The sequence below is a fragment of the Schistocerca nitens genome, chromosome 11 (genome assembly GCF_023898315.1).
Source record: "Schistocerca nitens isolate TAMUIC-IGC-003100 chromosome 11, iqSchNite1.1, whole genome shotgun sequence".
Classification (NCBI taxonomy): domain Eukaryota; kingdom Metazoa; phylum Arthropoda; class Insecta; order Orthoptera; family Acrididae; genus Schistocerca; species Schistocerca nitens.
Genome location: NC_064624.1, coordinates 11,901,268 through 12,023,163, shown reverse-complemented (window position 1 = coordinate 12,023,163; position 121,896 = coordinate 11,901,268). Strand labels below are relative to the sequence as shown.

Sequence of the window (121,896 nt, the reverse complement as noted above, 5' to 3'; positions counted from 1 at the left end):
ATCGCCTTGCGTAATAGCGGGTTCTTTACTCAGACTTAAAAATCACCAGGCGGGCTTTATGAATATTTTGTGCGTTGCGCCGAGGCCCTTGAAAAGAATGCACTGTTTTCATTAAGTTTGGAAGACTGTCAACACCCTACTCGTATAAATCACGAATTATCTGTTTCACACTCCTCCATGATGACCATCTCTTCGATGGATATGAACTGGCTCTGAGCACTATGCGACTCAACTTCTGAGGTCATCAGTCGCCTAGAACTTAGAACTAATTAAACCTAACTAACCTAAGGACATCACACACATCCATGCCCGAGGCAGGATTCGAACCTGCGACCGTAGCGGTCACGCGGTTCCAGACTGAAGCGCCTTTAACCGCACGGCCACACCGGCCGGCGGATATGAACTATTTTAGGAGTACATGATTATTATTATTGTTAACTCATAGCAACACATCGGTTCTTACACAACCATTCGTTTTGAAGAAAGCATCCACTGTATTTGTTCCGGTTCCAATTTGTTGTCTTTGCAACATTTGTTTTCCCTTTCGAATCTGTTGTAAAGACAGGACAGAAACGGCTAGGGTATTAAAAAATTCTTATATTATTTGTGCAGGAATGCTTGCGCAGCCAGTTGATGCAACGCATTGGAACGACAGAACCACTGCTATTCTCCAGCAGTCCAACGCTCCAACCTATCACTGATCTGCTCGTCGACTTCCCAAGGCAAGTCCCAATTCCTCTCTTGTCAAATATCAAACATCTACGTACGTGCGCGGAAGTACTACCAGTTTCCCACCTCCCGCGTGGTGAACAACGCACTATCAACGAATGTCTAGTGAACACGTAATGTGAAAAATAAAAAGAATGACTTCCATTAATCGTTGTACTTCTTTATTAAATGTATGATATAGGGAAAGTAATTCGACAGAAGAAAATCCAAGTATATTTACGAAATTTTTCCTCATTTTTAATTTTGTATTTTACAGTAGCTGCACCAGCTACCTTCTTCTTCGTGAGTACTTTGGTCGTATTTGAGTTGGTTATGTGTGTTTGAAAAATGTCTGAAGAATTGAATGACAACGTTAAACATTATGCCAAACTGAAGGTATATTAACGACTATTTTTAAATTACGCACGAAAAATTCTGGTAGTTATGGAATGCCTGATTTGTCGACGTCTTTTTATAGTTGCTTAATTCACCACATCTCCTGTATTGTAAGGACTTCGCAGCGCATTCGGCGTCCTTAAAATAAAAATGCATTGAGTAAACCTTGGGTATTTTATTGCATAACTGTATTATTAATTGTGGACGTCCCATTCTTGTGGAAGTTTGGTGCACTTATATTCAGGGTTTAGCGCATGAATATTGCGTAGGTATGAAGTATATTTACAATCAGAAATTCGCGATACTTGCCAGTAAGTTTCGACCACTAATTTAAAACTGTATGGTGGTCATTCTTTCATGTGTCTGATTATAATGAAATCATTAGCGCAACTTTCTGGTGTGTATGTTTTAGTAGTTGCTAATGTTCGATAAGTCCGAAAGAAAGCAGTATGAGTTTCGTCGTGTTTAGAATACGAGCTGCTTTATGAGGCATGAGTGTAAGGTACGTTCAGTTTTGTATCGGTTAACAGAATGTACCTTGATTTAGTGCCAATGTCGATAAATTGATAGAACAGCTTATCTTCGACATATGTAGGCTATTCATCTAGTAATTAGAAACGTGCAGATTTTTTTTTTTTTTAGTCCTCGTAATGTTTTTTGTCAGATAACTCCATACTAATTATAAATAATAGGTCAGCTAATCATATTACAAGTAAATTTCATACTATCCAAACTGTAGAAAGACTTTTTGTTTACATTAACTATTTGAAATGAATACGAAATATCATGTGTATTTTTAGTTGTTTAGTACCAGTCTTGAAATGATTGTTAAAATTGTTACACCACTGACGGTATTCGTGAATATAAATAAAAGTGTGTAGAAAATGTAAACAAAGGTAATAATCGAATGAATTGAAAGTATCAAACACAGCACCTTTACATAGTTGTCACACGTCTTCATACTACATTCCAAACAACCTGGCTGGCCACATTTGATACACCTATACTCCGTATTTCTTTTCTGGGCCACAGGAGACTTCATGTGCGTCTTCCTCTTTTCTGTTCTATTACTTGGTATGCATTCACTTGATTCCTAAATGTCTCCGTGAATGTTTGTGGATCATTAGCTTGATGTCTGTGATAGATTTTGAATTTGCAGGTACTTCTTTAGATATGGCTCTATCAGTTCCATGGCTAGACTTTTGGTGACTTTGAAACAGGGTCATTCCATATCAACTCACCCAGTAAAAAATAAATTTTACACCCACCTCCTTAATTTTCATGAAATTTGGCTCAAATGGTTCTAATACCATCCTGACAACACCTGCAATTTTTTTTTGCTGTATCTCTTAGTTTTTTTAATAAATTTTTAAAGTTTTTATGTTTTGTGTTTTCCGAACCTTTGGAAATGGTAAACTTAATTTGTATTCAAAACTATAAAATTTCTTATCTTACAAATTCTTCTAGATAACATTATGTACAAAGATAGTGTACTACGACACTTGTGTATAACCCAACTGATTGCTTGAAACATTGAATTTTTTGAGTAATTTTGTCTTTTTAATAAACATTTATGCTGATTCAAACTGTTTTTCCACTTCATCCAAGAGCTTTCAGTTCTTTTGATACAGTCTTTTTTGAAGTAATACATTCTTCCAGTGCCGCTTGATTGAGGTGCATCTACTACACAGACTATGTGCTCCAAAGGCACTATGCAAGAATCTTCTCTTTCAGGCCAATAAAATGATGCAGCTGGTCCTGAAGGATGTAGAAATAGAATTTCTGCATCTTCTTTGTCATTGAATATTGTTTTTACCAGTCCAAAGTACCAGTTACCATCATAATTTACAGCCACATAGCTATTTATGGATGGTTCAACACGAACCCAATCAGAAGAAGAATTGAAAGAAAAGACTAAGGAGGGTTTTACACTATCTGTAGTCCTTCTAATTTCAAGGTTGTCTGTTGGAAGTGGTTTGAAGTTATGAAAACTTCTTGTTCCAGGAATGGTTCGGGTTGCTGAAAAACGTTTTTCTAGTTTTAACCGTAGCAAATCAGCTTCTTTTTTGTCAATAAAGTGAAAATGAATGTTTTGAATATTTTTTTCACAAAACTTGTACACATCGATTGATGTCATTATTTGTTCTTCGTCTGAAAGCTGTAGATTGGCTTTCCTTAAAATTCTTTTAATAGTTCCTCCTAGGCCATCACAAATTGACTTCCCATGACTTGTTGCAAAAAAAGTGTTGGGCCTTCAAATTAAAGTCTCTCAAGTGTTCAGTCAAATTTTTAAAACTGTTTCTATTTTTGTACTGCCCAGCACAACCATCTGTAAAGTAGTGAACTGAATCAATGTCAGTATGATGTAATGACAGCCACTTTGTAATTGCTTTTTGTACAAAGTTAACAAAACCAGTGTCATGTTCTTGGTCATCACTAATAAAACAGTGGTTGGAAACAAAAACATTGTTTTCCTCATTTCTTAGGAAAACTCCAACTGGGTGTAGAGTACAACCAGCTCTATTCCAGTGGTAACTTTGGATCTCATTTTGTATAACAAAGGAATAATTTTCACTGAAATCCATCACAATAATTGCCATTTTGGGTGGTGGGTCTTCTTTCAATCTTTTAAAGGCTGCTGATTGGGATTTTGTTATAAACGAGTTCGGGCTGAGCTTTTTCCAATGACCTGACCAATAAAGAAATGTAGTCTTCAACACTTATAGATGTTTGATCATTTCTGCCCTGTCTGATTACAATTTCTTCTTCTAAATCATAATCTTCACTTAGTTTTTCAGTTAAGTACTCAGTTAGTGCAGTATTTGCAGGACAGCTGTCGCAACGATGTAGCATGCAGTTTTGGTTTTCCGTGTTGCACACAAGCATCTTAATTAGGTCTTTATAAGATTCTTCAATTTTCACAGCATCCAGTAATAGTTTAACATTCTGGTGGATACTGCATACACATACAGTGTGTGTGCCTGCAGCACCAGCAAGGATACACCATTTAGGTCTCAAGAAACAAAATTTTGAAAATCCTACTTCTACCTCAGGATTCTCCCATTTGAAAGAATAATAGAGTTCTCTCAAGTTACACAAAATGAGTCTTTTTTGCATGTACACATTTTTTTGAACACTGTCTTTTGTTCCAGGTAGCACTCTGGAACTTTCATCCTTTTCATAAAAATCTGTTACAAGTCTTACTGTATTTTCAGAAAGAGTTTTACCTTTTTTTGGACCAGGAGTTTCCAAAATACCCTTTTCAGATTTTAGCTTTCTAGCTTGTTGCACCATGTACGCACTTACATTAAATTCCTTCATCACTTTATTTCGACTCCAATAATCTGGAGCCAAGGTCAGAATCTGGATTTTTCTAGACCTCCCAACAGATGAAATCTTCTCTTTCATAAGAGAAATCATTACATCAAAATCCTTTGCTTTCTCAACCACACTTGTATCTTCTTCGTCATCATCAGAACTTGGTGCATCATATTTTAATGCTTTTGAAACCGCCTTTTTTGCAGTCTTTTCAATACTGCTAACCTTCCTTTTAAAATAAGACCCTTTACTTCGTTCTGACAAGCCATGAAGCTTTCTCGGTGTTAAACCTAAATTATCAAGAGCAGTGTTTGTTTGTATGAGGGATTCATTTCTGGATTCCAATGATTCTAATTCAATCATGACTTCATCATCTGTTTCACTTTCATTGACTTCGACTCTTAATTTTTCCTCACAAAAGTTACGGCATGTTGAGCAAAGCTTTTGTCCAGGTTTTATGCTAATATTTTTTGTCAGTAATTGTTTAGAAAGATCCCAGCCAACACTTCTAAACGATTTTTTGATGGGTTTTTTGTGTTTTTTTAGTGGGTCTACACATGTTGTTTGATACTTTTCAAAAACATTTAAAAAGTAGTAGCTGTGGTGTGAACATATATTCACACAGATTAATTCCAGATCGTAAGTGGATCAAATCTTTTTCTTCCTCACTCAATTCAGATACCGGTTGTAACTTTTTTGAAGGTGTGTAGGTTGTTTGGAAACAGTCAGATTTTTTAAATAACCCTACGCTACAGGTTTGAATATCTGACATACTGATTTCACTTTTGGTCTGATTACTGTTCTGGTTACATTTAATAGGATATTGGAAAAGAATCTCTGTAAACTAAGTAACAGTACTTACTGAAAGTTCGAATAAATTTAATAAAATACTATCCAAGCACTATTTAACACTGTAATAATTTTTTACTTCAAAACACAGGAGTAACAAAACAAAATCCAAGTGTACATTGTTACTTCAAGAAGACAAAAATTTATTTTCGGTGTCTAAGTCACTTGGTACTTTTTATTTTTAAAATATAATTTATATTATTTTAAAAATTAAATAACTATTAAACAGGTTAAAAAGCCAACATAATTTTTCTTTTATCTAATAGCCTATACAATTAAGAGTATTTTAAAACAAATTTGAGCTTTCTATCAGGTCTGAGACTCTAGATATTGCAGTTTTTGTAAAACTAAACATCCGTTAGCTTAAAAAAAAGAAAAAAAGAACTTGTAAATTTTTTTTCATTTGGAAGATTTTAATATATCTTTATGGTATTTTTTTTTAACATTTAGATATAATACACAAACTTATTCCAAAATTTCATACTGATATCTTGAGTATTCTTTAATATACACATTTTTTTAGTTGTGAGGACACGTTTAAGTTACGATTTCCAACTGCTGAAACAACGCCAAATCTAAAAACTTTAAAAATTTATAAAAAAAACTATAGGAGATAGAGCAAAAAATTTTACAAGTGCTGTGAGGATGATAAAAGAAGTAATTGTACCAAGTTTCATCAAAATCTGACATGGTTGGTGTCAAGGCCTGGGTGACTTGACATGGAATGACCCAACAGTCAGCATGGGGTTTCCTCTGCACCATAAATACAGAGTAAATTTGTTGATGCAACAGATGGTTTACCAGTATATAGAAGACTACCATCAGCCAGTGTTGTATCCATCTTTTGGCGAATAATTGGAAGATTTTGTGTTGAACAAATCTGCACCAGATTTTGTTGAATTGTTCTAACATATAATTTCTGGCTTATTTTGTATGATATCATTTTCAGTTGAATGATTTATTGACAATATAAGAATTACTGTCTTATTTGTCTTAGGAGAAAATGAAACTGCTGTTGTGTTATCAGAGAGGCCCTGTACTGCTGATATAATTTTATTAGCCTAAAACGCTGGGGGAATTTCACACTTGTTCTTTCTGTTACCATATAGGTTAGTCCCCTCTTTCATAGCTTACCAATGAGTTTTCAGGCCACACGCATCACTCCCTTATATAGACATCTGAAGATGTAAGAGCTGCCAGAATTTGCTAGGCACATTATTTTTATGCCATATTTGGTCTTGCTAGGCATATAAATGCAGAAAGGAGAATTTCACCTAAATGGGACTAACATTTCATCCACTGTAACATTGGCTTTTAAACAATGTATGCACTGGGAATTGACAATGAATTTATAAAAGACGTTTTATACTGCAGCTACGTAATCCGACTCTTCTTGCCCCTCTAGTAGTCATAGCGTCAGATCTCAGGCTGCTTAGAAGTATTTCAAAGAACTTCACTGACATTGTTACCACAAATATGCAGTGACCGGTGAGGTCTTTTTCAAAATGAGATAACATACCTTCATGAAATGATGTTAATACTGATGTCGTCATTAGAAGGCCTATGAAAACTTGTCATGAAATGATTTTAATACTGATATCATCAGTAGAAGGCCTATGAAAACTTTGATTTCAGTGATGTCAGTATCTCTCTAATCGGATGGAGTAGTTGCTGCTTTCATCTGCACTAACAGGCTCACAACATCCCCACTTGAAATTATTTTTGCCATAGTAGTACTATGTTTGCTGTAAGGAATTATCTGTAGCACAGATCACACCGGGCTCTTCTCCCAATAAATCATTTTCTTCACTAGTATCACACTGTGGTATTACAGTGTGGTAATCAGCTGCCACAGGATCAGCATCAGAATAATTAAAAATATCATTGTCGTTCACATTTTCCTCTTCAGCTATATCATGTAACTACTCTTGCACACAGGCTTCAAAATTTGAAGCAGCTGCAGCTAGCTTATATCTCTTAAAAAAACACTACAAATTATAACTGAAAAATAACAAGTAATGGATATAATAAAGCTATAAAATAAGCAAATTGAACACAAAATATGTAGTAATTAAAACATACATACATAATTAAAAACATTAAATAATAATTCTATAGTTAAAAACATTAAAAACATATGGCGAATATTTTCCTAATTATTATATGTAATGTGAAACGTGCTGTATTCCAGACATCCAATTTTGTGCTCATCTCTAAACAATATGGACCTCACTTTATCGCTAGACTTTCAAAGTCAATCGATTATTGAATGTTGCTTTACATGCAACAGTTGTAAAGACAAAGATACTGAAAAAAGTGAGACCGCAGCTTTTTGCAGTGCTGCCATACTCGATGTTTAAAATGAATAATGGTTCTGAGAGATCAATATTTTGAGTTAAGGGTTATGCCAATAAGTTTGTTCCAGTGATCTGAGTTAACATTTTGCTAAAACCAACACACTAGAAACAGTTATAAACTATCGTCGTTTGAACAGTAAATATTGATTATTTGCTTTTGACCTCTTGCAAGTTTGACATGTCAGCTACAGTATTTGTGCTAAGTAAGATAGATATGCTTACCTGGTGCAATAGGCGTAAATATTAAAGATCTAGTTTGTACGGTAACTGTAGAAAGCTGTGACAATCATGGTTATGAGTGTAATACACAAATTATGAATCAGTTTTTGATGTTGGAGAAACTGTTACATCCTATAATGTTAATCAAAGATGTATTTGTAATTTAGCTGCAGGTCTTAAGTTGGGGTCGACCGAAGCGTCCGATCCCACCCGCTGTGACCCGTGACGTAAAGCTGTTGTGGTGTGTGACATCATTATGGCGCGGAGTTTGGTTTTTGAGTCTGGTGTGTTTGTAGGTGTCCTCGTGTTGCTGTTCGTGGTGCCCTCTGGTGGTGTTTTTAGGGTTTTCATGTTGTGTGGTGTATTGGGTTCAGTTGGACGTTACTGCTTGTTCTGAGTGGTTCTTGTTTTGGCTGTGTGTGGAGAGGAATTGTTTTCAGTGAGTTAATGATTTATTGTTTTTGTGTGAAAGTTATTGTAGTGCTGTTCACTGTAGGTCGTGTGTTAGAGTAAATTAATTTGTTGCTGCTCTTGTTAGGTATGGCTATGATGGATAAAATTAACAGTGTGCACTTGCATGCTGAGATGGGGGGCGAGTCCATTGGAGTTGATTAAATTTCTGCAGCTGTTTGGCTTGTTGGCAGAGGTTGTGAAGTGTGCTGTTTGTGGGCATGACATGAAATTGGCAAAAGTTTCGGCGTCTCGGACCAGGGACGGTTATGTGGCGGTGCCGTAGGGATAACCTATGGCACTCCATACATCGCGGTTCCCGGTTAGAGAAGTCTATGTTGGGCATGCACGAGATTGTGTTGTTGACATATTACTTTTGTTATAAATCATCTCTCAGTTTTTGCGCGCATGAGACTGGTGTGAATGAGAGGAGTGTGCTTCACTGGTTTTTGTTTTCTTGTGAAGTATGTTCTGAGTTTATTAAGTACAGGGGTAAGTTGGGTGGGCCTGGGGTTGTGGTGGAGATGGATGATTCACAGGTTGGGAAAAGGAAGTATGGGCGGGGTAAGTCTGTGGTTGATCTCTGGATGTGTGTGTGTGGGGGGGGGGCTGTTGTACCGCAGGGTGGGTTTTCGGAATGTGTTTTTAGGGTTGTGGAGGGGCAGTCTAAGAGGGAATTAGTGGAGTTAATTGAGGAGTTTATAGAACCGGGTTCTACTGTAGTTTATGATCCTTTTTCTTCTTATAGGGGGTCGGGTGAGAGGGGTACAATCATTTAGTAGTGACCCATAGTTAAGAATTTAAAAATTATGAGACGGGGGCTTGTACGAATACCATGGAGGGGATGTGGGGGGGCCATTAAGTCAGTTCTTGGGAGGGAGAAGAGGCGCTCTTGTAACCTTCAGTCTCATTTAGATGAATATTGTTGGCGGAATAGCGCCCCTGAGGGCTATTGTTATGTTTTCTTTTTTTTCTCTCTCTCTCTCTCTCTCTCTCTCTCTCTCTCTCTCTCTCTCTCTCTCTCTCTCTCTCTCTAAAATAAATAGGGCTATCAGTAAGATGTTCAGGCCGAAGGTGGTTAGTTAGGGTGATTTGTGTGGGTGGGTGGCTGCCACTTGGGGGGGGGGGGTGTTAGTTGTTGGTAGTGTATGTGTGGGGGGGGGGGGGTGTTGGTTTGTGATTTAGTTGTGGAGGATCAATTTTGTTGTAGTTTTTGTTGAGTTGTAGTGTGTGATTGAGACACTTTTTTTCGATTCTAATTTGTGATCGTACCTGTGGGTTTTTTGGTATTGGGAGTCATTGTTGACGTATGTGGGTGAAGGGAACTGTTAGATTCCAATGTGTGGTTGTGGCTGCGGATGTTCCGGTATCGGGAGTTGCTGTTGAGCTATGTAGGTCAAGGGAAGTGTTCGATTCCAATTTGTGGTTGTGGCTTTGGGTGTTCTGGGATCGGGAGCTGCTGTTGAGCTATATAGGTCAAGAGAAGTGTCCGATTCCAGAGGATATTGTGTTTAGTGGAATTTGGGGAGTTTTGTGTTGTCAGTTTTTTTCTTCGTTTTGTGTGGTTTGGTATGGTGGTGTGTGTCTAAATTTGTTTTTTGGATTTACTTTGTCCCCACCAAAAAACCCTCAATTTCCCACACTTGTTCCATTAGTTTGATTAGGTTTCTTGTGGAAGGTGTGTGTGTTGGTTTTTTGATGTATTTTCATGTTTATTGTCATGTTTACATAATGACGTCATAGACGCCATATTGGAGTCTTAGTGGATGGTCGTTCCCTCCATATTTGTGACGTCATGGGTCAAAGCAGACGGGTGGAATCGGACTCTTCTGTATTTCCCTTGAGGTGTTACAAAGCCACTATCCAGTAATGGAGTTGAAAAGTTTGGTTGCAGATGGACAAATGTTTGCATTGCAGGAAGATCAAGGAGAATAAAGTATTGTAAAAGGTGCATGGAGAGAATCAAACACAACTGATATTTCATTGTCAGAGGTTGTGTGCATTTCAGGCTTTTAAAGTCAGTGACTGTATAGGCAGGGACATTAAAAGGGCCTGTTGAGTTTTTGGTAATCTAAATAGGATTTTCAAAACCCAGCTTCTGATCAGCCTGAAATGGAAGTTTGCAGTACCACCAGTTTTGACACAAGGACTGAGAGACATGGATGTTAGTTAAATACATGTGAAAAAGCATTGAAAATCTTAGAGGCACTCAGTGTATAATTGAAAGATGTGTGTTGGAGAGCAACTTGTGTTAATCGGTTTGATCTAGAAAACAGTCAAACTTGCAAAACTGAGTTGTTTTTATTTAATTGATGATCAGTTTCAGGCATTGGAACCCTTTTTCAAATTGTCCTGTGAGGCGGAAAGTTAAAATTACTATTTATCCATAAACCATTATAAAAGTAAGTGCAAATAACAGGATATAGAACACATTGTACCAGGATATACGTACCTGAAAGGAGGATATAAGATGAACATCAACAAAAGCAAAACGAGGATAATGGAATGTAGTCGAATTAAGTCGGGTGATGCTGAGGGAATTAGATTATGAAATGAGACACTTAAAGTAGTAAAGGAGTTTTGCTATTTGGGGAGCAAAATAACTGATGATGGTCGAAGTAGAGAGGATATAAAATGTAGACTGGCAATGGCAAGGAAAGCGTTTCTGAAGAAGAGAAATTTGTTAACATCAAGTATAGATTTAAGTGTCAGGAAGTCATTTCTGAAAGTATTTGTATGGAGTATAGCCATGAATGGAAGTGAAACATGGACCATAAATAGTTTGGACAAGAAGAGAATAGAAGCTTTTAAAATGTGGTGCTACAGAAGAATGCTGAAGATAAGGTGGGTAGATCACATAAGTAATGAGGAGGTATTGAATTGGATTGGGGAGAAGAGAAGTTTGTGGCACAACATGACCACAAGAAGGGATCGGTTGGTAGGACATGTTCTGAGGCATCAAGGGGTCACCAATTTAGTATTGGAGGGCAGCATGGAGGGTAAAAATCGTAGAGGGAGACCAAGAGATGAATACACTAAGCAGATACAGAAGGCTGTAGGTTGCAGTAAGTACTGGGAGATGAAGAAGCTTGCACAGGACAGAGTAGCATGGAGAGCTGCATCAAACCAGTCTCAGGACTGAAGACCACAACAACAACATACGTAGCAAACAGAAAAAAATGTGTATTCCTTGATAGCATGTAATTCCTGTTAATATTGTACATGCTTGTGTCTTAAGTCGAGCTATACAGTGACTATTGCCAGGACAAACATACAGTCGACAGTCTACTACCTATGCTGCCACAAGGAAACCTCGGGTAGGGGGCACCCTATCAGGATGCAGGGAATTTCTGTATTGCAGTTTCCAAAAGAATTTTTATAGAGAAACAGTGCAAGTCAACTAACACACTTTAACATTTTACAAGATTTTTTGCGAACAACAGGACATTTTAAAACCAGCAGCTCTACATACTGTATATAGAAACAAACATCATATGCTAGGGTGACACATAACATTGTGCATTAAGAACCAAAATTGGTGTGGGACGAAATGTAGCATGATGTTGAGAAACATCATCTTTCTAATTACTTCATATTCGTAAAATAGAATACATATCACTAAATTTCTTTTTTTTACTTTTGTTTATTATTTTATTACACTTCATAGGTAAAACAAAAATTAATGTACAAGTTTATCTCTTCCACTGTACCAAAGGCTAAGGCGTGTAATGACACATGACAACATGATGTATCAATTTTTCCAACAGTACTATCGCGATGTTAGATACATAATATATATTAAAGGTTGAAGGCATGGAGCAATAGACATCCTGGGGAGAGGTGAGAGATGGAGACACTCCTGGGAAAAATAAGGAGGGTGGACTTCCTAGAGAAGGTGTTTTTTTTTTTTTGATGGGGGAGAAGGGAAAAAGTAGAATGCGGTGTAGTCTTTATTACAAGTTACAATAATCCCGTATAAAACAATTGATACAATACAGTATAAGTCAACTACTGCATGTATGCTTTTATTAATTATTATCCCGGAAACAACGGATTGTTTCAAATCACTGAATAGCCGAAAACGTTAGCACCACATATGGTGTATACAAACGAAAGCCTCACGTTTTAGTGGCACGTGCCATCAACCACTGTGGCACCATGAATACTATGGAAAAAAGCCAGCTTAGTTTGACATTGAAAATCACCACCATTTTTCAAATTGCATCCTCCCTGTAAAACACTTAATTGTTACAAACCTAAAAGATTATAAAAGTATAAAAACTTTTTCTTAAATAGAGACTTTAATGTTATGTTTTACACTGTACCAAATGCTATGGTCCATGCTGATACATGACAGCATAATCCATCTGTTAAACCGACCAGTAGGGATAATGAATACATAAAATATATTAAAAGGCAACAGCCATTCTGGATGACAAGGACTGGGACCACACCCAGAGAAAGGCTGCAGGAGAGGCGGGGGTGAGTGTGGGAAGGGGTGAAGGAAATATGGGAATGGAAAAGGCCAAAAGAGAGAATTGATAAAGGGAGGGCAACAGGAAGAAATTGCAGAATCCTTTATTGTGGTCCTTAAAGTAACGTGAAAAGGAACCAGATACTATGGCACTAAAATTGTAGACAAAAGTGCCAAAACCAAAGTTATTAGGTCACTGTTGCGAACTGCCTAAACTGTTTGGCAATAAGATACACTAAACTGAAACTTGTTAGCAAATGGAGAAAAAAATATTAGCACGATTCCGTTCGTCGTTTACAAACACTCCAGGAGCAGACTAAGAAATGTTCCGAGTATTACATAGGGTGTATCATTGACAAAGCTTATTCACGGTATTGTTACATAGCCATATGTTTATAAAATGTGCACAATAAACTCTTTCACTAAACTACACTAGATTAAAACATTTTTTTGTAACATCATAATATCCAGCGACCAGCATCTGATAGACCAGCAAACTATAGTTTGTGCTGGAATCGAACATTGTGTTAACCACTTAGTGCTTCAGCCACAAAGCATCATCTGGTGGAAAAGCTCATTATCAGCCAAAGGAGATTATACTGAACCGATTATAAAATATACAGGTTATTCACATTCCTGTTAATGGAGTGTTGGAGGGGGGCAGAGGGGAGGTGCAAAAGAAGTCAGGATTGGGGATAATTGAAACGGCTGAGATGACAAGATGTGCAAGAACCCTGCCCCCACAACTTCCACCATTTTTTTTCTGGGGATTGTTCCAGTCTTTGTCTCTCCGGAATGGTGGTTGTCTTTTTGCTTTAACACTTTTCATATATTTCATGTATCCATCATCCCTATTGTAATGTTGGGTTAAATAGATACATCATGTTTCTGTGTACTATTATGGGCCCTAGCATTTGGTGCTGTGCAAGACTTAACATTGAAGTATCTATTTAAGAAATTTTTTATACTTTCACATTCTTTTAGGTTTGGTTATGATTAAATGTTTTATGAGGAAAATGTATAGGTGGTGGTATTTTCAACACCATGCTAAGTCCATATTATTCATGGTTCATAGTGGTTGATGGTATCTATCACTAAGGCCAGTATTACACTATCAAATTTCTTTGTCAAACTTGATATGTCAAATATTTTTGTCAAAGAAGCTTGATGGTGTAATAGGGCACTTTGTCAAAACTTGTCTGAACTTGATCAAATCTAGGACCTCGCTGTAGATTTGATCATAAAAGTTGGTTGTCATCTGTTCACTGCAATGTGACATGTTACCACGTGGAGCGCTAGCATCACTGCAGCGTTCTGTCATCTGTAGTGTTTTCATAAACATAGCCGGTAAATACAATTGGTGTGTACCGACAACTGCAAAATTAATAGAGATGTATGAAGCTGATTAGGCGCTTTACAACGTGAGGCACCCTGAATACAAAAATAGATTAAGAAGGATGGATACCTAACCCAACCCAACCCTCTCCTGTAGCAAGGAATTGGAGTGTTACAGTGACCCTGTCTTCTGCAGATGTAGCAGTTCTTAAGTGAGTATTGTGCTTTGTGATATGAGGATCACTGAGCAAATACTGAAATGTATGCTCATCCATTCTTAAGTAATATATGTACGACTTTACATCCTCCACTACAAGCTCATGTTTTGTTGAATGCTTTTATCGTCTCATCGTAAAACCCACTGCTTCACCCAAGTATGTTTCCTTCCGCCTCCCCCCCGCCCCCCCCCCCCCTCGCTTCTCTTCCACATGTGCACACAGTGCACTTACGGTGCATGCAACTGCTGCCGTTAATAACAGGTTGTTGTTGTCAGCCATCGGCTTTTGTTTGCATGTGGTGCTGAGGTTTCTGACTGTTCAATTGTTTTAAAAGTCCCGTTGTTTTCAGGATGATAATTTATAAGAGTTTGCATCCGGTAATGATTTGTACTGTATTGTATCATTGTTTTTTATCCGGGCTAATTGTAAATTGTAATAAAGATATTCACAGCATTCTACATTGCTCCTCCCCAAAGAAACTCTTTCTCGCTCTCCTTCCTTAGGAGCGAGATGGTGCAGTGGTTAGTGAACTGTACTCACATTCTAGTGAACTGGACTCACATTCGGGAGGACGACAGTTCAAACACGTGTCTGGCCATCCCGATTTAGGTTGTCCGTGATTTCCCAGCCTTTAATATACAGGGTGTACGTAAAGTCCGGTAACACTTTCAGTTATTTATTGCACGAGAACCAAACACTGTACAGACATCATACATATGTCATTTTTCATGTATACTGCCCAGTGTAGTTTGGTAAATTGCCGATAGTGCTTGTAGCAAACATGGTGGGTTGAGGTGCATAGTGAGCTTTCTGTGTGTTGGAGTGCGACAAAAACCTGTCATAATGAATTTATTGTGCCAGTGGTAAATGGCCTTCCTTCTTGGTGGCTTCTTACCGTACTGGATTCTAAACATCCGTTGAACAGCTGTAGCACACTTGTTTTTGTCGAACTCCAACGGGCCTTAGCATTTGGTACAATGGAAAAGGTACTCTTGTATGTTAATTTCTGTTTATCTATGAAATGTCATTAAATAAAAAAAATAATATGAAGAAATTTATAGGTATATAGTCTGTTAATTTGCCTCTGGTTAAGTGTTTTATGAATGTGAATTAATTAAAAAAGTGATTTTTTTTTTTTCAGTGTCACGCTAAGTTTCTTTCTGCACAAATTATGGTTCGAAATGTGTGGCGTTATGTGTTGTCATAGCAGATGATGATTGTTTCTGTACACAGTATGTGACACCGCTGTTGTTTACTGCTTATTTTAAACACTAAACTTACTCTTTAAAATTTTTAAGAGTTTTAATACATCTTACTGTGCCCAAACAACCTTTTAAAATGTTGAAGTGTGGTAGTTGATTTGTACTGTTACCATATAAAATTTTTCTTAGAAATTGTAATACAGAAATTCCCTGCATCCTGATAGGACGTCCCCTACCTGAAGGTTTCCTTGTGGAGGCGTAGGAAATAGACCATTGGTTGTATGTTTATCCTGCCAGTGGTCATTGTGAAACTTGACTTAGACACAAGCATGTACAATATTAGCATGGTTTGCTTGCTATAATGAGAATATACCATTTTTTTTCTGTTTGGTACGTATATTCTTTTGCAATATGTTCTGTATCCTGTTACATACACTTACTGTTGTAGTGGTTCATTGGATAAGTAGTAATTTTTACTTTCCATGTTTCAGGGTGATTTGAGAAAGGGTTCTGATAACTAGGTCATCAGTTAAGTAAAAAGAATTGAATTTCACAGCTTTGGCCATTTTCTACATTAAATTAGAGATTTTTTGATGACAAATAAAAATGGTTTACCCAGATTCTTGCTTTCTGTACCACAAAATACTATTTGACAGATTTTATCAAGTACCCTGTTTTGTAGATCACATGTATATTTCACGTGTCATTGATCATATTTTATTGATATTATCTTTTATGTATGTACTTTAATAATATTCTTGAAATACTTTGCACATGTCATTGTAGACATCAGGTATAGCAGCTATAAAAATGTGAAACAATTACAACCATAGTTGTATCCAGTTCCTAATAACTGGAGTGTAACTGCTAGCCTTTGTTTGGGTTATGTTACTTGTCAGTAGCTCGTGTTCCGCTTTTAAATTTAAATGAATGATGTGGGGAAACAGACTGAAGTTTAAGTAGTAGTTATTTACATCCATACTCTGCACACATACACTGTTAGATTCATGGTAGAGGGTACTTCTAATTGCAGCACATTTTCAGGTTCCTCCACATTCCTATTTCTGTGGAGTGCAGGAAAACTGGCTCTTAAATGCCTCTTGTATGTGCTTTGAAAAGTCTTATCTAGCCTTCACAGTTCCTATCTTTGCGATATACAGGGGACTGTAGTATACACCTTACTTTTAATTTACATGTGGAAAAGGGCCCTATCAACCATGTGTCTGTTCCATGAGTCTCTTAACATGTCTTCCTGTTGAGTGCCCTGTTTGTCCATTTGTTGTTGATATGCATCCTAGCTGTGTGCTACCAGATGTTACCTCACAAGCTAATTCTGGGTTTTCCTTTTCCTGTTGTGCAATATATTGTTCTTCAGAATGCTATTCTAGGTAGTCTGTTCTCCATCTTTCTTGCTTTACAGTTGCCGAGTTCAACCTTCCCTTCATTATCACTTTAACAATGTTACGGTGTTTGTACATCTATCATGATTCCTCAGTTTTCCTTATCCTCCATTCTGTGTTATACTCATCACATAGAGATCCAAAAATTTCCTTTAAAATTTTTTTTCCGAAAAAGTTTCTTCTGATTTTTTCCTATGCTTCACATATGTGTAATGTCACTGGCATTTTGGTCTATTGATCAACCAGACTTTGGAGTCGGTACATTAACTGCTCTTTTCTTTAAGATTTTGCTAAAACTAAAAAGTGTTTTGTTTGCTATTACTAAACAGACATCTACACTCAAGAGGAAAAGAAACTGGTACACCTGCCTAATATAGTGTAGGGCCCCTACGAGCACGCAGAAGTGTCGTAACACGACGTGGCATGGACGTGACTAATGTCTGAAGTAGTGCTGGAGGGAATTGACACCATGAGTCCTGCAGGGCTGTCCGTAAGAGTGCGAGGGGGGGGGGGGGGGAGAATCTCTACTGGACAGCATGATGTCGCAAGGCATACCACATATGCTCACTAATGTTCACATCTGGGGAGTTTGGTGGCCTGCAGAAGTGTTTAAACTCAGAAGAGTGTTCCTGGAGCCACTCTGTAACAGTTCTGGACATGTGGGGAGATGCATTTCCCTGCTGGATTCCCCAAGTCCGTCAGAAATCATAATGAACATGAATGGATGCAGGTGACCAGACAAGATGCTTGCATACATGTCACCTGTCAGAGCCGTATCTAGACGTATCAGGGTTTCCATATCACTCCAACTGCACACACCCCTCACCATTACAGAGCCTCCACCAGCTTGAACAGTCCCCTGCTGAGATGTGGGGTCCACGAATTCATTGTGTTGTCTGCATTCCTGTGCTCATCCATCTACTCGTTACAATTTGAAACGAGACTCGTCCAATGAGGCAACATGTTTCCAGTTGTCAACAGTCCAGTGTCGGTGTTGACAGGCCCAGGTGAGGCTGGTCAGGTTCCTTTCAGAGTATGCAGATACAATAGCTCCGTATTTAGCGATTATACAGGGTGTTACAAAAAGGTACGGCCAAACTTTCAGGAAACATTCCTCACACACAAATAAAGAAAAGATGTTATGTGGACATGTGTCCGGGAATGCTTAATTTCCATTTTAGTTTCGCCAGTATGTACTGTACTTCCTCAATTCACCGCCAATTGGCGGTAAATTTCCACAGTCAACATGTTTGGGCTGACAAGAATCCGCACGCAATTGTGCAATCACGTCATTACACAGATTTTCTGTGAACGTTTTGGCAGGCATTGTTGGTGATGTCTTGATTGGGCCCTATGTTCTTCCACCTACCCTCAATGGAGCACATTATCATGATTTCATACGGGATACTCTACCTGTGCTGCTAGAACATGTGCCTTTACAAGTACGACACAACGTGTGGTTCGTGCACGATGGAGCTCCTGCACATTTCAGTCGAAGTGTTCGCACGCTTCTCAACAACAGATTCGGTGACCGACAGATTAGTAGAGGCGGACCAATTCCGTGGCCTCCACGCTCTCCTGACCTCTGCCCTCTTGACTTTCATTTATGGGGGCATTTGAAAGTTCTCGTCTACGCAACCCCGGTACCAAATGTAGAGACTCTTCGTGCTCGTATTGTGGACGGCTGTGATACAATATGCCATTCTCCAGGGCTGCATCAGCGCATCAGGGATTCCGTGCGACGGAGGGTGGATGCATGTATCCTCGCTAACGGAGGACATTTTGAACATTTCTGTAACAAAGTGTTTGAAGTCATGCTGGTACGTTCTGTTGTTGTGTGTTTCCATTCCATGATTAATGTGATTTGAAGACAAGTAATAAAATGAGCTCTAACATGGAAAGTAAGCGTTTCCGGACACATGTCCACATAACATATATTCTTTCTTTGTGTGCGAGGAATGTTTCCTGAAAGTTTGGCTGTACCTTTTTGTAACACCCTGTATACAACCGCTTGCTCACAGAAAGTTTCGCACCTAAAGACTGGAAAGTTGCTCAAGTCACACCAATACCCAAAAAGGGAAATAGGAGTAATCCGCTGAATTACAGCCTCATATCACTTATGTCGATTTGCTGTAGGGTTTTGGAACATATACTGTATTCGAACATTATGAAGTTTCTCGAAGAAAACGATTTATTGACACATAGTCAGCACAGATTCAGAAAATATCGTTCTTGCGGAACACAACTAGCTCCTTATACTCATGAAGTAATGAGTGCTATCGACAGGGGATGCCAAATTGACTCCAAATTTTTAGATTTTCAGAAGGTTTTTGACACTGTTCCTCACAAGCCTCTTCTAACTAAACTGTGTGTCTATGGAGTATCACCTCATTTTTGCAACTGCATTCGTGATTTCCTTTCACAATGGTCAGTTTCTAGTGATAGACAGAAAGTCATCAAGTAAAACAGAAGTAATATCCGGCATTCATCAAGGAAGTGTTATAGGCCCTATATTGTTCCTGATATATATTAACGACATGAGAGACAATCTGAGTAGCCCTCTTAGATTATTTGCAGATGATGCTGTCATTTACCATCTTGTAAAGTCATCAGATGACCAAAATGAATTGCAGAATGATTTAGATAATACAAACTCAGATGCGATACATGCCCAAAATTCTACATTGGACAGACAGACAGAAGTTTTGAAATTAGATACAAAGAACACATTGATGCTTGAAGACTTGGTAACTTGAACAAATCTGAATTTGCAGCCCATATTGCTGAAGAAAACCATTCAGTGGGAAACATTGAGAACAACTTAAAAATTTTACATATAGCAGAAAAAGGAGCCAATATGAATATAGTAGAAGAAATAGAAATACACACACAAAAACAGCACCCCAGACTTTATCCTTAATGAACAAATAGAGTTAGCTAACACCCCTTTCCTGAAAAATTTCCAAACATTATTTTCCAACCTTCAAAGCAAGTAATATGAGTACGCCTATCTGCAGATCAAGTAGCAAATTTATATGTTACTATAATTCTCATGATGCTATATGTAGTTAAATAATGTACTATTTTACCTATACAGTACTAAAACTTTATAATTAATGTTACAGTATCAACTCAAAAAATCAATGTCTCTGTAGTAGTGTAAAAGGCATTTCAGTTGTGTAAATAAATATAGGATTCTTTCCAAACATTGGACATCTTCAAATGTTACGATATATCATAGCATCTTTGATACTCATATGTTTGTAAGCTCTTTGTATATATCAAAACGTATGGTGCATGGTAGAAATCTTCTCAGTGACAAATCTAAAGTGTTCAGTGAGAAAAATTTAAGTTTGCAACAATAAGAATGCAGTGGGAATGTATTCACATCTGTTGGATGAATGTTATGAAAACAAACACTCCAAACCGACATTTGACGTAAGTCAAATGCAACGAAAATCGGTAATGCAACCATCTGTGTGTGGCATGCTTATAATTATGTATTATTTATATTTTAGGACAATTAATCTGTAAAAATCACACCACATGTCATAAGGAAAGTGTGTAAACCGTCTGAAGACGAATCACAACAATTCGAAATGGGTAACAGTACCCTTTGAATAATGGAACTGAAAGTAAATTTGTGGCTGGTTGCTGTCCCAACACCATCAACATTTAAATAAGATATCTGTGTGGTGCGAAAAGTGGCAATTGACCGTGAATAAAGAAAAGTGTGAAGTTATTCACATGAGTACTAAAAGAAATCCACTAAATTTCGATTACGCGATAAGTTACACAAATCTGAAGGCTGTAAATTCAACTAAATACTTACGGGCTACAATTAAAATAACCTAAGTTGGAATGATCTTATAGATAATGTTGTGGGTAGAGCAAACCAAAGACTGCTACTCATTTGCAGAACACTTAGAAGGTGCAACAGTTCTACAAAGGAGACTGCTTACACTACACTTGTCCACCCTATTCTGGAGTACTGCTGTGCGGTGTGGCATCCGTATCAGGTGGGACTGACGGATGATATTGAAGTTCAAAGAAGGGCAGCCCGTTTTGTGTTATTGGGAAATAGGGGAGATAGTGCCACAGACACGATAAGTGAATTGGAGTGGCAATCATTAAAACAAGGCATTTTTCATTGCGATGGGATCTTCTCATGAAATTTCAATCACCAGTTTTCTCCTCCGATTGTGAAAACATGCTGTTGGCACCCACCTACGTAGGGAGAAATGATCGTCATGATAAAATAAGAGAAGTCAGGGCTCACACAGAAAAAGGTAAGTGCTTGTGTTTCTCGCCCGCTGTTTGAGAGTGGAATGGTAGAGAGACAGCTTGAAAGTGGTTCATTGAACCCTCTGCCAGGCACTTAATTGTGAATAGCAGAGTAATCACATAAATTCAGATGTGAAGCTTTGTGTTGTGCAGTCATCAAGGTACACGAGTGGGCCTTGGCTCCGAAAGCCCATATCGATGATGTTTCATTGGATGGTTCGCATGCTGACACTTGTTGATGGCCCAGCATCGAAATGTGCAGCAGTTTGTGGAAGGTTTGCATTTCGGCCACATTGAACAATTCTCTTCAGTCGTCATTGGTCATGTTCTTGCAGGATCTTTTTCCGGCTGCAGCAATGTCAGAGATTTGATATGTACTGGATTCCTGATATTCACAGTACACTCGTGAAATGATCGTACGGGAAAATCCTCACTTCATTGGTACCTCAGAGCTGCAGTATCCCGCCGCTCATGCGGCGACTATAGCGACAGTTCAAACTCACTTAAATTTCGATAACCTGTTATTGTTGCAGCAGTAACCGATTTAACAACTGCTCCAGACACTTGTTGTCTTATGTAGACATTTCCGATTGCAGTGCATTATTCTTCCTGTTTACATGTTTCTGTATTTGAATACACATGCATATACCAGTTTCTTTGGTGCTTGAATAAAATGTAAATGTCTTGTGAGTAGGGCCTCCCGTCGGGTAGACCGTTTGCCGGGTGCAAGTCTTTCGATTCGGTGCCACTTCGGCGACTTGCGTGTCGATGGGGATGAAATGGTGATGATTAAGAACAACACAACACTCAGTCCCTGAGTGGAGAAAATCTCCGACCCAGCCGGGAATCGAACCCGGGCCCTTGGAATCGAACCCGGGCCGTGCTGACCACTCAGCTACCGGGGGCGGACTTTGGTGCTTCAGTGTATTTCTATAACTAAGTACTTGAAGTGGACAACTATCTTGAAAGTGAATCGATCTGCAGGCAAACGTACATCGCCCACTTATAACCAGATATTGTTTCTATTGTTCATTAACACACAGACCTGTTTTCTCATTCATTTTGTAATAATTTTCCACTATTTTGATTAATTCTGTTTTGGAACTATTTATTAATGCTACATTATTTGCATAGGCAAGTCTAGATTCCTCAGAAAATATTGGTTCTTGACACTTTCTAAGTGGGCTTTTGTGGGATAGTTGACATCTGTTAATTGAGGTTTCCAGCATCTCTAGGGTGCTCTCCCATACGTGAGACAAACCTGTGAACGTTTGTGCTTTCCTTCGCTGTATTCCTTCAGTATCCCCTGCGAGTCCTGCTTGGTGTGGGTCCCACACACATGAATAGTGTGGCTAAACTTAACTATTAGTTTGGGTCAAAGGAAATTAAGCAATGCTAAGTTGGGGCTGTAGTAGTCTCTTGTGTACAACCTAGTGTGGCAAGGGCTGATGTGTAGTGTAGCCTGAGGTCTGCGTTATGTTAGGCTGTGACACTTCACTTGTTCAGCCGTACCAATCACATTTCAGTTGACGGTTTCAGAAACTTTGTTGGGTATTTTCAGAATGTCTCGATTTACGAGATTGTGATTAGGCAGGAAATTTAAGAGTATAGCTTAAATTTTACAAAGCAGTACTTTATGTGATGGCATTTTACACAACTATGTTTCATTAAGGCTCTGCTTATTTTTGTGCACTCATCATGATGATGTTTATTGAACACTATTTTCTGAGTGGATCTGGCATCTTTTCTAATCAGTCAACTTCATATGTCACCAAGTGCTAACCCATGTTTGTTTTAAAATATAATTTTCAGTGCACTGTACACCAGCTTTTATTATTTATATTTGTACATTTACTCCTTAGCAACATTTCAATACCTTCGTATGATTCTAATATATGCCAAGCTATTTGAATTGGTTTCAGATATATTTTTAAATTTCACCAAATAGTATTGTAAGATGGCCACGTAAGTGATATGTGAGCAGCCATCTTCATAGACCAAGTGCATTTTCCCACTAGTGTTCTAATGAGTTGTAGTCAGCTATAATATGGCAGTCAAATGGATGGAAAATAAGTGGGAAGGTGTTTATTCCAAAAGTAATTGCCATAACTGTTAATATGGTTATCCCACTGTGAGACAAGACGGTCAAGGCCTTAACGGAATAATATTTCTGGTTGCCTAAGAAACCGTGACTGTATCCAGTTTTGCTCCTCTTCGTCCAAAACAGGTAGATGGCCACGAATTTCTTGTTTCAGGGCTCTGAAAATATGGAAATCACATAAGGAGCTACCTGGACTGCATGAAAGATGTGTAAGGGCTTTGCAGCGAAACTTTTGCAGCGTATTCCAAACATGTGAGCCTGCTGCAGAAGTTTCGCCTATACATCCTCCATATAGTCCTGATGTCTCCACACAGGATTTCCAAATTTTTGGAGCCCTGAAGAAAGAAATTCGTGGCTGTCAGTTTGCTTTGGGTGAAGAGGTGCACATCTGGGTACAGCCATGGTTCCATAGGCAACCACAAACGTGTTTCCGTGAAGACATTGCCTGTTTAGTCTCAAAGTGGAACAAATGTATTAACAGATATGCTGATCATGTTTGAAAAAATAAACAGTTTACTAATTTTTTCCCCATCTGCCTGATTTTCATGTGACTGCCCCCTTATGCAGCTGAGCCTGTGTGATCATTCCATTTAATATCCGTACGAATTTTGACACAGGGTTATTTGTATGAATGAACTGATGACATTTGTAATTCATTGATATTCTAGTTACAGGATATTGTATTTTAACATCTTGCAAAGCATATAATTTTACACTTATGCCAATCTTTGCATCACTTTGAAATCAATTAAGATCTGCTTCTACAAGGGGCATTCAGTAAGTAATGCAACACATCTTTTTTTCTTGCCAAATTTCAGTTGAAAAAATGCAGAATTCATTAGGGGACACTGTATAGTATTTCGGCTTCAGCCCATGTAGTTTCATGAAGTTCTGGCATACATCCCCTTCCAATAGAGATGTTTTTTAGAGACTAGATTTGTGAATCATCTGCAAAGGTCAAGTTATCAATTTTAACTGCAGGACATGAATAGTTACTTCCACATCAGTCAGTGATTGTCTGTCCGAGGTGACACGCTGTGTCCTTTCTACCAAGAAATCCTCAATCCTGTCGCAAGTGTTGTTTGAGCCCCGTAAGACTGTATTCTCATTAATAAGCACGATGAGTCCAATGCTTTCTCAAAGTCAAGAATTGCTGCATCCTTCAGATTTCTTTGTCGAGTGGCTTTCAGGGTGTATCGAGGTTCACACGATCGATGTTTTAGAATCCGTGCCGGTCGGTGTGGAGGAGGCCTTTCTGTTCGAGAGACCTCACTGTGCTCCGCAGAATATGTTCTAAGAGTGTGTAACAAATAAATGTCAAGGATGTTGGATGATAGTTTTGTGGATCACTTCTGCTACCTTTCTTGTAGATGCGTGTCACCATTGCATTCTTCCAACTACTGACTGAGGGATCTGTATTGTACTGTGGTTAAAATAACCCTTGCAGTGTACAGATCACACCATTTGTCATACTTTACGTGGGTTATCTGACCGTAGGCTTTCTCGGCATATTCCAATGATACAATCTTCTCGTGTGATCGGCTAAGTGATGGCATCATCTTCACCTGAAAATAGTGTGTATGAATCTCATTGAATAGTTACAACAAGATGGCTTCACCACTTGGCTTATCACCTGAGAAGATTTTATCTTTGCTAGGTTTGTCAGTTATTTGTCTGTGTACTGCAATGTTTGACATACTTGTCAAACGTAAAGTGTATTTGAGAGACATTTTGATCGATGGTAGATTTGACGAGGTGGCGGATGTTTGTGTTGATGATTCGCTGTGCATATTTAGTGAAAAATTACAGTTTATCTCACTGTTCCATGAGTTTCTACAGCTATGGAAACTATGATCACAGATAAAAAGAAAATACCACAGGCAGTTCCCACAATGGTAGGGATGTTGTGTCTTTCCCAGCCATATAATACACAGGAAAACCTTGAAAAAATAAATAGTTTAAGCATAACATACAAGTGAGTGTGTGTTAAAAAAATAATTAAAGAAACACACTGGTTGTTCCACAGACAATGCATTAGGTTGGTGCTTAAGTGTGTAGCGTTTGTGTTTTTCATGTTGGTATTCTGGTTGCTATGGGTTAATGTATCAATTGTCATTTTTTTATTTGTAATTTACTGTTGCTGTTTGAATTTACATATTGTCAGTTTGTCATTTGGAGATAATGAGTGAATGGAGCTGTGGACACTAGAAAATGGAGTGCCAAGTGGAAAAATTGGAACATCTCTGACATATTCTTCTGCTCGAGTTCAGTGAGGGGTGACAGCAGTGGAGGCAGCCAGAAACATTTGTGCCGTGTATGGGGATAATGCCATTGGACAGAACACAGCAAGAAAATGATTTTCTGATTTAAAGGAGGATTCTTTTGACATTAATGACTCATCACATTGTACAACTACATCTATACTGTGCAAACCACCATGAAGTGCATGGCAGAGGGCATGTCCCATTGTACTATTTTGGGTTATTTCCTGTTTCATTCATATATAGAGTGAGTAGGATTTTTTTTTGAATGCCTCTGTTTGTGCACTGCTTAGAATAATCATATCCTCACAGACCGTATGTAAGGCATACATGGGGTATTGTAGTATATTTCTAGAGTTGTCATTTAAAGCTGGTTCTTGAAGTTTTGTTACTAGATTTTCGTGGGATGCTTTACACCTATCTACAAGAGTCTTCCAGTTCACTTCCTTCAGTATTTCTGTGAAGCTCTCGCACAGATCAAACAAAATCGTGACCATTTGTACTAACCACCTCTGTGTATGTTCAGTATCCCCTGTTCGTCCTATTTGGTATGGGCCCCATACACGTGAACAGTATTCTAGGATGGGTTGCACGAGTGATTTGTAAGCAATCTCCTTTGTAGGCTGATTGCACTTCCCTCGTGTTCTACCAATAAATAATAAGTCTGCCACATTCTTTACCTATGACTGACTGAGTCTACATGATTATTCCATTTCATATCCCTACAAAGTGTTACATACAGTGTTTGTATGACTGGGCCGATTCCAGCAGTGACTCGTTAATATTATAGTCATAGGATACTACATTTTTTCATTTTGTGAATTGTGTAGTTTTATGTTTCTGAACATTTAAAGCAAGTTGCCAATCTTTACATCACTTTGAGATCAAATTAAGATCTGACTGTATATTTATGCAGCTTCTTGCAGACAGTACTTCATTGTAGATATCTGAGGTTAGTATTAATATTGTCTGCAGGGTCATCAATACACAATACGAACAGCGAGGATCCCAACACACTTCTCGATAGTACACCCAAAGTTATTTCTACATCTGACTATGGCTCTATATCTCAGATAACACGCTGTGTCCTCCCCACCAAAAAGTCCTCAATCCAGTCACATATTTCACTTGATACCCCACTACTTGACTGCCATGGTTCAAAGTTTTCAGTGGGTCGTGAGAAAAGTGCAAATCGGGTTTCACATGATTGATGTTTTCAGAATCCGTGCTGGTTGGCATTGAGGAGGTCATTCTATTCAAGATACCTTGTTATGTTTGAGCTTAGAATATGTTCCAAGATTCTACAACCAATAGATGTTAAGAATATTGGACGGTAGTTTTGTGGATCAGCCTTCCTGTAGACGGGTGTGGCCTGTGTCTTTTTCCAAGAACTGGGCACAGTTTTCTGTTTGAGAAATCTGCAATAGTTATATTTATTATTTATTTATTTATTTATTATTTTATTTATATCTAAAAACAAAGATTATGTAACTTACCAAACGAAAGCGTTGGTATGTTGATAGAGACACTAACAAACACACACACACACACACACACACACAAAATTCACGCTTTCGCAACCCACGGTTGCTTCATCAGGAAAGAGGGAAGGAAAGGGAAAGACGAAAGGATGTGGGTTTTAAGGGAGAGGGTAAGTAGTCATTCCAATCCCGGGAGTGGAAAGACTTACCTTAGGGGGGAAAAGGGACAGGTATACACTCTCTCTCTCGCGCGCGCGCGCGCGCGCACACACACACACACACACACACACACACACACACACACACACACACACACACATATATATACAGACACAAGCAGACATGTGTAAAGGCAAAGAGTTTGGGTTACAGGAGGTGTTCCATGTGGCGTCCGTTTGTGACAGTGCACTTGTCTGCCCTCTGGCATCAGGAAAGACGTACCCTGTGAAATATACCCGGTTGTTGTTGTACCTGCTGGCACCATTGAAGATGCGACACTGCAGTGTCCGCACATCATCGAATGCCGTGGCATAGACCAATTCCTTCAAATGTCCCCGTAACCAAAAGTCTAGGTGAGTGAGGTCTGGGGATCGAGCAGGCCGAGGTGTGAGGCTCCCCTGATCAATCCAGCAGTCCCAAAACGTCTGTCTCAGATGTTCGCACACATTGTGACGAAAGTGTGCTGGTGCACCATCAGGTATTAACCACATTTGTATTCGTTGCTGTGATGGCACAGCCTCCAGTAGGTGGGGGATACATTAAATAGAAAGTCTTAATAATGCACCCAAGTTAACCTTTATGGTAACACGTATGGCCCTATTAATTTATTGTCAAGTATGCCTGCCCACAGGCTGATTGAGAATCGCTGTTGATGCCCTCTTTCCTGAATTTCTTGGGGATTTACATGTCCCCATACATGCTGGTCATGGAAATTGACATCAGTATCTCTTGTGAACCCTGTGTGATCGGTAAATACAATATTGGACATGAACAATGGATCTGCATGACACTTTTGCAACAGCCATTGACAGAACCGCCATCTGCCATGGTGATCCTGAGGCCTTGGGGTGTGAATGTGCTGTAGATGGTATGGGTACAGCAATTCTTCATGAAATACCCCCCAGATAAGAGAGACAGGCATTCCTGCTGCTGCTAATCATCACACGCTGGTCCCAGGGGTTTCTTCCACTGAGTGTAGCATGCACTCTTCCATGTCAGGCTTGTGGACTGTGTGGAGCCTTCCACTGTAGGTCGTCCTAGGTGCAAGGGTACCTATGTCCCTCAGACACTGGAAAAATCTGCTGAACAGCTTATTAGAGGCCACTCTGTACTGTGGATATTTTGTAGCAAAGAGGGCACGAGCTCGCAGGCTGTGTCCATTTGCTAAACCGTAGCAGAATATCGTATCCGCCATCTCGCTTCTCGAGTAGTAGGCTGCCATTGCTAACGAGTCGTGGAAGAGAGAAAGTGTAAATGTAATACGCCATTTGCAAGTACGAACAGTACAATAACAGTAAACACGTATAAGTGAATCCGCATTTGCGAGGAGATAAAACACCGTGATATATATCCAGGGTTGACAGTATTGCACAGTAAGGACACAAACACGACGGGAAGTAACGTAGCCTACAACACGATTTGAACCGCACAACTGACTGCATATGCCCTAATGGTAGGTAGAAGAGACATCGTAATACCCTGCCGACACAGTCAGTGGAGCACCGATGCCACGACTGTTAATATCTGCAACCAAGCATCGTGCAGCCCTTCCTATAAACACATGTTTATCTCAGAAAGTGTGGCTTTCCTGACCCGTGTTTATTATACTTATTTTTATTGTTTCGAGAAGTACTACCAAGTCTGAAAGTGTTAGACACTTTTTTTGAGCACCTTGTATATAGGTTTCATACTGAAATTAAAAAATTGTTGCCAGTCACATACGTGATTCACTTGTCAGTATAAAGATGTGCATTAAGTATGTAACAAATATTGCCGTGTTAAAAAAAAAATTACAGATTAGTCTGTAACAACTACTGTTTTGTATCCACATTCCTGTTTCCAATTTCTGACCAAGTTTACTTCCCAAGAGTGAAACGTGCCACGGTTTCAGCGATATTGTGGTATTCCGTGGGCATTGCTCCTATGGATTATGTGATCGTTTGTCAGGCAAGGTTGCATTGCTCCTATGGATTATGTGACAGTTTGTCAAAGATGAGGTCCATACCACGGTACAGTGTTTGTTCCACAACGGTGATGCCGTGTTCCGAGATAACGTGACCTCGTTCACGCCTGACATTGTCCGGGACCGATTTTGTGAGCACGGTGAGGAATTGATTCGTCTCCCCTGTAAATTTTTCACAAACGCGACTTGTAACAAACCCTCTTGTCTTTGTGTGTAGGTGGCAGAACTGAAGAAGGAGCTAAAGGCACGGGGGCTGAACACGACGGGCAACAAGAATGAGCTGGTGGAGCGGCTCATCACAGCCACTGGTGGGGTGCCCGGCCCAGCCATCTCTGGTGAGTGTCTCTCTCTCTCTCTCTCTCTCTCTCTCTCTCTCTCTCTCTATTCAAAGTATTTAAGACAAGCGAGGTTGACACTGGGTCATTAAAGTATTTCGTGACCAGATATTGTCCCAGTGGTTATAGTTTATGATGTCCCAAAAACATAAAATTGTATTTGAAAGAGACATCATCTGATATTTTGGCCATGTATATTCCAGCCATCTACAGACTGACCTGACTGAAACTGCAGTATGCTACAGCACTTGTTGACTAATTGTAAACCACGGGGAACTCGAGTGCCAGAGATGTTGATTGGCAGCGAAGAATATGCATAAATTGAATCTGTGGCTGTGCGCAAATCTGTGCTATCAGTGTGTCATTATTAGCTGCACTGTAGTGACATCTTTGCGAGTATGTATATTGGCACCAACAAAATATTTCCACATTCACCGGAGAAACCTGGTGATCAACATTTCGTGAGAAGACCCTGCCTTAACTAGAAATGCCTTTGTTTTAATTGTGTCCGCCCCAAATCTTGTATCGTGTCAGTCACACGGTCTCCCCTATTTCTCAACAACACAAAATGTGCTGCTCTTCTTTGAACTTTCTTGATGTACTCCATTAATTTTATCTGGTAAGGATCCTACACCGCGCAGCAGTACTCCAAAACAGGACGGACAAGTGTAGTGCAGGCAGTCTGTAGTAGATACATTGCATCTTCTAATTGTTCTGCCAATAAAACACAGTCTCTGGTTTGCATTCCTCACAACATTCACTAAGAGTTCTTTCCAATTTAAGTTGTTTGTAATTGTAATTCCTGGGATTTTAATTGAATTTACAGCCTTTAGATTTGACTGATTTATTGTGCAACTGAAGTTTAACGGATTTAACTCTTGTGTGGATGACCTCACACGTTTCATTATTTAGTGTCAATTGCCAATTTTCGCACCATGAAGATGATCTTTTCTAAATCGTTTTGCAGTTGGTTTTTATCTTCTGATGACTTTATTAATCGATGAACGACAGCGTCATCTGCAAACGACCGAAGATGGCTGCTCAGATTGTCTCCCAAATTGTTTATATAGATAAGGAACAGCAAAGGGCCTATAGCAGTACCTTGGGGAACGCCAGAAATCACTTCTGTTTTATGTGATGTCTTTGTGTCAGTTGCTATGAACTGTGACCTCTCTGTCAGGAAATCACGAATCCAGTCTCATAACTGAGACGATTTTCCATAAGCACGCAATTTCACAAGCGACTTGTAAGGTACAATCTCAAAAGTCTTCCAGAAATCTAGAAATACATAATCAATCTGAAATCCCTTGTCAGTAGCACTTAACACATCATGCGAGTAAAGAGCTAGTTGTGTTTTGCAAGAATGATGTTTTCTAAATCCATGTCGACTGTGTGTCAATAGACCGTTCTCTTCGAGGTAATGCATTATGTTCGAACTCAATATATGTACCAGAATCCTGCTGCATATCTATGTTAATGATTTGGGCCTGTAATTTAGTGGATTACTCCTATCATCTTTCTTGAATATTGGTGTGACCTCTGCGACTTTCCAGTCTTTGGGTAGGAGTATTTCTTCGAGCGAGTGGTTGTATGTGATTGTTAAGTATGGAGCTGTAGCATCAGCATACTCTGAAAGGAACATAATTGCTATATAGTCTGGACCAGAAGACTTGCTTATATTAAGTGATTTAAGTTGCTTCATTACCCTGAGGATATCTGCTTCTAAGTTGACTCATAGCAGCAGTTCTTGATTCGAATTCAGTAATATTTACTTTGTCTTGTGTGGTGAAGGAATTTCAGAAGGCTGTGTGTAGTAACCATGATTTAACAGAACTGTTGTTGATAGAATTTCCATTGCTGTCATGCAGAGAAGGCATTGATTGTGTTTGCCTCTAGCATACTTTACTTACGACCAGATTTCTTTGGATTTTATGCCAGGTGTCGAGACAGAGTTTCGTTGTTGCAATGCGGGTTACGCACTTTTGCCGTCGACCCACAGTACACCCAGATCCAGAACTTTATTTAGGCAATCAGTGCCTACTTGCATGCAAAAGCTTAATGTTCTCCACCTCCTGGCCCACACATCTTGGGGTGCAGACTGTGCTGCTCTTCTCTATCTTTACTGCGCTCTGGTTTCGTTCAGACTAAATTATGCTAGCCAGGCTTAGGTTTGGCACGTCCTTACACTCTGAAACTACTTCCCTGTTCATCATTACGGGGTGCATCTGGCTGTTGGTGATTTCGCACTAGTCCCGTCGACAGTCTCCTCTCAGAAGTGGGGATTCCCCCTCTGCAAACACTACAGAGCCAACTCTTGCTTTCTTTTGCAATCACCATTTGACAATTCCCTGAGCAACCCGTGTAGCCACCTTCTTTGCAACCAATGGATGTTTCCTTGCCGATAGACACCCTGGGTTGGGATTGCCGGTTGGAATGCATCTCACTTCTCTCTGTCGGGATCTCCATCTCCCCCCACTGGAAAGTGTCCCGTGTATTTTCGCCTGCACCCCCCCCCCCCCCTCCCCCTCTTGGGTGTTGACTGGACCACGAATTAGGATCGACCTATTAAAGGGTCCTAAGGTCTCGGTCACCTCTATTCTATGGTAGTCAGTGTCTTGTATGTTCCATCCTCGGAGAGTTCCAGGGTGCTACCATCTTCTACACTGATGATTCTAAAATGGTAGATAAGGCGGGATGAGCTTTTGTCTCCTACTGGCATGGAACACCATTTACTGCTTGGATCATGTTGTAAGTTTACAACAGAGCTGCTATACATTAAAAGCCCTCCCCTCCGCCCATTTTATTACTCAGACCGCCGTCCACATTGTTTTGATATGTACCAGGGTGTATACGACCCAGGACAACCGGGAGACCTGAGAAAAACCCGGGAATTTTTTCATCCGGGAGAAAATCGGGAGAAACCCGGTAATTTTTTAGAATTCTGGGAATTTTCCATTGTTTTTGTTATAAGTTAAATTTTTGTAATTTTGACTGGTAGGAATTGATACTCAACAAAGGATATTACAAATCATTTTTTTCATTTTGTGGTGCAGTTCTTGTTGTCTCCGTGCTTGCTAAGATATTACTGTATCCCGTGCGAGAATGTACGATGAATTTCTTAAATGACAGAGCATTTGACTCTAATTTAAAAATCGTAGTAATAGACGGCAAATCCTCGAGTAAAACTGAAGTGATGTCAGGTGTTCCCCAGGGAAGCGTCCTGGGACCTCTGCTGTTCCTGATCTATATAAATGACCTGGGTGACAATCTGAGCAGTTCTCTTAGGCTGTTTGCAGACGATGCTGTAATTTACCGTCTAGTAAGGTCATCCGAGGACCAGTATCAGTTGCAAGGCTTTGCTTTACTCCTGAAACAGAGACACGGTGATTGTGGTTGGGGCCTCTCTTTGTGTTTTCTGGGCCTAGGACCCGCGGCCCCTGCCCCGTGCAATGACTGTTCTTTTATCCCTCTGTTTTACAGTTTTTAGATTTTGCCTACCCTTTTTGTGTGTGCTTTTAGCTTCCTCACTTTGTAGTTTGACCCCTCTGACTGGATCCATCCACTTTTAGCACAGGCCTCTATCTTACGTGTGTAACTTTGGAATCACAAGACTGAAGACCTCACAGTCTAGTCCTATAATCACCTTCAATCAGTCAATCAAAGTTCCGTCGTGGACACCACTATAAGCATCTCGCAACGGAGTCTGCGCTAGAAGATTGCCAGTCTTGGGGATTTTGCATTTGTTTGAATTTGTCGTGCTTTTTCATTGTTTCTGCAACAGTGTTCTGACCTGTTTTGTGTACCGAGGGGGATCAGCTCCATCGTTTCTTTATTTATTAGGTACAAATCTCTCAATTTCTGCCACTAATATTTCTTTGAAGTCGAGCCACATCTGGACACTACTTATATTATTAACTTGGGAGGAGTGGAGATTGTCTCTCGGGAAGGCGTCAAATGAAATTTTATCTGATTTTTTGAATAGGTATATTTTTCATTTATTTTTGGAGCATTTGGGAGTTACGATCTTCAGTCTAGCTACGACCACTCTGTGTTCACTAACCCCTGTATCCAGTTTGATGCTTATTATTATCTCGGGATTATTCGTTGCTGAGAGGTCAAATGTGTTTTCACAACTGTTTACTATTCGAGTGGGCTCAGGAACTAACTGCTCGAAAGAATTTTCAGAGAATGCATTTAACACAATTTCTGACAATGTTTTATGCGTACCTCCAAATTTAAACATATTTTCGACAGTAAATTGATATCACCACCAATTATAATTATATGAGTCGAGTACGTGTTTGGAATTAGACTCAAATTCTCTTTGAATCTTTCAGCAGTCGTATCATCAGAGTTGGGTCAGTCAAACGATCCAATTATTATTTTATTCTGACAGCCAAGAATGACCTCTACCAACACTAAGTCACACAAACTATATACTTCAATTTCACTACAAGGTAAACTACTTCTGAGAGCAACAAACACGCCACTGCCCTCCGTGTTCTGCGACCGTGTGGGCTGCAGATTCCTTGACTTGCACCGTAAGGTGGTTAGGTTGCAGGATCTGCTAAATATTTCAGGAGTATACTACGTGCAGCAGGTGGTACACAGGTAGCAGGGGCCGTGTTTCTTACGTTAAGAGGGTCTCGGGGAGACATAAAAAGGGATTCGATCTCAAACTGTGCAGGTCAAACACAGGAAGAACACAGATCCAGGAACCGTCAGTATAACAGTTGTAAACTATACCAGAGGTCCGCTGTTGGTCCTGCTGTGCTGCAGATGGTGAGCTCTGCCTTCATCTTACCAGCAAGTCTGGCAGCCTTTACGACTTCTGACACCCGCTCGAAACTAGAGAGTATCTCTTCAGGTTTAAAGCGACACACGTCACTGTTGCCGACGTGAACCACCACCTGCAGTTGGCTGCACCCTGTGCTCTTCACGGCATCCGGAAGGACCCTTTCCACATCTGGAATGACTCCACCTGGTATGCACACAGAGTACACATTGGCTTTCTCCCCCTGAAACTAACTTTGAGGAAACTGAACAAACTGCTCAAGATAACTCAGAAGAAATGAAGGAAGCAAAACCTCTGCAGAAATGCAGTAGAATAACAAGAAGCCTAGGTACTCGGACGACTGTGCGGCGTTGGCGTCGGATGCAGAAGTATCCATACAAAAGTCACCTCAGAATTCTGAAGATGTGAGGGATCAGGATGATGAGGAAGAATTGACAATAGCAATAAAGGAGCAATAGGACACGCTGTCGTCCGATGGAACGTGGACTTTTTTGGAATTCCAGCAAATAAGAGATCTGTTGACAATGAGTGAGTGTTCAGAGTAAAAAGATATGCACCTGGAAATACTGAAAGGTGTAAGATGCATTTACTTGTTAAAGGTTGTGTACAGGTAAAAAGATATGACTACGAGGATATCTATGCTCCAGTTGCTACACTCACTACATTCAGAATTTTTGTTTGAGTGTTGAGTCAACAAGATCTTTTTATGGAACAAATGGATGTACAAAATGCATTTCAACATGGGGAAGTAATTGGACCTAAAATTTTGCTCACGATTCTTCTCTCCAATGTTTCCAGTTTCTTGTCAGAATCAAACAGCAGAAAGCCCAGGATGGAATAATATGAATATGAGGATTGGGGCATCAGATGACAGTGGCTCTGTGTGTGTGTGTGTGTGTGTGTGTGTGTGTGTGTGTGTGTGTGTGTGTGTGTGTCTGATGAAGTACATTGTCCAGTAGTTAATATCCAGTAATAATTGTGCCTGTCTGCTGTTCATGTGATAAGTTGCAGTCTGTCCCGTATTCACATAGTTATTTGTAGTTTTTACAATTCTTAACTCAGTGCGAGACATTTACTTACATAGGGGCATTCTAGTTTCACTACCATGTTGTTATACAATAATTTGGCATTTCTTGATTTGATTCGTTCAGGGATACAACACAACAGTTGTCTCTCCCTGTCATTTTAGTAAAGCCAGCTAATCACCTAAAGAAGAGTAGGAGAAGCTTTACTAGTTTCTGGATTTCCAGCATGCTGATTTTATAACAGGACAGCAACTTGTGTTAACCAATCTTGATGTAGAAAACAGTCAAAGTTGCAAGATTCAGTTCTTTTTATTTCCTCGGTGGCCAATTCTGGATATCAGAAGGCTTTCTCAACTCACCCAAACAGAAAAAAATGATGTGTTTTGTTATAGCACTCAGACCTTATTAATATTGTGCATACTTATAGCTGTAAGACGTCCAGCATTGCAGAACTTCTCTCAAAACACGGCCTCTGCATCATTAGCTATACCATATTTTTGTTTTCCAGTTCAACAAATGGAGTTGTCACTCCTGTCCTGGCCAGTCTATTAGCTTCTCCCTTATCACTAATTCCTTAGTGATCAGTCTCTCACAGCAGATCTACCATGTTGCTTTCCCTTAACCTCATAAGGTCCTCATGTCGTTCTGCAATGATCTTTGCTATAGCAAATATATCCACCTGAAACACTGTGGCCAGCTTTCCTAGAGACATTGCTCCCTCTCCCCCTCCCTCTCCCCCTCCCTCTCCCCCTCCCTCTCTCCCTTTCCTTTTTGCAAAATTACCTGCTTCCTTTCCAATTCCATATTATTGTTCCCCCGAGGTACATTCTCGTGTGTGCACTTCCCCGTGATAGGACAGTTTTCTAAGTGTGCAGTAATAATAGCTTGTATTATGTCATTTGCCATTTGCTCAAGACCTACTGGATTACTTATCAAAGTTCTGACTTCAGATAAGTGTGAGTTTAGGTCTTTCCTATCTGAGTCGAAGTTTGTTTTCGTAGGATTCTTAATAGGCCGTGTCAGTTTAACTCCCATTTCAACCTCAAACTTGATATACGTATAGCCAAATAAGGACAGCTCTAATGCCACATGCCATTATTTGTCGTAAATATACGTTAAGGGATAACACCACTGTAACGGCCTAAAAAAAATGTTTTCTTGACAGTTGTTTTGGGTGGTACTAAAGATGATAGAGAAATATTATTTTGATTAGTTATTGAGCATATGTTAAAGTATATTATCAAAAAATTGTAGGGAATTATTTCAAAATGGTAACACTGCAGCATGTGTCGTGAGAGGTGTCCTGTGGCACGCACAATAAATGGTGTCAATTTGAATGTGTGTAATCTGCTTGAGTGTAGCTGGTAAACCACATAGGGGATTATAGAAATATTGATTTTTCTGTAATTGGTGAGTGTTTGAATAAAGTCGGTAAATTTTCATAAAAAGAAAAGGATAGTTAATAAATATTCTTCAAGTTAACTAATCGAAAATCCTCTACATGATTTACTTTGAAACGTTACTTCAAGTTGTGGTTAAATTTTCAAACAAAAAGATTGAAAATTGTTGGAGTTATGCTACATGCTATTGTGAAAATTCATATTACAAGAAAATTGCATTTCAAGTTTTGAAATGTGTTACAGGCATGGAAAAAATGAAAAAAATTCTACTTCTACAAGAGTTTTACCACTAATCTGCTATCCCAGGACTAGCCAGTTGTACTGTAGCAATTGCGATTGAATTCGTATCCACTAGTTTATCATAGAATGACTGAAATATTGGTCAATACCGTGAACACACAAGACTTTAGAGTTCCTTTTAGCCCTACTCCAAGCTGACACGTACGTTACTGGGACGATTCAACAGTTGATTTCGTATGTGTTCCATATGAACTTACTACTTGGCATAATAACTTTTGGTCAGTTTGGGCAAGCAATAATTATTGTGAAGCCTCAGCCTAAAGAACTTCGTTCTTGCAATGTGATGTCTGCATTGCACGTTTTACATTTCACTTGTTGAGAAATAACAGAGAAAACGCTAACGAAATTTATACTACTAATGCTTAATCTATAATTCACGTCAAATTCCTTTTCACCGTCTTTCAGTTTTTTAGCAGAGGCACTGACTCCTGAACTGCTCTCAGCCTCATACCTATTCTTTGGATGCTTTGATGACGTACTGCTTCGACACCACGTCAGATATGATGTTTTTGTATCTTTTGTGCATGAGTACATTTTCTTACCACCCATTCTTTGTTGAAAGACAAAACTGTATCCTATAAGATCACAAATAAACTATCAAAAGTCAATACTGGACACAAAAATCAAGATTCGAAGCAAAAGAATTGTCTTTTTTTGTACATGTAGTGACAATTTCTGATGCCAAGCTAACGTATTGTTCTTTTTGAATTGCTTCTAACTATACCCAGACACTACATGGGGTATAGAGTTTGTGCCGGTAGGCCGTTTTGAGTCACCTGAGGTGCTATACGAGGTTGTTGGAATTCCATAGGACAATCCCCCGCCCGCCCAGGGATTAGACTATTTGCCTCATATTTTCGAAGGTTCAGAGAATCTTTTAAGCCAATAAAGAACGGTTTCTTTTTAAATTCTACAGTGGTATTACCCCTTAAGATGGATGCAGTAGTTAAGTCAATTACTTCTGCTGTTCCTGACGGTAGATTCTGTAATCGTGTTCAAGATCTCTAAATTGCTCTCGAGTAGATATTCGAGTAGGTATTGACCTCTGCCGGTGGCATCACTGCTTCCACACACCAGGTTGTGGGCTAAGGTGTAACATATCACATTGAGTAAAGTAATGTGTTGCTCTCATGTCTTTCTACCTGATAATCGTGTCCTTTGCAATTGTGGTTTCGTGTGTGTTAAGTATTACGTTCCGAATAGCATACTGTAGGAAAGATACTGTGTTCGTTATGTGCATGTTCACGAATTGAAATGGATGCAGCATATTTGCAGATTGGGGTACCGAGGGCATTCTTTTCGCGTGTTGGCAGCCCTGCCTGTTTGACTGATCACTCCGTGGCATCACCGTCCTGCCGAGTAGGTGCACTGCGGACTGCTGAAGAGTAGATCGTGATGTCAGCACTGTTGTCATGGGAACAAAAGTTGGAGCTATTATACCATTCAGTGAGAAATGATTTCTTGGGTAAAGAACCGTCAGATGAGTGGTAATAGCTGTTTGACTTGTGAGCATGTTTTGTGTATGCGAAGGTGAATTAGGTGTGATGAATTGTAACTGATGGTACACTATATATACATACATGAAGTAGTGTTGTTGTAATTCGTTATGGTTGAAGAAATAGATGAGCACACATTTCCATCTCAAACTGCAAAGGAGTAGTAGTCCACCATCAGAAGAATGTACGGTTTAATGGAAAAAGAAAATCGAAAGATACTAATTCATCATTTTAAAGGTATTTTAACTACGAATTTGACAGCATTACCAGTTCACACCAAATGGCAATCAGCTGTCTACGAGTCTCTTCACTCCCTGTGCAGGAGGAGCACTTTCCTCGGAAGGAAGGTAAGCTGAGGCAAATGCAGATTCCCTCATGTTTCCTTCCTTGTGCTGTTTCATCCCAATGGTCACTAATTCCCTGGAACAAAAGTCTGCCATCGACACGAGTGAAATACCATTCTTGACATGAATGCTTGTTATGGGCTTTTTTAGATTTCTAGAATAAATCAAGTTCCCTCCAGTTGCTCCAAAGTTAGGCTCCCGGATCAGGACCACGTCCACCTCCTATCTTCCCAGAAAACTACTACTTACCGTAAAAATGACCCCTTGGGTTGCAGATAGGCACAGTGAAGAGAAACAGTTACACATGTAACTGTTGGCCAAAGCCTTCCTCAGCGAAGTAAACATTCACACAGGCAAGCACACCTCACACACTCACGGCCGCCACCAGCGGCAGCTCCGACCGGAATACGATTGTGACACGAATAGCAATCTGAAGTGGGGTGGGGGTGAGAGAAGTGAGCAGTCTGGGAGACATGCGGGGACTAGTCAGGTGTAGGTTGTGGGGTAGTTTACCATAGGTTGAGTTCAGCATAATTTCTGGACCAGATAATTTGTTGTAAGCATAACTCTCATCTGTGCAGTTCAGAAAAGCTGGTGGTGGAGGGGAGGATCCCATTGGCCCGGGTTTGAAGGAGCTATTGAAATCGAGCATGTTACGCTCAGCAGCATGTTGTGCCATAGGGTGGTCTACTTTGCTTTTGGCCTCGGTTTGCAGTGGCCACTAATTCTGCTAGACAGCTGGTCGGTAGTCACCAATATAAAAAGCTGCGCATTGGTTGCAGCAGAGCTGGTGTACGACATGGCTGCTTTCACAGGTGGCCCGGCCTCTAATGTGGTAAGATAAGCCTGTAACAAAACTGGAATTGGAAGTACTGGGTAGGTGGATTGGGATGGTCTTCCACCTGGGTCTGGGATATAATCCCTGTGGCAAGAGGTTGGGATTGGAAGTGACATAGGACTGGACTGGGATGTTGTGGAGGTTGGATAGGTTGTGGAACACCACTTTAGGAGGGGTGGGAAGGATCTCGAGTAGGATGTCCCTCATTACAAAGCTAGATGATAGATAATCAAAGCCCTGACGATGTGGGGTTTACTTGTTCCAGTCCAGAGTGGTATTGGATGACAAAGGGAGCACTCCTTTGTGGCTGGTGCCTGTGGGTGGAGAGGATTGGGGGTGCGATGGGAAATGGCACGGGAAATCTGTGGACTAGATATGACGGATAGTGCGTCTGTGAAGGTGTTGGCGAGACCCTCGGCATACTGGGGAAGGGAGTTCTTGTCACTGCAGATATGCCATCCCCAGCTGACAATGGTATATGGGATGGATTGTTTGGTGTGGAAGGGATTGCAGATGACAAAATTCAGGATGGTTTGTGGGTTTAACGTAGACAGAGGTGGTCGCTGCTCCACCCCCACCCCACCGTATCCCACCTCGTGACACTTGCTTGGCAGTCTCCTAATCCCTGCACACCTTCTCCCCCCCCCCCCCCCCTCCAATCTATTGCTACCCCTTCCCCTTCGCTGCCCTACTCCAGATTGCTATTCACGTGACAGTTGCATTCTGGTCGGAGCTGTCAAGTGGTGGCAACCGAGTGTGCGTGAGGTGTGCTTGCTTGTGTGAATGTGTGTATGTGTTCTTTGCTGAGCAAGACTTTGGCTGATAGCTACACGTGTAACAGTCTTTTCGTTGTGCCTGTCTGCAACTGAACAGGTCATCTTTCCAGTGAGTAGTAATCAATCCTATTCCTAACATTGTTGTTATTCCAACCTAGAGTTTCCATTTTTCGGAGGTCTTTGGTTTGAAATGTTTTAACTTGCTATGTTTATGTTAAGAAAGCAATTCTTTGCCTTCCATTTCCTTTTGTTCTCTGAGAAGTTTCCTCATCTGAACACCAGACCAGGTCAACCTACCCAGTTGTTGAAACAATTTCTGTCTTTTCTAACGCCAGTGCTCGGGCGTTTGAGGCCTCATCGAGTATCCTAGTTTTTGTGTCGTCTCGTGTGTCCTCCGTTTTGTTCCCAGGAGAACTGGGGATATATCAGGTCGACACCGACGGAACCCCACACGCTGGAGCTCTCTGTTCGTGATACGTCTTCCCGTGTGCCACTCCCCCTCAGCACAGCTCGCATCAGACCTCGGGTTAGATCCTAGGGAAGCAGTGAGGTCTGTCCGGCACGGGAGAAACTGCCAGTAGTTGTGCTACAGCCAGCATAACCCTCAGCTTCACGCGAAGACGAGAGCCTCTCCAATCGCACTGTCGGTGCTACAGCGAGGCGGTGTCCTCTGGCGAGGTCATTTCTCGGTGTGATCTTTTTACCAGAACAAAAAATGCTCCTATTGTAGCGCAACAAAAGCAACTGTGTCCTGGTCAGAGTTAGGGATGCAGAAGAAAGGAACTAGTTATTCGACTAATGGCAGCTTCAAAGACATTTAAATCAAAACATCATTTTTACTTGCGCATTATAATTATCCGGGCTGTTATGCTGTGGTCGGTTGATGAATTTTGTCTCAATTCCCGACCTTTCCTCTCCGACTGCGGGAGACATCTTCGAGGGGGTCCGTAGGTCGATGGAAGGTCCGACACGCCCACTGGCTCGCTGCTGGCAGTGCTGCCAACACGCGAAAAGGCTGCCCTCGGTACCCCAATCTGCAAATATGCTGCATCCATTTCAATTCGTGAACATGCACATAACGAACACAGTATCTTTCCTACAGTATGCTATTCGGAACGTAATACTTAACACACACGAAACCACAATTGCAAAGGACACGATTATCAGGTAGAAAGACATGAGAGCAACACATTACTTTACTCAATGTGATATGTTACACCTTAGCCCACAACCTGGTGTGTGGAAGCAGTGACGCCACCGGCAGAGGTCAATACCTACTCGAATATCTACTCGAGAGCAATTTAGAGATCTTGAACACGATTACAGAATCTACCGTCAGGAACAGCAGAAGTAATTGACTTAACTACTGCATCCATCTTGAGGGGTAATACCACTGTAGAACTTAAAAAGAAACCTTTTTTTATCGGCTTAAAAGATTCTCTGAACCTTTGACAATATGAGGCAAATAGTCTAATGCTGGGGCGGGCGGGGGTTTGTGTTATGGTATTCCAGCCTCCTCGTCTAGTGCCTCAGGTGACTCAAAACGGCTTACCTGTACCAACTTGATACCCCATGTAGTGTCTGGGTATAATTAGAAGCATTTCAAAAAGAACAATATGTTAGTTTGGCATCAGAAAATGTCATTACGTGTACCAAAGAATAGATATGAGGCTGACACCAGTTCAGGAGTCAGTGCCTCGCTGCTGCGAGCCAGTGGGTGTGTCGGACCTTCCGTCGACCTGCGGACCCCCTGGAAGATGTCTCCCGCAGTCGGAGACAAAAGGTTGGGAATTGAGGCAAAATTCATCAACCGACCACGGCATAACAGCCCGGATAATTATAATGGACGTGATATTTCCGGCCGTGAAAGTCTACATTTTAGTATCATTTTTACTTGTTAGTATTAATACCCGTGTCATTCAATATAATGAATTGTGTCAAGTAAAGTGACAAAATACGTGATGTCTTGTTGTATAATGTGTTGTGTCGTATAGTGTGACATACGCAGTCATGTAGTGCAACAAAGCATTTGTCATTGTGTCTCTAATGTCTAAGATGCGTGCATCCCCACTTTGGGATTCTTGCTGTGATAGATGCACTACCCACTCTCAGATCGTTACTGTTGTAGATGCATCCCACTCTAGAGGCACATAAAGTGTGTCTTTTTGTTCTTGCACACCTCACAATACATGTAATGGGGAGTGTTTCTCGGAGAGCTTACTGCACTGGGGTAGTAGGGTAAACTTGTAAAAAAGTGCGAATATGTGAGATATTTTGATGTAAATGTCTTTGAAGCTGCCAAATAAGTCAAAAGTCAGGATATATTTGCCTTATTTTGTGCTTCGATCTGAACACGTTTTCATTCTGGTTCCCGACTTTTACTCTACCGTAAATTTGACATTAGACTGCCATAACGTGGCAACCAGTGTAGATTTTTGTTGACTCGGGCCACGAGATCTGGTTTAGGTTTTTTTATAGACTTTTTAACCACGTTGCTTATATTTTCACAAATCAACAGTGTAGTGTTACCTTTTTATTATTTTATCTTCTCCTCATTATCTATTGAAACAACATCGCATTGTAATGTAATTTTAATTTTCACCAAAAGCACATTCAACACAGCGGGAAAAATACACGTCTTTCGTAACAAGACAAAGAGAGAGAGACATCCATTAGCTCTTAAAAACAAAAAAAGTACGCAAAAGTAAAAAAAAGAACAAAATTATTTATAAAATCGGTCGCTGGCGCAGCGCTCTTCTGCGTGCGCGATCGTAAATTATAACTTTGCGGAAGTCAAAGTACCATTACAATGCCTCCTCTACTGACACGCTCCGCAAGCGAGCGTGGCAGTATAGAAAATTTACATAGATACATATATATATATATATATATATGAGAAAATAAGAAATTTACATATTACAAAAAATATTTCTGTGCACAATGCTCTTTGCATATCAGTCTTTGTATACAGTCTTTTTGGTGTGTATCTTCTTTAGGAGTCGTAACATTAATGTCTTTGAATTGCAGCGTATTATCGTTGCTTAGCACAGCGTTTGAATTCAGTTCACATGATTCGTGTTTACAATGGAATTAATTCGAACAATAAATGTTTCTATTATATTGCTCCAATGTCTGTAAACGTAGTATCGGATTCTGAGTGTGTGTATACTGCCTGGATCTCTTGCGTGTGACTTGAAGAAAATCCAAAGTTTGTTCAATGTGTCAACACGAAATTGTGATCTCCAGCAGTCGAATTTTGGTGGCGTCTACCGGGGTATAAATGGTCAATGAGGGCACAGGAAACACCTCACTGCCTAAGACAGGTGATGAGCTTGTCTTTTACACCAACCTGAAGACCTGCCGGCTTCCACAACACCATACACTTCAAAGCATATTGACACTACGTACATATTGCTTGACCAGTGTTCCATCACGTTGGTTTCTTCTTTGCATTTTCAGTTGCATTTATATGAATCATGTGCTACATTCACAAGTCCTTTGCAGCTCATTAACATCTGCTTAAAATACATTTCTTACGTAAAGTACATAAATATACAAATATTTACAATTAATCATTACACGAGATACATTGTTGTCATATAGTACATATACAGAATTAAATGAAAAAATATAGTCAATTTTTTTTTTTTTTTTTTTTTTTTTTTTTTTTTTTTTTTTTACGTTACATTCAATATCATTGTGCTGACATGTGAATTACATTGTATTCAGATTGAAATATACATTCTATTTGTTAGCTCCTTTTTTTTTTTTTTTTTTTTTTTTTTTTTCGTTACACTTGCAACATTTGAAGATAATTGTGGCAACTCGCTAGAATATTCAACTTAAAATTCATCTTGCTCCTGGAATAAAATTTACACATATTTCAAGCTTCAAGACAGCCCTCTGTAGGAGGATAGGTTCATGGGATGGTTGCTGACTACTTCATAAATACTAGTAAAGTCATCCCCTACAGTGGACTACACAAAATAAAATATGATAAATAAAATACATGTTAACTTAATATAATGTAAAAGTTCCTATACCTAATACCGTTTCTAAGTGTGGTGTCCCCACTATTGCTGTTTCTAAGAATGGTACCCCTCTATCATCATTTCTAAGAGTGGTGCCCCTCTAAATATCTTAGGATCCTACAAGTATGTACATCAGTGTGGTAAGTATATATATAGTTCAAGTCAATCATGTTCCTATAAAGTTTGTGTAGTTCATCTCCTTCATTTCATGAGTATCAAGTAATATAAATAAATGTTTTACTTAATAGATAAATAAATCTTCTTAGATAATTGCTGCTGCGTTCCATGCTGTATATCCATTCTGTATTTACCTTGTGGTACCTGTAAAATTCTATTCATAAATAAATATGTGTGTATATCTCTCCATACTGTCAGATAATCACGAATTATATAATGTCAAATATTTTATCAACATGTATAAATTTTTCTAAGGGAGGGATGAAAGTATGAGCCGCAACAGAGGACTGACGTTTTGTTTTCTCCTTATTCTCCTTTCTATTTAATGGTGCATTAGTTCAGTTCAGTAGACGAGCTTTAATTATGTCATTAGATGACTGCTAAATATGTTCTCTTAAATAATTCTTCCAATCTGAAGTGTCAAGCCTACATAACTCCAAAAATTTCATTACAAGTTCCCATTAGATTGGTGTTAAAGTGTTATAGATTTAAATCTTCTGGTATATTTCCAACAGTGGCTGCTGTAAATAATTCTTTCCACATAAATCTATACTTTCACCTTTAGTTATAAGAATATATAAGACACCACATAAGTTATTATCTCAGGCATACCAATCTTTCAATAAATAATTTTCTTTCCACTACTTTCATTATGTATTCCAAGAGTACATGTGATATAGCGTTCAAATCTAGTTTCTCTCCTCTCAACATATTCTCAATTACTCATAACATTCTCACCTATCCATTATTAATTCTTCACAAAATAACATACTTATTCCTCAGCATTATATATATATATATATTTTCCTCTTATTCATCACCACTTTACCTCTCTCCATATTACTATTTATCCTCTTATTAAACTAAAATTTCATTCACTCATCTCATTCAGTCACTCACATCACTCATATCAACATTACTATTATCACATGCCTCCTAAAGAAAATAATTCTGTTCATTTCTCTGCCTCCTCTAATGTGTATATGCCTCCTCTAATGTGTATATGCCTCAATAGCAACTCCTCTTATAACCAAATATCTTATTAGCTATTGGATGGTTCACATTGCTTTCTACACTTACCTGCATTCATTAGATTGTAAGTATCTGTATAACTTAAATGTAGGCTCATCATAATTGTATATCATATTAATTATCTTCTTCTCATTGGCTAACATTTTACTGTATGTATTTTTTCAAATGTCTGTGTGGATGTAGACCTCTGGGTTTATGTGTTAATGGATATTCTAATGAATAACAGCCAGGGTGTGGAATATTTGCAATTCGGTATGGTCCAGAGTATAAGATCTGCCATTTCCTGTTTAAATGTTTCAGTTTTGTGGGTTTAGGATGTGTTCTTAGTAAAACTAACTCATCAACTTGAAATGTTTGTGCTTTCCTGACACCTCTGTCATATTTCTGCTTTCTTTCCTTAGCTTTGTCACATAATGTTGTGTAAGCTTGTCTTACCTTTTCTTCTAAACTAACATGATTTGTTGTTGCTGTAAGTTTAGGTAGAGGGTCTGTCCATTCATTTCTTTCTGTTTTATCCATAATTAATTCAGTTGGTGTGTATCCAGTAGAAATGTGAGTTAAATTGTTCACTATTTGTTCAAATGGTGCTAGGTATTCTACCCATTTTGTGTGCTTCTCTGGTGTGTGTGTTCTCATAAACTGTCCAAATTCTCGAAATGTTCTTTCTACTGGGTTTCCTGCTGCGTGAAATCTTGAAATTAAAATATGTTTAACATTCTGTTCTTCAATAAATGTCTTCCATTTTAAACTGGTAAAATATGCTGCATTATCCGTGATCATAACTTCAGGTTTTCCTATTCTTACAAAATAATCTGTTAATAGACGTCTGGTAATAGCAGTGGTAGAAACTGAACGTAAAGCATATAATTTTAAATACTTTGTGAAAACATCTAACACAGCAAGGATGTATTTCATTCCTCCACGTGCTTGTGGATAGGGTCCTGCAATATCTAAAGAAATTAGCTGTAATGGCCTCTTAGGTATGATTGGGTGCAATTCATTCATGCTTGTGCGATTAGAATATTTGGCTTTCTGACATATGATGCATTTCCTAATATTACTCAATACTCTTCGCCTTAAATTTGGAAAATAGCAATATTGTATAATCTTATCTGTACATTTGGTTACACCATAGTGTCCCCAAGTTCTGTGTGTAAATAAAATAAAATCATCAACATGAGCTTCAGGTAAGCAAACACACCAATGCTGTGATTCAGGGTTTCGTCGGTGGAATAATACTTCTTTGTGTAACGTGTAATATTTTTCAAGATGTGGGTCTGTTCCTGCACGTAATTTATTCTTTATCTGAATCCACCTGGGATCATTGTCCTGCAATATGGCTAACTTCCTGCACATGTTTTTGTAGTAAGGTGCAAATGTACCGTCATACATGAGTAAAATTTTAAAATCTGATGTTGGTTCTGCCACATCTGAAAATTCTTGTAGGCCTTGTGGCAAACGAGATAGAGCATCGGCTATAATGTTGGATTCTCCTTTTATATATATAATATCAAAATCATATTCTTGTAGTGATGCACACCAGCGTGTAAGACGTGGATGTAATAACTTGCATGATAGCAGGAAAGAAAGAGCTTGATGATCAGTATAAAGCTTAGTACGTTTTCCCCATAGAAAGTAGCGAAACTTGCGAAACGCCCATACTATGGCAAGTGTTTCGCGCTCGGTCACTGAATATGACTTTTCGCATTCAGTGAGCGTGCGGCTAGCAAAACTTATAGGTTTGATGACTGTTTGTTCATCTTCTACATGAATTTGGAATAAAAATGCTCCGAGCCCATAGGAACTTGCATCTGTTACTAGGCAAAAGTCTGACGTCATGTCAGGATGACATAACAACGGTGCATTAACTAAAGCATTCTTAATCGCTTCAAAATCTGTCTGACAGAACTCTGTCCATTTCCAAATATTATTTCTTTTGAGTAAAGATAGAAGATGTGGACTGTTAAGAAGGTGGTAGGGTACAAATTTCCTGAAGAATGAAGATAGACCAAGAAAGGCTTTGAGTTGTTTACGATTCTGTGGGGATGGAAAATTCTTTATTGCATCAATTTTTCTTGAGTCTGGATAAATGCCTTCAGTTGATATGATGTGACCAAGGAATTTGATTTCTCTCCTCCCTAATTTCGTCTTTGATAAATTGATAGTGACACCTGCGTCAGAAAATTTAGTCAGAAGTTGCTTCAAAATATTTACATGTTCTTCCCAAGTAGTGGTGGCAATGACAATGTCGTCAACATAAACTGTGATTTGCGATAACAATTGTGGTCCAAGAACAGCATCTAAGGCTTCAATAAATACTCCAGCACTCACTCGTAGACCAAAGGGTAGAACACAAAATTGATAACTACGCCCCTCACATAGAAATGCAGTGTATTTACGACTGTTTTTATGGAGGTTCACCTGCCAAAATGATGAGCGGAGGTCGATATTGGTTAAATACTGTACATTATGAAATTTTAAAAGTTGTTCTTCCAAATTAATAGGTCGTGTGTTGATTGGGATTATAACTTTGTTAATTTCTCGTGCATCCAGCACTAACCTTACACTACCATCCTCTTTATTAACTGTTAGGATCGGACTGCAATATGGTGAATGTGACCTTTCAATGATACCCCAAGCTTGCATTTTTTCAATCTCTTTCAAAACTGCGGGTTTCTTTGACCAAGGAATATTATAATATGTTCTACAGTATGTTTTGTGTGGTTTAACATCCATCTCATAAGTATAGCCTCTAATAATTCCAGGTTTCTCCACAAATACCTCAGCAAATTGCTGCAAAACTTCAAGTAATTCAAGTTGTTGTTCCTTCGTCAGATATTCAGATTCTGTGCATTTCTCATATAAATTATTAGGTTTAATTCCCTGAGATACAGCTTCATTAAAAGTTAAATCACATATGTTTATTGCTGGTGGATACAGAAAATGTAACTGTTCAAATTTACCTTGTTTACTGTTTAAGTTTTTACCCTGTGTTAACTCTATTGTCAGTTGTTGTTGGTTTACTGTTAAATGACATTTCCCTTTCCCTAAATCTATGATTGCTTGATATTCATTCAAAAAGTCAATTCCTAATATGCAATGCATAACTAATTTGTCTACTACCAGAAAACTGTAATTGAGTGGTATATTTGAAAATGTGAAGTTAATTAGCACTTGAAATTTCACATTCTTTGATTTGTTACCGATGGCACTTATAATGTGACAATTCTGTACTGGCAATGTTTGTATGTTCATTATTTGTTTGAGTTCATTATATAAGGACATTGAAATGACACTTGCTGCTGCTCCTGTATCTAACATTACTTCCACTTCATAACTACCAATCATAACTCGTGTTATAGCCTGAATAATCTTCATTGTTTTACTGTTACTTTTAAAATCTACATCCTGATATAATTCTTTTTCTATTTTCTTACTGTCATCATATCGGAGAAAACAAATCGTCGGTTCCGTTGCGCTCTGCTCCCTATTGACCGTAACTCGAGCGCTTAGCTCGGTCGTCGTTCGTTTTCCGGCAAATTCGGTTGTTGCTGCGGGTTGGGTTCATTGCCCAACTCAATAATATTTACATTTCTGTCGCGCGTCACCCAAGTATCAGCTGTTTGGTTGTTGACATTACCCCGCGCCGCATTGGGAGTTCCGTTAGGTACAAATTGAGGGTTGCTGTATTGCCTGTGTTGTGGCGGTTGTCCATTGTGATTTCCCCATACATTATTTCGCCCATGACTGTAACTGGTATTGTCATTACTGTTATTCCTGCAATACATGTTTGGGTGTTGTTGGATGTTGTTTCTCTGAAAATATCCTGGATGGTACCTGTTATCGTCTCTTCTTTGATCTCTATAATTTCGGTTCGTTCTTCTGTTGTTATTTTGAATATAACTGTTATTGTTCTGATTGTAATTACTGTTCGGATAACCATTATAGTAATAATTACTGTTTCCTTGCCAATGCTGCGAGTTGTTTCTCCTAATATTGAATGGATTTGCCCCAGTGTAGTGCGAATTGTTTCTTTGAGTGTTTTGTTGTGGTGTCGGAGGCGGATTCCAATAGCCTCTGTCATTTCTGTTGTGCGTACGCGAATTGCTTGGATGGATCGGATACAATTGATTGAAATTCCTGATCTCATCTCTGTAAACAACATCTATCTCATCAACATAACTGAAAAAATTCTTTATGTTGTCCTCGGACACTCCTATTAATTTATCACGGTAAGGAAATGGTAAGTGGCTTTTAAGTGTTCTAATTACGTCTGGTAAATCTGCTGGTTTTGTCCAATATAATGTTTTGTCTAGGTAGCGTTCAAAGTATTGTCGTAAAGTCTCTTTCTTTGGGTTGTAAATTTCTGGATTGTATACTTCCCGTTTTAAACTTTGCTGTTCTGTGATCGACCAGAATTCCTCAAGAAATGCTTGTTCAAACTGTTCAAATGTTAAACATCGTCTTTTAATTGTTGCTCCCCACTTAGCTGCTCTTCCACGTAACAAATTTGTAACATATCGAATTTTGTCGGCCTCCAACCAATGTCTCGGGAAAATACCATCAAAAGAGCGGATGAAAACAATCGGATGCACTTTGTCTTTCTCATCACATGAAAATGTCTGAAAGTATCCATGTCGTACTAATGTTTCATCAACTACTCCCGATGGTATTATGGGTCCTGTATTTTGTGTCAAACTGTGCATAGTATGTGGTGATGTCTGATAGTAATTTTGATCTTGTGGTAGCATTGAAAATGGTTCATTGGGATTTGTGTCACTCATTGGTAATTCTATTTTCGGCTGTGTGCTGGGTCTAGCATTATTATGATTCTCATTTATTTTTTGGTTGTCTGTTATGGGTTTTGGTATCACTGACGAACTTGGTATTACATTCTCTTTAAGTTTACGTACCTCTTTCTGAATATTATCTGTTTCTCCCTTTACTTGTTCCTTTGTCTTATCTAAAATGATCTGTGTCATTGTCTCAAACTTCTCATCTAAATAATCATCACATAATTTGCATTCATGTACAAGTTTTTCTGCTAGAGTTGTGTCATTCTTTAAAGATGCTACATCTGCTCTGTCTTCAAGCTTTTCTAACTTTTCCTGTAAGGATTTCTGCTCCAATGTTACATCATTTAATCTGTCTGAAAGGTCTGTAATCGTCAGGTCTAAGTGTTCTTGGTTTGTTTTTACGGAATTGTGTGACTGTCGTAATTCGTCAACTTGGGTACTGGTTTCCTGTTGTTCAAAAACTACTGTTAACAATTTCTCATTACATCGTTGTAAGTCAGTTTTTGTCTCGTCACTGAATTCCACAAATACCTTTTCTTGTCTCGTAACCTTGTCTGATAAGTCAAGTCGGCAATTTGTCTCGACTGTTTTTCAAAATTTTGTTTTATGTCCCGTGTCAGTTCATCGAATTTAGTGTCAAATTTCCCAATGTCACGTTTTAAATTGTCGTCTAAAGCGTCAAATCTTTTGTCTAAAGTGTCAAATTTTCTGTTTTGGTCACCAAGTAACTTCAGAATCTGGTTGAGCATGTCAGAGTCCTGTGTCTTAGTTTCGTCATTTTTTCGTGTCTGATTGATGTCTGGTTCTGAAGTTGACGTTGTCAATGTCACGTTTTGTCGCGTAGTACTCACTCTCCATTCGCCTGTATATCTGTTTAAATATAGGGGTTGTTGTCTTAATCGATCCGGTAAAATTATGTCTTGAACATCCTCCCTATTAAGTTCAATATTCATTTGACTGTCGGACATGTTTTGCAATGTGTCACTTTCACTAAGCTCGTCCGCGGAAACAATTTCTACGCGTCTAGCGTCCATCTTGCGGTTTTCACAATTAATTGTAAATAAAATTTTCCAATGGTAAAAAAAAAATTTTTAAATATGATATGTTGAAATTGAAATTTCTCTTATGGAAATGGATATTTCTATATGATTTCTAATTAGAAATTGAATTATTAAACTGGTACTGAAATTTCCCTCTCACAAATAAATGACTGTGAATATGCTCTTCACTTATCATTTGCAATAATAGTAGTAAATCAATTTTAACTACAATTTGAAAAATAATTTCGAAATAAATGGATCGGAATAAAGGAAGTACAGATGGCTGCTTGAAACTGGAAAAATGTAAATTTCTGTACTCACCAATTTTTTTCAGTCTTATGTTGCAAATGTAGCGTCAAATATAGTTTTCAATCCAAAATTTTTCTTTCGCGTCCGTGCAAATTATTTTATGGAACGTTATCCTTTCCCCATTTTTTTTTTACCAAATTAATTTCCTCAGCATGAAAATAAAAATTATCACAAATTAATAACAGGGAAAACAAAATTGTCGTAAATTTCATGCACGTAACATTACAATTGAAATGAATGAGACTTAGTCCAAATTCATTTTCTGATGCTATTAAGTGGTTAAAATTAGATAAAATGTCCAAAATTTATAATAATTGCACTTGTATCAAATCCAAACTGCACTTGTATCAAATCCAAACTGCACTTGTATCAAATCCGAAGATTGCAAGTCCTGTCACCAGGACGCCAATTGTGGTGTTACCTTTTTATTATTTTATCTTCTCCTCATTATCTATTGAAACAACATCGCATTGTAATGTAATTTTAATTTTCACCAAAAGCACATTCAACACAGCGGGAAAAATACACGTCTTTCGTAACAAGACAAAGAGAGAGAGACATCCATTAGCTCTTAAAAACAAAAAAAGTACGCAAAAGTAAAAAAAAAGAACAAAATTATTTATAAAATCGGTCGCTGGCGCAGCGCTCTTCTGCGTGCGCGATCGTAAATTATAACTTTGCGGAAGTCAAAGTACCATTACAACAGGATAACCATTAATTACCCATATTTGTCTACCTTCTTATAAAATTTGAACCACTCCGCACACATTTAAAAGGTGGAAATGGTGCATGTCTACCTTCTTATAAAATTTGAACCACTCCGCACACATTTAAAAGGTGGAAATGGTGCAATTAAAAAAATCCGCAAAAAATGTGTTCTTTGCACATAAAATCCAAATGAAGCTAAATTTTTGAAAGTGAATTTTAAATTTTATTGTAAGGATGCAATTTTATTTATTTAATTCCCTTTAATCCTTTTCAACGCATTCATTTCACATAACAGCGAGTTTTAAGTGTTACATTTAGCTCAACTTTAAATCATTGTATCTCAACAAGAGATAGAGACTATCACATTAAAAAAATTCGTTTTGGCTTTATCCCGTTATTTACCTTTGTGCAAAGTTTGTACTGAATCGTGCAAGGTCAAAGCAGAGAAGTGGTGCACTTCAGAAACTTACCAGAAAAATGTATTTTTTTGCATGTAAAATCCAAACAAAGAAACTTTTTAAAACAGTTAAAACTTTTCTTAGTCCAAATTTGAAGCATCTGCCTCTCTCCAGCCTGGAGTTATTTAAGGATGACTGTTTTTGCTTATAAAATCTGAATGAGGGTGACTGTTTTTGTACATGAAATCTGGACAGTGCACATCCAAATAGTGCCTGTAACTGAGCATTAATGTCAGCCTAATTAAAATCTTTTGTGAAAGGAATCAATCGATTTGCACAATTTGCATGGGCACCAGCTCTGGTCCGTCATTCAAAACTTGCTTAATATACTGTAAAAACAAAGATGATGCGACCCACCAAATGAAAGCGCTGGCAGGTCGACAGACACACAAACAAACACAAACATACACACAAAATTCAAGCTTTCGCAACAAACTGTTGGTTCATCAGGAAAGAGGGAATGAGAGGGAAAGACGAAAGGATGTGGGTTTTAAGGAGTCATTCCAATCCCGGGAGCGGAAAGACTTACCTTAGGGAGAAACAAGGACGGGTATACACTCGCACACACACATATCCATCCACACATATACAGACACAAGCAGACATATTTAAAGACATATTTGGTCTTTAAATATGTCTGCTTGTGTCTGGATATGTGTGGATGGATGTGTGTGTGTGTGTGTGTGTGTGTGTGTGTGTGTGTGTGTGTGTGTGTGTGTGTGTGCGCGAGTGTATACCCGTCCTTTTTTCCCCCTAAGGTAAGTCTTTCCGCTCCCGGGATTGGAATGACTCCTTACCCTCTCCCTTAAAACCCACATCCTTTCGTCTTTCCCTCTCCTTCCCTCTTTCCTGATGAGCCAACAGTTTGTTGCGAAAGCTTGAATTTTGTGTGTATATTTGTGTTTGTTTGTGTGTCTGTCGACGTGCCAGCGCTTTCGTTTGGTGGGTCGCATCATCTTTGTTTTTAGATATATTTTTCCTACGTGAAAGTTTCCCTCTATTATAATTAATATACTGTAACATAGCTACGGTAAAATAGATGTTCGACTGGCTATACAGATGGCCTCTGGTCCAGCCTAAACAGAACCCCACATTCCTAGCTCAAATAGGAACCGAGCACGAGACCCCTCTCCAAACCGCGATTCTGTGCGTGGGCCTTTCAGACATATTTGTTACAGCGTTTCTGTGCCATAATGACTGTAAATATGTATTTGTTACTCTGTGTGCTCTTTGAGGGGCTCTTGTCAGGGCTATTACAAATGATTGAAGCGATTTCATAATTCACTGTAGCTCCATTCATTGACATATGGTCACGACACACTACAGATACGTAGAAGAGCGCTTGAGAGCGCAGTGAGACAAAATGGCGACAGGAGCCGAGAAAGCATATGTCGTGCTCGAAATGCACTTACATCAGTCAGTCATAACAGTGCAACGACACTTCAGGACGAAGTTCAACAAAGATCCACCAACTGCTAACTCCATTCGGCGACGGTATGCGCAGTTTAAAGCTTCTGGATGCCTCTGTAAGGGGAAATCAACGGGTCGGCCTGCAGTGAGCGAAGAAACTGTTGAACGTGTGCGGGCAAGTTTCACGCGTAGTCCGCGGAAGTCGACGAATAAAGCAAGCAGGGAGCTAAACGTACCACAGCCGACGGTTTGGAAAATCTTACGGAAAAGGCTAAAGCAGAAGCCTTACCGTTTACAGCTACAAGCCCTGACACCCGATGACAAAGTCAAACGCTTCGAATTTTCGGTGCGGTTGCAACAGCTCGTGGAAGAGGATGCGTTCAGTGCGAAACTTGTTTTCAGTGACGAAGCAACATTTTTTCTTAATGGTGAAGTGAACAGACACAATGTGCGAATCTGGCCGGTAGAGAATCCTCACGCATTTGTGCAGCAAATTCGCAATTCACCAAAAGTTAACGTGTTTTGTGAAATCTCACGGTTTAAAGTTTACGGCCCCTTTTTCTTCTGCGAAAAAAACGTTACAGGACACGTGTATCTGGACATGCTGGAAAATTGGCTCATGCCACAACTGGAGACCGACAGCGCCGACCTCATCTTTCAACAGGATGGTGCTCCACCGCACTTCCATCGTGATGTTCGGCATTTCTTAAACAGGAGATTGGAAAACCGATGGATCGGTCGTGGTGGAGATCGTGATCAGCAATTCGTGTCATGGCCTCCACGCTCTCCCGACTTAACCCCATGCGATTTTTTTCTGTGGGGTTGTGTGAAAGATTCAGTGTTTAAACCTCCTCTACCAAGAAACGTGCCAGAACTGCGAGCTCGCATCAACGATGCTTTCGAACTCGTTAATGGGGACATGCTGCGCCGAGTGTGGGAGGAACTTGATTATCGGCTTGATGTCTGCCGAATCACTAAAGGGGCACATATCGAACATTTGTGAATGCCTAAAAAAACTTTTTGAGTTTTTGTATGTGTGTGCAAAGCACTGTGAAAATATCTCAAATAATAAAGTTATTGTAGAGCTGTGAAATCGCTTCAATCATTTGTAATAACCCTGTATTTCCGCACCAATAATGTTTTGAGATAGTACCGCCAAATTGTCTTCAAATCCGAGGCAGTTTACTGAAAAGGGCCTGTTTGCTCCAATTATTACAATATTTCATTTATTAACTGACAAAGGTTATTTTTCCCGACACACCTTATAATGCAGTAGACAGTCGATCTGCTTGCTGCAGTTTCCAGTCTTGTCGAAATACTGTTATCGCTATTCTCGATTGTTGCAGGAATTGATGCGGATGTCGATGCAGAGGACATCTTGGGCCACGACGATGAAGACGATGATGTAGATTCAGGTGTAAGTGCTTCTATCTGTACCAGTATTTATGTTAATTGGGCAGGACATCAGGTTCTTGCATCATAGAGGAATTCGTGAGGGCTGTCAATGGAACTGGAGGTCAGTATTAATATCCCGTGATTATCACTTTCAATAGATTAGTGACCATCATAGTTTTGTGTCTATGATGGTTTCTGCAGTGTGTGACTGCAGTAAAATCTTTACGGGTTTCCTACCGCATAAGATCTCGGTGCGAACACAACATATCGGCTATTCGCTTTCCGTCTTCCAGCAAAGTACTGGTGAGTCACGTCCCATCTCCTTATGTACGGTAGTTATCGGCAACAGGGGTTTAAATCTCACAGTGAATGCTCCGAAGCAGTTTAACAGGTGTCTGAGGTCACTGAGGTAGCTGCAACTCACGCACGCCGGCCACCGCTGCAGAATGACTCCTCTCTTGCCTTATTGCTTCAGAGGCTGCCTACCGAGCTCCACTGACGGCAAAACTCTTATCTCATTGACATTCTTTTTCAGAAATATTTTTGATGTTTTGGAGCGAGTCTGTGTTTTGAATAGCCATCTTAGTTATTTTGCTGCCCAAGTAGTAAAACGTACCTATTACTTTTAGTATCCTATTTCCTAATCTGATTCCCTAGGGATCACCTGATTTAATTCTACTACTTCATGTTTGTTTTACTTTAGGTGTTGTTGATTTTATAACCTCTTTTGAAGGCACTATCCATTCTGTTCAACTACTCCTCCGTGTACTTTGCTGTCTCCGTACGAATTAAAATGTTGTGGGCAAACCTCGATACAGCTTTTATTCCTCCCTGAACATTAATTCTCTTTCAAAAATTTCTCCTTGCTTTCATTACTACCTTTTCAGTAAACAGTGTTATTAAAATTGTGGATAGGCTACATACCCGTCTTACATCCCAACTACTGTCTCCCCTTTTCATGTCCTTCAACTCTTTATAACTGCTGTCTGTTTTCTGTGCAAGTTGTAAATAATCTTTCACTCCCTGTATTTTATCCCTATTACCTTCAGAATTACAAACAGTGTATTGCCATCAGCACTGTCCAAAGGTCTCCAAATTACAAATGCTTTAAACAGGTTAGCCTTTCTCGACTCCACCTTCTAAGGTAAGTCGGTCAGTATGGCCTCACATGTTCGTACATTTTTCTGGAATTCAAACGGATTTTTGAAAAGATCATCTTATACCAGTTTTTCCATTTTTCTGAAAATAATTTGTGTCAATGTTTTGTAACCATTAATTATTAAAGTGATAATTCAGTGGCATCCACTTCTGTCAGCACCTTCCTTCCTGGGAATTAGAATTATTACATTCTTGTTGAAGTCTGAGGGTATTTCCGCTGTCGCACATGTCTTCCAGATGGAATACTTTTATCATGTCTGGCTCTCTCAAGGCTATGAATAACTCTGAGTGAATGTCATTGACTTGAGAGGCTTTTTTTTTTTCTCCGACTTAGCACTTTCTGTCTCGGTCAAATTCTTCTTTGAGTGTTGTATGTCATTTCATATCGTTGTCGGCTTCCTCTTATTTCTTTATAATATTGTTTTCAAGTTTATATTCATTGACAAAAAAAAATTAAAACGTCTAGAAAGCTTCTGTACTTTGAACTCTTTGTCAGCAGAACTTCAAACTTCCTCTCTTACAAGTAGTACTGGCCATCCATTCTTCCTTTCCGTTCTTCTTCAGCTTCTAAATATACAGTCTGGGACATAGGCCTCTTCTGAAGAGTTCCGTGTCAAGCTTTGCTGTTGCGGTGTAGATCTAGTTTTCCATTTTTTTCCCAGTCGTCGTCGGATTTCATCTCCCCATCTCATCACAGGGCACCTTATTTCTGGCCACGTGTTCTGTCCAACTAGTCTCACTATCCACTCGACATTGTGATAGATCCCCATTCTTATATCTATGTATTTGACCCCACTCCAGGCATTACTCTCTGTTGCCCTTTGACAGACTCATAGCCAATTTGTGCTGCTTGTACATCTACATCTACACTCTACAAACCACTTTGAGGTGCGTGACAGAGGTTACGCCACATTGCACCACTTATTAGGATTTCTTCCTGTTCCATTCACGTATGGAACGTGGAAAGAATGACTGTTTGAATGCATCTGTGCATGCAGTAATTATTCTAATCCTATCTTCACGATCCCTGTGTGAGCGATACATAGGGGGTTGTGGTATATCCCTAGAGTAATCATTTCGAGCTGTTTCTTGAAGCTTTGTTAGTAGACTTTTTTGGAACAGTTTACGTCTGTCTTCAGGAGTCTGCCATTTCTGTTCCGTCAGTCCTTCTGTGACACTCTCCAGTGATTTAAACGAACATTCGTGCTGCTCTTTTCTGTATACATTCAGTGTCCCCTGTTAGTTCTGTGTGGTACGGGTCCCACACACTTGAGCAATATTGTACGAATTTCGCACAAGTGATTTGTAAGCAATCTCTTTAGTAGACTGATTGCACTTCCCCCTTACTCTACTAATAAACTGAAGTCTACCAACTGCTTTACCCATGACTGAACATATGTGATCATTAAATTTCATATCCCTACAAAGTGTTACACCCAGGTGTTTGTATGAGTAGGCCAAGTCCAACAGTGACTCATTGAAATTATGGTCATAGCATTCTACATTTTTTCGTTTTGTGAAGTGCAAAATTTCACTTTTCTGTACATTTAGCACAAATTGCCAGTCTCTGCACTATGCTGAAATCGCATAAACATCTGACTGAATATTTATGCAGCATCTTGCAGACAGTATTTCATTGTAGATAACTGCATTGTCTGCAAAAAACCTGATTTTACTATTAATATTGTCTGCAACGTCATTAATATAAAACATGAACAGTAAGGGCCACAACACACTTCTCTGGGGCACACCCGAAGTTCCTTCTACACCTGACATGTCTCCATCAGAGACAACAGGCTGTGCCCTCCCTACTAAAAAGTCCTCAGTCCAGTCACAAATTTCACTTGGTGCCCCACTTTTGGAAATAAGCATTGGTGCGGTACTGAATCAAATGTTTTTTCGGAAATCGAGAAACCTGGTTGCCTTGATCCAAAGCTTTCTGTATGTCACGAGAGAAAAGTGCGAGTCAGGTTTCACACGGTCGATGTTTTCGAAATCTGTACTGATCGGTCTTGAGGAGGTCATTCTGTTCGAGATACCTCATTATGTTTGAGCTCAGAATATGTTCTAAGACAACAAATTGATGTCAAGTTTATTGGACGGTACTTTTGTAGATCACATTCTTATAGACAGGTGTGACCTGTGCCTTTGTCCGAGCACAGGGCACAGTTTCTTGTTCGAGTGGTCTACGATGGATTACAGTCAGAAAATGGGCTAACTCAGCCGCAAATTCAATATAGAATCTGAATGGATTCTATTGGGGCCTGGAGTTTTGTTCAATTTTAATGATTTCAGCTGTGTCTCAAGACCACTGACGCTTCATTCATCTTTTCAGTAGTACGAGTATTACATTCGGGCAGGTCTCCTGGGTTTTCCTTTGTAAAGAAACATTTGAAAACGGCGTTAAGCATTTCAGCTTTTGCTTTGCTACCCTCAATTTCAGTTCCCGTCTCATTCACTGGGGAATGGACACTAACTTTGGTGCCACCATCACCACGGAATTTCTTTAGATTTTGTGACATATCATTTGACAATATTCTGCTATGGTAGTCATTGAAGGTATCACACATTGCTCTCTTGACAGCCAAACGTGTTTCATTCAGTGTCTCTCTATTTGTAGCCCTATGCTTGTTTTACACCTGTTATGCAGTACTTTCTGTTTCTTTAGAAGTTTCTTTACATTGACTGTATACCATGGAGATTCCCTTCCATTATGAATATCTATCCAGTGCTTGGTGAACTATTCTTTAAACTTGAGCCAGAGTTCCTCTGCATGCTCCTGCCCTGTGCTGAAAGCTTCAAGTTCCTCACTGAGAATAGATACTACTGATTTTTTATCTAGTTTACTAAACATATATATCTTTCCACTTACTTTACTTGTCCTTCGTACCTTGGTAATCATTGTTGCCACATACGAGTTTCGATGTGGACATCCTCAAAGAGGTCAGGTCCGTTTGTTGCCATTAGATCCAATACATTTCCATCATGAGTGGGGTTCCAAACTATCTGTTAGTTTTCAGAGTAAAGCATTTAGTAAAGTTCCACAAGATGTCTTATCATGCCCACCACTAACAAAATTGTAATTTCCCCAGTTAATTGTTGGACGATTAAAGTCTCCACCGATGGTTACAGTATGATTGGGGAACTTATGTACAAGTGAACTGAGATTTTCTCTGAAGTTTTCAGTTACATCAGGAGATGATTCTGTTGGGTGATAGAAGGATCCAATTATCGTTTTATGCCCATCTCTGATATTGAGTCTTTATTTCCACATGCAGGTTGGCATTCTTGTAAATGTAGGAGACTAAGTTGGTATATTTGTTGTCAATACTGGCTCTGTGCATCACTCTGAATACCGCCCATGTTTTGATCGTGTCAAACACCTTCTGGTAGTCTACGAAGGCTATGTAAAATGGGACTTAATGCTCCATACAGTTTGCTATTAATGTGTGTACTGCTGGAATACAATCAGTTGTACTGAAACCTCTTCTGAATCCCGCCAGTTCGACTGTCTGGTACAAATCAAATTTCTGACTCAGGTGGATGGTAATGATTTTTGTTAGCAGCTCTGTAAAAGGTAGATAAAAGACTAACAGATCTGTAATTGATGATGATCATGTTGTCACATTTATTGAAGAGTTCTCCATGACTGGAATTTTCCCTTCATTGGGACATTTATTTAATAGATTTAAGAGTTGTTCTTCTAGTATTGCTCCTCCAATTTTAAGCATCTTGCTTGCGATCTGATCTTCTCCTAGTGCCTTATAATTCTTTAGTTGTTTCAGATGTGTTTTCATTTTATTTTTTCTCCGTTGGTTCCAGTTCTTCCAATTTCACATGTATAGCAGATCTTTGTGATTCATCATCTACGCCTTGGCTTCTCACCGATTGACTATAGAGCACCAAATGAAGGTTCCCAATAGTTTATGTGAGTGTCTTTCTTTATGTAACAACGTCTCCTCAACCATTCCTAATTTTGTGGATGATCCACTTGCCTTTTGACTAACTGAAACAAAGGACTCTTCATGTTCACATTGTTTTTGATGGTCTCTTCAATCGGTTTTCTGTTTTGCATTCTCTGATTTCTCTGATCGCTTTCTTTATGTTTTTGTGAAGGTATCTTTGTTTGAGTGAGTCGCTGTCAGTGTTTCTCTTTCTTTCTATAAGCTGTTCTGTTTTGATTCAGAATTTAGGATTTTGCAAATTTTTTTTTTATTTTTATTTTTTTTTTTATATATATATAACTGACATGTCTGAGTATATTTTCTTGTTTGATGTGAGGATGTAATCTATTTCACTCTTAATTGTGCCACCAGGGCTTCCCAGATCCACATCCTTTTCAGACTTATCTTGTAAAATACATTCATGCAGTACAATTGTTCTTTCCTTAAGAAAATTCATCATTGTTTGTCCCCTTTGGTTTCGTGTTCCCGAGTCCAAAATTTCCAATCATGGGAAGATCTGCAGACTTCACTCTTATCTTGGCAATAAAATCTTCTAGGATTAGGTAAATATGATGTTTTCTGAATACTTTGTTGTTGTCACAACTTCATACAATTGTTCTAGCTCTTCTTCGGTTGAGGTGGAAGTAGATGCGTAAAAACAAATTACTTACAGGCCAGTCTTAGCATTCAACTGAAGGACCGCGTAGATCACTGTGGCGAAGGTGGACATGGTCTAGTGATATAGTGTTTCCCCTTCTTATGGATTAGCAGAGCTACACCACCAGTATGCAAATTTGAGTCCCAAGCTATTTTTTGAGTATGTCCAAAAAGAATGACTTGATTTCCAAAGTCCATATTTATTGATAAAAACATACTACAGACATGTGATGAATTGCAAAATACTCATAGAATCAGTGTCTCAATTTTAGCTTGTTGTTGTTGTGGTCTTCAGTCCTGAGACTGGTTTGATGCAGCTCTCCATGCTACTCTATCCTGTGCAAGCTTCTTCATCTCCCAGTACATACTGCAACCTACATCCTTCTGAATCTGCTTAGTGTATTCATCTCTTGGTCTCCCTCTACAATTTTTACCATCCACACTGCCCTCCAATACTAAATTGGTGATCCCTCGATGCCTCAGAACCGATGCCTCAGAACATGTCCTACCAACCGATCCCTTCTTCTAGTCAAGTTGTGCCACAAACTCCTCTTCTCCCCAATCCTATTCAATACTTCCTCATTAGTTATGTGATCTACCCATCTAATCTTCAGCATTCTTCTGTAGCACCACATTTCGAAAGCTTCTATTCTCTTCTTGTCAAAACTATTTATCGTCCACGTTTCACTTCCATACATGGCTACACTCCATACAAATACTTTCAGAAAAACCTTCCTGACACTTAAATCTATACTCGATGTTAACAAATTTCTCTTCTTGAGAAACGCTTTCCATGCAATTGCCAGTCTACATTTTATATCCTCTGTACTTCAACCATCATCAGTTATTTTGCCCCCCAAATAGCAAAACTCCTTTACTACTTTAAGCCTCTCATTCCCTAATCTAATTCCCTCAGCATCACCCGACTTAATTTGACTACATTCCATTATCCTCATTTTGCTTACGTTGATGTTGAATTCTGACAGAATTACAATGTCATCAGCAAACCTCAAAGTTTTTATTTTTTCTCCATGGATTTTAATACCTACTCCGAATTTTTCTTTTGGTTTCCTTTACTGCTTGCTCAATATACAGATCGAATAACATTGGGGAGAGGCTACAACCCTGTCTCACTCCCTTCCCAACCACTGCTTCCCTCTGATGCCCCTCGACTTTTAGCTATGCCATTACAAATGCTGTGTGTGTCCACCAGCTGCAGCAGGAGCAACATCTAGATGATAGCTAAATTTGTCATAAACTTTACACAGCGTTTCTGCTAGAAATTATGGCAACTGTTCTTCATTTCTTCTATGTAACGAGGCAAAGGAGAGATGAACACACTTTTCTTCACGTATTCCCCACAAGAAAAAATTGCACGTCATCGTGTATTGCGATCTTGGAGACCAAGAATCCAGGTAAATGTCTCAGGGTCCCACGCATGCTATCCAGTGTTGAGGCAGAGTATCATTGAGAAACTGGCGTGTGTTGTTGTGCCTGTGTGTTGGAGCTTGTGATGTTACAAAATAAAAGTGATGTTGTTATTCAATGGAAAAGTTGGAATTTGAGTTTTCGCTTACTGTTTTATCAATCACAATTGGCATAAGAATCATGGATTGACCATTGTCATAAAATATTGCATTATGAAATGTGAATAGCCTTTACTTGCAGTTTCTCGTGGCTTGAAGCAGTCACAGCTAGCGTGCTATTGATTAAGAAATTGCGTTATCGTCTTTCTAATTACTTTATGATCGTAGGTACGATCGTACCCGGTTTTGAAGTTATTGTTATGACAAAACAATTTCCTAAGGGACCAGAAAGTTCTTGAAAGCGCAAAAACAACTATAACATCACACAAAAGGAGTATTCAGTATTAAAGCTGATGCAAGATGACGATAAAACAGTATTCTTTTTATCAATGTAACACGCCCATTGGACTGCTGGTCTTGGTGTCTGTAATCTTAGCAAAATGCATAATTAAAATGAAAATAATACTGAGGAGATGATAAGAATGAGCACTGCTAAATGATTCAGTATTCCCAGAACAAATATTTATTATAACTAAAACATATATCGTACCTTAAGCTTAGTACTACAATGAAAGTAGATTTTTATGTCCGTTTCCTGTCCGTTGAGCGCTCTTTTATATAGCCATTGTCCTCTTGAGTCGCTCGTGTGTCGTCACGATAAGTTATAACAGTTCTTCTTTTTACACTTCACTCAAACTTAAACGGAACACGTTTTTATTTATTTAGTAAAAAAAAGTTAGATCAGACCGCCACACATCTGCGTCCGTCTTACTTAAGAAAAACAGTACAGTACAAGTCTTTAGCGCTCAAGGCTTCATTTGTTCTCCAGCGAACAAAATAGTAAAGGATCACATATCTATCTGTATTTTTGTTTATGTTGCCGCCCAAAGACGACGAATTACTTTATTTAGGAAATTCTGCGGCGCTATGCGACGCCTTTTTATACATTAATCATTCTTTGTAAACAAGTATTTGCCTTGTGGCTGAAAGTATTAACTACTCGTATTTGCTGTTTTAATGAAGTCAAAAATAGCGAATATCACAAGCTCCATCCTGTTGGAAAACGATGTTTGCAAACAGCTCATTCTAGTTGCTGTTTTCTCGTCAAAAAACAAGGGCTGTACACTGTTTCACGAGAAATGGTACAAGAAACAGTCACTTTAGTTGAATCTCTTTCGTACTCATTAATGCCGTGAGGGATATGGAGTATAATGTCAATTAGCATTACCACTAACATGAAATTTTGTGGCATCATTCAAAATTAACTGGGGCAAAAATACATCATCTTCCGTGTCCTCTACCAGAGCATTGCTGAAGTCAAACCAAATGTTTCTGGGTGCAGGAGGATCAGTGCCGAAACACCAACAAAAAGCACACTGGACCTAAATCACTGACTTTGCTCTGTGCAAATGGCAGAACACAAAATGCATCTGTTGAGTGGATGTTGTCTTACTTCTGACTGACTGCAAACTGAGAAGACTCATTGACTGACATCTAACAGTGATTTTCTGAAAGTCCCATTTGAGCAACACAGATTTCGTTGTGAGCACGTCACATGTTTCACAGTTATTACTTCCAAAATTAGATTTTCTTCTTCTTCCTCCTCCTCTCTCTCTCTCTCTCTCTCTCTCTCTCTCTCTCTCTCTCTCTCTCTCTCTCTCTCTCTCTCTCCCCCCCCCCCCTTTCCCTTCCCTTCCCCTCTCGGTATTATAAGCTGCAGTATTTTGTTGAAGTTGTTTAGTTTGATTAGTTGAATTCTTGCAACACCCCCCCCCCCCCCCTTACACTCCAATTAATCCATTGGGCAAACTGACTTTTCAGCCTCCAGCTCTTCTTGCCTGGTGTATGCTTGTTTTAAAGTCTGAGATTTTCATTTAGAGAAGTTTTGGACCATATCTTCTCGTGCCGATTGGGTGGGGTCGAGAGGAAGTCGAGGGTGACGTAGGCATTAGTAGAAGTTTAGGTGGTAAGAGTTTTAGAGCACATTCAGTTGGGGATTTGATGATGAGGAATAAAAAGTTCTCGTATAGGGCAGGGTGACCACTCTCTGAAACAGTCGTTTTTCCCTCTGTGATTGTGATAGGGAACTGCCTCTTACCTCCGGGCCAGCCATTCTACCTCCTCACAATTGGGAAGTAGAGGAAAGTGGTTTAGTCTCCAGAGAAGTTTGCTAACAGTGCGGTGTTCTCCTCACAGAGATTTGCTGACAGTACGGCGTTCCCCACACAGGGCGACGAGATAGCCGGCGACGAAGAAGACGCGGTGCTCGGCCGGGAGGAGGAGGAGGAAGTCCTGAGCGGTGCCGGCGCACTGCCCGACGTGGCGGGGGCGGGGGCGGTGCCGGCGACGCCGGCCCCGGCTGCAGCCTCACCGGCAGGAGGGGAGCAGCCGCAGGCCGCGCAGAAGGTATGCCGGCTGCCGGCTGCAGTCTGGGTTAATGTGGACCCCAGGCCACACAAGTAACCAAAAGAGTATGTGTGTCCTTATTGGAAAGTGCTGTTGACTGTATCTACAACATGTGCCAGATGTCACATTTGAATGTCCTCTGCATTACTTATGCATTACACGGTAAACTGGTAATTTATTTACAAAATTACACTTAAAAGAAACTGTAAAGCTTATCTTAGTTTGAGAAAGTCATCATTGCACTTTTTTGTTTCTGTTGTGCAGTCACCTTGTTCCTGACTATAGTTAAATTTGGTCCTGCGTATTCCAGTCACAGTTGTAAGCTCCCCACCAGTTTTTGAGACACCACAGAACATTTAATTTGAAGGTAGCTGGATTTTCGAAGGGAGAAAATGTACAACCGTACCGAGAAGATAATAAAACTGTGTAGCTGGCGTCCGTGAGGTGCCGATAATTAACTGCCACTCACAATTGGCGCCGAGGATCCCCTGCAATAAAAGACTCAGTTTATTAATCTTCAGTCTATAGAGCACACACAGTTACGTCCTCCTCTTTCACACTGATGTAATTCACAGATAAAAGTCCATTTACTACAGAGAAGCTACAGTTCATTCAAGTTCGTTCCGTACAAATCTGATTATAAATACTTTAAGGTCGGTTACAAGCTATTCCCCGTGTTCGCAACCCCACTAACAGTCGGCACCGACACAAAATGCGACTGAGCGAGGTGGCGCAGTGGTCGGCACACTGGACTCTCATTCGGCAGGTCCACAGTTCAGACCTGCGTCCGGCCGTCCCGATTTAGGTTTTTCGTGATTTCCCTAAATCGCTTCAGGTGAATGCCGGGATGGTTCCTTTGAAAGGGCAGGGCTGACTTCCTTCCCCCTTTTTTGCTCCCCTCCCCCAAATCGACTAACCACCCACGAAATGCGTAAGTTGGCATTTGATCCTGTAAAGTTACTTCTGCTAAATTTAAAAGATTATCCAATTTACATCATCTAACTAATCTTTTATGTCATTTAATATACAACTCCTTAAACACTCCCCACCTTATATTTCACATGTCTGTTTCCTTCAACTCTGTGACCAGATGTCAATACAGACAACCTGAACTTCTAACTCGGTTCCACTACTTGCTCTGTACATCCGCTACTGACAGCAGTGTTATATTGACCCAGCTGCCAGAAAAGATGTGTAACAATGAAAAAACTAAGCTCACCAGCAAGTGCATGCTACATCAAAGAGCACAAGTATGAAAAGACCTATGCTTCCATAGTAATTCAGGAGTAAACGAAACCACTCACTAAATAGTAGTAGTTTTATTTCACACTTCGTAGTTTTCTTTTGTTAAAACAAAACTAGTTCCACAACAGATACAGATGGCACAATAAGCACCGAAGGCACACGTGTCGAGCAAAAATGACCGGATTCTAATTATTAGAAACAGTATTAAGACTTGAGTACACATTATGTGTTTACCATTATTGTTTAATGGAAAACATACCAAAATCATCTGATAATGCCAAACAGTGGACCTAGGGATGTGTAGAAGTGTGGAAATCTCGCATACAGGCGTATGACCCAAGTGACACCCAATCACCTGGTAGGATTACAGGGTGCAAAGGATGTGTGGCAAGGATAACTCCCACGTACGTAGTTCAGAAAAGCTGGTGCTGGAGGAAAGGATCCAAATGGTTCGGGAATTGTGAAGTAGCGGTTGCACTTGAACATATTGTTCCACTTAGTGTGGCAGTGGTCATGCATTCTGGTGGACCACAGTCAGTTGTAATGCCGGACATAAAAATCTGTGCAACGGTTGTTGCAGAGTTCGTATCTGACATAGGATGCTTTCACAGGTGGCCCAGCTTCCAACGGGTTAGGATAAGCTGGTGATGGGGGGAGTAGCAAGTGCTGTGTGGTTGAATCAGGCAGGTCTTGCACCTAGGTCTTCCATGGGAATATGAGGCAACGGGTTGGTAATGCGAGTGGCATAGGTTTGGACTGTGGGATGTTGTGTAGATTGAGTGGATGACGGAACGCCACTTTAGGAGGGGTGTGGAAGATCTCGGATAGAAGGTCCCTCATTTCTGGGCACACCAATAGGTAATCAAAGCCATGACCGAAGATATGGTTCATTTGGTGCAGTCCAGTGTGATGTAAGGGGGGGGGGGGGGGGAGTGTTCTTTTTTAGCTTATTCTTTGAGGTAGGGGATATAGTGGTTAGTGAGGATATGTCATGGAAAATCTGTCTGTGGATTAATTTCGGGGGGGGGGGGGGGGGGGGATAACTCTCTCTGGGGCAAGGCAATTCTTGGCACTGCAGATATGCTGTCCATGGGTGGTTAGGCTTTAGTAGTGTGAGGATTTTGTTCCTAAGTTCAGATCATGAAGGTATCAACAATGAAGTTGAGCCAGACATGGGGTTTGGGGTTTTAGCAGGCCATTTCATATACCAACTCTGCTGCAATAACTGCACAGCATTTTATGTCAGCACGACAGCCGACCACCTCTCTGTCAGGACGAATGGTCACCACCAAACTGTGGCCGAGAATCAGTTGATCCCCCCCTGTAGCGTGACATGCAGTAGCTGCTTATGAACCTGGTTCCTTCTTCCCTTCACCTACTGCTTTTCTGAATTATACAGATGGGAATTATGCTTGCAATACATCCTGGGCTCCCCTCCTTGTTAACTCATTGTCCCCACACCCACCATTTTTCCCTCCTCCTGTCCTGTCCCCGCGTCACCTTCACCGTGCTTCTCGCCTGACCGGCCCCCGTACCCGGGTACCTCGTGCCTAGCCTGTGGACCTGCCACCCCTCCTTCCCCTTCCTAGCCAGAGCCGTACTGCCTCCCTCTGAGCCATTAGTTACCCATCCCGAACCCATCTTCTTGCTCCCACCTCATCCTCCCTGTATCCACCTCACCAGACACAGCAGCCACCCCACCAGCATTGTGTGTGTAAGGCCAGTATTACACTATCGTATTTCTTTGTTAAAGTTGATATGTCAAATATTTATATCAAAGAAATTTGATGGTGTAACAGGAAACTTTGTCAAATCTGGCACGTTGTCAAATAAATATCGTCAAATCTAGGGCCTCACCGTAGAAATCGTAAAAGTCGCTCGTCTTCTGTTCGCTGCAGTCTTCATGTTACCACGTGGAGCGTTAGCATCAGTGCAGCTATCTGCCACCGGTAGTACGTTTGTGAAATACGTGAAGCTGACGAGGCACTGTACAACGTTTTTTGACGGACAGGTGGGATACGCTGCAGGCGACAGTTCCACAGCCACGTCTGGACACATCCAGGCAGCCTTCCAGGAAACTGGTATACAGGAGGAAGATGCCCTATAATATATATAAAATTTTCTGAGCTCTCCATTCTTCTTAATCTGTTTTTGTTATCAGAATGCCTCACATTGTAAAGCACCTAATCAGCTTCATACATTTCTATTAACTTTGTAGTTGTGGGACACAAAATGTAATTATTACTTTGTTCGACAATAAAAATAGTTCTTAATGCACGTAAAGTGTATTGAACATTTATTTACCTTCAGACATTGGTTCTTTGGTGCTTTTTAAATTGATTCACACGTTTATTTTTATTATTTTCGTTAATATGCAATGTGGTATTCGAGTGCTGTACTGTTAGCTAGAGTAACCCTGTCCTGTAGCAAGAAATTGGAGTGTTACTGTGAGCCTGCCTTCTGCAGATATAGCTGTTCTTACGTGAGTATTGTGCTTTGTGATATGACGAGACACTTTACTGAGCATATACTGAAATGTATTCTCATCCATTCTTAAATAATTTATGTACGACTTTATGTCCTCCAGTTGAAGCTCACCTAACAAATTTTTCACCTAGGTACGTTTCCTTTCTTTTCCCCGCTTCTCTTTCAAATGCGCACGAAGTGCACACAACTGCTGCGCATAAAAGGTTGTCGTCAGCTGTCGTAAACTTCGATGAAAAATATGATGACAGTGTAATACCCCGTTGTAGCTCCACATCAAAGATCTTTGTCAAAGAAATTTGACGAATATTTGATCATATCTTTGACAAAGCTTTGTGTGTGTGTGTGTGTGTGTGTGTGTGTGTGTGTGTGTGTGTGTTGATTCTTCCAAAAGTTTGCAAGTTTTCATTAATTGTGTGTACCTTGCGATGACTGAATCCTGTTCTGTCTCCTTTACTCCTAAGTTATAGACACTCAACTATTTGTTTTGTCGTATTCTGCATTTTTGTTACAATATTGATTTGTGTGTCAGATATGGTATACTACTGAATTTATATCACTGATTGAAATTTGTCTTTTTTTCTGAATTATTTATAACTGATAAGAATTTTGTCAGTTCTCAATATACAGTTTATTCCCAAGTTTTGTTTGTTTAAAACACTATTTTGATTTTTTGCTAAATGTGCGTAGATTCCTATTTCCTCTCATTTTCACGATTTGTCTCTCGGTTTCCCATTTCTGTGGCGCATCTGGCTCGCTCTTTGTACTCCTTGAGAACCTCTCTGCCGGTTCAACACAATTGAGTAGCTTGTCGAAGTACTACGGCCAGTGTCTCGCAGTTCCCTTTGTTATCCAGTGCAGTTCTCAATCCTTATTTTCCGAAAAACAGATTTTGTGTTTGATATCCTACGATTCTGGTATTAAATGTGTAGCTGAAGCCTCTCGTTTTATAGTTTCGCAAATCCACTTCTGTTTAATTGATTCGTTACTTATTTATTTTTTACTCCCTCGTGTCTTTCTCACCTCTGCGTATGTTGCCAGATTAACTTCTGTTTTTGTGCTGTACGTATTGTTGTATACCATCGTCCTTTTGCTTTATCACGTTTATTCCGAGGTGGGTGTCTCTCCTTTTTGATCGAAGAATTTTCACTTCAGGTTAAGTGATTATCTTCTCTTTGAATTGTTCCGAGGTCACGGCTGTCTCTTCCTCCCATTCCCCCTTTCGTCCTCGACAGTTTCTGTTTTGTCGCATCAAACTTTGGTGTCGCCGTGTGTAATTGCTACCCGGTCGATTTGGTATTCTCCGAGGTATCTGACTAGTGATCCCCACATCTCGGCTTTCTTGAAGTGAGTTGATATTATCCTCGTATTGTGTCGATACCAGAATTTGGCCAGTCTGTGGCCGATCTTGTTAGTGAGTCTCTGACCTGGGTATTTTCTTGTTCTTTTGAATCTCTTTCCTGTCCATAATTATGAGTTTAAATCCCCTAATTAAATTCGAACGTATCTCATAGGGATCTTTCTTACGGTTTTCTCTAGTTTCTACCGTTACTTACAGGCACCTTCTTTCTCTGTCTTGCTATCTCGGTTTACTGGTGCACATTTGTCGATTATGATGTAGGATGTGTTAGCAAATTTTAACCTTATCATAACTTTTTTGTTCATTGGTTTCAGTGGTGATTGGAGGATCCTCCTGCTGACTGCATCGGCCATTCCCAGGAATGGTGCTCCTTATCCACTTTTTCCTGTCTGTTTTGCTATCGAACAGTCTGTAGTTACCGAAGTCCGTGCAATACCTCGCAACACTGCCCGTCAGTCTTTTTCCTTTTCCACACGGCAATTGAGCGAGGGAAAAATGACTGTCTATATGTTACTGCCCGAGCTGATTTCTTTTTTCTTCTCTTTGCAGTCAGTATGTGACATGTTTATTGGTGCCAATAGAATTGTTCAGCAGTGTCCCACAAAAGTTGTTTCTCTAAACTTTCTCAATGGTGTTTTTTGAAAAAAAGTATCTTTTTCCCTCCAGGGATTCCCACGTAAGTTCACGGAGCATTTGTCTAATACTCAAATGTTGATTGAATCTACTGGTAACAACTCTAGTAGCATGCCTCTGAAATGCTTCAGTGTATTTCTTTAGTCCAATCAGGTGGTTCAGGCAAACAATACTTCGTAGTCGCTTTCACACGTGCTGTGCAGCGGTCTCCTTTCCAGATGAACTAAAATTTCCTACAATTCTCCTTTCCTACAGCCGACCTTATGTGCTTATTCCACTGTGGATTGCACGTCACAGCAACAACTTCTATCTGTCACTGGCTGTCCACTAAATGCTCTGACCAGCACGATAGCAGTCCGTTTCCGAGGAAGTATTGTAATATATTGTAGTGTTCGTGATGGATTTAAAAGTTTAGACTTGACTTACTTCAATTAATGGAGTGGATATTATTCTGTTTTCTTATTCTTCTCTTTACTGACTGTAGGATTAAGAGTTCTGATTGCACAATTTATGCTGGAAGGAAACATAATCTAATGATTTCTGTTTTTCTTCAGTAATTTTTCTGAGGAAATATATATCTTCTACTTATCAAACTTGGAAATGCTATGTACACAGATACAACATACAAATTCCGAATTCAGAATGGCAGATCAATTAATTATTCCTTTGTTATAAAGAGATTACAGCCATTGTTATGTTTTTCTGCGTGTATTCTGGGGCGACACGCTTCCCCGATGTCGGTTGGTAATTCACAGAGCTGTGTTATCGCGTCCGTGCAAGTATTTCCCCTTGTGAAGTTACTGCCAACGCTGTCCCATCTTGAAGGCATACACCTTCCCTATCCTGGTTGTCCATGTGCCCAAAAAGCAGTAAATTCACACAGTAGTTGTGCTGGCTTATATCAGTTTTTTGTTCGTCAGTATCATATGTCTGTAAGGAATACGAAAGAATATATGCCACCCTTGCAGACTGTTATGCAACACAGTGCTATGTTGCTCCAGTCCCTGCTTATTCAACATGAAACACAAACAAAATAAACATTTTGCATTTATTTCAAAAATGGACAAAAACATATTACATATGTTTTCTAAACAAATATTTACCGTACACTCCTGAGTCAGTAAAGACAACAGTATGACTGAAAATTCTATCACACCTACGGTGTGTTCTTTAGCTGCATGTCAAGTAACTTATTTTTTTATGTACTATGTGGGTTGAATAAAAAGGAATGCCTCCACCTTCGTTGATTGGGTTTGGATGGTAATATTGTAATAAATTAAACGCAGAAATAATCCTTAGTATGTGATCGTTAATTACCAATATTCACTTTTCCACATAATGACCAGCCAATTGGATACATTTCTGCCAACAATGAACAAGTTTTCTGACGCTATCACGGAAGAAGTCGACACTGTTTCTGCAACCACAGTCTCGCAGTTCTGTCAATGTCTTCGTCAGAAGCGCAATGATATCCCTGCCGATTGTCTTTCGTACGGGGAACAGATGGAAGTCAGACGGTGCTAAACCTGGACCGTATGGAGGATGCCGTGAGATTCAGTCTCTGAAGTTCTGCTGTGGTGGCACACGAAGTGTGTAGTTTGGCATTGTCATGCTGCAGGAAAACGTTTCCCTTTTCCTTTCGGACCCTTGTTAGCCGTCATTTCAGAGTTCACAGCGTTGTGATGTAACGCTCTGAATTTATTGTTGTTCCTCACTCAAGGAAATCAACAAGGATAACTCCATCTGTGTTTCAGAACACTGCGGTCATGATTTTTCCAGCTGAGGGCTGTATCTTGAATTTCTTTTTCTGGGGCACGTTTGGTGTGTGTGTGTGTGTGTGTGTGTGTGTGTGTGTGTGTGTGTGTGTGTGTGTGTGTGTGTGTCGATATTCCATAGATTGACATTTCTGGGTCATAATGGTGTACTCACGTTTAATCTCCTGTCACAATTTGACGGAGAAAGGCATCACCTTCCTTCTCGTAATGCGAGAGGAGTTCCTGGCAAATTTCAAGTCTGTGTGCTTTCATTTCAGGAGTCAGCATCTGGAGTACCCAGATCTTCCGATAGTGGAGCAAAGCAATAATGTGACCTACACAGTTTCTCTCTGACTGATACTACAATCATTCTGAATCAATTAGTCAACATTTTGCTTGTGAAACTCTGTGGTTGCTGTCACAGGACATCTGACCGTTTGTCACACAGGTCAGATGTTCCTGCCTCAACATCTTTAAGCATATCGCCCAAAGACTCACAGTACTCACGTCGACACATTCACCATAAACTGCTTTCATTCTCTGATGAATCTCCTTTGGGGTAACAACGCCTTCTGCTGCCAAGACTTCAATGACTGCACGTTGCTGAAATCACATTGACCGACCGTCTGCGCAGGTTCCATACTTTACACTGTAACGATACAACCGTTCAGTGCTGAGGCTTCCTGCCAACAACAAGCCAGTACCTGCCACGTACCAATGCTGCCAACTGTTCAAGAGTTACGAAGGTGTAGGCATTAGTTTTCAGACAACCCTCGTAGTTCGTATATGTTGTACTTTTGTGTGTCCCTGGTACGAAATAGATAAAGTCCGGGACTGTATCTGCTCTCTTACCTCTCCCAGCAGGATGCGACACCCAGCTCGGGCACCCCGCGGCGCATCGTCCTAAAGCGGCGCCCGTCCACTCCGCCCAACTCGGGCAGTGGTGCGGGGGCGGAGGCTGCCGCGGCGACGTCGTCCACCGGCGGGGGCGTCAGCACCACTACAGGGGGCGGTGGCACGGCGGGGGCGGAGGAGCGGCCCGGCAGTGCTGTGGGATCTGCGAGCAAGAGAGTCCGCATCACGGCACTCGGCCCTGCCGAGGTGAGTCGTGTGGCTGCTGGGAAAAATTATCTGATAATTAATACGAGTTGTCGAGATGGCTGACTTACAAAAACTGTTGACAGTGACCTGCGTTGTGCAACTCGGGTAATTCAGTACAGGGTGTATACGACCCGGGAAAAACCCGGGAATTTTTTCATCCGGGAGAAAACCGGGAAAAACCCGGGAATTTTTCGGAATTCCAGGAATTTTTCATTGTTTTAGCTTTCAGTCAAATTTTTGTAACTTTGATTCTCTAGCAAAGAATGTTGTTGTATCCTGCTACTGGAGAATGGTACTGCTGCAATAAAATATAAACGAGAGGGGGAAAAAACCTTTAGTGGCAAAGGAAGTGTGCAATTTACAACAACAAAAAACCGTGCACGCACAAGCCTCTGCAAATAGCAAAAATATGTCAAAGGCCGTAGGGCGCAGACCGTAATTCTTCGTAACAATAAACTTCTTGCTATGAGCATGCCATCACAACTGTTCACATTACGTTTGTTTGACCAATTGCCAGCGGTCTGTTGCGCAAGCGCATTTGACTCACGTATTAAGCTGCACCTTCTCCCGCTACATGAAGTTTGGCTGTTAGCTGTATCGGTAGTAGCAGCAAGCAGCCAGATGCAAACGAGAAACATTTTTCTCCCGCGCCGCAGCTGCCAGATTCACGCTTGCACAGAGTTGTCTTGAGTTGTCGTGGGGAGGGGTTCAGTCTCCACGTGACCCGTGTTTATGTTAAGTGATTTCGCTGCTTCTCTTCGTGTACAGCTCCCACGTCAAATGAAAACAAAACGGATTTCTGTGGCCGGGAGCTATCAAGTGAATTAAAATAGATTCACATAATTATGTGAGGGCAAAAATATATTATTAATTTCAGTTTTCTGATTTTATTTTATTTCCAAGTTAGTAGCAGTCAAGCATTAATCGCTTTGCAGAACAGTGAAGTTATTTTTGAAGTTTGTTAAAAAAAATTTGGCTTTATTAATCTTTCCGCTGAGGCAGTCATTTTATTTGAAACGAAGTGTTTCATTCTACACTATTGGCTAGTTCCAACTGTTCGCTGAATTTCAAGTGCACGTTATCATCTTCTGCCATATATGGCATTATGCCATGATAAAGAACCAAAAATGAGATCGTATAGTACTGGTACTCCAAGAAAATTTACATCCCAAAAACCACACTGAAAAGCTTAATATCAGATGAGACCTACTTCATTGTGAATCTGGAAAAAGCCAATTTGCACTGCAACCCGAATTATGCATTTTAGAATGGTTTACGAAATTCCGATGCTCTTTGGAGTATCCTCTGATGCACTGTTTCTTTTATGGTGTAATGTAAGCTCTCTCAGTGCTTTATTCACACGAACGTGCGGGCTTCCTACACCACTGCAGTTGCACACGCACAATAATGCCTGTTTTCTGGCGCTCTCTGGCAACTGGTAAATCGAACCTATTTCTAACAGTCTCCGGATAGTATTGCGAACGATAGTTAGGAAAGCGTTACTTTCAAAGTAAATTTCTTTTTACACAAGATGAATTATGTTACGTGTGAGAAAGTGGGATGGATATCTAAATCACAGAGCGTTCGAAACTGAACAGTTTGAGGACCAGCCACTTACAAGAATTTGGAGCCGAGACATTTATGTCATAATTTTAAATTTACTGGCACATTTGTGTGGTGTGCCTTGAAGTATAACACACGCAAAAAAAGATCAATATTACTTGTGAAAGCTTAGCTTCTGTTGTAGCGTGTTAATCTTAGAGACTAACATTATATGTGAAAACTTAGTTTTTCTTGTAGATATACGGTACTGTGTACATTAATGTAAACTGTTAACTTTTCCTCTTGCGTGTTCGCGCTATGTAACCAGTGATGTTGCTATTGGCTGACTATAACACGTGTCCTATGCTCTGAATAGCTGCTGTCATCGGCTGACGAGATCTCGTGGCTTGAGACATGACTCGCTTACAAAAGGACATCGCAACCTCGGTTTCAACGCTCCGCAAACTAAAATGTGCTGTGTTTTGTGCAATACGAAAATATGCAACGTATATGTTGCTGCAAATCAAAGGTCTTTCTAAAACTTCCCTCTTTTTTTTTTTTTTTTTATTAAAAGTCCCTCCAAAACTTCTTTGCCCCGTCTTTTCTTTTTTTTCCGGGAAGTTCTATGCGATTGTATAAAACGTTAACCATTCAAAGGATTGATAAGTTTTACAGTTCCGAGGGAAGATCTATGGAAAACCTACTGTCACTTAGCACAGAAAAAGTGTATTTTCGCCCGGGAAAAAGCATATTTTTTAAACGGGATATCCGGGAGAAATCCGGGAATTTTTTTTTTCCTTGTCCCCATATACACCCTGCAGTATGACAGTGTAAGTTCTTAAGGACAACGTGACAAGTCAGTACACTCATTTCTGAGTGTTACGATCCTGCGAATGAAGTATCACAATCCCAGACAGTTAATAACTTATCTTGCAATGAGACCACATGGGAATCAGGTTTTTGTAATTTTTTATGTTTGTGGTGTGTGAGATTCAGAGCCAAAATCAATCAGCCAAAGCTGTTCAAAAACTATTGAGAAAATTTAATTTGGAGGTTTCCGAGTGTATTAATTCGCTGAAGATAAGCTAATAGTTTGACGAGCTGCGTGCCTCGGTGGTAGAGTGGCTTGCCTGTCCTGTCCAGTGGGTGGCCCGGCTTCGGTTCCTGGCAAATGCTCATTTCTAAATGAAGGTGCACGTTGTATGAGTTTTTCCATGAAGCGTAAAATACGTGAAGATGAAAACTGGAATTTGGCATGTGATATGTAATTAGAAATAAGATTATGCACAATTTTCATAAAACTAATTAGATGTATGTTAATTACCATATATTTGATGAATTTTATATTGAAATTACATAGGTATTCTAATTGCATGAAAAAAAGAATAAGGTAATGACTGTAATGAGACCTGAACTAGCGATTGCCAGACTCGAATGATACCAATTTATTTATTTATTTTATTTTATTGCAGAAATGCTCCTAGATCGTGGACCTTCATTTCAAAAATTGCATTGCCCAGAAATTGAACCCTGGCTACCTGGTGGCAGGTGAGCAGTATGGCAGAGAACCGAGTGACCCATTGAAATATTGTTTTAGTTTTAGAGAATTAAAGGTACTCAGAAAACGTCAAATACATTATCTGTGAGAATTTTTTAGAGTTGCACGAACCTGATTAGGGGGATTGATATTTGAGTTGTGAAATCCGTATAGTGTAAATATAGAAAACCGCAAAAATCTAGCTGCTGTGTGGTGCCCAGCTTAGCGCCTGATGGAAAGGTGAACTGGCAGACCGACTTTATTTGATCTCTCCACGTGCTCGCTGCTCCCCATTCGGTCTCGTGCCCTCCAGTGTTCCTTTCGTGATTATTGTCTGTAGATGACCGAAGAACTAGAGAATGTTTTGGTTGTCGAGAAAAGAAAGGTGCCCGGAGATATTACGTTGATCAATAGTGGACACCCGTGTTCTTCTTTCAGTTAATTTTACGTGCAGCGTGTGCACCGACATTGAAGCTCAAATGCATCGATGTGCCGCTTGTCATCGGGACCACGTTTCGCAACTGCAAAAGAAGATGTGAAACGTGTTTCGACAAGCTGAACCTTTGTACTGTCTATTATCACTCTGTTCTTCCAGATCTGGGTGAGATACTTTGTAGCCACTCGTCATAGCGTGATACGTCGTCTTATCACATCTTCACAGCCTCCCGTGTTGACCCAAGACAGATGATAGAATGCACAACTTTCAGATCCTCTAATTGAAATGTGAGTTAGACCTGTGCTCTTTGATCTGTTATCACTAGTTTGGACTTGACGTGAATGATGTCAGATCCATATAATAGGCTAATGCCCATTACTCTTGTTACTAACTCGGCAAATTCCTCTTCGAATATGGCCGAAAGCACCGTGTCGTCGGCAAATCGGAGGTTGTTAACCCGTTCACTGCTGTGATGCGTACGCGTGTCACGGTACGCCGTTCTCCAGGTGATGTGGATGTGTGTACACCCACTGCTTCGGTTTTCTTACAGCACTTCGGATGTCTGTCTGTATCCCGAACTGCCGAGCTCACATTGGTGCAGACGAGTTACTTTTGTATCTCAGTTTTGAGTATTTCATACAACACAGGTGCTTCATAGCAAGCTATCATTTGCAAAAGAACCTAATTTCTACATCTCGAATCATTTATGAGATACGACGATTCTTACGATCGTACGAGTCGCAGTGCACGAGGATACGTCGCCTTACCACCAGGCAGTACACCGAACAGATCCTGTTCGACCGTACGGTGGCTGCTGCGTACGCCGGTGGTCCCGAATTCCTTCTCACGCACAGTAATGCCGGGGCCCATTTGGCGGGCATCGGCGGGGATCTCTTACGGTGCCCGGACATCGAAGCAGTGGAATGGTCAGTCGTGAGTCCCGACCTAAACTCTGTAGAGCGAGTGTGGGATGTGCTCGGTGAAGTGTTTGTTGTCCTGTTCTGCCACAGACCGCCATTGAAGAGTGGAGACCGGTACCACAGTGTGACCTCCATAGACTTACGTGGATTGTGCGACATACGTTTCAGGTTGTGATTGATGCTCACAAATGGTTCAAATGGCTCTGAGCACTATGGGACTTAACATCTGAGGTCATCAGTCCCCTAGACTTAGAACAACTTAAACCTAATTAACCTAAGGACATCACACACATCCGTGCCCGAGGCAGGATTCGAACCTGCGACCGTAGCAGCAGCGCGTGTCCGGACTGAAGTGCGTAGAGCCGCTCGGTCACAATGGCCGACTTAATGCTCACAGAGGGCACACATGTAACTGGAGCTTTCAAAGTCCCATGAAAAGAATCCAGGATGACAAGATAAATGACTGTTTCTACCTTGTTTTTGAAACCTGTCAGTTCTTGTTATGTAAGGGAATGAGGATGTAATGATGATTTGTTTTGTACTTGATTTGTGAAAGATAAAGATATAATATGGTAAAAATCAAACAGTGGAAAATCCAGGATGATATAATTTGATAACACATACAGACCACAATTATTGCTCAGTGGAGCATGGCAGATGCCCAACATCATGTTCCCCTAATTTTTTTAGCAGTGTATTTATCGTGTGTTACATGCTCTATTAACTTTTTGCTGCTCTTGTTCTTTAATGAGGTTTAAAAAAGTCAGTTGCCACTGGATTGGGGTTTCTAAATAGTTTATAATTATACTTAATGCACGTGAGCGTGCACAGAGTGTGTGCGCACGTGTCCAAATTACTTTTAGTGTTAAAATTTGTGCATCGTGATGTGAAAGGCCATTTAACGTGTTACTAACAGGATGTCCCTCTAGCAGTGAAGAATTAATAAAAATGTTGTCTGTAGTTGTACTACTGTTTCCCTGCACTCTATTTTGAAAGACACAGTCTGCACAAGATTGATATGAATTTAGGAGATCTTTCAAAATTCTTTTTCTTACTTTTAAAATTAATATTAAAGTCACCACAAACAACTAATTTTTGGTACTTTCTGTTGAACAAAGAATTTTCTCTAGCTTTAACAGCAATGTACTGAAATCAGAGTGAGAGGGCTTATAGGTAAGTATAATTAAAAGTATTGAAAGTATTGTTTAATGAAAATAGTATGGAAAGGATAGATTGCTACTCACCATATAGCAGAGATGTTGAGCCACAGACAAGTACACCAAGAAGTCTACTAAACACGTAAGCTTTGGCCAGAAGACCTTTTTCTGAAATTGACCCCCCCCCCCCCCCCCCCCACACACACACGTGCGAGGGCGCGCGCGTGCGCGGCCACAGTCTCTGGCTGCCGAGGCCAGATGGCCTGTGCTTAACGTTCAATAACCTGTTCAGTGTCGTGCTCTGATAGATTGAAACGGAATACCATTTTTCATGTATATGGCCATTTAGCCATTCTCCAAAGAGCTCTTTGAAAAGTAGCAAGCTGATCTCTATACCAGTGTAGAAAGCCTCTGTGAAGTGTCACATTAAGTGGTGCTGTGATATACCAATAATGTCAGTCAACATCAACGAGCAGTTCACTAACTTTATTTCTAATACCCCTTATTTCTTGACAAAATATTATAATTCCTCTGTAAGTTAGATTCGTTAACTTTTTTTTGAAGGTGGTTACTTTGTTAGGGAGACTTCCGTTACACAGGAATGCCCACTGGGTGACTTCAGTCTGGAGAAGGTGCAGCTCCAGCACCAACTACTACAGGAATTTTCCCAGGAGCGAGTCCCCCCCTGCCGCCCCCCCACTACGTTGTCACCTATAAGCTTTGCCAGCCTCGCAGCCCCACGCCCTTCCCGTACGTGCGAAGATGCAGTCCGTGCCTAGTGAATCCCATTATCAGCATACTCGGCCGGTAGCACTGCAGTGTGAGCCGTAGCCTCTGTCGTCACTGCCCTCTCGAGCCCCGTGTTAATGTGCGTAACAGTCGTTTTGAGTCTAGGCCTGTCGTGTTGCTGAAACGTCTGCGTGAGGTGCACATTTGTGCTACCAGTTTGAGTAGCCGTCTTTTCCACATCACTACCTCTGTCGTACTCCCTGCCTTTATCGAGGCACTATCCTTTACCACGCACAGTCACTACCGGGTCCACTTTTGTAAAATTCCTACACAAGTCCCCTGTGTTATCAGTCGCCTGTGGCAACCTTGCTCTGAGCTTCGCAATGCTGCTGGCCCGGTACTCACTCCCCGACACTTCCTGCAATTGCTGGCCTACAGCTGCGCCATGAGAACACCGCCATTTTCTTTCTATTTGAAATTACAGCTGACTTACGCTTCTTAACTCTTTAGGTCTGTTGCATATTCCCTACACCTTTCATCTAAACTCTGACAGTTGGTACCAAACGGAACTGTCTGAATATATCCTTCTAGCAGTCTTCTTACCAGCTGCCATTTCCCATTCCCCAGCACCCTTATCCCTCCTCATCTTCCCTAGTTCCTCCCTTGTGTTTTCTAACTGCACCTGAAGGACACAGATCTTATGCTCCTGCTCCTCTGTTGACTTATTTTTGCTACACGGCCTACAGTTCCGGGAAGGCTCTCCGTAGAATGCCCACTTGCTTTTCCACTCTGTTCCCCCATATGAAAACACTTCCCACAACTCTCACTTATTAAAGCATTTCCCACAAATCTCACACTTACACACTACCCACGAACAAATGACAACTGTAAATCTCTCTCTCTCTCTCTCTCTCTCTCTCTCTCTGTGTGTGTGTGTGTGTGTGTGTGTGTGTGTGTGTGTGTGTGTGTGTGTACTGACAAAGGCTTGGCTGAAAGCTGCATGTGAGTGTCTTCTAATCGTTCCTGTCTACAACTTGACGTGTCTTCTTTACGGTAAGTAGCAATCTGTCTTTTCCTACATTGTTGATATTCCTACGTGGAGTTTCTATTGTTTGATCTTTGTTACCTAAGTTATGCTACTACAGTAAAATGACTTTATGAACTGTATAACTACAGTGATACTATTAATGCTATTACTCCCCCACTAATATTACTACTACTTAAAACAAAAGTTTCATGTGCCTACAGGTACAATCAGCAAAAATTGAATCCTACACAGTGAGCTAAATTTCCCAAACTTTGTTCTATAATTATTTCACAAGAAAGATAGGTTGAAAACTACTAAAGTTAGTAACTCATTACAACACACAAATTTATCAGCACATAGCTTTCAGATCTGCTCCAACTGCTAATTGCTTGGCACGTTCATTAGTTAGTTAACTTCATGTCCCACAGATCATTTTACGGTAAATCGTAATAATGTGGAACAAATCATTTTACATTCAGATCATAAATTAGTTTACAAATATGGTTTTTTTATTTGATATTATTGTTACTTTTAAATATAGAGATGTAAGTTAGTAATTCCTATCCACAACATTTTACACATTACAATAACGGAAATTGTTCTATGGAAAAAAGCAGGTATTGAGGAGAAACTTTTTCAGTTTGTTTTCAAATTTTGCTTTGCTATCTGTCACACATTTTGTAACCTTAGCTATTGGACAAAGCCTTCATCTGAAAAAGAAACACATACACAGTCATTCACATAAGCAAGCACACCTCGTGCATCTCTGTCAGCTCAGACCGTCTCCAGTCCTAGCTGCTTGAGATGGTGGTCAGTTGTGTGTGTGTGTGTGTGTGTGTGTGTGTGTGTGTGTGTGTGTCCGTCCTTTGCTGAATATGCCTTTGGCTGAAAGCTAAGTGTGTGACAGTCCTTTTGTTGTGTCTGTCTGCAACTCCACATGTCATCTTTACGGTGAGTAGCAATCTATCCCTTTCCTCATATTGTTGATTTTTCAACCTGGAGTTTCCAGTCTTTGATACATTTTGTATCATTAAGCAAGTTATCAAGAATTTTAGTTGCAGCATTGTGCGACACTTTTCTTACTGAAGACAATTTGAATGTGGAGTAATGAATGTCATTTTCCTGCTGATATTAATTATGTACATCATTGTTCCATTTGAACTGCAGTGAGTTATTTACAACAAACTTTATGAGGGAATAAATATATTGTGGAGCAGTAGTCAATTGACTGCCAAACTCATTTAAAACATGTCTACAAGTTTATTGTGGGTGAGCACCATATATTATACAGCTCAGTTTTGAGCAATGAAGACTTTCTTTCTTAAATGTGAGTTACCTCAGAACATTATTCTACATGATATTACTGAATGTAAATATGTCAACTTACTGATTTGTCTTTCCCCAAGATTTGCAATGATTCTAACCACACGTGTGGCTGAACTAAGTTGTTTTTAGGTAGTAGTACCCATAGATGTCCAGAACTGAAAGTATTCTGTCTTTTTTAAAACTGAGGGTAAGACCATTCACAGGTAGCTAGTCAATGATACTTTTACGGACCTTGTTTACCGTTTCTTCTGTTGATGTATGTATGCTTCTCCCGGCGGGGTCAGGGATTTTCTCTGCCTCGTGATGACTGGGTGTTATGTGCTGTCCGTAGGTTAGTTAGGTTTAAGTAGTTCTAAGTTCTAGGGGACTGATGACCATAGAAGTTAAGTCCCATAGTGCTCAGAGCCATTTGAACCGTGTATGCTTCGATTGATTACAACAGTAGTGTCCTGTGCAGAAAGAACTAATTATACAACAAGCAGATTAGATGGAAGATTGTTTACATATATGAGGATCAATAGCAGACCTAAGATTTAACCTTGGGGGATCCTTCACGTAATTTCTCCCCAGTCAGAATAATTTCCATGGACTACATTGGTTGAATTACTAAATACATTTTTCTGTGTTCTTTTAGTTAGATATGACATTATTCATTGGTTGGTTATACCAACAGTCCTCTAACACTTCAGTTGATCTAGGGGAATATTACGATTCAAATGGCCTATTGCCTTACATAGGTGACAAAAAATACCAGCAAGCACTATTTTGGTATTTAGCACTTGTAAAATTTGGTTAGTGAATATGGTATTTTTAATAGTGCAACTCTTCTGAAAACCAAACTGTGATTTGCTGAGGATTTTATTGTTGCTCAGGTGAGATACTAGTGTAGAATAAATTACATTCTCTGGAAAATTATGTCAGTAGTGAAACAGTTTAGCAGTTATTGACATCATTAAAGAGAGTTTAAATGACAGCATATTTCAGTCTCTTTGGAAAAATGTCTCGAGTTAGTGGTGCATTATATATTTCAAATAACACAGGACTCATTATATGGGGACACATCTTAATTACTAACTCCCCATCCAAACAGGACTCAAAAGTCCCTAACGGTACCAACGGACCACTGTGTCATCCTTAGCCAGTAGGTATCACTGGATGCAGATACGGGGGTGCGTGTGGTCAGCACACTGCTCTCTGCTGTTGTAAGTTTTTGTGACCAAAGCTGGTACCTCTCAACAAGTAGCTCCTCAATTTGCCTCACAAGGGCTGAGTGCACCCCACTTGCCGGCAGCACTTGGCTGACTGGACGGTCACCCATCCGAGTGCTAGCGAAGCCCGACAGCACGTAACCGGTGTTACCACTGTGGTGCCCTGTTGGTTTTTTAGTACTCTTTTGCAAATGCAATCAAATTCAGGTGAGCTTTATTTTGGAGAGAATATATAGAGTTCTTAATTTCAGAAGGAAATGTTAGCAATACATTTGTATGACTGAATTCTGAGAGTTGCTTTTTCGACATACTTCCGTGATTTTTCTGTTGAATTGTTTGTCCCTAAACTTTCTCCTATATGTAAGAAATTACACTCCTGGAAATGGAAAAAAGAACACATTGACACCGGTGTGTCAGACCCACCATACTTGCTCCGGACACTGCGAGAGGGCTGTACAAGCAATGATCACACGCACGGCACAGCGGACACACCAGGAACCGCGGTGTTGGCCGTCGAATAGCGCTAGCTGCGCAGCATTTGTGCACCGCCGCCGTCAGTGTCAGCCAGTTTGCCGTGGCATACGGAGCTCCATCGCAGTCTTTAACACTGGTAGCATGCCGCGACAGCGTGGACGTGAACCTATGTGCAGTTGACGGACTTTGAGCGAGGGCGTATAGTGGGCATGCGGGAGGCCGGGTGGATGTACCGCCGAATTGCTCAACACGTGGGGCGTGAGGTCTCCACAGTACATCGATGTTGTCGCCAGTGGTCGGCGGAAGGTGCACGTGCCCGTCGACCTGGGACCGGACCGCAGCGACGCACGGATGCACGCCAAGACCGTAGGATCCTACGCAGTGCCGTAGGGGACCGCACCGCCACTTCCCAGCAAATTAGGGACACTGTTGCTCCTGGGGTATCGGCGAGGACCATTCGCAACCGTCTCCATGAAGCTGGGCTACGGTCCCGCACACTGTTAGGCCGTCTTCCGCTCACGCCCCAACATCGTGCAGCCCGCCTCCAGTGGTGTCGCGACAGGCGTGAATGGAGGGACGAATGGAGATGTGTCGTCTTCAGCGATGAGAGTCGCTTCTGCCTTGGTGCCAATGATGGTCGTTTGCGTGTTTGGCGCCGTGCAGGTGAGTGCCACAATCAGGACTGCATACGACCGAGGCACACAGGGCAACACCCGGCATCATGGTGTGGGGAGCGATCTCCTACACTGGCCGTACACCACTGGTGATCGTCGAGGGGACACTGAATAGTGCACGGTACATCCAAACCATCATCGAACCCATCGTTCTACCACTCCTAGACCGGCAAGGGAACTTGCTGTTCCAACAGGACAATGCACGTCCGCATGTATCCCGTGCCACCCAACGTGCTCTAGAAGGTGTAAGTCAACTACCCTGGCCAGCAAGATCTCCGGATCTGTCCCCCATTGAGCATGTTTGGGACTGGATGAAGCGTCGTCTCACGCGGTCTGCACGTCCAGCACGAACGCTGGTCCAACTGAGGCGCCAGGTGGAAATGGCATGGCAAGCCGTTCCTCAGGACTACATCCAGCATCTCTACGATCGTCTCCATGGGAGAATAGCAGCCTGCATTGCTGCGAAAGGTGGATATACACTGTACTAGTGCCGACATTGTGCATGCTCTGTTGCCTGTGTCTATGTGCCTGTGGTTCTGTCAGTGTGATGATGTGATGTATCTGACCCCAGGAATGTGTCAATAAAGTTTCCCCTCCCTAGGACAATGAATTCACGGTGTTCTTATTTCAATTTCCAGGAGTGTATTATTAATCATCACGAAATGTAAATACACCCGAGAGAATTCGCTGCATGACATACCGGTAAACATACTTGCATACAGCAGGCTGCCAAAGCAAGGTAGTCAAAGGTGAATATATATCCTCTAATAAATTAGTTTGAGCAAATATTACCACAAAAAATTAATAAGAAAGTATTTGAAAACTAAAACCATTTTAAAAACTGCAGAGCAATGTGAATAGCTGTCCTCCAACTGTGACTCACACCAAAGACTTGTTGCACCTTCCAAGTGCTGCGCCAATAAAATACTATTTTTGGCTTATCTTCCTGACAACATTTTTTTGTGATAGTTCCAGTTTAAGTTGTATGTAATCGTAATCCCTATGTAATTAGGCATATGGAGGCGCAGCGCACGGAGCTGTTATGAACGCGCGCACTGAGCGGCGCATGCGCAATGTCACCTCAGAAGGCTTTAAATAGCGGAGCTCAGCGCGTACTCGCCAGTACTACTACAGTGGCATTCACCTGAAGATGGCCAGAAGACTCTGCGCCGAAATATCGTGGCAGGAAGTTACTGATATCCGGCAGTTCTCCCGTGTTTTTATGGAACAATCAGTACGCCGGGAAAGCTTTAAACATCACATCAAGCAACTCTACGGGGAGGAAGTGATGGAATGTATTCGAAGATTCGACAAGTTACGTGAAAGAAGAGCGAGGCTGCTGAGCTCGTTGATATTCTTATTAAGTTGCAGAGACAAGGGCATTATTCCAACGTTTGCCAAAATTGTGCATTTCATAAATACCACTACTGCAAACAATATCAAACGTAAAGCAAGCATGGCTTTGGTGAGAGAAAGGATTCGTTTTACTCGGCGTGAATTGGATTCTGTGTCAAAGGACATGTTCCACATACATTTGGAATTGGCAGCAAGACTATCTTCTCTGTCGTGGGACTGGGTGGATGGTGTGACATGGGCTAAAGCAAACTGGAGCCATGATAAAGCTGTGACGAGGCAAACTGCCAAGATTGACAGACTTTCTAAATAGATGCAGCAGGAAGTTCCAACTCGACGATCTGTTATTAATTTGACAGAGAAAACTTTAGATGACGCGACTGTGTCTGTGCTAGCAAAAGGACTGAATTTTGCTCCCACACCTGTTTCACCGCCACTAGTGGATTTCATCAGTGCCATCGAAGAAGCTGTACGCCGTCTTGATACAGATGAAGCGGAGGAAGTTCGTCGAGAGTCTTGCCGTGTATTGACCAGGGGTGCACCAATGAAGAATAACATCTCGCCCAGGGAGAGGATAGCCCTCCGTAACTTACGAGCAGATGTGGATACAGTAGTCTTAAAATCTGACAAAGGAAACGCTACTGTCCTCATACCAAGGGATGACTATATTAATAAAATCAATGTTTTATTATGTGATTCAACGTATCGCAAAATCGATAAGGATCCCACGAGTCGAGTAGTGCGAAAAACAGCAGAACTTTTATCAAATAGTTCTCTACCGAAGGAGGTCATCAAGAGACTGAAACCAAACAGTTCAGTTCCACCTAGGCTATATGGACTGCCTAAGATCCACAAGGAAAATGTGCCATTACGTCCAATTGTGAGTAACATTGGAGCAGCCACCTACGACCTAGCAAAATTCTTGGCATCTTTGCTCAAACCAATGATAGGCAAGTGTGCACATCACATAAAGAATTCTGGTGATTTTATCAGTCGACTTCAGTCACTACAACTGCAAAGTAGTGATTTATTGGTCAGTTTTGATGTGGTTTCACTGTTCACAAAGGTGCCTTTGGTGGACTCACTACACCTCATTGGCAATATGTTTGGTGCAGACATTACAGCGTTGTTTGAGCACACTCTCTCCTCTACATATTTTATATTTAACAACGAATTTTACGAACAATCTGATGGTGTCGCCATGGGGAGTCCTTTGTCTCCCCTGGTAGCCAATCTTTTTATGGAGGATTTTGAGGCGAGAGCACTCGACTCTGCCACTTTTAAACCGACAGTATTTTGGCGGTACGTTGACGACACTTTTATAGTGTGGCCTCATGGTCTGGACCGTCTCCAAGAATTTTTACGTCACATGAACTCCATACATGAAAACATAAAGTTTACCATTGAGATAGAGAGAGATGGTTGTCTGCCATTTTTAGACGTCTTGGTGCGACGGAAGAGTGATGGCACACTTGGTCACTCGGTGTACAGAAAGCCCACTCATACAGACCTGTATCTACAAGCTACTAGTTGCCACCATCCAGCACAAACAATGGGCGTTCTCAAAACCTTGGTCCACCGTGCCCATACTATCTCTGACGCCGACAGTCTTCAAGCGGAACTGGAACACCTGCAAAAAGTATTTTTGAAGAATGGCTTTTCACCTAGGCAAGTGAACAGAGTGATGAAGACCTACAAACGACGGAACAAGAAAGAGGAAGAGGCCTTCAGGTCGACTGTTTATCTACCATTTATTGGGAATATTTCTTCACAGATAGGGAGAATATTGAGAAAGTATCAAGTGAGAGTCATCTTTCGCCCTCCTTCCAAAATTTCATCACTGGTGGGATCCGTTAAAGACGACCTGGGCCTGCGTAAACCAGGTGTTTACAAAATTCCGTGTGAATGCGGCAAATCATATATAGGGCAAACAACACGAACTGTGCAGGAACGCATTGTGGAACACCAACGGCATACTCGCCTTCTCCAACCCACCAAGTCCGCAATCGCCGAACATTGTATTTCCACAGACCATTCCATGAATTACAACGACACAAAAATTTTAGCCCATACATCCAACTTTTGGAGCTCGATTGTCAATGAAGCTGTGGAAATAAGATTGTCTGACAACGAGACTCTCATCAATCGAGATAGCGGTTATCAGCTGAACTCTGCTTGGAATCCTGTTATAGAGAAACTTCGTAGTCGACGTAGTTATCTGCATAAAGATGGAAATCGACCTGACACCGATATGCCAGGCTTTCACAGTGGAGGGCGCGAGGCGCAGCGCACGGAGCCGTTATGAACGCGCGCACTGAGCGGCGCATGCGCAATGTCACCTCAGAAGGCTTTAAATAGCGGAGCTCAGCGCGTACTCGCCAGTACTACTACAGTGGCATTCACCTGAAGATGGCCAGAAGACTCTGCGCCGAAATATCGTGGCAGGAAGTTACTGATATCCGGCAGTTCTCCCGTGTTTTTATGGAACAATCAGTACGCCGGGAAAGCTTTAAACATCACATCATTCATATAGATTAATAACAGCAGAGAGAACATAATGTTTCTTGCAGTATCCCAGATATCACTTCTTTTTCGCTCAGTGACCTATCGTAAATTACTACAAACTGTGATCTTAAAGACAGGAAATCACGAATGTAGTTGCACAGCTGGTTTGAGATCCTTCCACTGTCTTCAGTTCTATCTGTATGTGTGTCCTACTGTCCAAACAGAAGTTCTTCTGCAAACCGCATACACAGTTCACTGTGGAATGGAAGGTTTGTGCTAACGATGTCACCTAGGTTGTAGTGGTATGCTATATTCGCTCTGATCAGTGTCCTAATCCGGCAAGGGGTGCAGAAGAACTTCAGTGAAGTGATGTGTAGGAAATCAGGCAAACACAGTTTTTCTTCTGAAAAGCATTGACTGGGAAACACGTCAGCGTTTATGACCAAAAGTACTACGCCCCCCTCCCCTCTTGTTGAGGTCCATTAGACAGTGTCGAGTAACGTAAGGCATTTCTGGAATCCTTTATCACAGCCAGAAAATGTTCCATTCTTTCTCCGTCTTCTCTCATCCGTCCAGTTGCTATTCTGCTATTGTTAATCATTTAAGCCGTTAAAGTTGTCGGTCAGTCACTGTACATTGATCAGTTAGAAATGTCTACCTGTGTCAGTCCAACATCTCTGTTGTCCTTTCTTACTCACATGAACCATTAATCAGGTACTTTACGTTTGTTATCCAATACATTAAAAATCTGCTTCACTAGTTGGGTTGCATTCATCCTGAAGAGAGATCCCTACAGCTTTTGTTGTCATTTATTTATTGACTCCATCAGCTCTTCAGTATCCCTGTCTGTCTATTAAGGTGATACGATTGTACGGACCGTGGAACAAAATCTGTGACCAGATTGAGAATTTCTCGGTACGGAGGGCGCAGCACATTATCTCGGATGGAGCGGTACAAATTTACCTCGAATTCTGTGGAGTGTGCGGAAGCGGGGTAGGGCTGACAACTCGGCACTCTCTTGTAAGATGTAAACGGCCACATAGTTTGGTTCCTTACAGAGCTCACTGCGTGTCTCTAAATGAAGCGCCGTGTCTGTGACAAGGGCCATGTTTCACTAAAGAGAAGAGGACTAAGAGCACAATCTTTTAACAATTTCAGGAGGGAAAATTATATGTCACAGTTTGTTGGTAGAATTAGTAGATAAATTTTCGGCATTCAAGTGAATTGTGTGAATTCACACTTAAATTGAAGTGTAGTATCCATAATTAAGTGTTAGCAATTATCAAAATTTTTAATTCTTATTTAGTTTTTCATGTTTGTGTGCTTACCAGACATGCCTAACTAACAATGACACTGTGAATGTTTTCACAGCGGATGGAGATCAGGAAACAGAAATTTGGAGTTGTGTCCGACGAAGCGAAGAAGGAGATACGGGCGCTCAGGTTTGGAATTGCTCCAAAGGTAGGTCCTTTATGCTCTCTGCGAAAGCTCTTAGTTGATATAAGTTGTATAGCTCGAAAATAAATTTAATATTAAGCTACCAGTTATTTTGAAGGCTGATTTTTAGATTACTTCTTTTTTATCCATCTACTTCAGAGCCATGAGCTTTTGTGAAGATAACAAAAGGGTCTCTCCTTTTGTCAGTGTAGATTCTTGGAACTGTTCTGGCATATTTGGTGGTGTGGATCTAACTATCCGTATGGCATTTTTGCCCCTTTCTGTGAGTTTTGTAAACAATAACAGGGAATTGTACCAGTTGTCAATATATACTGTATGGCCATTGTCTAAATACAGTTACATAAGGTCCATAACAACAGCTTTACTATTGGTGAACTGGTTGCAAAAGTTGATGAGAAGATTTGAGAAAACCGCTGTTTCTTGATGATGACAGAGCAATCATTTAGTTTTCCACAGTGTTTGTTGCTTCAGATTGTTGCACAGAAGCTAGGCAAGATGAGTGCCAAAAATCTTGACAGAAAACCACAAGAAACTGTGTGTAGCTGCATCGTTGATATTTCTGGATTATTACAAAAAAGGTGACTGATTAACTGGAGATGAGACTTTGTACAAATGTACGAACTGCGAGACCAGATTGCAGTCTGCGGAGGGGAGCCACACAAATTACTCAAAAAAAATGCATGCTAACATAGTCTACGGGAAAGTTTATGGCGACTGTTTTTTGGGACCAAAAAGTTGTGCTTCTTGTCAGTTTTCTTGAGCGTGACAACAGTAAACTCAGTGATGTACTGTCAAACTTTGGAGAACTTGAGAAGAGCATTTCATAATAAGTAGAGGAAAGTTGAGCTCAAAAATTTTGTTCTCTCATGATAACGCTTGACCGTACACGGAAAATTGCACTCGAGAAGTACTTGATGCTTTCAAGTTGGAGTTGTTTTCTCACCCACGGTACAGTCCGGATCTTGCACCCGGTGACTACCATCAGTTTCCAACGATAAAGACCTGGCTCGCAGCACAGTGCTTTGATGATGATGCAGAACTGTGGAAGGGTATGACAGTGGAATTTCAAAGTTTGTTCACAACTGTGTTAAGTCCCTAATTTTTTGTGTGGAGACTATGTAGAAAAGTGGTATTAAAGTGTTGCATTGAATTGAAAAAAATAACCTTTTTTTCCCTGTGACCCCCCCCCCCCCCCCAATCCTATAATTTTTTTGACACCAAAACACAATCTACTTTCTGGATAGTCCTTGTACCTCTGGCAGCAAAAGTGTGTCATTTAAGGTGTAATTATTTTCAGAGAGGAAAAACACCAAAGGAAGATTTACAGTATTGTTGTAATATGCATTGACTTCAAACTGCATGTCAATAACAAATCTGTTCATGTCATTAATAACAGCCAATTACTATATTACCATCAAGAGTAATATAGCCCTACGAGAACACTATTTTTAACATATTTCTATGACACAAGATCAAATCATATGCTGAAATTGCAATAGGAAAATGAAACATTTGCAGCTAAAACTGAAGTGACACCATTTTAGTACTGGTAATATCAGCTTGTAAATATCTGGAAGGAATTCTTATTTGTAATGCGCAGAAAGTTCTGGTTGAGAGTTACGAAATATTTGAAATACTTAGAATAAAGGAGACCACTCACTGAAAGGCATAAGCACTGCTTCACTGATAAGTACACAAAAAAAGTATAGATTTTTCGCCCATACCAATTTGTTAATCTCAACTTCACCTTTGTGTGGCACGCTGTAAACGGTTATCATTTATACCCTGTGTATACAGTGTATCATTGTTTGTTTTTAGGAAAAATTCTGTCACTGTTTACGCACATTAGGAATCTTTTGTTTGCCATTTATTCAACTGCAATGCTCTTAATATTTTTTAAACACTGGGGATTTAGACTTTTTCAGTTAACAAATAAGAATTCTGAATTATTCGGGAATAAAGGCGATGACTCCCCAAAAGGGTGTGTGTCATCGGTAGGAACTGAAATTTGCTAGCTTTCAGAATGAAATTCCTTTTTTCAAGTTTGCATGAAGAAAACACACACACACACACACACACACTCTCTCTCTCTCTCTCTCTCTCTCTCTCTCTCTCTCTCTCTCTCGCTCTCTCTCTCAAAACCTTCTCTCCCATCCACTTCACCTGGTCCTCCATCCATCGTGCCACTTTCCCAGATGTCAATCTCTTCCTCTCAGACGGCTCCGTCCACATGTCGTTCCACACAGAACCCACCAATCACCGACAGTACCTGCACTTTGACAGCTGCCACCCCTTCCGCACCAAAAAATCCCTCCCATACAGCGGGTGGCAGATGCATCTGCAGTGACAAGAACTCACTTGCCCAGTGTGCTGAAGGCCCGGAAATGAAGGACATCCCACCCGAGTGATGTTCCACCACACACCTAACCTCCACGACATCCTAGTCCGTCCCTATGCCACTTCCACCCCCAGTACCCTCCCACGGGGATCGTACCCTTGTGGAAGACCCAGATCTGACACCTGCCCAATCCACCCACCCAGCACCACTTAATCCAATCCCATCACAGGTTTATCTTACCCCATCAGAGGCCGAGCCACATGCGAAAGCAGCCGTGTTATATACCAGCTTTGCTGCAACCACTGCACAGTGTTTACATTTGTATGACAGCTGACAACCAGAATGAATGGCCACTGCCAGACTGTTGCCAAAAACGAGATGGTCCGCTCAGTGGCACCACACACGAAATTTCAGTAGTTGCTTCAGAACCTGTGCCATCTGGATCCTCCCCACCACCACCACCACCAGTTTTTCTAAACTATGCAAATGGGAGCTATCCTTACAGCCCATCGTTTGCTCCCTGGCCTAAACCTAAGGTAACTTTCTGTCCCCTCATCCAATAGTGTGTGTGTGTACCATCCCCTGTCCCAGTACCCACACCCAATTCGTGTCAGCAACTTGTGTGCTGCCATCTCATGCCCTCGTCTGTGAAATCGCGTCCCCTGCTCTCCATCTACCTGCACCTCTAGCTAGCCCACAGACAGCTCCTCTCTCTCTCTCATGAGCCACTACACACTACCCCCAGCCCCCTCCCTTCCCTTCCTCCTGCTTCTCTCCACCTCACCCTGTACCCCACATCACCCCAGTACAAGGAAAGAGCTGACAGGTGTGTGTGTGTGTGTGTGTGTGTGTGTGTGTGTGTGTGTGTGTGTGTTTTCTTCCTGCAAACTTGAAAAAAGGAATTTCATTCTGAAAGCTAGCAAATTTCGGTTCCTACCGATGACACACACCCTTTTGGGGAGTCATCGCCTTTATTCCCGAATAATTCAGAATTCTTATTTGTTAATTGAAAAAGTCTAAATCCCCATTTTTTTAAAAATATTAACAGCATTGTAGTTGAATAAATGGCAAACAAAAGATTCTTAATGTGCGTAAACAGTGACAGAATTTTTGCTAAAAAAAAAAAAAAACAATGATACACTGTATACACAGGGTATAAATGATAACCGTTTATAGCGTGCCACAGTGACGAAGGTGAAGTTGAGATTAACAAATTGGTATGGGCACTTGAGGTCTGTGAAGCCAGGGAACAACCGCAGATTGGCCAACAAAATCCACTTGGGCTACAGTAGGCTGTAGACTTGGAATGTGCGGCATGTGTCTAAAAGAGTAAATTTTAGCAGTAAAATGAATTACTTTACCGTTATCTAAATGCGGAAGGTCAAAAATACTATTCTCGCTTTCCCCCTCCCCTACCCTTTTGGTGCTTATCATTTAACACACAAATATATTTAGATCCACTCAGTTTTGTTTTAATATTTTCCACTGTCTTTTCATTCAGTGTGAGTGTTTTTACTGTGCAGTGTAAGGTGTGCCGTTTTGAAACTTCCTCGCACATTAAAACTGCCTACCGGACTGTGACTCGAACCCGGGCAGTGCTCTCGCCCACTGAGCCGAACGGGCACGACTCGCGGCCCACAGTCGCGTGTTGATAGCTGGCCTGCAAAGGGTGAGGTTCAGGGTTTGAGCTCCACTCCAGTATGCAGAGTATTAATCTGCCGGTATGTTTCGAGTGGCCCGTACATCGAGAGTGGAGCTGAGATAGAAGAAGGGACTAAAAAAAGAGAGACAAACAGATCGGAGGTGGAGGGAGAGATTACACTGGAGTCTAGGTCTGTTACAGTGTCGGTAGTACTGAGGTTATAGCGTTTCTTCTGCTCAGCCGTCAGCCCTTCTCGAATGTATCCTGTCTCGAGGACTGACAATTAGATACAGGTAACTATCACAATATTTTGCTTTTGTTTCAGACACCGGACTCGGACGTTTTGAAGAAACGAGCAGAGCGCTTCGGTATCACTCCTGAGACGGTAGGTGAAATTGTGAGATGTTACTCTGTGAGTTGTCAGATGTAGAAACTCACTTTATAAAGTGTACCGGTAGCTGTCGGACGATCTATTTAAAAATAACAATAGGTGGACAATACCAGGAAACTACATTACAAAACAGACTTAACTGCTATACACGATCGTATGTAATCGAATACCTTACATATTGACTGCTTATCTGATGAGGCACAGAGGGGCACTTACATTGTAAATTTGTCTGTGCTCTGATTGTTGGAGCTTATTGCTAACAGTTTAGCACAAACAGTGTAAAGCTGACAAATCCCCAGTATAAGAGAAAAAGTGTTCACAACGTAAAACTGAATGTGAAAGCCTTGAGAAAGTGAAAACTAGTAAAAAAAAAAATATTAAAATTTGTCTAGATAAGATAAATGTGGGTCAGAAGCGGGGTAGTAACTGCACTGCATGTCTAATTTATGCACCCCAGTAGATAAACAGCTTCTTTACCAGTTTTCACTCTGAGATGGCTTTCACATTGTGGACATTTTCAATCTTAATTTTTTGATTTAAGATTTGCCACCTTTATATTGTTACACTGTGAACTGTAGCTGAAAGTTCTATCAATTGAAGCACAGATGTATTTGCACTGTAAGTGCTTCTCCGAGCCTCTCCAATTAACAAGTAAGTATGTAACGTATTCGTCAATATAATGAAAAGGATATTTGCTACTCACCATATAGTGGAGATGCCGAGTCGCAGAAACGCACAATAAAAAGACTGTTAGAAAATCAGCTTCCAGCCAATGAGGCCTTTGTCAAAATTAGACAACACACACACACACACACACACACACACACACACACACACACACACACACACACGACCACATTCTGTGTGTGTGTGTGTGTGTGTGTGTGTGTGTGTTGTCCAATTTTGACAAAGGCCTCATTGGCTGGAAGCTGATTTTCTAACAGTCTTTTTGTTGTGCGTTTCTGCGACTCGGCATCTCCGCTATATGTTGAGTAGCAACTATCCTGTGCATTATATTGTTACATTCCATCCTGATTTTCAATTGTCTTATGTCAAGTACATATAGTTGTTTATAGAAATTACTTTGTTTTGTAATTTAGGTTACTGACACCTTTTCTCATTATTTTTGTGCAAATCATCTGATCATGTGCCCCCCCCCCCCCCCCCCCCCCACCCCCCCTCTCAGGGGCTCGCCGCTGTTAGGTGGGTCTGTGTTCGGCTACCACGGGGCCCCAGCCTTTGCAGCATCTTTCGTCTTTCATACTGCTTGCCTATCCTGTTGCTGTTCTTTTTCCCCTCCCTTGGGAAACATGTCTGTGCTGTTTTTGGCAACATATTCTGTATTTTCGGTAGTCAATATCAGAATACTCTCCACTGTTTTCTGTTCCTTTTTTCTTTCTTCATTCACCTTCTCCTATCGTTCCTCTGCTTCGGTATTTGTGGTTCCTCTTTTTCTTCTTCCCCCTGTGTGCTCCTGAAGGCCAGCCCACGCATCTGACGCGTAACGGGTGACTGGGTAATGCGTAATTTCCAGCCCTGGGTCGACAGGTAGGGTTCACACGTACTCCCTGGTACAGGCCGGGCCCAGGAAGCTGCTGTCTTCCCAAATTGCCGATTGGTCCCTCTGTCAGGTGTTCGGGAGGTGTGAACAATCATCTGAGGCAGGTGCACCCCGAGGCAGGTGCGCCACCAGTCAGAAGGAGCGCGCCGTCGGAGACGCTGGCAATCGTGAGTTACTTTCTCGCAGTGAGTCGGTCGCCTTCACAACCGACATCTACAAAACGGAATGAGGCTAAAGATTGAAAGTGCTGCACCGTGCTTCCTCGTGGTTTTGTGTACCGAAGACAGAGTCCTTCACTACGGTAAATCCGTTTATTATTTAGAATGGTGTTGATGCAATTACTGGCCCTGTGCAATCCTGCTGTCATTTACGCAATGGCACTTTGCATTTAGGGACTCCTCCTGATTCTCAACCAGCTTCGCTCCTTCAGGGCTATCCTGTTCGTTTCGAGGCCAGGCGAACACTGGGCTGCTCGATGGCCTGACCGAGGCAGATATCCAAACGTACCTCTTTGATCAGGGTGTCATTGCAGTCCCTCGGGTGACGGAAAAGGTAGATGCCTCCTTAGCGTCCACACACACTCTCTTTCTCACTTTTGATAGAGTGGTTCTTCCGTCAAAGATTAAAGCAGGTTACAAAGTTATCATCGTCGGACCGTATTTTCCGAACCCGATGTGCTGCTACCGGTGCCATCATTACAACCACTTTCGAGTGTCCTGTCGACATCTTGCTAAATGTGTAACCTGTGGTAGGGTAGGGGTGCTCACGAGGGCGATTGTCCCCCTCCTCCTCCTCCTCCTCCTCCTCCTTGCTGCATCAACTGGAACGGTGACCACGTCGCCTCCTCCAGCGACTGTCCCGTGTCTCTCGATAAGCGTGTTGTCCGGGACATCGGGGTGAAGGAAAAAGTGCCCGACCGGTCACTCGCAAGTTGTCGGCTAGTCGGAAACCCCGCGTTCTACAGTCTGGTGCCTACACTACTGTTTTCGGTACATCTCGCTCCACGCAGAACGTGGCCACACAAACGTGCGACCTCAACTTTAGCACCACAGTTGTGAAATTGCCCAGCGTCACGGTAGCTTCTCTATTTCCTACTCCAGCTGTGCGACGAGCCACCAAACTTTCGCCACACGTGGCGAAGTCACCTGCTACGCAACTGGCATGCCTCGAAGGACAGAAGGAATGCTCTCGTGAAGACTTCCTACGTCCCTCCGGCCGACTGGCATCTGGTCTTCCTCTGCCGACCGGAAAGGCTCCGAGAAGCCAAACAGAGGCAAACGATCTTCTCCTTTGCTGACCCGAAGATCCTCTCCGACAGTGTCGCCACGTGATAGTCTCACCTGACCGACGTCCGTGCCACCGGTGTGCACCGCCAACCATTTCTCTGCACTGGACTCCACAGGACGACGGAAGGTGAATGCCGACGCTTCTGCAGACCTCGTGGACAGGATCCCGCTGCCTCTGTGCCCTTTAGCAGTGAGTCTCGGAAGGCTGGCACTCGGCAGCCGCGAGGGTGACATCCCTTCATTTTTTCCTCGTCACGACTCTCCTCCAGTGGAACGTTCGCCATCTTCGATCCGACAAAGATGATTTACAGCCGGTCTCAGAATTGCAGCGTCCACATAGCCTCTGCCTTCTGGAAACAAAATTGTGTCGTCGTGACCGCTTTGAGCTCTCGCATTTCCTCCCTGTCTGTTTAGACCTTCCCTCCCGAGGACACCATTCCGTCTCGTGGGGGTGTCGTATTGCTCGTACTGGATAATGATCGTAGTCAACCCGTCTCCCTGAGTACCTGCCTTCAGCTGTTGCAGTTTGCCTTTTCCTTTCTTATTTGAACTTTTCTCTTTGTACATTTTACATCCCTCCATCATTCGATGCCACCAGGACTGACTTCCTCCGGCTTATTGGGCACCTACCTAAGCCCTTTCTGCTGCTCGGGGACTTAAATGCGCACCATCCCCTTTGGGGTTTTTGCTGAACCTGTTCGAGAGGTGCCCTCTTGGCTGACCTTCTCAATCAGCTTCACCTCTTCTGCCTTAACACGGGAGCACCCACATTCCTTTCAGACTCCACGCACACCTGTTCCCATTTAGATCTATCCTTCTGCTCTGCCCAGCTTTCCCATCACCTCGAGTGGTCCGTTCTCTCCGACACGTACTCGAGTGACCATTTCCCGTGTGCTGACTCCTACCCCACCTACGTGCACATCCAAATGGAAGCTTACTAAGGGTTACTGGAGGCTTTACTTTCCATGGCGACCTTCGACGAACGTCATTTTCCCAGTCGTGACGATCAGGTAGAACATCTTACAGACATTATCCTTACTACCGCAGAATGTTCCATTACTCACAGTTCCTCTTTACCACCCCGTATTCCGGTCCCTCGGTGAACTGAGGCGCGATGCGACGCAATTTGCGCGTGTCAATGTGCTCTCGACATTTTTAACCGTCATCCTACGGTGGCAGACTGCATTCGTTATAAACAGTTGCGTGCAGTGTAGTCGTGTTCCTTGGGATAGCAGAAAAGCTAGCTAGATGTCATTCACTAGTTGTGTTAACAGTTCCACTCCCTCTTCCATCGTGTGGGCCGGCCTCCGACGACCCTCTCGGACCGAGAGCCATTCCCCAATTTCCGGCCTGACAGTAGCAGACAATGTCGTCGTGGACCCTGTTGCTGTCTCCGACACCTTGGGTGCCATTTTGTGGACATTTCGAGCTCCTCCCACTATCACCCTGCCTTCCTCCTTGGGAAACGAGCAGAGGAGGCTTGCACGATACCTTTCTCTTCTCAGAATCGTGAGTACTACAATGCTGCCTTTCCTATGATGGAGCTAGATTGTGCTCTCATTTCATCCCCATCTTCTGCCCCAGGGCCAGATGATATTCAAATTCAGATGTTGCAGCACCTGTCTCTTGCGGGCAAGTACATCTGGGCACGTTTCCCAGACACTGGCGTGAAGCCACGATCATACCCGTACCTAAGCCCGTTACGGACAAACACCTCCTTGTAGCTAAACCCCCCCCCCCCCCCCCAATTTCTCTCACCAGCTGTGTTTGCAAGGTGATGGAACATGTTTCCTGCCCAGCTGGTACAGTGGCTCGAGTCTCGCAATTTATTAACCACTGCACAATGTGGATTTTGAGCACATCGTTCTGCAGTTGACCATCTCGTCACTTTTTCTTGTCGTCCATCAGCAGGTGTCGTCACTTCGGCATCGCCACCAGTCCTCCCTTCACGGGAACAGCTCCGGTTATCAAGCCTCTCCCAGCGGCTCGCACGACCTCCTCTCGGCCGTCTCGCCACGAGGAGATCTGTTTCACTAGGTTACGTATTGGGCACTGTCTTTTTAACCGTCACCATTTGTTAAGTGGTGCTGCCCCACCACTTTGTGCACATTGCACTCAACTATTGACTGTCTGCCAGTTCCTGACAGAATGCCCTTTTTCAACCACTTGCGTTCTCATTTGTGTTTGCCATCTGAGTTATTGGTCATTTTAGCGAACGACACGTGGGCTATCGATCACATTTTACTTTTTATCCGCTTTAGAAATATGGTGAAAGCCATTTAATTTTTAGCTCTGGACCTCCATTGTTCTATGACATATTTTGTAGACCTTTCTCCAGGTCCCTGTTTCTAGCTGTCTTCTCTTCCGTTGATTAGGATTGACATGTAGTCGTTTTTAACTCCTCTCTTTGTCTACATGTTCTACAGTTTGGCACGGGCACATGTGACCCTAGTTGGTTTTGCACACTAAAATAAAACAACTGAAACTGAAACTGCATACATTAGCTCCGTACCACTCTTAAAGAATGTTGCAAAGAACCAATCAGTTTCTTTCGGTGAAAAGACTACCATTTTGTATATACTGCGTGTCCCGGAAGGAATAGTCATTGTTCAGGGATATGACAGGAGTGATCATTCACGTCAGAGCAGTCTTGGTAAACGTGGACTGTAAATATCTTACGAGCGATGAGCACTTTGCCATCTTTGCAAGTGTGAAACACATACTGAACAAGTGTTCATAGTTTGTAAGGTATGTATTTTGTTTACTAGACAGTTCTTCTTGTTTTGGTCCATACTATCTCATCCCAAAATATGGAAAGCAAAGAGCCTGGTGTAGAAGAGATTTGTTTCACAATATCAAAGATGAAGAAATGCTCATAGCTCTGGAGGAATGCATTCTAGAGTCCATGTTTTTTTGACTTTTTTGCTTCAGATGCCATTCCTGCCCCTGAATATTGACCATTCTTCTCGACACACACACACACACACACACACACACACACACACACTGCAACTCCTGTGTATTCTTGTCATGTGTTACTGTAACTTCTTTAATGAATTTCCTGTCTCTCCCCTTTGAAAGTGATACACCAACAATCGGTTATGTTGCAGTTTTCTTATCTTTTGTTTTTATTTTATTATTTGTTTTGACCAACTAGTTTCAAGTAACAGCTTCATTTCCTCTCTCTTCTTTGTTGTTTCCTATATTTCCAGTATTCCCTCTTCTCCCTTGTTATATCTGTTCTGTCCATGCTGTTTTTCATTTCTTATTTGTTTCTGCTACAAAAGCCTTCTAAACTCAATACATTTTTCTTAAAAAATTGCCCGCATCTTGTGGTCGTGCGGTAGCGTTCTCGCTTCCCACGCCCGGGTTACCGGGTTTGATTCCCGGCGGGGTCAGGGATTTTCTCTGCCTCGTGATGGCTGGGTGTTGTGTGATGTCCTTAGATTAGTTAGGTTTAAGTAGTTCTAAGTTCTAGGGGACTGATGACCATAGATGTTAAGTCCCATAGTGCTCAGAGCCATATGAACCATCTTAAAAAAATCTTTTGTTTATTCCTGTTTATTTCACATTATTTCTGTCTCTTCTCGTGTTTCTACAATCTCTTCTATTATTGGCACAGTTTTTCACAAACAGAGGTGTATTTGTTCATTAGACTGTCATTGTTTAGGAAGCTACGCCAAAGATTGGCCTTTTCTTTGCCATTATTTTTGATATTTCTGTATATTTTCCTAGATCTATTCATCAGTTCTCATTTTCGAACCATCAGTAGCTGTTGTTAATGCATCATTCGTGTATCCAGGCTATAGTTCATTGATGTTTCATTCTTTTACTGTTTATATCTTTGTCGTCCATGTACGTATGTAAGTAATCAATTTCTTCCCCCCTTGTTTCAGGCTCCAAGTTCTGACGTGTTGAAGAAGCGGGCCGAGCGATTCGGAACTACAGTCTCGAGTGCTCTGACAAAGGTACTGGGGTTATCAGTCATATAAAGGTTAAAATAATTTTTAGAGCAAGAATATCTTCACTTTGTTTTCCCGGTTACTAGTTTCTTTGGCTGCAGTCCACTGACACGTGGCTTCCTGCTCCACAAAGGGGAGCCACAAATGTTGGGTGTTTGTGGTGTGCAGCTTTTCTCGTGCCATATTGTAGCTGATCAAACATCGAGAATTTAGAAAGTTCAGTCCCCAGTTGCCCCTAGGATTTTCTATGTTTAATTAATTATTTCAGTTATTTCTTAATTCATTTCTGTTAATGATGTTCCAATGTGGAAAGTGTCGGCTCGCACTGCGGTTCTGTATCCCCTTCGATGCCCTCGCTGTAATAGGTGGGGTAAGTTAGTCAGAGAGCTGAGCACCTCTTGTAGGACCGTGCCCAGTAAATAAGTCTGTGTACTGTTATGATCAGGCTTCAGGTAAATGACAGCTGCAGTTACACACTACCGAGTCTGTCACCGCAGTGTCTGTATTAGGAGGGTTGTAGTTGGTAGCTTGTCACGATTATGAAACACCGTAAAACTAAAACACGTGTACACTACCTTATCAAAAGTATAAGGACACTCCTGTGTAATACGGAATTGACCACTAGATGTCACGAGAGACGGACCCCTCAGTATAGGAGGAGGCAAGGAGTGTTGTATTGTCAGTAACAGAAGAACGAATCAGTCGGGGGAGCACGGTGACTCCGAACGCGGACTAGTCGCCGGATGTTACCCGAGTAACATATTCGGCAGTGGCATTTAAACACTGCTATAGCTGCCCGAGTAGACTCTCGGTGGTGTGATTCTGAAGTGGAGGTACGAAGGAACAGTGAGCATTGTGGAGAAAGGTTGTAGAAAATCGAACAAAACCTGCAGAACAAATCTCTTGTGAGTTTCTGAGTGCTACCAGCATACCAGTTGCACAGTGACTTTGTGCAGGGAGTCAAAAAGAGTGGGGCACTGTGCGTGAGCCGCTCAGAGCCGATCGCCACTCGAGACGGTGTAAAGAGCGACGCCCTCGGACAGTGGGTGACTGGAAATGAGTGGTTTGGGGCAACGAATTGGCAGCTATAATTGCTGTCGATCATTTGTACACGTTTGTGGCAATACCGGCACCGTAACTATTTGATTAGTGCTTAAGGTTGTCAGTTTACATAACGATCTACAATTTTTCATTTTAGGCAAGGTATTTCATATTACTTGTCACATATTTTGCACGTTTTTATTGTATCACATTTCAATATGTTTTTCTCGTTATGCCTATACGAGTCTCATATTTAACTGGGGCAAGTTAGTTCAAAGAATACGAACAACATTTTAGATTGGAATGTATTGTATAAAGGAAATTCAAATATTGAGTGTATCGGTAATATTGACTTTTTATGTACAATTTTCTGTATTTTACCTCGGAAGATGGCTCTTCAGTGAGCCAAAACCGGTAACCGACAAAGAAAATTTGTGATCTTGACATGAGGAGTTTTATCTGCACGTGTTTTAAATCAAAGGATCACAAATATCTCCATTCAAAATGTCAAAGATAACATTAAGATAAAATATAGCAAATTCCAGTTGGAAAAAGACTGAGCCTATGTAACTGACAGGGTGTATACAACCTGGGACAACCGGGAGATCCAGGAAAGTCCCGGGAATTTTTTCATCCGGGAGAAAACTGGGAAAAACCCAGGTATTTTTTAGTATTCCGGGAATTTCTCATGGTTTTAGTTATCATTTAAATTTTTGTGATTTTGACTGGCAAGAAGCAATATTCTAACAAAGGATATTACTCTATCCAGCTTCTGCAGACTAATACTGCAGCAACAAAACACGAACGACAGAAAAGAAATGAAAATAAAACTTAAGTTTCGAAGGAAATGCGCCACATACAACAACAAAACACAGTGCTCATACAAGCGTCTGCCAACAGCAAAGTATGTCGGAGGCTTCAGGAAGACTGTGCAGTGCTCGATAACAACAAATCGCCTCCAGTGAGTGTGACGTGACAGCTGTTTACATTAGATTCGTTTGAGCAGTTGTGGGCGGGCTCTTGCGCATGCTTAATGAGTAGTACCTTCTCCCACTTCTGGCTACAGATATGTGGCTGGGCGCCACTATCTAGTATTGCCCCGGTTCGGAAATTTCGTAGATCCGGGGCTGATACACAGCAATCAGAGTTGTAGTGGGGAGGTGGGTAGTCTCCACGTGACCTATGTTTATGTTTAGTGATTTTGCTGTTTCCATTTATTGCTCTCAACATTAAATGAAAACAAAACAGATTTCTGTGGCCGGGAGCTACCAAGTGAATTAAAATACGTTCGCGTGGTTACAGAAGGCTAAAATATATTATTAGTTTCAGGTTTTATTTCTACCTCTCTGACAGTCAAGCATTAATCGTCTTTCAGAACAATGAAGTTATTTTTGTCGGTTTGCTAAAGAGATTTGGCTTTTGTTAATCTTTTGCGCTGAGCCAGTCAATTTATTTGAAATTAGGTGTTTAATTTCACACTGTTGGCTAGTTTCAACTGTTCACTGCATTTCAAGTGTACGTTTTCCATCTTCTAGCTCGTATGGCGTTATACCGTAATAAAGGACCAAACATGAGATAATACTGTACTGGTACTCTAGAAAATTTACTTCTGAATCTGGACAAACTTTAAGCCGATTTATGCATTTTAGTATGGTCCATGAAATTCCGATGCTCTTGAAGTGTCCTCTGATGTCTTGTTTCTTTTATGACATAATGCAATATCTTTTAATGTTATACATGTACGAACATAAGGGCTTCCTGCGTTATCGTAGCAGCGCAAGCTCAGTGACGCCTTTCATCTGGCGCTCTCTGGCAACTGCCGTAACGAACCAATTTCTAACAGGCCAAGGGAAAATATTGCAAATGGTGGTTTGAAAAGCATTACTTTCAGAGTAAATTTCCTTTTACGCAAGATGAACTATGTGCGAGAATGTACGATGAATTTCTTAAATCACAGAGCGTTTGACTCTCATTTAAAAATCAACTCTTTGAGGACGACGATCTAGATGAATTTCGAGCCCAGAAGATCGGACAATTACGTCGTTATTAAAAATTTTACTGGCACATTTGTGGGATGTATCTTAAAGTGTAACACGCGCAAACAGATCAACATTATACGTGGAAGCTTAGCTTCTCTTGCAGCTTATTAATCTGCGAGACCAATATTATATGTGAAAGTTTTGTTTTTCTTATAGCAACACTATGTATATTAATTTAAACCATTAACTTTTCTTATTGTGTGATTGCGCTGCTTAAGAGTGATCTCGCTGTTGGCTGACTACATTACGTGACGTGTCCTGTGCTGTCAACAGCATGCGAGATCACGTGGCATGAGCTACGAGTGGCTTACAAAAGCGCATCCCGATCTCGATTTCAATGCTTCGGAAAATAACATGCGGTGTTTGGTGGAATTCGAATTTATACCTTCGAAACAAGAAAATATGCAGCGTACATGTTGCTGCTATCAAAGATCTTTCCAAAACTTGTTTCTTCACTGAGTTTTGTTTTCTAAAGTGCCAGGAAATTCTACATCGGTGTATGAAACCAGAAACATGGTAAGAATTGATAAGTTTTACAGTGCCGAGGAAAAGTATACTGTCACTTAACGTGGAAAAAATGTATTTTCACCCAGGAGAAAGTGTATTTTCAACTGGGAAATCTGGGAATTTTTTTTTTCCATGTATACACCCTGAACTGTGGAAAATCCAGGATGGAATAATGATAATATTATGAAAAGCAGTAGGAAAGTTCTTGTGAAAAGTAAATACTTTAGGTTAAAGGAGACGACTGACTGAAAAGCAGATGCATTGACTTGTTGATAGCCCACACAAAAAAGACAACTTGCCAGCTTTCACAGTTATTCTTTGACGAGTACACACACACACCACACACACACGTGCCTTTGCCCCTACGTGGTGCCAGCTAAACTGACAGTAGCAGTGCAGTTTTGCGGCAGGTGGGCAGGATGTAGTTGTTGTAATGTCAGATGGGGTGGTTTAGCAGCTCGGATGGAGGACAATTTGCCGGCTAGGAATGCGGGAGGGAGGAGTGGCAGGTATAGTCGTAGGGGCCTGTGGGAAGCGGAACAGGACTTGGGGACCTGAATTGGGAGGGGGTGACAGGTCGGAGGAAGGAGAAACTGTCGGGTGGAGGGTGCAGGGACAGTGGGTTACCTGAGATTGAGGGCAGGACGATTACGGGAACAGATGACGTACTGTAAGGATAACTCCCATCTGCGTAGTCCAGAGAAACTGACGGAGGAGAGGATCGAGATGTCTCGGGTTGCGAACCGGCCATTGAAATTCGGCGTCTTCTGCTCAGCTGCTCGTCATGCCACCGGGTCGTCAATATTGTTCTCGACACAGTTTGGCAGTGGCCCGTTCGTCCTGGTGGATAGCTAGTCAGTAGCCGCACCGACGTAAAAGGGTTTGCAGCAGGTCGTATCCTGTGAGAGACCGAGGTGTGAGACCTGCTCAGTCCCCTGACCTGGCACCTCCTACTCCTTACCTGTCACAGGCTTATCCTACCCCGGTGTGACGGCGCTGACCACCCAGTGTTACAACGTGCAGGTGAACATGACATGATCAGTCCCAGTGGCTGCTCCACAACGCAAACTGTCTGGATAATTCCCACCACCACCAGTTCTGCTTCACAGCATCCTATTTTAAATAAAGGTGTTGTCATAATTACATGGGTTTCAGCAAAGACTAGGTTTTCTTTTAAGTGAAGGAAATTATAGCTGTCAAAGTTATGTCATTCCTAAAACAGAGGCTTATAAGTGGGATTGAATTTTTCATTGCACAAGGATTATGTGACTGGTAAATTTCAAATATTTATTTATAGATAATTTTTATACACAAATCTGTTATCATCAGTACCAGTATGTAAATTATACACTGAATAATACGCTTGAGAAAAATTACGGCTCGAAAAAGAACTCGGCAGTTCGATGTACGGATTGTTTGTTTGTGTGTGTGTATACGTTGTCTGACGAAAGAAGTGAAACACGCGGGGGCGGGGGGAATGGGGACAAAATGAAATTTCACAGCTCGAGAGTGTTATTTCAGTGACAGCAAAATAGCCCAATTTACAAAGAACTTGATAAAGTGAATCTACTTATCGACACAATATTTGCATCCCCTCTGGCCCAGATGCATTTTCTGATTCATTTGGGAATGACGTCATAAAACTGCTGTATCCCCTCCCGAGGAAAGCTGGCCAACAACTGTCATAACTGGTCAGTGGTATCCCGAGTACTTTCACTGGGACAAATTCGACGTCCTATTCGGTTCCACACTTTTTCTATCACGGACAAATCTCCGGATCTCACCGGCCTCTGCAGTACGTCGACATTGCACAGACAGTTCGTAGAGACACGTGCCGTGTGTGAACGAGTGTCATTCTGTGAAAAGTGGTTCGGGGACACTGTCGCAGGAGAGGTGACGCCTGCCGTCACGGGACGTCCGTGACCTACTGCTTGCGATCGGAGATCCATCGGTCACCAGTACCCGAAGGTGCCCCACACCGAGAGTAACACCGTCACGTCTCTCCAAAATATTGAATGAATAGGACCTTTCCCCAGTCACCATTGTATGCCGTGATGACAGTAATTCGTAATTCGGGGTTGTGCAGAATCGCAGTGCGTCGCCGAATACGGCATGACACCATCCGTCGGCAGTCCGTGCTTCCCAGTCACGGCACCACTCCAAACGCATCCGTTCGGGTTGTGGCGATAGCGGCAGCCTACGCGTCAGTTGGCAGATCCCTAGTACTGCTGCCGCTAGTCTCCAGTCGTTGGTGCTGCCGGAACTTTGTCTACGAGTGTAGTTCCATTCGTGCTGACATTGGCCGAATGTCCGACAGTTGCAGTTCCACAGATTGACCAGCTAGCCGAAAGGAAATGCGCACTGAAGCCCCGTTCAAAATCTGCCACGTGGTTTGCTTGTCGCAGATAATTGCAATTCTCATTATTTACATACCTGCATATAATGTGTACGTGTACAAAGTTATGTCTACACCTGACAGAGTCCTCTGGGTGCTTCACTTTTTTTAACAGGCAATATCTATTAAATTTGGGAAAGAAATGAGAAAAGTATGGGAAAATAGTGTTCATGTTCGGAGTGGGGGTGCGGCGAGTGGACTTGCTGCAACTTGCTACTTTTTAACCTGATCAAATTTTTTACAAATCAATTTCTTATTTGTCCCCGCGTTGTCGGAAGTAATTTTGTGGACACATCTCACCACAGGCCGAGCTGGAGGAGAAGATGCGGAAGAGGCAGGAGCGCTTCGGCACGGTGACGGCGGAGCCCGCGAGCAGTGCGGCCGCGACGACAGCCAAGGCGAAGGCGGCCGATATGACGGCGGCGGAGCGGAAGCGGCTGCGCGCCCTTCGCTTCCAGTCCGAGTGAGGCCGGCGTGCAGTGTAGCAGTGTAGGACTTTCCTGTTCCACTTTGTATTGTCTGTCAGCCGTGGGTTGTGCAACGAACTCGCAAAAGTACCTGATGGCGAGGAATGCTGTGTGTGACGAAAAATTTATTATTGACTGTATAAATAAATACATTTCTATTATTTACCTAAGATGTTCTGTTCTTCAGTCTTTAACATCTCCCAAATAGCAATGTGTGTGTGTGTGTGTGTGTGTGTGTGTGTGTGTGTGAGAGAGAGAGAGGGGGGGGGGGGGTTAAAAACAGCAGTTTCACTTTGTGGTGCCCACATCAGTCTTGTGGACTCCACCATTGAATCTGTATTTATTGTTTAAAACTCAAAAAATATTATTTCTTCCGCATGACATTTCAAGAACAAACATTCTCCTCTACAATGAATCTACCATTGGACATGTTTGTCCATACTTCCACCACATTAAAGCTTCCACAAATCTGATATATTGTTACTTCAAATTACAGTAGCATTCTGTAGCAGAAATGTTCCTCTGGCTTAAGTTTCAGTACATATGCACTATGGTGCAGTTTCTTTGGAAGTCTGTGCTCGTTCAGGGCCAACATTAAACGTCTACTGTTTTACGTCACTATTCCTTAATGTGTAAATTACTTCCATCGAGAGTGTAATTCGTCAGTACGATGACTTGGGGATACTCCTCACATTTGTGGACAGTCGAGACACTCGGGAAATCTACCTTTTCCGGTCAGTAGTGGACTGTCCTTCTGAAACCAACAATCATTGAAAATTGTCTCAAGTGCAGGTAGTAATTGAATGTTGTCTGAAATGAGTAAAAACAACTGTGTCAACTATTTAACTCACCAAAATTATTTTATTCTTTCTAGTGCAGAAATGATGCATTTCCTATCTATTTTGTGTCCGTGGAATAACACAGTCAGAACAGGTGAAAATCTTTTTCCTTTTCTTCTGATTGTTGGTAGATCAAAAATATTTCGTTATGAGTGACAGAAGTTGACTACACAGATAAAAGTCAATAGAGCTACGCTTACCAGTTTAAATGGCGAAAAGAACACAAAAATATTACTGGTGTGGGACTACGTTAGCTGCATTACATCCCTTCCAGGGATGGCAGTACGACAGCTGCTACTGTGATGGCTGCATTCATTCCTGCGCCTTTCATACATCGTGCCTTCTATTGCACACAGTAAGTAAAATTATACAGTAATTGGTATACCCAATCACTGTAGCCTCTTTTAGTAAATTATACTAACAATTATTACAGGGACACACCTTTCTCATATTGATTTGTAATCCTGTAAATTCCCCCTTCAATTTGCATCTGAAATTGTCACCTGCACTTTTCTATGCCCACTCATTCACTCAACTGGATGAGATATATTGAAATATACACATATTTATACATAGAAATATAGTCCGAGATGACAGAAATTTTGGGATACCTCCTAATATCGTGTCGGGCCCGTTTTAGCCTGTCGTCGTGCAGCAATTCGGTGTGGCATGGACTTAACAAGTCATTGGAAGTTCCCTGCAGCAGTATTGATCCATTCTGCCTCTATAGCCATCTGTAATTGTGAAAGTGTTGCTGGTGCAGGATCTTGTGCGCAAACTGATCTTTCGGTTATGTCGCGTAAATGTTTGATGGGATTCGTGTCAGGCAATCTGGGTGGTCAAATCACTCACTCAAATTGCCCAGAATCTTCATCAAACTAAACTTGTGCTCATAAATTAAGGATAATTGCAGAATGTGGTGCCACACAACGTGGCACTACACAAAACTGGCGCTAATAGCACAGGCACGTAGGGAACACACCGGGCACAGATCTGTACGTCCACAGTATTGGTGATAAGTTGAGAAAACCGTCCCACAACACACGTGCTACAAAATGCCACTGTTTCCTGTGTATGTACCCCGACATCAATATGGGATATGATCACCGTGCACACGTACACAGGCAACCCAACGGGTTGGCATACTCTGGATCAAGTGGTCGAGCAGCTGCTGGGATATAGTCTCCCATTCTTGCACCGGTGCCTGTCGGAGTTCCTGAAGTGTCGTTTGGGTTTGAAGACGTGCAGCGATACGTCGACCGAGAGTATCCCAGACGTGCTCGATGGGGTTTATGTTTGGAAAACGGGCAGGCTACTCCGTTCGCCTGATATCTTGTGTTTCGAGGTACTCCTCCATGCTGGCAGCTTGGTGGGGCCGTGCATTATCATCCGTCAGGAGGAAAGTGGGACCCACTGCGCCCCTGAAAAGGTAGACGTACTGGTGCAAAATGATGTCCCGATACACCTGACCTGTTACACTTCCTCTGTTAAGGGGGGTAGGACATCAAACGGGCCATCTTGGAGCAGGAGAGACACCACAGGACATTTTAATTTCCACTGTCTATACTTTTACGAATAAATTCATAAAACTTTGTTAGCATGACCAGGAAGGATTCAGGATTCACAATCATAGCAGTGGAAGTTCAAAAAAAGAAAGATGATGAGACTTACCAAACAAAAGCGCTGGCAGGTCGATAGACACACAAACAAACACAAATATACACACAAAATTCAAGCTTTCGCAACAAACTGTTGCCTCATCAGGAAAGAGGGAAGGAGAGGGAAAGACGAAAGGATGTGGGTTTTAAGGGAGAGGGTAAGGAGTCATTCCAATCCCGGGAGCGGAAAGACTTACCTTAGGGGGAAAAAAGGACAGGTATACACTCGCGCGCGCACACACACACATATCCATCCACACATACAGACACAAGCAGACATATATATATATATAACAGAGGGAAACATTCCACGTGGAAAAATATATCTAAAAAGAAAGATGATGAGACTTACCAAACAAAAGCGCTGGCAGGTCGATAGACACACAAACAAACACAAATATACACACAAAATTCAAGCTTTCGCAACAAACTGTTGCCTCATCAGGAAAGAGGGGAAGGAGAGGGAAAGACGAAAGGGGTATATTCACTTCTATTGGCTGCGTTTGTTGGTGTAGGTACACATTTCTTCATGAGTAAGAGAAATTCTTCAATGAATTTTGCACAGCATGCAAACCATATTTACAGGTGTATGAAACTCTAGAAATTATTTAATTTATGAAAAAATTAATGTTCTGTTACATTTTAAACTTCATATGTAGAAAAAACTCAAATTTTATAGTTAATTATCTCAATTTTTACCACAGTTTTTAATAGATTTGGAAAATAGTAGAGTTTCATACACCTGTAAGTATGGTTTGTATGCTGTGAAAAATTCATCGAAGAATCTCCCTTACTTATGAAGAAAAGCGTACCTATAGCAACAAATGCAGCCAATGGTAAGTGAAAAAAAGGTGAAATACAAATGTAAAAATATAAATTATTTTCTTATATTTTTGAACTTCCACCACTATAAGTGTAAATCCTGAATCATTTCTGGTCATTCTGACAAAATTTTATGAATTTATTTTTAAAAGTATAGACAGTGGAAATTAAAAATTCTTGTGGTGTCTCTCCTGCTCCAAGTCATCCCGTTTGACGTCCTACCCCCCTTAAAGACATGCAGGGGTGTACGTGCACCAATCATCCCACCCCACACCATCAAACCACGACCTCTATTCAGGCCCCTTTCAAGGACATTAAGGGGTTGGCTATCTGGTTCCTGGTTCACGCCAGATGAAAACCCGGCGAGACTCACTGTTCAGACTATACCTGGACTCGTCTGCGAGCATAACTTGGGACCACTGTTGAAATGACCATGTACTGTGTTCTTGACACCGGGCTTTACGGGCTCTCCTGTGACCAGGGGTCAGTGGAATGCACCTTGCAGGTCTCCGGACTAATAAACCGTGTCTGTTCAGTCGTCTGTAGACTGTGTGTCTGCAGACAACTGTTCCAGTGGCTGCGGTAAGGTCCCGAGCGAGGCTACCTGCAGTACTCCGTGGCTCTCTGCGGGCACTGATGGTGAGATATCGGTCTTCTTGTGGTGTTGTACACTGTGGACGTCCCGTACTGTAGCGCCTGGACACGTTTCCTGTCTGCTGGAGTCGTTGCTATAATCTTGAGATCACACTTTGTGGTACACGGAGGGCCCGTGCTACGACCTGCTGTGTTTGACCAGCCTCCAGTCGCCCTAGTATTCTACTTCTCATAACGTCATCAATGTGTATTCTTTGAGCCATTTTCAACACACAGTCACCATTAGCACGTCTGAAAACGTCTGCACACTTACTCGCTGCACCGTACTCTGACATGCACCAACACACCTCTGAGTATGTTTACTGCTGCCAGCGCCACCGTGCGACGACCGCAGGTCTAATGCTAATGCAATGCACGGTCGTACCCCGAGGTTATTTAAGCCGGCAAGCCGCCTACCTGAGTGTTGTTTCACCATCTATCAGCATTATCCTTAATTTATGAGCATGACTGTAGTTGCCAAGAGTTGTGGTGCAGCGACATTGCACGTTGTCATCCACGAAAATTACGTGATTGTTTGGGAGCACGAAGTCCGGGAATGCCTACAGGTGGTCTCCGAATAGCCAAACACGACCATTTCCAGTCGATGAGTGGTTCAGTTGGACCAGAGAACCCAGTGCATTCCGTGTAAACGCAGTCCTCACCTTTATGGCGCCACCACCAGCTTGCTCAGTGCCTCGTTAACAATTGGGTCCACAGCTTCAGGGTGGTTTGCACCGTGTTTGAATGCTACTATCAGCTATTACCATCTGAAACTGGAACTCGTCTGACCAGGGCACAGTTTCCCAGTAGTCTAGGGTCTAACGATATTACGAGCCCAGGAGAGGTGCCGCAGGCAGTGATGTGCTTTTAGCACAGGCACTTGCATCGGTCGTCTGGTACCAGAGCCTATTAACACGAGATTCTGCTGCACTGTCCTAACAGATATGTTCGTCGTTCATCCCGTATTGATTCGTGCAGTTATTTTACACACTGTTGCTTGTCTGTTAACACTGATGTGGCTGTTAAGCAGTTTCAACTCGAAGCAAACGGTGCTGCTCTCTGTGTGAAGACTATCTGCCATTGTATTGTCCGTGGTAAGAGGTAATGCCTCAAATTTTAGTGTTCCCGGCACACTTTAGCACTGCGGGTCTCGGAATATTGAATTTCCAAAATGGAATGTCCGATGCGTCTAGCTCGACTACTGTTCCAGATTCGAGATCTGTTCAATTTGTGCGGCCACAATCCTGTCGGAAACCTTTTAATATTAATCACCTCGGTACAAATGACAGGTCTGCCAATGCACTGCCCTTTTATGCCTTGTGTATGTGATACTACCGTCATCTGTATATGTGTGTATTGCTATCCTGTAACTTTTGTCATCTCAGTGTAGGTGTTTACGTGGAAGATCAGTAGAATGGAATGGGTAGTGCGTCGAAAAGATCTTATAGGATCAAAATCGAGAAAAATAGAACAGCGGTTCTGTAACATACGTGATAATGCCAGAAGTAGAGGCCACACAGAATGCGGGCTGACGACAGCAAGAAAAGCATTTCAGTAAGGGAGAAATTCATGTACACTGTAAAAATAATGTTATTGTTGTTGTTGTTGTTGTTGTGGTCTTCAGTCGTGAGACTGGTTTGATGCAGCTCTCCCTGCTACTCTATCCTGTGCAAGCTTCTTCATCTCCCAGTACCTACTGCAGCCTACATCCTTCTGAGTCTGCTTAGTGTATTCATCTCTTGGTCTCCCTCTACGATTTTTATCCTCCGCGCTCCCCTCCAATATTAAATTGGTGATCCCTTGATGCCTCATAACATGTCCTACCAACCGGTCCCTTCTTCTTGTCAAGTTGTGCCACAAACTTCTCTTCTCCCCAATCCTATTCAATACCTCCTCATTAGTTATATGATCTACCCATCTAATCTTTACCATTCTTCTGTAGCACCACATTTCGAAAGCTTCTATTCTCTTCTTGTGTAAACTATTTATCGTCCACGTTTCACTTCCATACGTGGCTACACTCCATACAAATACTTTCAGAAACGACTTCCTGACACTTAAATCTATACTCGATGTTAACAAATTTCTATTCTTCAGAAACGCTTTCCTTGCCGTTACCAGTCTACATTTTATATCCTCTCTACTTCGACCATCATCAGTTATTTTGCTCCCCAAATAGCAAAACTCTTTTACTACTTTAAGCGTCTCATTTCGTAATCTAATTCCCGCAGCATCACCTGACTTAATTCAAACACGTTCCTTTATTCTAGTTTTGCTTTTGTTGATGTTCATTTTATACCCTCCTTTCATGATACTGTCCATTCCGTTCAACTGCTCTTCCAAGTCCTTTGCTGTCTCTGACAAGTTATTTTTGAAAGTATTTGTCAGGAGTGTAGTGTTCTATTGGAGTCGCTTTTGAAATGAAGGTGTACAGAAGAATGCTGAAGATTAGATGGGTAAATTGTATAACAAATGAGCAGCTAGTCAACTGAATTGGGAATGTAATTAATTTATGGCATAATTTGACCAAAAGAAGGAATCAGTTGATTGGGCACATCCTGCGGCATGAAAGTGTCGTCGATCTGGTAATGCCGGCGGCGGTGGTGGTGGCGGCGGTGGTGGTGGCGGTGTTGGTGTAAACACTGTTGAGGGGGACCAAGGCTTGACAACAGGAAGCAGTTTCAAATGGATCTCAGTTGGAGCAGCTAGAAAGAGGCTTACACAGTGGATAGAATAGTGTGGAGAGATGCATCGAACCAGTCTTCAGACCAAAACCCGTGACAACATCATTAAATAGTAAACAGAAACAGCAGCCACATACTGCAAGAGGAAGAGCAGTGACTATTTATCTAAAATGCACTACTGTTTGTTAAAAGTAAAACACACTGAATCACATGCTGTGATAAGAGGATGTGTAGAAGGGTGGAGCCACAATAAGTGCCCTTTTTTTGTGTAACTGGACAGGTCGGTGGTGTATGTTACTCAGTCCGTGTAGAGCCATCTTACAATGTGGAAAAGTGTAACCGAGTGCCGGTATGCCTCGCCGACATCACACCGTAGAATATCGGCAGATGACTTCATTCGAACGAGCCAGAATCGTCGGTCTCCAGGAGGCAGGTCTGTCATTCTGTGGCACTGCAGCTCGTGCTGGGCACGCTGCTTCGACAGTGAGGTGTACTCGGAGCCAGTGGAGAGAAGAGAGCCGTACATTGCACCGCCGGGGTACTGGACGACACAGGGTGAGACAACTGTCATCTCGTCTCGATTGGCCGTAACAGACAGAACAGCACCGTCCACAGTGTTGGCGCGATGTCGGAGCACCGTAACGAGTGCAGACACGTGTACCATTGCGTCGGTTCCCATTGACCAGAAGGCACTGACGAGAACTGCACTGGGCACGTGAATCTCGATACTTGTATGTCGAGTGCCAAAATGTAGTGTATTCTAAAAAAAAAGAAAGGTTTCTCTATTTTGTGGTGCTGTTTAGTGGTAATTCAAAACTAAATTTTGTTAAGAGGAAATTAACTGGAGTGCTGTTAATTAAAGAAGTGGCCAAGTATTAAAAAAAGAAAGTTGAAGTTATCACATGCCACAGGTAAATTTAATAACTCAAGATTTTATCTAACCTGCTGTGATACCGTGGAGTGGACTGACTGCACAATCATTAAAATTATGCACAGAAGTGCTGCCTGGAAACTGCATTTAGAGATTGGCTTAACAGATCTCAGCGACACGCAAGTGGCCACCACAAATCCGAATATCGGTGATGTTCGGCAGCGGCCAGCAAACGATATGTCGGCAGTCTTGCAGTTCTCGTAGCTGAAACAAAGAAATGTTGGCAGGCAAGATTAATGTTGTTCAAATAAAACGTTGGTAAATAATGACAATTATTCATATATTGATGATACTTTTACATAGATAAATGCTGCACATACCTTGAAAATATCTTTCAAGCCTGTTACAAAGTCATTTGAGAGAGTCATCGTTAAGAGATGCCTATAGAGAGCAGGCCTAAGGGGGAGGGGGGGGGGGCAGATACCAGACGTGTTTATATACAAGTAGACAACTTTACTGTCATTTGTCCTCAGTCTCTTCCTGTTCTGTCTGAAAGCCTCTTTCGTGGATAAATGTTTGAGAGACTTCGTTGCACTCCTTTCCGGTGCGGCTGATCCTGTAAAATTTGATTGATGGCACCGCTTGCACTGTGTCTGATGCATTGTTTACCAATTAAGAAATACAATTACTCTCTTTCACTAATTTTAACATCTGTATGCTCTCTCACATTTAAGAGTTAATTACAGTTTTACATTATAAGATAATTTAAAGACAATACACGGAATTAATACAAAAATACAGCATTTCTTACATAGGTTAACATAAGTTATTTTAGTTTTGGATCTTATTTACACATAATCCGTACTGAATTTCCGCAGTCACAGTGTATGTACCAATCTAATGCTAACCCTTTGTGTAGTGTCATGTCCATAAGTGGAATAAATATCATTGTGATCACATCTCTTGGTCTTGGTGTTTCAGTTTTTTCAAAGACTAGTGTAGTTGCTTTTCTACTAATAAAAAAAAGTAATTTAAAATCAGTTCTCACAGAGTTATAATGCCCCCTTTGTGTGTGCTAATTGAATGTTTGAATTTTTCATATGTTAGTCTCAATTGGGATTTAGATTTATTTGGTGATACAACAAATGGTCAGGACTTTTTTGCGAAACCGTGGCTGACTGTCAGAATCGGTGCTCAGTACTTGGAAATTTTAGTATCGTCTACACTGTATGGGGCCTCAGTAGTCAGTTAACAGACTTAAACATTTTTTAAGGGCACTGGATGCATAACATTCCTGTTAGTACCTGTGAACAGTTAACAAAATTTGTTTAAATAAACTTCCAGCACTGTATATACAGCGTGTGTCTGGCCACAGTGGTTTGTGCTGGCCTGCTCCACCACTGACCACAAATTTGTTTATCGTTCACTTTCAGGAAAACTGGATGCAGGTGTTCTATTTATGTACTCAAAGCAACAGAAACAGCTGACCGATAAACAGTAGTGTGCTAGCATTCTAATTCAGCCATATTCCTGAGGATTTTTACCTTATAACCATAAGGAAGAGACAGTGTTGCACATTGCTACTTGCCGTGTGTGTGTGTGTGTGTGTGTGTGTGTGTGTGTGTGTGTGTGTGTGTGTTCCCCTTCTGACGGAGGCTGTGGCTGAAAGCTTAATGTAGAACAGTCTTTTTGTCGTGCCTCTCTGAAATTCAACTATTCATCTTTGAAGTGAGTAGCAATCTATCATCTCCATAAATGTTAACATAACACTTCAATCCTTGAACTAGATATTCAGATAATTTGTGGAATTGTGGTTAATGAGGGATGTTCTTAATTGTCTTTAGAAGTGATTGGAGTTGGCAATTTCTTGCTTTTTGGTAGAATGGAGCTTGGTGAATATCTTGCCATCAGAGTACGTAAATCAATTCCGAATGCTGAACAAGGAGACAAAGTGTTCACGATATTATTTTTGTGACATGTATTGTGTCTCTGTAAGTTACATGTTCAGCTGAAACTGATTTTAATTATCAGCAACTACAATCATTTAGGAGTAAGTTTATTTGGAAGTTAGTGTAAGAATCCCAAGTTCTTGAAAAACCTCTGCAAGATGTACGGTTATGTAATTTACAGAGTATTGTTACTGCTCTCTCTTGCTAAACAAACACTTCATTTACCTTACTGCCCCAATGTGTTCTGTAGGAAAGACCTCGCAACAAATTGTCACCTGTTGTCTGATCTGGATATTAACAAACCGAGCAGCTCCTCAAGCGTTCACAGTGTGGATTTAGGAGACGTCGATACGCTGTCGACAACCTGACCCTGCTAGAGGCAGCTATCCAGCAGCTTTCCTGCTTTAACGGTGCTGTATAGGGATATTTTTTGACATCGGTAAGGCATACGACACTACTTAGAGGCACAGTACTCTTGACCACCTCCACCAGTGATGCTTTTATGGCCAGCCACCCGTATTCACCTGCCTGTATCAAAATGCTCAAGTACCAGTGTGGTGATGTGCTATTTGGATAGTTTAGAGCAGGAGAACGCTGTTCCCCAGAAGTTTGTTTCAAGTTTTCCCCTCTTTGTCACAGCCGTAAACAGTACAGTGTATACAGTAACGAGTCACGAGCAGTGCTGCTTATTTGCCGATCTTGCAGTTTTTTGTTCTTCCTCCGACAGTACGACAGGGACTCGTCAGTTACAACTCGTAATGGAGAGGTTGGAGCAGTGGGCTGCAAAGATGAGTTTTTCTGTGGGCAAGTGTGTGGTTAATTTGATTTGTTCCTGTCGTATTTTTATGTACATTACTTGCATGTAAGGGCACCAATCTTCATTTTAAAGACTCGGTGAGGTTTTGGAGCCTCACCTTCGATCCAAAGCTGTTACGGTTACCACATCTGAAGAATCTAAAGGCAAGGACGCAGAAAGCGACGAGTATCTTAAGGTGCCTCAGGCAGTGGACGAGCTACATCTGCTGCAGCTTTATAGAGCTTTTGTGAGATTCTGGCTAGACTTTGGGTGGACGGTGTACAGATCAGTGAGACCTTCTTACGTGAGGGGATCGGGCTGACTGCTGGCGCTTACAGGACCGGCCTCCCCTACCCAGTCCCTGTGCTGGGGGGGGGTTCGTGGACTGCCACGTACCACTCAGCAGCAACTGCCTTAGTAATGTCTCAGAGTGGTGTGCTTTCTTCAAAGAGTGCCGTGTGAACCTTAAGTGATTCACCACTCTCCCGGCGGCCGGTAACAGCTGCAGCCTCACAGAGTGTCGGAACCATCGAGGCAGCAGTTTGAATGATTGGCGTCTGGAACTGCGAATCGTGTCACAGCAATTCAACATTTCCTATGGTACGATACTGTTTGTGACACGTCGATATTTTGTAAAGTTGGTGCTCGCTGTGTGCCCGAGAACCTGACACACGACCTCGAGGACCGGTGAATGATGACAAGCTCGGGTCTCTTAATGCCTTATTCCGCAGGAGGATATAACTTTCTGAAAGGAATTGTGGTGACGAGTCGTTGGCGTACCACTGTGTGCTCAAAACTGAGCGTGCCTTTGTGGAGTGGGAATGCGCTGGCTCCCCAGTGAAGAAAAAAAAAAATTTTAATGACTCAGTCTGCTACCAAAGCGCTTGTGACAGTGTTCTAGGATATGCATGCTGGGCTATTAGTGGGCTTTGCTGAACACAGGACCACTGTGAATGCTGCAGCCTACACTAAAACTTTGGTTAAGTTGTGTCGCGCTCTTTGTGACGAATGCCACAACACTAATGCTGTGACGGTGTCAGACTTCTTCGTGACGATGCTCGCCCCCACGTTGCTGCTCCTATTTGTGAGAAAATTGCCAAATCTGAGTGAGAGGTGTTCCAGCATCCACCATACAGTCCAGACCTTGCACTGTCGGACTTTCGTCTGTTTGGTCCCGCTAAGAAATTCCTGGCCAGCCGACACTTTGCAACACGTGCAGAAGTGAAATCGGCAGTCCCCAGATGGCTATACTCCAAATAAATGTACTTCTACAAACAGGGCATACTGAAATTGCTATCACAATAGGAGAAAGGTGTTGAAATTGTTGCTGACTAGGTAAATGATGTAAGTTCATTTGTGTTTTTTTTTAATGTTAAACTATTTGGTAATAACATTATTGTGCATCACTTTCCGATCTTCCATCGTGGTTTCGTTGTGGTATAAGAGTATAAGAGAGGCTGTAACACAGTATTTTATGACATTTTAAATGTGTCCCATAACTGTACAGCTGTTTTCATGGGTGGGTCTAAAGAGGTGACTCCCTTGCTTGTTCTGTTGTTTTGCCCTGAGCGTATCCTCAAGATCCAGTTACCTCGAGAAGTCGCTTTGTGGAGTTACACAAGTTATGTGTGGAAAAGGATAAATGCAGAATTGTTTCTGGAGTGTTCCACTCCCAAATAACACCACTAGTGAGAGCTGCTAGGGAAGTCCCCTAGGTGCTTATGACAAATAAGTAGTTCGATATAAGATGTAAAGCACAAATTTTTAATGGTGAGTAGGCTAGTGAAATGTCTTGGCATAAATACTTTACTGCATACTTACAATAAACACCTACAGTCCTCCTATTTTTAACAGATACTTCCTTCAATTATAGCTTTCTGCTGTTAAATCAAACTTTGTCTTCAAGTAATACATTTCATACAGTTGGAAAATGTATTGAAATAAATATCCTTTTGAAACACAATTCATGTATTTCACAAATTATTCTCAGCTCTGAAGGAGTACTTCTTACTTGAATGACACGGAGGTAAGAAAAAGGTGCCAAAGAAAAATGAAAATCATCCAATTCAACTATTTTAACTGATACTGCGTGTTGTGCATTCAGACGTGTACACGCAAATTATTTGAATAAAACGACATTTAGTACATGAACAAGAATTCTAAATTATTACTTGTCTGATAAACAAGATACAGCACAATGGTTCCCCAGTGACTGCTGGAGTCACGAATTTAGAAATGAATTACTGCACCGGTCAGTCGTATATCGGCTATTTTACAGTGTGCGGGGCATCGAACATTCGATGCACACTCCAAAAAACCACAAACGCTTTGTGTTTGTACTGTTCTTAAGCACCATGACAGAGTATATTGCATAGAATGAAAACTGTTCTACAGTTGTATGATATGTTCTTAAGGAAATTTACATATGTAAGCTGCATGTCAGTAAAACATGGATAAAAGGATTTATTTGGCATCCACACTCTTCATAGACTTTGGGCATGTATCTACTTGTTTTGAGGATTGGATACATAAATTGTATGAAACACTACTTTAAAAGTAACAATAAAAACATTTAAGTTGAACAGAATATGTGAAAAGCATATAGATAACCCAAGTGGGGAAAGAACAAGAAAACCATCCACACAGTATGAATACTATCTTTACACGAATTCACATAATAATCATCATCTTTACTCATTTTTTATTTTATGGCTTGTCTTTCCTTTGGTATAGCCACTTTTACTTTGTTATTAAATGACGTTGTTCAAACTTCGTCATGACATTGGAAGAGTTCCATAACGATGTAATCAACTGGCGTTGTTGCTTGGCATCAGTGACATGTGGGACATCACAGGTGGAGGTAGCAGGAGTGAGAGTAAGTGTCAGAACACTGTGGCATGTCCAACACTGATTTGCATTGTGCCACCAAACTCATTTCTTCCGAGATTATGATGACACACGAGTTTACGGCGTAGGCTGGAGAGCCTCAGGATGCAAAATACACTACTTGCATCTCAGTCAGGTAAGCTGCTACATACTTAGTTTTTTATCGTCTACAGAAATATTCGTGTGGTGATCACAATTTGTCTCGTCGGTTCCGTAACACGCTTTCCGGTAAATGTATCATGGTTTGCGTGTCTTAATTAATGCGTTGTTTTGCACAATGTTTGTTTTGCATCACTAATGTTTTCATGTATTTTGTTCTGAAATTATTATAGTGGTACAGTACTAGAAACATTCTTTCACATCTAGTTCCTCAATGCCTATTTATTCACATAATATCTTTACACTTAGGATAACGTGAGCTTCTGGTATATAGTTTTACATTTCAACAGTATTATTTTTGTGAACACGTACTTGACACGCTATGCTCCGCTGACACATTTGCTTTAATATTTCTTGTATTGTAATACAGTTTTCTTTGGGGGTAAAGTTCGTCTAGCTCTGCTCATATTTAGTCTGTACTAATGTGAAAACCGTTCTTACACACCAGATAAGTCA

General features: G+C 41.2%; 1 protein-coding gene across 5 annotated transcripts; it reads left to right on the top strand.

Moving 5' to 3' along the window:
* Positions 1-882: 882 nt before the first annotated feature.
* On the top strand, positions 883-108,313 carry LOC126213085 (SAP domain-containing ribonucleoprotein). Of its 5 annotated transcripts, none has more exons than XM_049940677.1 (9): positions 883-1,011; positions 29,453-29,570; positions 55,852-55,922; positions 65,415-65,591; positions 73,929-74,168; positions 90,428-90,517; positions 94,820-94,879; positions 101,629-101,700; positions 107,982-108,313. In XM_049940677.1, exons 1-9 carry the CDS (start codon positions 898-900, stop codon positions 108,141-108,143), a joined length of 1,104 nt encoding a protein of 367 aa, XP_049796634.1. In that variant the 5' UTR covers positions 883-897; the 3' UTR covers positions 108,144-108,313. The 5 variants fall into 5 exon arrangements, with proteins under 5 accessions (XP_049796634.1, XP_049796633.1, XP_049796632.1 ...); XM_049940676.1 differs by having other exon boundaries at positions 65,382-65,591; positions 73,932-74,168; XM_049940675.1 differs by having other exon boundaries at positions 65,382-65,591.
* The last annotated feature ends 13,583 nt before the right edge of the window (positions 108,314-121,896 follow it).

Excerpts from the sequence above, each read along its gene's own strand:
- LOC126213085 (XM_049940675.1), top strand. The coding sequence starts at position 898 with ATGTATGATATAGGGAAAGTAATTCGACAGAAGAAAATCCAAGTATAT. Across the intron at positions 1,012-29,452 it reads CACCAGCTACCTTCTTCTTC|GTGGCAGAACTGAAGAAGGA; the intron begins GTGAGTACTTTG and ends CTTTGTGTGTAG. Across the intron at positions 94,880-101,628 it reads TCGGTATCACTCCTGAGACG|GCTCCAAGTTCTGACGTGTT; the intron begins GTAGGTGAAATT and ends CCCTTGTTTCAG.